General features: G+C 42.8%; 1 protein-coding gene across 1 annotated transcript; it reads left to right on the plus strand.

The window, feature by feature from the left end:
* Positions 1-43737: 43737 nt before the first annotated feature.
* On the plus strand, positions 43738-114209 carry gabrg2 (gamma-aminobutyric acid type A receptor subunit gamma2; the record flags this gene model as incomplete). Its single annotated transcript, XM_080779469.1, has 10 exons — positions 43738-43849; positions 54723-54862; positions 65467-65534; positions 71424-71644; positions 72939-73021; positions 76148-76285; positions 102213-102365; positions 107064-107269; positions 110651-110674; positions 113931-114209. Exons 1-10 carry the CDS (start codon positions 43740-43742, stop codon positions 114207-114209), a joined length of 1422 nt encoding a protein of 473 aa, XP_080635595.1. The 5' UTR covers positions 43738-43739.
* Between the last annotated feature and the right edge of the window lie 29970 nt (positions 114210-144179).

The following is a 144179-nucleotide window of genomic DNA, read 5'->3' on the forward strand; positions in this document are numbered from 1 at the left end:
AAGTAATAAATCAATAAGACCAAAGAGGATATTAGCCCATGAGCTGTAACATTAAAGATGTTGGATCATGCACTGTAACACTATGCTCACAGATTTATTTAAGCGGTTGAGTTGCTAGTTGGTTGAGAAAGCGTGAAGACTGAACTCAACAGCATCTTTGTTGTTCTCTCACTATAGCTTCCCGAGAGGGTCTCCATCGCATTGAGGGAGATTTACAAGATATGAGGAGAGCCGAGCACAACTTCAAATGTGTATATTTTTGTTTTGGAAAATAATATACACTATATATCTTTGGAATAGTGGAGCAGTGGAAAATATAAATCCCCTGAAAAGCGGACATGATTTGTGGCGATAATGATCTGCAGAACACCATAACAAATGTCAATAAGACCAAAGAGGATATTAGCCCATGAGTTGGAACATTAAAGATTTCAGTCATGCACTATGCGCACAGTATTTATTTAAACGATTTAGTAGATCGTTGGTTGAGAAAGCATACATACATACTGTATACGCATGGGCGCACGCACATTAATTCATTCGATAAGATTTCAGCTAATGAGGATATGTAAGCAGTCGTCAGTGAGACTCATCAGTTCAGAGGACGAAGCAGAGAGCACAGTTGGGGTAGTGCTTAGGTTGAATTGAGACCATCACGATATATCTTCAGCACACTGCCTCATAGAGAATGGAAACTACATGTCCACCGTTGTGGGAAGTGATCAGTTGTGGCCATAGAGTTAGTGAACAGTGGTGGATTATCAAGAGTGTAATAAAAGTGACTGACTGAAGAAGTTGTTGTTGTTTATACTAATAAGAGTCACCCATGGTCTTACATTTGGAAGTATTTAGACATGCTAGGGGCATAGTGAAGCATGATGCTGAGGGTTACTTCAGTCAGGTAACATTTGTGGGAGGAAAGGACACGGTTTTCAGCCTTCAAAGATCAATTGTTCTAAATTATGTTCCAATGGAGAGAACCGCAGACTCATTGTGTCCGTTCTCTCTGTCCAAAACTCTTCGTCTTTCAATCACACTCAGTCAGACCCACCACCCCCTCTCTAACCCATTTCTCTCACTCTGTCTGCCTCCCTTTCATCCTCTTCTTGATTGTGAAGTTGTAAGTTGTCACACTCTTAACTGCTGAGTCATCGAGCGGCGATTAAAAGCCCCCCCCGGAACATTTAGATTGCAGCCGCTGCTTCATCGTGTTGCTACGGAGACGCGGGGTATAGTGATCCGGCAGGGCCAACGATCGAAGCACGAGGCAAGTCAGATACCGTTTGAGCGGGAAAAGGTGGACGTGGAGGGCGGGGCGAAAGGGAACACCATAGGTGGGGAGGGAGGATGGCGGTGGGAACGAGCGGAGAGGGGATACAACAGCAGGGGGGAAACATAACATAGCAGGGTGAGCGGGGCTGGAAGAGATGAAGGGTGCCTGTGCACTCATGGGCACCCACACACACACACGCACGCGCACACACACACACACACACACGCACGTAAGATGAAGGGAAGACGAAGGAAGACAAGCAGGAGTGGAGACAGGAAAGGAGGAGTTGAGACTGGAGGAGACAACAGGCCGGAGGAGTGGTTTGGGAGAAGCAGTCAGGGAGGGAACTCAAAACAAGTGTGGTGCAGAACGGGAAGGAGGGAGATGGATGGCGTGGGGGAGGGAAGAGCTAGGAAGGCGGAAAGTGCCCAGACATGAACACAGGGTGATGAGGGATGAGGCGAACGGGGACAGGAGGAGAAGACACGGGGGAACAGGAAGAGCTTCAATGACATTGACGTCTGGAACTATAGGGCCAGTGCATAGGGAGGAGTTTCACTCAGAATGGGTTATTCTCGTTGACATTTTCCTGCCTACCAGTAGGCTAGTATAGGCTATAGTAGTAGGCTGCGAGGCTACATTTTCCAGCCTCACTGTAGAGACATATACCACCAGTAAGACGCGCAAACGCGTCACTATGCTCGCCCCCCATACACCTCCCGAAATCTGAGTAAGGAAGCTGCCATTTCCGTTCACGAAAATATCTTAACATTTCATTTGTTTTATTTCCATTTCCGCTAAGCATATATGCTTATGATTTCTATTTATATTAGGATAGATTTGACTGGCTGACTGTAAAGACTAAACGGAATTAAGTGGAGGCTCTACTTTCGCTTCATCCGTGCTCCGGACTTTATGACAGACGCGTCAAGCATTTGAACATTGCGAGAGGCAACAGTCTGGCCACACGAGACTATAGGGAGAGAGCAACAGCCACAGGGGTTCAAATGGAGGCCACTTGTTATGACTTTTCCCAAGTGTGATTATCTTCGGGCGCTTGGAACCGTGGCCTCGTGCCTCTTGCGATATTGCCTCTTTGCTGAAAGTATAGCCGATCTACGAGCTCACCACGCCTCGCAGCTTGTAGATCTGCTATTTTCCTATATCACACAATGATTTGGCGACACCCCTATAGTAACTATGAGACTACCAATGCTCTCTAGAGCTAGCATAGGAAAGTCTCATGATATTACCCCAAGTTACGGCACTTGACTCACACATACAGTAGTACAACTTGGGCATAAAAGGAAAACAGGTAGACAGACAGGTACAGAGAAGATTGGCGAGAGTGCCGAGGGAAATGGCAGAAAGGTTTGGCAATGCATAAATTATAGGCAGACAGAATGATCAAAACAGTAATGAGCTACAACTATATCTAATTAACATGCACCAAGTCTCTGTGTGTCTGTCCCGTCTGTAATCCATGTAACTCGAGAACCACACTGCCACAGGGAGTGCAGTGCCCGTACGTTTGTTTGGTGAAACACACACACGTCACACACACACACACACACACACACACACACACACACACACACACACACACACACACACACACACAATAACCTCAACCAATCAGACCAATGAATCATGTGTATAACGACTCTTATACGAGTCTCTCTCTGAATAACTCTGTACTGAAGTGTTGATGTTGGTGTGAATGTAAACGTTGTCAAGCTAATCACATATAGTTTTGAATCTGTAAGCAGTGCCTTCCCTTGAATGGAAGAATTGAAGAGGCCTTTGTCTAAGATTGCTAGAGGCAGAGAAATAAATAATGTCACAAACCATCAATTTGTCTGGGGACAATCATAACAAAGAGCAGACATGCACGTTGAAAAACACAAAGGGCTCTGAGCTGAAAAGACTTGAATTGGAAACACAAGTACCTCGGAGTCATCCTGGACACAAAGCCTAACTTTTAGAGTTCAATGTGTTCCCTGATTTTAAGTTGAGAGAATGGGGGAACGTTGAAAATAACACATTTTTCATTCACTTCGAAGAAAACCCAAATGATCTTAGTGTAAGACCTAAATAGAATAGACCTATGAAGCATATTTGGGCATATTTTATTTGTAAATAATGGAAAGTTTCTCTTGTGCTGACCTGAATAGAATTCAGCCACTATTAAGCATTCATGTATCATGTAATACTTAAAGGGGAATTCCACTCATTTTCAACATTTTACTGTCATGTCATTAATATACCTTAGAGCTGAAATAATAAAAAAGTCTCCCCATTCTGTGTTTCCTAGAACTGGAGGTCTGAAAAAAACAATTAACACAATGTTAATGATTATTTTCAGACCTCATCATTAACATGGTGATGTATATTTTGATAGCTTATGCCTCTCAGCATATCTCATGATTGTACACAGAACATTTCGGCCTATAGGAGTTCACATGCAGAGAGGCCTGAGCGAAGAGGTCATTTGGAATAGCAAGTCATACTAAGATAGCCTAGGGACACTTTAAGATAGTCAGTTCGTAATATACATCAATGGTGTAGTAGTTAGTACATCTTGATGACATCATCAAGATGTACTTCACCATGTTAATGACAGCTCTAAGGTATATTAATGACAGTGAAATGTTGAAAACGAGTGGTATTCCCCTTTAAGTGTGCTGCATGCGTGTCTGACTGTCAGGCTGAACTGTCCACATTTATATTTTTACTTATCTATCTATCTATCAATGCACCACGTCTGTGTGTATGTCTGTATACGTACGTCTGTAATCCACGTAACTCGAGAACGGTTCGCCCCACCAACTTCGAATTCGACACACGCGATCCACACCCCCCACAGGGAGTGCAGTACCCCGTGTCGAGTCCGTCGTATAGCCGATTGTCCAGAACCAGCACAAAAGATTTGCCCGGGCTCTGGACCTGATCATCCCTATATCGCCATATAAGAAGCGGGCATCTTCTGACATCACAATTATGTTCTGCCATCTGCATCGACTCCATATTTGGGCATGCCTGACAAATAACTCCATATATGGGCATAAAAGGGGCACTTTTGCATCGTTTTCAAGTAGGCCAGTGCCCAAAGGGCACCGCTCTATAGTGTTTTAAGTAATTCTACTAAAGAAAACTAAAAACTACATTCTGAGCAGTCAATCAACTAAATATCCAACGTAGAAAAAGACATACCACAGTCCACAGCTGAGGTTGCCATCCTATCTTGTGAGCTGTGTTATAACTGCTTTCTATAGCGTGAAGAGTCCAGTGGCCTTGTGGTTAGAGTGTCGGCCCTGAGACTGGGAGATACTTGGGGATTTGGGGTTAAGTCCCGGTTGCGACATACAGTACTAGTGTCATGTCCAGGGGGTGTAGTCGTGTACACCAAGCTGCCATACAGAAACAGGAGATAGGGCTGCTGCCCTATATGGGCCTCATGGCTCTGCAAAGCTTACTTGCTTACTGTACCATAGTGTGACCTACTGCTGATTGGTGGTGACACATTTATCTGAGCTGCTATGTTGTGTTTCCAAGTCCTCATCAACATCTGCCAGTGAAATGACCCTAATGGGAAGCAGGCTTTACCAATGCCAAATGTCACCAGAAGATCGGGAAATACTGGAAGATCGTTGACAGTGAGAGCTAAATCAAAATGTGTGTGCTGTGTTGTACTACTCATGCTTGTCAGTTCTGAAATAACTTATCACTCAAATGTGGAGAACAAATCTCACATCCAGCACAAATTGTGAACTAAAAATGTTCAATAAACAAAAAAATCCTCTTAGCAGACCTTGTATTGAACTGTAGGCCTACTTTACCATGCTTTTTCTGCAAACTGTTAAGTATTAATTATTGATCAATGAATCAATCAATGACAAGATGGACTGCACAGAGAAGAACAGAACTGTGTTTTCACGAGGTCAGCTGCCGTTCATGGTTACTCTGAACGACGATTCCGATGTCTAAAAGTAAAACTGCCGCAGTGGCCCACTCTCGCCTAATTTGTTTTTGTGACACTTGTATTTCCACATGGCTCTTCCTGCGAATGTCTCGGCGAAGTAGCGATGATGACCACCGCGTCACTTCGCTGGCAGGATTCCCGAGGCAGGAAATGGCAGAGTGAGCGGAAGTCGTCAGGGGACACGGTCTCCTTGAGGCGAGCAGCCATTGTCTATTGTAATGTCGGCGGATAAGACAAATCTCAGCGGAGGTGTTAGCAGATAGGCAGGCTTTACACAATACCACGTTGCCGTCAGGCGGAAAACTTGTATGCCCATTTCAGGAAATAAAATGTGTTCCATTGGATCCAATGTAGTTATAATTTAGCTCTTGTAATCCATAGACAGACAGACAACCAATCTCACTTAAGAAGTTGTTACATTTGTTTTTAAATAAATGCAGATCTACAAGCTGTAGATCAGCTAATTTAGCTACTTTTGTGTGACACAGGAGTGTGTGAAGCAGGGCATTCATTTACAAAAAAATATAAAAAGGTTCAAATATGGAGATACAAGGTTTCTGGCCAACAGCAGCGATTAGAGAAATAAAGGCATCAGTAATATATCCCTTTCTCTCTCTTCTTATCATCCGTTCTCCTCCGCGTTCTCCCCTCACATCTCTGGTATTAACATGTATTTTGGACTCTTTAATTAGACGAGAACCACAATTTCTTTCCTTGCCAGACACAGCTACACATTGTGTGCGGGAGTCATGTTATATAAGGACTGTTACATAAGATAATTAAAAAAGTTCAATTTCTCCCATCATTGAGTTCAATTTTTTCTCTTTCCATCACAGATACTACCGTGCTTGCTTGCGTGTGCACGCACACGCACACACACACGAACGCGCACACGCACACGCACACACACACACACACACACACACACACACACACACACACACACACGAGACAAATGACCTTATGCAGGTTTTGGCATCACGCAGACATAATTATTTATGGACATTGTTGGGGGGGTTGGGGGGTTAATTTGGCTTAAATCGCCGAAAGCTCCCTGTTCCATTAAATTGCAAGTGGAGTGCTTTCATGTGGAAGAAAATAGTTTTCTGCCTGCTTACAGAAACACCATTTCCAGCCCGTCAGTTAATTAGACTCTCAGACACATTACATCATACAGACATATGGCACTCTCTTTTTCCATTTGCCGTCTCTGGACCACTGCCACGACACGATTAGGTTGAGGCTTGTGATATAACGGTTCATTTGAAATGAATAGCTCCGTACATGTAAAATGTTCCACACGCTGGCACAGCTCATGGTGTTCATGGCAGCCCGGTGCTTGAAAAGGGCCTGGACTACATTTGTACCCACCACTACTGACGACCGTAAAGACGACTTTAGTGGTGACTTTGGTGATGACCTAGTCATGATTGGCTGCCTCCTAAGCCAAGGATAGTCTGAATGTCATAGAAAACCCATACTCTGAACGCCACAACGCGGAGTGAGTGTCAACACAAGCTAACGTTATGGGCTAACTGGAGCTAGAGGACAACCATAACAAACAAAAAAACAGTGAGTGAACCAACAAAAGAACATCGGAAACTAACAAAAAACAAAAAACAGCTACACCAATGACTGAGAGTCATTGTTTTTTTCTTCATTCTTTTTTTTTCTGTTTATGATCGTGTTATGATTTTCTCCCCAATAGTTTTAATTATGCATTTTAAAACTAACCCGTGGCAGGTTAAAAAGGAACCCAGGATTACATTAGATAATTGACACTGGGTGAGAAAATGGGTTGCAAAATCGTGGGATATTTTTTTTTTAAGAAAAAATAATCTGTAGGAAAGATTGCACAGACCAGATTGGTTGTCGACAGTTAGACTCTGAACAAACTTTGTTGTTGCAGTGCTGTAAGGAAAAGCACAGCACGCGTTGGCCTATACGTTAAGCAATGACAACATCACCACTAAATCAGTCAACGCTGCTGTAATTAAAGTACATGAGTTAGTCACAGAAGTGTATTGCCAGCATTTTAGGATGTAAGAAAAGCAGTTACTGTAGATATGAAGTTTGCAAGGGAGCTGACTAATCATTATAATCGGCTTCTGATGAAGGCGTTTGAGAGGTTGTAAAATGTGATAATCTTGGAGCAGTTTAGAGTCCCTGCACAGTCAGGTTGCTGTAACTTACTTACTGGTTTACACGTTTTCACTGAGGCTGAATGAACATGAAAATTGCCGATGTGGTAATTTGTCAGTCGCTGTTTCTGATGCTGTTATGTTTTTCCCTGTGATATTTTCTTGTAAGCAATTTTGTCCTTTGTTGTGTCTCCAAGGAGCACACTTGTTAGCCAATATTTCTTCCCTGTGGTGCAGTCCTGTCGGGGGCAAGGAGGACACCAACATCATCATCTCATCAAGATACAACAAACTATTGTTGCCAACATACAGTAGTTTGTTGGATCTCGATGAGATGATTATATAAATTACCGTAATTGAATTTGGTTGGCTTGCCTGCAACTCGTCTTTTTGCTATATGGTGGTAGATGGTGCTTAGATTTTCAATCTCTATCTATTCCTATTAGTATCTGTACAAGGCTGGATTAATGGCTAGAAAGTCATGCCATTCACTGTGCATCCTTGTGTCTTTGTGTTTCTCCCGCTCCCTCTTAATATGCTTCCCTTTAGGTTGAGTGGCTGCCATGGTAATGGCTTATGGACTGGAAGGTGTGTGTGTGTGTGTGTGTGTGTGTGTGTGTGTGTGTGTGTGTGTGTGTGTGTGTGTGTGTAAGTGCAAGTAATTAGGAATGTTAGGAATGTAAACAAAGACAGGTGCGACCAGAACTGGATCACTAAACGAGAGTGGACGGCCGACATCCAGTCTCACTCTCGATAAGTGGAAGCGAGCAGTGCCTCCAGATGTAAATTCAAAGGTGGGGAACAATGTTTTTGCCAATGGGTTCCCAGATTGATATTAACGGAACTCGGAGCCAGTTTCTAATTGCAAGACAATGGCAATAATAACAGTATAGAACAGTGAAATATTGATTAACTGTATATGAATACCTCTCTCTCTCTCTCTCTCTCTCTGTAATAATCCTAGAATCTACTTAGCCTTGTTCTGGCCTGACCTTTGTTTTCAGCCCTCGGGGACCTCAAAGGAATCGCTCGTTGTGTTCCTTCTAGTGTTCGCTGCCACCCCTAATTATTATGATTCCTTTAATGTTTGGTCTCTCTCGAAGGATTTCCCCATGTTCTGCGTCAAGGCCGATAGCTGCAGCGTGCCGTGCACCTCTAACAAGTGCAGCAGTTCAAACGGCTCTAAGCTCACTTCTGCTCAGCCACACATTTTCCATTCAATCATATCCCGTTATGAGGACACGGCCCTTTGAAATCTGTCTGCTCCAAAGGGCATGCACACTGCGTGGAATTCAATCATCGGAGCGTAACAAGTATTACTGTTTGTCCACCCCCCCCTTCAATTGCCATTTGACACAGTGATGTTGCCATTCAGAAAGAGCACCACCCTGTTTTCGAGCGGGGATTATACAGCAAGATGTGCGACATTCTCAGAATGAGTCACTATGCAGTTTTAATCTGAAGTGTACCGGTGTATGGTCCAGGACTCCAGGCACCTTGGCTGGTAATCCAGTCTGGCAGTGCGCCACGGGTTCGACTCCCGATCCCGACGTTACTGCATGTCTTCCCCCCATCTCTCTCCCCATTTCCTGTCAGCCTACTGTGTGTCCCTCCATAAAAAATATAAAATAAAGGCGAAAGCCACAAAAAATAAACATAAAAAATAAAATAAAAAACATACAAATACAAAGCACACAATTTGTGCGGCTATCTACTTATGTGGACCTGTCGTGCTGTTACTTTTTGCACCTTATAGCCTCATGTACCTGCTGCTCATTATACTCATTATACAAAATTATGTAGGTTATATTGTCTGTTTCATTTTCTCTTGCTACTACTTTGCATTGGTAACATGGACGCGGTTCATTGGTAACCAACACACGGGCAGCAGTCACGAGGACGTCCTACATTAATATATGTGGAGGTACTCGAGAAAGACGCTGCAGGAGCTCAAAGACCAACGAGCTGGCCAGATGTATGGAGAACCGGGATGACATGGAAGTGACGATGGAGGACTCGTCTGAGAACGACCTAGAGTGGAGGTATACTATAGGCTATTGCTTTCATTGCTTTCATACAAACACAATGAATGATTTTAGACCAGTGGCACTGACTTCAGTCACAATGAAGTGCATGGAAAAGCTGGTTCTAGAGTCCATGAACTCTGGTATTCCCGATACAGTTTGCCTACCACAAAAATAAGTCTGTGAATGATGCGGTGGCACTGGCACTTCATTCTACACTGGAACACCTGGACAAAAAGCAAGACATGTGTATGTATGCTCTTTCTGGATTACAGCTCAGCTTTCAACACAATACGGAATATGAAGCTAACTGTGACTGGCAAACCTCTGTGTACCAACACCCACCTGCATACTGGATATTGGACTTCCTGTTAGACAGGCCACAAGTAAGACCTCAGCCAAGCTCACAGTTAGCACTGGAACACCCCAGGGCTGCTGCCTAAGTCCGAAACTCCCTGTACAGTACACGCATGACTGCATTTCCACCCAGAAGAGTATCATCATAATAAAGTATGCCGATGACACAACTCCACACTCACCCACTGTTCGTGTGCATGGAGAGCACAATACCTGAGACACCACAGGCCAGAGATCATCTCCACCCACACAACATGCTTTTCTATCACTTTGTTTCCCTGCCACTGTGCGATTAATAGCCAAGGACATGAATTATTTTGTATTCTGATTGTGTGTATTTTGTTTTGTATTTTCTGTTGCTTTGTTAATGCTGACCCTGGGAGCTCTGTGCCAACATTTCCAGGATGACACTTGTGCAAATGGCAACAAAGGTTTATTCTATTCATTGCAAGGACTCAGAGAGGAAGAAAGAGGACAATCTGTTTTGAACAGAATTCAGTTTTGAAGTGCATGGGCCTGTTGTGATCATTTTCAATTCTACCAACCATATTATATTCACTTCTCATTAAAGGCTTTATCTTTTAATGTAGCGCCTGACCTTGAATCTGCCACTTTGTGACCGCATCCAGTGGTAAAAAGTTAACTAAGTACCTTATACTGAAGTACAGTATTTAAGTACCATTTGTTTTTCTTTATTTTATTTTATTTTGTATTGTCTTGCTTCATTGGAGTACTTCAAATTGTCTATATATTCTACTCCGTCTACACTGCATCTCAAAGGCGAATATTGTACTTTTACTACACTGTAATTATTTGAAAACTTTAGTTAGTTACTTTGTAGATTTTGATTAGCGGCATTTTTCCTAACCTATGGCAAATTGAAAAAGCCGATCTACAAGCTCACAATGGTGAACTTGTGGATCTGATTGTTTTTCTAAAGATTCGTATACATTTGATTCATTTAAAAACTTTGATACCAATGCTTTTGTACCTTTATTCACGTACATTTTAAATTACGGACTTTTATTTGAGAGTATTTTACATTGTTGTAGAGTAGACGATTGATACTTTTACTTAAGTCAAGCAAACATTTTCCACCACTGCACCGGTACATGTGTATCACAGGTCCACTTCACCATGAATCAATGTGTGACCTGTGATGTGATGTGTACGCTGAAGCGACATACAGTATATCTCACGGAAACTCCCCATGGGGCAATTGTGAGATTAGAGTATGTTGTCAACCTTTAGAGGGTGGTTTCATGGTGAGTAGAATGGACACTGATCAGAGTAGAAACATTGAGAAAAAGCTGGTTGAATACAGGTACATAAAAAGTCATGGGCAGACTAGCAATTGTTGATGTAAAAGCTCACAACATGCGTCGTGATGCATTGTGAACTTGCAGATCTCCCGGGCCCGTCAAATCAAAGTAATCATCAAACATCATCAAATATTATGATAATTCCAGTTTAAAGTCTTAAGCCATTTTAAATAAATAGCTAAAATAGCCAATCTAGAAGCACGTCGCAGTAGAGTATGTGAGATTGTAGATCATTTAATGTGGTTTAACCCACAATGTCCCAAATAGGCACACCAGTGTTAAAGTGATTACGTTCCAAGTCACATTGGCATAGTATGCCTTGCAGTGACACCAGGCTATGTAAGCAGAAGATGGTTAAACTCTACTAATGCACCCATTTACCCGGGACATCGCAGGACCAAACAGGAAAAACATATTCCTTCTGTACAGCGTCCAGGTGCTGGTTTTCTGTGCATTCAGCACTTTGCCACAGCACAGACCTAAACGGCATGCAAATCCTCTACTCGCCATCGTCATGTTACCACTAATGTACTATTTCTGCTATTGTACAGAGAAGTATTCAATTCAACGTGGTGAAGTGAAGTGATTTTAACTCAGGAATTAATTCTCTCCAAGGGTCTGTATCACCTGATGACAACAACAAACATACTAGTATGTCCAAAGACAGCATCACTGAGCTGTTTGATAAAGTCATAGAGTTTGATGAACTACACCAGCCCGAGGGCGTCTTGCCTGAGGGCGTGCATGTATCCTCCTGGGTGACAGCAGACTGCTCGGCGAGCACTGGCGCTTTGGAATGGGGGGTCAGAACAACATATCCGCCTGGGTGACAGCAGACTACTGGGAAGCATACCCGGAAGATATACAGGAACGCCTACCGAGTGGCATGAAACTACTTTCTGGCCTTGATAGCCCATACATCCAAACAGAACAGTCCTATCGGATTGCATTAAACGACGTTAGACGACATTAAACTCAGTTTGCCATGTCACTTTGCCTCTCGATTTCCCATTCACGTTATGCATGCGCATACCCTCTATTCTGTACTGGCCATATATGGAGTGTGTCTTGAGTGTACAGGATGTGATGAGGTCAGATCAACATACGTACAGTATGGAATGTCATAACAGGTCAGCTCCATATACTGTATGGAGATCTAAGGGCAGTGTCTTGAGTGTACAGGGTTTGATGAGGGCCCAGGTAGGGCCGGGCCTTAATTTTCAGGCCTGTTAAGAACTCAGATATACAAGCTCACAACTTGTGAGCCTGGCTATTTACAGGGTCAGGTTTAAAAATGGTAAATGGCATTCATAATATCGCCTTCCTAAATGTTTAAGCCTTTCCAAGTATAGTAATATAAACATACATGTTTGTGTGAGTGTATGTGTATGGGTGTATGTGTGTGTGTGTGTGTGTGTGTGTGTGTGTGTGTGTGTGTGTGTGTGTGTGTGTGTACCTGATGCGGTAGAGGTGGAGACCTGGTCGTCCTCGGGTTGGACGGTCTGTCTGAGGACTCGCTCTATCTCCGTGATGTCCATGCACTGACTCAGCTCTTTCTTCAGCTCGGCCAGACGCTGCTGCGTGGCGATCTTCTCCCGCGCCAGGCGCTCCATCTCATGTTCGTACTCCTTCTCCTTACGTTTCAGAGTCTGACACAAACATGCAGAGACATGGACCGTACAGTATGTTACAGCAGTGGTTCCCACTGGGGGGGGGGGGGGGGGGGTCTCCAGGTGATTAGCTTAATGTGCAACATTGTTTTCTCACTCAACAGTAAACAACAGTATAAGTTGTACATCTGCACATTTCTAAAGCTACAATTTCATGACTTTTAAGATCTTTTTAACACCTTTTTCGGCGGCTGCCGGGCACGGTTGCGCTAATAACTTTGGGACAGGCCCATCTAGAGTTTAAATGGACAGGTATAAGTCAAAAGGGAGACATCGAAGAGGAAGGATGGATGGGGAAGGATCAACATATGGAATGTCAGAACAGGTCAGCTCCATATATTGAGATCTAAGGGTTTGAGGTCAGATGTAGAGTTGCTGGCCAATATTGATGACATCAGGGATATATGGTCATGCCTGGGGGTGACTAACTAACTAACTGACGGGAAATGTACGTTTTCATAGTAAATACGACCTGTGGTCGCAATAATTCCTTCAAATGTCTGTTGAAAACCGTCTGTCTCACTCTCTCTCTTTCTACCTCGCTGTCACTTGAGTGATTTGCTCAAGAAAAAGGATGCTCTTGCTTCTTCAACTGCCTTTTTATCATTTTTCATTGAGTATTTCCAGGCCCTTTCTCTCTTTAGGCAGGGCTGTAGTGTTCTTTGACAGTGTCCAGGACAGTCTGACAAGTGTGGATTAAAAAAGGTGTGTTCAAATGTGGGATAAAGAGAGTTGAAGAAGCAGCAGTAAAAAAGCTAAACGATAAAGAAACTTGCTCGGAGACAATCATAAACACATGGCAGCAGACAGGGTGACGTGATTCCTAAATAGTTGGGATAAAACCACACTGAATAAAACGTATTTGTGTTCAGACAGCGATAGACTCAAAGTTGAAAGTCACGGGTGTGGCCTTTCAAACGAATGGGTTCTTGTATAACGCGAGTGAGGATAAAATATTGCAAAGCACCCATGAGATCAAAAGGACAAGCACAGCAAACACATGTTGAATCTCCTAAAATAAGAATTGTGCCATACGGTACTTTGACACAATGGGATAATAACTCCTGAGAGAAACATGTCTCTGAGATAATAAAAAGTATAAATAACAAAAGTAATAGAATTCACAGGACTATTAAGAGCAGAGGGTAACAGATGTTGACAAGGGACTTGAATTATTGTCTCCGCCAGGCTGAAACGTGCTGACCTCATTTGTGATGACGACTATGGCCATACTCGACATTTATAACTTGCCGGCGTTCACATTCTGGCATTCAGATATTACTGTAATATCTGAATTCTTCTGGGAAGGAATGCAATCTGACATGATCTTGTCACCACTTGTCTCCCACCACCATGATGGTGGTGATGGCAGGGGATCCAGGGGGTGGAAGGGCAGTAGGCAGTAGACCAGGGTAAAAAGGTTCAAGCCCAGGTCAGGAGCATCATGGAGTACTCCTGCCTAGCCTGGATGAACGCCTCTCTGACCACTCTCAGGCAGTTCGACCTCATCCAGAAGAAGGCCTTAAAAAACATCGGGGTAGACGAGGACCTTGCCCTATACAGCAGTACGCCATCAGCAAGCTGAGTCATCGACGAACAGTTGCAGCAACAACACTGTTCTCTACAAGATGCACACTCCCAGTCCCAGCTGTCCAGTGGACCTCAAAGCACTATACTACCCCAAGCTCACACCTCAGGTCCAATCACCCGGAGGGTATACTACCAAGCCACGCCCTGGATGGAAACCCCCCAAGTCAAACACCAAATGCCTTGATAGGAGCTTTCTCCACTCTGCGATAAGGTCGTAAGGATATGGTACAGCCTTCCTGCTAGATATTACTATATCTATATCTATAGATATTATCTAGCGGTGTTCACGCCTTCAAGAAGAGGCTGAACAAACACCACATGTGACTCTAATCCCACAGAGCTCCAGGACTGTCATTGATCCAACATTCAGTTTACACATACTGTACGCCTGACTGAGTAGCTGCAGATCATTGATAGGCTCTTTGAATGTGTTTTTCTCATAGCCTGTATATAAAAAAATTTTAAAGCCCAGTCACCAACTAAAAAAGGATGTACTGCAATCTGGGTTGCTCCTTTAGAATGACAATAAACTCTGTTTAGCATGCTTGATTTGTCCTTTTGTCAATAAGTATGGCAAATGGATAGTTGTGTTTACATTTGGAGCAGATAAGTTAAAATGTCATTACTTTTGGATTATCGATTGAGCCGGAGAGCCGTGCAGCATCATGATTAGGATTATTAAATAAAAGGGGAAAGTGATAGCAGCAAAACAACTGGATAAAAATCTATAAAAACAGCTAGAATGAGTGTGGTGCAGCCAACTGGACACACCCACCCCCTGCTCAAAGCCCCCCCCCCCCCCCCCCTACAGCCAGCTGAGTCACATGCTGGCACAAACCAAGCCCCCAGTGAGGTTCTCCAGTGTTGAAGCACTCGGCCCTAGTGGTTGGAGCATAAACGGGTGCAGTACTTAGTTTAGACAGTTTTTGGTTTAGACTATAGTCATTGGTTAGACCAGTCATTAGTCCTACAACTACTAGCCTATCTCAAACCCTCACCCTAAACCTAACCTCCCACGGGGCAGCACACCTAAACCTAACCTTAACCCATATGTCTAACCAATGACTAGTCTAAACTAAGTATATGCACCCTGCATAAACTGCAGGCAGACCCGTGGATTCATGACAAGGAAACCCCGTGCAGCTGGGCTTTAACATTGAGCGCTCGGTTGCACTTCCGCATTTGCCAACCACAATTTGGTTGGCAAATGCGGAAGTATAGGCGGTTCTTCCAGGTGCTTCAAAACGCCACTGAGCAACTTCCACTGAAATTAATAGTGCACCTGGTGAACCACAGCTAAGACCTGGCCAGGATTAGTCTGTCTTGTGTGTGATTTAAAATAAATTGAAAATGAAATTCATCTTTTGGTTTACTGCCCATTATATGAAGAATTAAGACATGTATTATTTTGTAAAATGACAACCATCTGTGCTGACTTTTTCTGGTTGGAGGACTATGAAAAACTGGAATTGTGTTTTAGGAAAGGTACTTTTGCTTTGGCAGACTTTTTATGCAGGGCGTGGGAAATAAGGCAGAATGTTTTGTTTGTGTAAAAAAAAAAAAAAAAAAGGGAATATCAACAAAACATATCTGTTTATTGTACACAATGTAATATTGAATGCAATGATATGGTGTGTCCTGTAAGTCCATGTGGGCTGGGCGCCTTTGGTGCATGACACAAAAATAAAGAAATCTATCTATCTATCTATCTATTAGCCAGGTGTTGGACAAGAGATGAGATGGAGGAGCCCTCCAACCACTTGCATATAGATGCATATCGCAAAGCAGCTGCGATTCTGACTTCTGGGTTGCAAGTTGCAACGTGACACATGGTCATAGATATTTTGTTTAATGCGTCTTCTTGCCAAGGGCCGTTATGTCCCAATGCAAGACAATACTTTTTTGGGGCGGCGGATAGCCATATGTTGTCTGGGTGGGCATACCACAGCGAGTCCCCGGTTCATATTCCCAGGCCGGTCGGACAATTTGCTCCATCTCATTGCACTATTCTCTCTCTCTCTCTCTCTCTCTCTCTCTCTAAGACTTTACATGGCAGACAACACTGCTCACTTTCATATAATGTACTTACTTGTGCTACTAAATACAAGACCACAACACCACATGCCCATGCAAATTGCCCACGAAGCTTTTGACAAAGACAGCATGTCAAAATGGGTTATGCTTGTTTTCCTTCTATAAAACGGAATACATAAATAAAATACAGAGCACTAAACTGTGTCAATGTTTGTTTTTTGGGAGTTGTCCTCCCACGGCATGGGATCACTGCGCACGCGCGCACGCACGCACACACACGCACACGCACACGCACACACACACACACACACACACACACACACACACACACACACACACACACACACACACACACACACACACACACACACACACACACACACACACACACACACACACACACACACACACACACACACACACACACACACACACACACACACACTTGTTCCTTAACACATGCAAAAGCGGCTATTTAAAGATAGCTTTTTCTCGTAAATCTTCCCTTATCGCCATCTGTCAGACACCCTAACACTTTGATTTATATCAGACTGCTGTCTGCTACCCCACCAGTCATCAAGGTTTTTGATTGATATCAGTTGCTATGCTTGTGGTAGACATTTATCTTTATATATTTAGCCTTCCGGAGATTTACTACAGCCCATTGATAGACATGTTAGCAAATAGTATGTTAATGTGATTTCTGGAGGCTCCTGTAAAGGTTATGGTGAAATTAAGACTCCACTGATGTGAACCAACATCATAGTTAGCTGTGATAAAGGTTCTATCTTGTCAATTAAATATGAAGCCATTCATTTCTTTTTAATAACATCATTAACAAGACATGATTTAATTCCTAACTGGTTCAGGAACTTTATTATATGGCCAGTGCACATAAATGAAAATATAAAAAATTCAGTTTCCATTCAGAACAGAGCTAGCGTCTGGAAAATCATTTGAAGTCCTGACACGCGCACACGCGCACGCACGCACAAATTAACAGATGATATCATATCGATGGCAAGGTAATGAACCGAGGGCTTATATAAGAAATGAAAGAGAGAGCTACTTAATCACTTTCATCGCCTCTTTGACCTGTAGGACCACCGTCATTTTCTAACAGGTTTTTTTTGGCTGGACCGCAGCAGTGCCGAAGTTCCATGAGCATTGATCGACAAGTTGGCCTAACGATGAAATAACCAATCGCAGAGCCCTCCAGGCTGTAGGACGGAGCCTATCCTAATCACATTTGAGAGAGAGACAGAGAGAGAGAGAGAGAGAGAGAGAGAGAGAGAGAGAGACACGCTGCAACAACAAAACCAATAACAACTATAATAATAGTCCACACACAGCCATGATTCATGGAAACCCCCAATCTGCAGCCAGAGGGGTTTGCAATCACCGTGCATCCAGAGCCAGACCTCCAGCCTAAAGGTTTTGACCTCGTCTTGGCAGCTATACGACGCTGCTTTGGTAACACACTCACTCACACACCTGGGAGCCGTATCACCTGCAGTCTTCTATACAACTGTATACATAGAGCAGCGACACTTGCTCAAGGGAACGTCACTGTTGAGGGATGAATAGAGAACAGCTTTCAGTCAGTATAGCCTTGAGGGCATCTGATCACGTTCCTCTTTTTCCACAATGTCCATTCAACCGAGTTTCTTTTTTTTTGTGTGGCCGCAAATGCCTTTAAAACACTCCGTTGGGCATCCAAGGTCAGTCCTTGTGAAGTATGAACTGTCGCCTTGTCTGTACTGAAAGTCACTCAGCCTCAAGTAACACAAATCATATCCTGTGTCAGTACAGGGTGTTCTGGAGTGTTTGTGCTCGCTTCCGAACCGAGCACAAACACTTTGGAACATTACTGTATGTCCATAATTGAGAAAAAAAATCATTTCATAATAATAGGATAGCTAGGTTGAGAAATGAGAAAAGAAATGAGAAAAGAAATGAAGAAATGAGAAGACAACTTGAGCATGCAGAACAGTACATCACACATGTACTGTATGCACGTCGCACACAGGCAGGCACACACACACACACACACACACACACTCACACACACATGCCATTAGCAAATGTATAGACGATAGTCCTCTGCCCCTCGGGCGCACCGGCACAGTATTTGGTCCTCATGCCTGATGGTTCTCTTTTGTCCCTCTATAGAACCCTGACCTCACTCACATGCAGCTACACAGAATAAGGGGGGGGGGGGGGGGGGGGGGTAAGAAGAAGATGTTCTATGCGTGAGAGAAAGACAACACATGGAGACAAGCCGCAAGGATACAATACAATGCAAGGACATTTACTGTACCACTTACCAACTCGTATCACACGCGTCATGCATGCCACACACACACACACACACACACACACACACACACACACACACACAAAGCCATACCTTTGCATTCCAGTTTCTGTGGTGCTCTGGAAGTAATTATTTGACACCACCATGACATTCTTTTGCCATCCTCAAAACTAACACTGGAAAATTCATGTATACAGAAATAACATAAGGCACATAAGAGAGTGACAAAATGAGAGAGACTGAGAGAGAGAGAGAGAGAGAGAGAGAGAGAGAGAGAGAGAGAGAGAGAGAGGCAGAGAGAGAGACAGAGAGAGAGAGACAGAGAGAGAGAGAGCAAGTGCCTCCATTATTCATCTGCTCATCTCACTGCAGTGAAGCCAGCAGGGGGAGGTGTTGCAATATTTGGTTGACTGCAGGCTGCCTGCATGTGGCACAAATACACACACATCACATTCTGTATTCACTCTCACACATGTACACACACACACACACGACTGAATACTTTACACACATAGCTCGTGCGCCCCATCCCCCTCCCCCCATCCTTGCAGCCGGGAGGGTTTGCAATCACCATCCAGACCTCCAACCTAAAGGTTTCAACCCCACACACACACACACACACACACACACACACACACACACACACACACACACACACACACACCGAGAGAGAGCTTTTCTTTTTTTCCATCGTTGGAGCTAATGTTCCATACCGGGGCAATAACTCATAGTCAGAGTAACTGTGTACGTCTGTATACGGGACCGTGATTCTTCCTGTTGTCTCTGTCACTTCCTCTCCGTCTCTCCTGTAACTGTGTATACGTCTGTACAGGGTGATTCTTCCTGTTGTCTCTGTCACTTCCTCTCTGTCTCTCCTGTAACTGTGTATACGTCTGTACAGGGTGATTCTTCATGTTGTCTCTGTCACTTCGTCCCCCCCTCCCCCCTCTCCCCTATCAATGCCTCTGCATGTCGTTGTCGGACTCGGATGTCTGGAGGAGAGGTACAGTATACTGTAGTGTACATGTGAGACCAGTAGCAGTGAGAGAGCTGGTTGAGGACCATGACATGTCTCCCCTCACCTGGGAGCTTCTGACATTTTGCCTTGTTGGTCTTCTAGGTGAGGGAGAGAGAGAGAGAGAGAGAGAGAGAGAGAGAGAGAGAGAGAGAGAGAGAGAAAAAGCCCTTGCCTGCCAAGAGTCGAACATCCAAAGGAGCCCCCTCAGACAGCTGGTTTTGAAACTAGCTGACCTCTCACCTTCTGACATCACAAACCCCCCAGACAGCCTCAGTGCAGCTACACTATCACTCAGACCCAACCAAATTATAACTAAAGAAAAAGATAAATACATCACATAATTGGAACGAACTCACACAATCACAACACAAACTAGAAACATATTTGGCTCTAAACAGACAGTATACTGTGGCAGACTACCTAACCACAGTAACTGACAAAAACCTGAGAAAGACTTTGACAATGTACAGACTGAGTGATCATAGTCTGGCAATAGAGAAGGGCAGACACAGACAGACCTGGCTGCCCAGAGAGGAGAGGCTGTGCTGTCACTGTGATGACGGAGCTATAGAGACAGAGTTACACTTTTTAACACAATGTAAAAACTACACAAATATTAGAGAGGAGTTCTTCCCAAAATTTGAAACAAATTTCCCAGAATTCCGAAGTATGACAGAAAGAGAGCCCCTCGGTTTGTTTTAAAAACGCCATTGACAATGAAGGGAAATTTTACGTCATCTTGTCCCTTTTACATCACCATTACATCACCTAAACGACATGAGTTAGACTTTAATTAGCGCCCCTCACTTTTATTTTTGTTTCATATTTGAACCATTTAACAATTTTTCGTAAGTATTTTTCTGTTTTGGTTTCTATACCGTTGTTATTGAGTGGAATAATGCACCAACCTCAAAGGACCACTTTGGAAATAAGAGTTTTGAGTAATGGACTACTTTTGTTCCATGCCCATGACTTGTTCTTTGAGTTGTTGTGCATTTAAATTCATAATAAAAAACAAAACAAATCAAAACAAAGAGTGAATATACTGTACAAATGTCTGTGATTTCAGTATAAGAAAGAAAAAGGAAGGTTGACAGTATAGTGGCACCCAGTTCCTGGAATGGCCTCTGCGCGCGTGCGTGTGTGCGTGTGTGTGTGTGTGTGTGTGTGTGTGTGCATGTATATCTCGGAGCACCTTTTTCAGGTGAGCATGACAGACTGTTCATAATAAGCAGGACCAATCACTTCAGCTGCCTGTTTGGGTTCAAAGCGTTACATTTGCAGAGCCCTCAGGTTATGTAATTCCATTCTCGCACTGTACACAACACAAAATACGGAAGAATAATCACTCAAAGAAAGAGAAACAAAATTAACTGCATGTGTTGCGGGGCGGGGGTTGATATACAGTAGCCCGTAACGCCCTAATGAATGTTACTGCTAGTGGTTTCTGTTGATATAAAAACTCACAAAAAGAAAAGGGCAGCAAATTATTCCTTGGGGGTGGTAATATTGAGCTGAAGTGAAGCCTTATTTTCTATTACATTATTAACACATCGCCTGGCCAAGTTCTGATGTGCCAGGGGACCTGGCTATTACTCACACCCACCCCAGACATTGCCGTGTGTGACTGTGAACTTTATATATTTCTTTCTTTTTCTTTTAGCACTGAATAAATCATTGCTGTGAAACTAGCTTGACCAATGACACAGTACATTCTCTCTCTCTCTCTCTCTCTCTCTCTCTCTCTCTCTCTCTCTCTCTCTCTGCAGTGCACCAACCCCCTCTGGTCATCTGCCATTTGCGACCTCACTGGTGCTCTATCTCCGAGCAGAAATTCATGAAATTCTATCATTTGAATTTTTCATGAGTTGCTGCTCTCATTTTGTGAGCCACAACAGCGCTCTCTTCTCATGGGGCGGCGCGGGCCTGCAATTAGGCAAACGAAGCCGAGCACGGATTTCCAGGCGGGTGCCAATCAGAGCACTGGGAGCAGAATGGTGTGAGATCTCATTGGCTCTCATTATACGAGGTAACGCGAGGAGGAGCCTGGAGCAGTGGCTCTCAAAGTGGGGTCCAGGGATGCTACATTATAACTGATGTACAGTATAGCATCAAAATCGGTTTTGCGACTTTGACCCCATTTTATACTTGGGCAATTTAAAAATAGCTGATCTACAAGCTCACAACTCGTGTCTACAAGGTCATGATGAGACGTATTGTGACTGTGAGCTTGTAGATCAGCTATTTTTGAAAAGATGTGCAAACCTTTGACAACTACTGACATAGAGAATAGATAGAGGTTAATAGCTTCAATATCTGTCAACAATGTATTATGTATAATTTGGGGGGGATTTTATTTTGCTATAAAAATGTTTAGTCACAACACAGATAAACTGTCCCATTTTAAGCGAGACAGAAAGTAGGAAATGATGGGGATTTCGGAATCCACATATAGAAACAATGCTGTCCCAATGTGGATTTCGGACCTGGCTACAAAGTGGGTCTTGGACAAGACGTATGCCGCCCGGGTTTAGCCCCAGCCCTGAACCTATGGACGTATCAATGAATCCAAAGGTTTCAGTGCAATTAGAGCCCCATTGGCTTACATTATACAACTACAGTTAAATATTTCAAAAAGTATGAAATATATGTGTGACAGTGTGAAATAAAAGTTAAGGTACTTCTGTCTAGCATATCGTATACAAAGATTGACAGTCTGCAAGCGGGCGCATGCACACACGCACACACACACACACACACACACACACACACACACGCACAGCTTCTATGTGGATCTCTGCATTGTCGTTACACTTTCACTTCATCTCAGTGTGATGTGTAGAGTTTGTCCCTAAAGGGGTTTCCTGGGAGAGACAAAAATAGACACACAGAAGAGGGACAGAGTAACATAAAGTCTTCAGTACTCGCTCACCCGACAAAGCCATAAGGGTGAGAACTGAGTAAGGGGAACCTCCCACCAAAACCCGCACCTGTGTTGTGCGTCTGCTAAATGCCAAAATTGTACATTGTTTATGTGGGTTTCATGTCTCGCAGCAGTGCTTGTAATATACACTGTATTACTAGTGTATTAGGCTCCAGTAAGGCCTGCCACTAACTCAACATCCGGGGAGCCACTCCCCGGAGTCACTTTTCGTCTTCCACTTTGCAGTTCCTTGGACCTCTAATATTAACCCCCCAACTGACTTCCGAGTCAGCCCAAGTGTGACCGTGGACCAGGCCTCTTCATGGAGCCCATCAGAAGTGTGACCGTGGACCAGGCCTCTTCATGGAGCCCATCAGAAGTGTGACCGTGGACCAGGCCTCTTCATGGAGCCCATCAGAAGTGTGACCGTGGACCAGGCCCCTCCACGGAGCCCACCAAAGTGTGACCGTGGACCAGGCCTCTTCATGGAGCCCATCAGAAGTGTGACCGCGGACCAGGCCCCTCCACGGAGCCCACCAAAGTGTGACCGTGGACCAGGCCCCTCCACGGAGCCCACCAAAGTGTGACCGTGGACCAGGCCCCTCCACGGAGCCCACCAAAGTGTGACCGTGGACCAGGCCTCTTCATGGAGCCCACCAAAGTGTGACCGTGGACCAGGCCCCTCCACGGAGCCCACCAAAGTGTGACCGTGGACCAGGCCCCTCCACGGAGCCCACCAAAGTGTGACCGTGGACCCGGCCCCCTCACAGTGCACGACCATGGACTGCTATCATATTATTGCACTGGACTACACTGCACTACACTATATTCTAATATTATTATCCGATAAAATTGTTGTACCATATTATATTATCCTACACAATTTCATTAATTATTGTTATTGCTATACTTGTATTTGCCTGTATCTCCTTCCCTGTCTATCTCTCTTCTATTCTTTCTTCCTACAGTATGGCAAGAGTTTCAGTGTGTTACGCAATTAACCTAGTGTGTATCCAGACATGAGAAGAAAAACATTTGCAGTCTTTAACTGTGTTTACGATTTGAGATCTTAGTGGTGCTCATGTATTTAACACAACACGCATGCCTCATTCACGAGACTTCTTAAACTTCTACTATTTTAGTGTAGTCCTGCTCCTAAGTAAATGTCGGATTCAGGAATTCCTTGATTAGTTACAGTAGATATAGATTTGTGGTCATCATTCCAATGAATGAAGCCACAATCAGCAATTGTGACACGACGAAGGCTGTTCTATTCGATTCCATTCTATTCCACTTTTGTTTTTTGCAACATGACACATTCTATTCAAATCTCTTTCAGTATTTATTTTGTCCTGGACCCCTGACTCTAAGGTCCAATAACTGCAGCCATGGGTTCGCGGCAGGTTACCCTCAGACTGACATGGCATAAAATACAGTGCTGACAGGAACAGGGCAGAGCAGGGAGCCATTATCTCGCTGCACACTTCTTCTTCCTGTCTCTCAACGGATGCTTCCACGCCATCTTGCACCCATCCAGCCTGTGGGGTCGTTCACGCTACACTCCACCGGTGAGACGAGACCAGTAGAGTGAGACAAGTGCAGGGAGAGAGAGAGAGAGAATGGAGAAGGCGAAAGTGAGGAAAGGTACGAAAGGAATGAGTGAAGGAAGTGAGGGAAGGAGGGAGGGCACAGTCGAGAGTGGGAGAAAGCAAGGGAAAGAGAATAAAAAGACGGGGGGGGGCAAAGCTACTGTGGCTCAGGGTTCATTTAACTCAGAGAGACCTAAAATGGACCTGCATGCCGGGAAGATGTAGAAATCCACTCAAGGAATAGACATTAATATGTTACTTAGGTAAATCAATTATGCTCCAAGAGCCAGGCACCTTTATGCTCCAAATCCAATAACGTCTCTCTGGTAAATGTTTGAAAAATGACACCCTATCACTTTCCTTTCCTCACATAGACAAGGAGTCTACAGTACGTGCACCCTATACTGTATCTCCTCACTCACACTTGTTTAACACCCAATACATCAGAGGCAGGACAGCAGTAAGCTGCTCTGAGTCCTAGAGCTCTCTGCTGTCTGTCTGGGTACGACTGCTGCTCTGAGTCCTAGAGCTCTCTGCTGTCTGTCTGGGTACGACTGCTGCTCTGAGTCCTAGAGCTCTCTGCTGTCTGTCTGGGTACGACTGCTGCTCTGAGTCCTAGAGCTCTCTGCTGTCTGTCTGGGTACGACTGCTGCTCTGAGTCCTAGAGCTCTCTGCTGTCTGTCTGGGTACGACTGCTGCTCTGAGTCCTAGAGCTCTCTGCTATTCTAAATCCTTTAGACCTGTTATTGACACCAAGAATGGTGGCCCCTTACTGGCCGATTGAGTACACCGACATACATACATATCCAGCCGATCACAGTACTTCCTCACCCGTCCTTCCTCTTCGATGTCTCCCGGCGACTGGCAGCCGGGGAAAGCTAGGCCCGAAAAGGGGTTCCCGTCCTGAATGGGTTAACTTGGCCCTACCTGGGCCCTCATCAAATCCTGTACTCTCTAGACAGGCTCCACATATGGCCAGACCTCATCAAACCCTGTACACTCAAGACACTGCCCCCGCTGCCACCCTTAGATCTCCATACAGTATATGGAGCTGTCCTGTTCTGACATTCCATATGTTGATCTGACCTCATCAAACCCTGTACTCTCTAGACAGGCTCCACTGCTCCATATATGGCCAGACCTCATCAAACCCTGTACACTCAAGACACGCTCCATATATGGCCAGTACATCATTCGTTCCATATGTTGATCTGGCCCCCATCTGGCCCTTTAGGGCGTCTTACTGGTTGCGAACGCAGTGAGCACTAACTATGAGACCCTGCAGATCATGTCTGTCCGTCTGTCTGTCTGTGTGTCTGTCTGTCTGTCTGTCTGTCCCGCTGTTACACCACCCGCCCGCCACCAGAGGTATCACACACATAAACATGCACGCAAAATAAAAATGTGTGTGTGTGTGTGTGTGTGTGTGTGTGTGTGTGTGTGTCAGACTGCCACAACAGCTGCGTTCGCTTCCCGCGATAACGCGTCTTACTGGTATACTACCTCCAGCAACATTGAGAAATGGATAAATTGTGACAATCAGACACAAACAACGACGCTGCATCATCTCATACCAATAGGAGTACCACATCAGCCTGTGTCAAAGACATTTTAAATTGAGCTTAATACATAAACTCATGAATAACCCAATAGGACAAAGATCTGAAGTTAATACACACTGCAGTCAGACTACATAACTCCCCATTCATTCTGCAGAAAGTAAGAAAAATGACTGCCAGTGTGAACATATTACTCAAGCCTGTGATGTATGGAGCCCAAATTGACCTTTACATGCCGCCTATCAAAGGGGTTATTGCATAATTGAAAAATCTTTAGAATCTAAATGGACACCAAATCTCATCTACCACCAATGTAAAACATTGGGAGAAACATGACTTCCGTGTGTTTCTGTGTCTCAACTACTATTATGGGACTGTGACTGTGAACCTGTGACTTTGGACATGCTACACAGCAAAATCCTGAGGGTTACGGGGAAAAAATGGATAAAAATGGACGTTTACATATCAAATTTTAATCTCAAAGAGTGGAATTACTACCCAGGAAGTTGCTGTGTGTGTCTGTGAAACACTATTCTCGCATTAGACTGTTGCCTCTCGCAATTTTCAAATGCTTCCATCATACAGTCTGGCGCAACGGAAGAGCTGTCATGAGTAAACTATCCATGTCGTCTTTACAGCCGCGCAAATGTCTATAAATAGAAATAATCTAAGCATGTATAGCTTGTTGCTTAGCAGAAATGGAAATAATAAGATAAATTAAATGGCAGCTTCTTTACTCGGATTCCGGGAGGTGTAGTTCCAGACTCTATATAGCATTGGGATATCATGGAATAGTTGTCTGGCTACGTGAGACTAGTGAGAAACACTGACAAATGAAAAAAAAAACACATTTTAACATCAGACAAACAGGCAGACTAGAGACTAATCCCTGGGGCCATCAAGTGACACTTTGAGGAGCTGTCTTTTGGACTCTTGGACTGAATGAAGGAGGAGAGACTTGTGATCATGGTGACAGCTCTCACGGATATGTTCCGGGGACATGGGCCAATCTTCTGGTTCACAGCACTTAACCCATTCTGACCCGAGATCAGATTCTAAAAATGTCTTCCGTGTCAGTCGCTCTTTCGTTTTTTCAAAAATAGCTAAAGCATAACGTAATGCTAACACCAAAAGGGGTTCCCGCCTAAAATGGGTTAACTTGTGTACGAAATACGGCTCATCTGGGTGGGAAAAGCCCAAAGCATTGTTCTACAAAGTCCATAGAGTCAGCCCACCTTTCTGTGACAGCTGAGCAGCTGCAGAAATCCTGTCCTGATGAAAGTCTCGCTTCTCTGGTCTCCAGCTATACAGGGTGGAGTTTGGAGGGTGACTACTGTATCTCCTTTCGGCTCTGCTAAAGAATATGTTTATTTATTTATTTTTACAAGTCGGGAGGTACAAAATATGGTTTATCAAATGTTTTAGGAGCAGTGCACCAGAGCAATGCACCAGAGCACCCACTACAACATTCTATATTTAGTTAGTACAAATAATTTGCGAACACAGTGAGCACTAACTATGAGACCTAGAAGATCATGTCTGTCTGTCTGTCTGTCTGTCTGTGTGTCTGTCCCGCTGTTACGTCACCATGACTCAGCCATAACCATATAAGGAGTCCCCAAAGCAGCTATAAGTCCAAAACCCAAATATGTACGAGCTGCGTTCGCTTCCCGCGTTTGCGTGTCTTACTTGTAAACACCAGAATGGTTGAGGCCTAGCTGCGTTGCCAACTGTTGACTATACAGGATACCGGCGGAAACTAGAAGGACATGCAGGGAGATAAGGCCGTTTCGTAGGCAGCAGGAGAAGCGGAATGGTATAAGTTGGTGGGGGTGAAAGTTGGAACTTTACATGCTGGCACTATGACTATGGCAAGGAGGGAGAGAGAGCAAGCTGATATGATGGAAAGAAGGAAGGTAGTGCATCCAAGAGACCAGGTGGAAGGGGAAACATGGCCAGGAGTATGGAGGAGGAGGGGGGTGTTCAAACAGTTCTACTGTGGGGTGAATGGGAGAAGAAATCGATGCCGTTAGAGACCCTAATGGGAATTATGCAGAAGGAGGAGGATATAAGACATAATAATGATGGGTTTTTGTTAAGGTTAGATTGGGCGCGGTGTACTTTTACTGAGAATACCTCTGAGATAAACTCGGGGGGGGGGGGGGGGGGGTGGAAATAACACAAACTGTATTATTCAAATGTACTTCTAATGTTGTGAGGAAACTCCCTATACTGCTTTAGAATGATTTCCTGAACATGGCCCCTGATCATCATGGCAACAACAACAACAACAACAAAACATAACCATGGGGATTGTGCATCGCCCTCAAACTAAAAATGTGGGTCTAAGGAAGTCTTACACACTAAATATTCACTGAAGAAGTTTGCTTTCAAACCCTGGGCGGTTTTCTTTGCTTAAATTAGAAGGGAAACTTTTTATCGGTCCCCAGGTGAACACAAAGGTCCCTTGGTTATAGGCAATGAATGCAGGCCTCTAACAAGTAAACTTTGCAACAATGCTGGTTCATGATATGATGTCTCATCGTCAAGAGACATCGACTCAATCAAAATATAGACTCATGTTTTCCATGTCTGGGGGGCACGCGAGCACACACACAAAACGTAGGGCATTAATTCATGGGGAGAAACCCCATAACAAGAGGAAACATGGCAAAGGTTTCTGCCCAACAGCAATGACATGTCTTTCTCCGTGAGCAGATTCTTTCTCTCAATACCTCATATCCTCTCCGGGTGCAGTATAGTACAACTCCTTCTACTACATAAGGACTCTCTGTACAGTAGATCTGTCAGATATGAGCAGTCAGCTTCCCAGTCCTTTGTGTGGGTGCAGCCATCGCCATGGTGATGTAGATTACACGTCCCCTTTGCTTTGTGTGCATCGAGCCCAGGGGGAGTCAGTCAAGCCCTGCATGCAGAGGCATACCACACACATACCCCAGGCCCAGGGGTTCCTGTAGGCCCTTCAGTGTACAGCCAGCAGGGGGCAGGCTCTCAGCGGGGGCCTCTGATGGCAGCCGAGTAGCACAAGAGCACAAACGGGGCCAACCTTATTCCATTCAGGCCTGACGTCGAAATTAAAAAAGAAACAAAGTTTTCTAAATCATGACAATTTTCGGAAAGATTTGAGGCACATTTTAATTTATTTTAGAAAATAGCAGACCTACAAGTTCATAGCACGCCACTCGGTGGCGCGCTATGAGCTTGTAGATCTGCTATTTTTCAATAGCTAAATTATAACATAATGTTTGAAACACCAAAAGGGGTTCCCGCCCCAAAATGGGTTAAACCAGGCCTCCCACTGGTCAGATGAGAAGGGTTGAAAGACCCACCGCCTCTGTATTTTCACACAAAGAGGCGAGGAGGAGCACTTGGACATATAGCCTATATACAGCTCATGTACTGGTTCAGCAAAATAACCTATACACACCTTAAATGCATCATTATTTATCAGTTCAATCTATATATATAAATGCACCACGTTCTATATATATAAATGCACCACGTCTCTGTATATCTGTGTGTGTGTGTGTGTGTGTGTGTGTGTGTGTGTGTGTGTGTACTGTACGTGACTGTAATGCACGTAACTCGAGGACCGTTCGCCCCACCGACTCAGGCGCTCCACACCACCACAGGGGGTGCAGTGCCCGGTGTCGAGTCGGTCGGACCCACGGTTGTCCAGAACCCCCACAAAAGGCCTCTGCCCGGGCTCTGGCCTGTACGTTCTGACATCATGCACTCCATATTTGGGCATGGCTGATACTACAGAACTCCACATATAGGAATAAAGAGAGACGGATACAGAAATCTCCATATATGGGCATAAAAGGGACACAGACAGATGGGTGGAACGGGTACTCTGACACGGGTACAACGGGTATTGCATATAGCCGGGCAGCCGGACAGATACTATTTAATCTATGAATATAAAGCTATATCCAATGCTATAGGTACTGAAACGTGAACGCACTGCACGACTATTAGCTACAATGACCGCGGCAAACGCATGTGCATTAGTGGGCACTTATATACTGTATGTAAAATTGTATCGTAAAATACGTGAAATCCATGTCAAATCCACTTCCGTTTCTGTGCACCATCTTGCATGGAAACTAAGAGATACTGGATTGGAGCCTATATACTCTTTTACCCCTATACACTGGTCTCAGTCTAGGCCTTTGGGCACCATTAAGAAAGACTTGTATTATTATTATCATCACAATGAGTCAAATAATATCCTCGCCTTGAGGGGCAATTCTCATGCTGTTATAACCTAATGGCTTAGGTGACGTGCTCCGTGTCTGAAGTGATGTCGAAGGTATGGGTCACGTTACCCGAGGAGATGGCCAAAGGGCCTCCTACAGTGCAGTACTTTAGGTGTACTTGACGTGTACTTGACGTGTGTGTGTGCATGCGCGCGTGTGTGTGTATGTGTGTGTTTGTGTGTGGTGGGCGGGGGGGGGGGGGTTCTAGTGGGTGGTTGATGTGACGGTAAAGTGTCCTCAGGCAACGTGAGCTGTCCATTTAGCAGTCATGGGAAAAACATCAAGCCCTTTACTTAAGACTACGATGTGAGATCATTAGACTACACTGAGGCTTCATTCCGTCACCAGCAGCAATGCAAATGAGTCCTCACAGCGGTTCCAGTTGCCCATGAGAAATTGGCTGACAAGATAATTATGACTTCGGAAACTTAATAGAACTTGAAGAAAAGTTAGAAAATACAGTTGAAACAAGATAATTCTGCTCTGACCCATACAGAGAGCCATGGGTCTTTTACAGTGGACAAAGTATTCAAACCCAGTACTTTAGTCAAAGTATAGATAATCCTATAGTCAAATATTCAAGTGAAAGTTTCTCAGTCATCGCGCGTGCTTGCGCGCGCGTGCGTGCGTGCGTGCGTGCGTGCGTGCGTGCGTGCGTGCGTGTGTGCGTGTGTGTGTGTGTGTGTGGCATTAGTGAATAGTGATGCACTGGGAGATAGGATAATCTTCATGGCAACTGTTCTGGAATGATAGGGAGATTTACATTTGATGGAAAAAATGGACGACACCGAGTTTGTACATCCCAAAGCTCTCCCTGGCATTCACAAACTGTGTGTGTGTGTGTGTGTGTGTGTGTGTGTGTGTGTGTGTGTGTGTGTGTGTGTGTGTGTGTGTGTGTGTACGCACTGTGCGCGTGTGTGTGTACTTTGTCTCCGTCTTCTCACAATGAAGGCTTAGCTTTGGCTCAACAGCCCATCTCCCATAGAGACCATACGTCCATCCATCTATCTAGTGACCACGTCCTAAACCCCATGTCCATTTATCTATAGTGACCACGTCCTAAACCCCATGTCCATCTATCTATATAGTTTTAATATATTTTTATCCCACGATTTTATAACCCTTTTTCACCCCTGTGTCAATCATTTAATGTGATCCATGGGCTCTACACACCCTCCACCAACCTAGTCCCCATATGTGGGGGACAAGGGGAGAGCAACGGACTTGAACTCATGCTTCCCCATCTAACTATATAGTGACCACATACAGTCATGAGGGAATCCCAAACTATTCAGCACGAGACCCAAAATATTAACCCTATAGCGTTGCAGTCCTGCCCCCTTTCAGAACGACGAGGGACCCAGGACGATAATTCCCCGTTCATTTTCCCCATGGACATTTCAAAAAGTATTTATTTTAAATACGCTTATGCCGCAGACAACGCCAACTGGAGTTGTGACAAATCATGACGACAAACACAATACGTTTTTTCTTCTTTCTAATTATTTGTTCGGCCCAAAAAATTGTGTTTGTTGTCGTGAGTTGTCACAACTCCAGTTGGCTTTGTACGAGCCTTAAAAGGTCTTTAAATAAATACTTTTTGAAATGTCTATGGGGAAAATGAATGTCCATCCATAGTGGTTCTTGAGCACTAGCAGATTTTGAACTATCCTCACGACACTTGCATTTGCATGTAAAGTTTCAGCTGCTAGACCTCTAGCCTAGAATGCAACATACCGGAGCATTGCATGAATGGTTCAGTTAGCAGGAGGGACGCTTTTAATTCCAAACAACGGATAAAAACTGAGTGTAGTGTGCTTCCCTCAATATGGAGAAGGTCCCTAAACAGTCATTAAATCTTTTAAGGGACTATTTGGCCCCAATTTCAGCTATAAAGGCCCCTGGAAGCTCGAGTGGTGGCAGTACGACAGAGCAAATGTTGCTGAGGCGAGCCATATCTATCTACATTAGTAAATTAAAAGGCCAAATATTCACCATTCATCAGCGGTGCTGGTGATTCTTTTTCATTCTCAGCACAAATTAAACTTGTGCACTTCGCTTCAAGATTAATCTGCAAAGTTAATGGGACTGTCCATGTGCCCCCTTACACACACACACACACACACACACACACTGTGTTTTCAAGTCTCTTCACATAATTCTTGCACTATGTTGCTCTCAGCAAGTCATCATCTGCACACTGATGTGGCCATTATTAATTTAAGCGTGCACACACACACACACACACACACACACACACACACACACACACACACACACAGTACTTCTCTGTCTTTCCAAGCGCTTAGATAGATTGTGTTGAGAAGCGAGCTGTGGGCTCGCGCCACCCGGATAGCTCACGAGGTTAAACACAACTAGCCCGGAGGGTAAACACCATTTAGAGGCGCTGCCGCCATGCCATGGGGATGATGGATTTGGTGAGGTGGACGTTGTGACCTCTGCATGTTGATGGAGATGTGAGCATTCAGGACCCCCGAGGCTGTTCCAAACCAACAGCACTTTAACTCAGAGAGCTAAGAAATGTTATACCAAACGGACCCGTATAGTATAAGGGTCCATTTGGTTTAATTTGGAATTGTGTGAGCGCTACATTAATACTCACAATTTTACCGTGTTGCGAGATGCATGAGCCACATGATACATAATACTGTAGCCTATTACTGTAGCCTAATACTGTAGCCTATATATGTGTGGTTGAATTTGGGCTCATGGTCTCTGGAAGGACCACTACTTCAATGTCTCCCCTGAGCAAGCAGACATGCTCCATTAGCCCTGTGGTATAGAAAACTATTCTGCATTTGTGCAGAAGACTCAGGTTAAAATCTTATGTAGGATATGAACGTTACAGAGTACATGTTTTAAGTGGTTAATGGGGATTTAGATTTTCTTTTATTCGGTTTTTGGTGGTACTTATTTACCTTTATAATTGATAACGGCACTAGTGCCACTAATAGGTAAGCCTATATGTCGGCTATCTAACCTGAATCAGTGTGGAGTACTGGCTATTGGTGATACATGAGTTGCATGCACTGTGATTTGCTTTATGTATACCTTATTATACATAGTCTGGATTTTCGGTGGTTAGGTGACCACCGAACTACAACATGACGTCACGAGCCGCGGTGAAGAGCAAACCACCGCCACCGCTCCAGCCCTTCTCTCTGTTTTTACTCACCACCGCTCAATGTTATTTCAGCTCCGGTGGTCAGCTCACCACCTATTATGGTGGTGAGCACTATTATTTGACTTTCAAGACAATGACAATCACAACAGATGTGATATATGTCATGTCATGTGGCTTTGACATGCAGGAACTAGATCAGATCCCAGATCTGACAGCAGTATTATCAGCAACTTAATTAGCAAGTTTACGGTTTGTTTAATTACGTAGAGTTTTACGGTCCCTCACAGCTGACTCACTAACTTAGAAATAGGATTGATGTTTTAAGAGAACCGGGTTTTATTGCCCTTTTAGTACAGGCTATAGAACTGGGTTGGGTTGGGTGCCAAAACAATAACAAAGAGGCTGCTCTGTCTAGGCTCTCTCTCTCTCTCTGCCCACTTCCTTCTTCCTCTTCGCAGGCTCTCCTCTCCACCAACCACCTTTCTCCATTGTTTAACCCCCTCTCAGCCTGACCTATGACTGCATACCTGAACTAGGCACCTCCTCCCCCCCCCCCCCCCCCCCCCCCCCCCCCTGGGGGGACGCTACAGTTATTTATTAACCCATTTAGGCCTGACCTGAAATAAATATTTTCACGATTTTTCAAAAATAGCAGGCCTACAAGCTCATAGCGCGCCACTCTGAGCTTGTATTTTTATATAGCTAAATTATAACATAATGTTTAAAACACCAAAAGGGATTCCCGCACAAAATGGGTTAAGCAGCATCATTATGACTGAGTTATATAGTCGTCCTGAGGTGCAAACATTACGTAAGACAATAATAATAAAGGGTTATGAAAACAGATGAACCCTATAGCATCCCCATTCCGGGCATTTCATAATAGGCATAATTAATTCAGCAAAAATGGGCTAACAGTCTGCAAAAAATAGCCAATCTCCAAACTCGCATCGCATCGTATACCACGTTGTGTGCTTACAGTAAGTGTATTCAATTTCAACTTGTCAACTGATTCAGTGTAGCTATATAGTGTTACTGGTTCACATCTCCATGGGAGCCTATAGATCTACTGAACAACAGTTCACAACCTTTTCTGGATGACACACTTGGAAAACACACACACACACACACACACACACACACACACACACACACACACGCCCACTAGGATCCACGCCATAAAGATCCTTGCTGGGTAAAACTGAATGAGATGAACGCTTTCCGCACTCAACAAAGTGTCCCCGAGCAAAGCATTAAACGCCCAACTGCTCAGTGGATAACAGTGAATGTGATCACAGCTGTGGCTGAGTAGCCCCTCGGGCTGCTCCTAGTTAACCTGAAATGTAAAGCATGACAGAAACTCTGTATGTAAGTAACTACACTTTATTACATTACCCTTAACGAAGGACATAAACCGAAGCCCCTGGATATTTCATCATTAGAGACCTGAACACTGAAATATGACTCATCACTGTGGGCAGGCAGGAGAGAAAGTTGTGGCACTGGATGCACTGGTTAAAATGACTAATGTATTAATTATCAAATTATACGCCCACTTCAGTGCGACCAGCAAACTTGACTTTGCAAGTTTGCATTTACATGACTCACAGTCAGTGTCTACTTTACCAAAGAAATTCCATTGCTAAGACCAGCTTGTTTTATAATACTGGCATGAGGGGAATACAAATTAAGCGTTAGTGGCACAATGACAGACTTGAATCTAACGGTTCTACCAGCTGTAAAAAATGAAAGTTTAACATTGGTATAATGCCAGAGCTATTTTAGATGGCCTTAGTGGAATACAGGAGCTGTCCAGTCTGCTGAGCACTGGAGTGCTTCAGTGATTTTTGTCATGTCAGAAAGAGTGCTTTCCTGTGTTCACACACCCAAGAAGCTTTTGGTAGGGGAAAATACTGTTTCTACTTTTGGCTATAGCCCAGACCATAAAGTATTTAAAAAAACGTATCCATGTGGGTCCAAAAATGGACGGCTGCATGCTTGCTGATTCTTTGGCATAATCCCTTTGGGGTTCATGTGTTTGGTCCGACGGCGCATTGGTCCGAACGACAACCTACCTCAAACCCTCACCCGAACCCTAACCTCCCCCGGGGCAGCACACCTAAACCTAACCCCAACCCCCAACGCACCTCGGACCAATGCTCCTTCGAACCAATGCCCCGTTGGACCATAGTATGCCTCCCATCCCCAGTGATCTACAATTTCCCCCGAAAACAGCCAATCTTCAGGCTCATCACATCCACTGTGAGCTTGTAGACCGGCTATTCTGTGCTTAATGTGCACAGGTCTATTACGACAACACGCCCAGAATAGCGTACTATAGGGTGCTAGGGTCCCGGACTTAACGACGTATTCATATATTTGCACATCTAATCATGCTTTCAGTGCATCATTCTAATTGTTTACAAGCAAACGCTCACACCAATGGGCTCAGAGGGCACATGTGTGGGTTGTATGAGAAGCAGGACGGCCGCGTGAGTGGGCATCGGTTATTTGAACGCTGCCTTTATGGAAGGTTGCATGCCTCCCTCAGCTCTCATCTAATCATCTGTAGGTCAGCTCCCATCTGGCAGCAAGACAGCAGATCAGATGCCATGCTATAGATGAAATTAATATTAGCAGGTTTATGAATAAATCATTGCACATGTTGAATATGCACCGAATGCACAACCAGTTCTAAAGTGTGTAACTGCATTTAAAAAAAAAATCTTGCTTGTATTTTTATTTATTTTTTATGTTTACATTATTTAGATTTTGTATATTAAAATTGGCAACATTGACGTTGGGTTCCAAGTGCATTCCATACCAGGAAGATCCTAGCAGAAGGTTGACGGTAAACCACAACCACTAGAGGCTTATTGCTTTATATTTTAAAACGGATTGTCCCAATTTATTCTAGATCAGCTTGTATCAGTCACAGAGGTGCGTTATTTGTTTCTACACCGATTCAGTGAAGACCTGCCGAGAAGCCCCTGACTGCAGTGTGCAGTTTGGGGCAATGCAATCAATGCCACAATCAAATACAGGTGTATAAAACCCGCTGGAAGCTGGGAACTACAGGTACTTTCACGTATAAATGTTTGTATAGTGAATTGCTATTAAGAACTGTTATAAAGTAGGACGTATCTATGACTTTCATGGTGCCATATCTGTAGCCGTTTTAGAAAAGCAATAAGCCACGTGAAAGCATGTCGATATATGACAAATCAAACGCCTGCCCCTGTTCCGTTTGAAACACCTTCCATTACATCCGTCCCGTTGACTTATCGATCGAAATACACCTCCCATCCATGGCAGAAATGCATGGATAGTTCCTTTGTCCCTTTTAGGCAATAACTTTGACACTGGGCTGGAGTTCGTGCTGGGATCAATGCACTCTCGTTATTGTAAGATAGAACTGGAATCGATGGGTGCCATCGTTTATTTTAAGGTATTGTGCGTCAATCCAACACTGCTGAGGTAGCCAGCATTCCCTTGTGGTTTTACGATTTCCAATTTGTTTTTCGCTTCACAAAATTTTGTAGGCCGTGTGCATCCTGTCATAAAGAATATATCAAGTCCATTTCTTTTGTTCTTTTTATTGCCGTGCAAGTTCTTCATCCTCAGAACGAGGAGGCATTTATACAACATCAAGACAGTTTTACAACGCAGTCTGCACTAAATGTTTTTACTCATTTTGCCAGCCGTCTTGCATAGATTGTGTCCCTAAATCAAGAAGCTACTTTTATTTATTGAAGATGAAAAGCTTTTTTCTATATTAACTAATTAATTTAAATCAAGTGGATCGACGTTACACAACATACATTTATCTGTAGGCCTATCTCCGTCAGTCAGTCAGTCAGTCAGTCAGTCAGTCAGTCAGTCAAGACAGACAGAGACGCAGGTGAATGCCTGAGAGCCCAGCCAGGTGCCTCCATGTTGTCTCCATAGACTGTAAAAATGGGACCATAATTTTCCAAAAAGAATATTATGACATGAGAAATGAGACTTTTAACTATAGTGACTGGAAGCAGAAAGTATTCATGACCATGTTTATTAAGGTAATACAGTCTAGGTGAAGTTGGACCCAAATACATGGACCTCTATGGAGCTGTGGGGTTTTTCGGGCCCAATGACAGCGCCACAACAGGCCATTATATGAACTTTCAGGAAGTCCCCCCTGGTTGTCTCGCACCATGACCACCTGAGCTAGCACAGGGGTTCCCATTTCCCAAACCTTTCCAACTCAAGCACTTCCAAGTAACCATAATCTCTGCAGGTGGCTCCCTATTATATTTTGCGAAATGGCTTAAAAAAAAAGAAAAGACAATATATATACACACTGTGTATATGTAGGCTACTGTAAAAGTTCACAACACATCCAGCATGACACATTTTGCATCGTTGAAAATCTTGTCAATAATGACATGCTTAAACTAGGGATACCAGGTCGGTCAAACTGGCACAATAACAACTGCATTTTAATTTAAATGATGATTCTTTGAGATGATGCATGAGAGAGAGAGAGAGAGACATATGGAGAGGGAAATAAAAAGAGAAGGATTGTTACATTGATATTGAGAGATAGTGAGAGTTCAATGTCACACTTAACTGTACCATTATTATTCTGTTTATGAACTTGCATGGCCTGGACTGGAGTAAACCAAGTGATTTCTGTCCTCCTATTAAATCTTAAGTACAACATATTAATCGTTGTACTTAAGTTCCATGTCCTCCCGGCATAAAACAAATTGTGAAGCACCCCATTCCTACAGTACATGTCGGGGCGGCGGTGGCTCAGGGGTAGAGTGGCTGGATGGTAACCGTAAGGTTGCCTGTTCGAACCCGGGCTCCCCCTGAGTTAGTGTCGAAGTGTCCTTGAGCAAGACACTGAACCCCTAATTGCTCCCGATGTGCTGGTTGGTGCCTTGCATGGTTTCTGCTGCCATCGGTGTATGAATGTGTGTGTGAATGGGTGAATGTAATGCACAATCTCTGTAAAGCGCCTTGGATAAAGGCGCTATATAAATGCACCATTTACCATTTATGTTGTCTAATTTCTTCTCATGATATTATCAACAGCCCTATCCCTACCAAGACGATATACAACGTGTATTCCAGTGGTGGCAGTGTCTTGAGTGTACAGGGTTTGATGAGGGCACAGGTAGGGCCTACATTTTCGGGCCTGTTGAGAACTCTACTTTTCGCCGGCTGCCGGGCGCGGCTGCACAAATAACTTTTGGGCAGGCCCGTCTAGAGTTTAAATGGACAGGTATCAGTCAAAAGGGAGACATTGAAGAGGAAGGATGGATGGGGAAGGATCCACATGTGGAATGTCAGGACAGATTCTGACATATATCCATATACTAATATTGATGACATCAGGGATTTCCATATATGGGCTTAATTGTGACAGCAGGTCGCATTTACTATTATGATATGATCCCTGATTTACAATCATCCCTGATGATGTCATAGTGATCTCACGAGACATGGGCACAATATATGGGAGCTTTGTCCATGTATGGGGATTTTACTATCAACCCTGATGATGTCATAGTGATGTCATGACTCACGAGACCTTCGGTCAATTAACTGCGACCTTCGGTCGCAACTACATTATTGTACTGCACCACAGTAGCTTTGATAATTACCTGTATCCAAGTTACTTTGTAGCACTTAGGCCTAACTATGTTCTTTGCACTCTATCCTGTTTGTTGACTAAGATTCATGCGATTTACTCTGATCTTGCCCTTTTTAAGTCCATCTGGATAAGAGCATCTGCTAAATTCCTAAATTGAAAGCGTACTTTCATAATCTGAAAAAAGCTGAAAAATGGCCATGGACTTTATTAAGCCCAATTAAAGTGCTCGGCCCCGTCAAATGTATCTACTGGGTTTGGTTATCTCCTTAACTGACTTACACCACGGGGAATGTAAAGTCTCTGACAAATGAGATAAACACAGACCAAGTTATGTAAAATGTTCCCGTGCACCACATATATTGTCTGATTTTATCAAGTTTTAACATTGACATCACATCCTGAATCCATTGAACAACAAAAGGAGGGCTTTCTGCTTTCCAATGATACGGTATAAGTCTCCGGGTTAATTACAGAGATATGTATCTTTATCTTTATGATGCAGTGGTGAGCTTGTAGATCTGCTATTTTAGACTAATGTCGGCCCTAGAATATGGAGGGTTCATGTGGCTAATGACAACATTACCAAGCGTGGATGCGTGCTTGCGTGGTGACATTGTGCACGTGCGTGTATGAGTGCAGGGAATGGGATGTGTATCGTCACCTGTCCATTTGTGTGTTCATCTTTCCGCCTTTGCCTCTGTGTGTGTGTGTGTGTGTGTGTGTGTGTGTGTGTGTGTGTGTGTGTGTGTGTGTGTGTGTGTGTGTGTGTGTGTGTGTGTGTGTGTGCGTGCACATACAATGGGGACCATATTAGTAGACCTGAGGGCAACTGAACCGAGACAGTCCATAAGAGCAGCACAACCACGAAATCCCATTGCTCTGGCTTTTTAACTAGAAAATAATGATTAATGGAGGTAAAAGAGGGGGTGAGAAGGTTAGAGATGGTTTGACAGATTTCTATTTGAAAATGAGGACGAGGATGGCTACATTGCATGAGGTGGGTGGGTGTTATAAATATGTTTTGGCAATGCTAATGTTGCGTGTTAGAGATATGCTGTCAATTGTGTTGTTGACTAATGAGACAATTAGTTTTCCTATTTTGGAATCAAATTGCTATTTCAGACAATAGCCTATGGCAATTAAAGCTTTTTCACAAATGTTGGCCAACATTAAACAATGAAGACAAAAATAAATCAAAGAAACATACTTATATTTCCGCCCTCTGTCATATTGTTTAATTGAGTTCATGGTTTCCTGAATCAGTGAGTGAGTGTTGCTGCATCACACAGTCTAGAGAGTTGTGAACAGTTCTAATGTATTACCCATCATCGCGGATAAAAAATAGCAAAGATAATACAATTATATCTTGTCTGAAGCCATTTTATCAGATTTCAATTAAATATTCACTCTGTTGTGAATGGTTTGAGCTGTTGAAAAAACAAGATGAAGTTTACAACTAATATGTTATAAATACCACAATCAGGCACCAACAGCAGCAATCAAACTTGGCCCGATTTTTAAAACAAAATAATACCACTGAGCAACCTGCACTATAGGAGAAAACAGCTTTAGGTCTCTTTAAAGGGATCTGCAGTCTGTCTCAATGTGTCTGAATTGCGTTTGTTATATTGCATTTGTTTTGATGTGTTTAAATTACGATTATTTGTCATGTGACAGCAGCAATAGAGCTTGATATGAGGTGTCTTTGTATGATGTTACATGTTTATTATGCTACTAATGCCAAAGTCACTATGCTTGCCTCATGTCTCCTCATTCCCCTCGTCATCTTCTCACCTGCAGCTCATCCTCTCATTAGTTTCCCCCGCATGAATGCCAGATTGTCGTGAGCCAAGCTGTTCCCAATCTCCCTACTTTGCTTGACTTAATTTCCTGGGCCTTGGATTTCCTCCCCGTTTCTTGTCAGATTTGTTTGCCTGAGTGACTGATCTGCCAGGTTTGCCCTTACCGGCTGACCCGGTAAATTGTACTCTACTTTCAACTTTGTTCGTCTCCTAGTCATGCTTTTGGGAATGGTTCAAACCTTCCAGCACAGTGAGCATTACAGTGTTGGATATACTGAAATCTTGACTGCACATTCCTCTCAGTATGTTGTTGTAGCTCATTCTTTCGACACATGAATGCTACTGTATAATATAGCTCACGGAGGCAAACATATTCTAACTAATACTAATACTACATCTATATGGGATGATTTCATCTTACATTAATTCATATAGAGTATAGTTCACCGTTTCCCAAAAGTTGGGTCACGGGCCAATGGTTATGGTTCACGAGTCACGACTCAGGTAAAAATCCCATGTTGTCACAGTATGGGGCTCTGTGTTGCCATACTGTGGCTGTGTGTGGGCGTCGGCTTTCCTCCCAGCTTCCAGCCTTGGCACACCTGTCTGTGGTCACCTCATCGCACTCAATTGACACACCTGCCGGCCATCAACTCTTCAGCCCTGACAGTATTTATACCCTGGTCTTCACTCCACTCATCGTCAGATCATTGTTCAACCTTTCATGGTAGTACTATAGCTTGACTCTAGCCAGTGTTTATGTTCTAGTGAAGTTATAGTCTAGTTATATTTCCTAGTATCTGCTCCTGTGTTTCCTGCAAACTCAAGCTCTTCTCCTCTCCTCCAGAACCCAGCTCACCTATTCTACTGCCTGCTCGTCTGCCTGCTTCCTGCCTGGACTGCTTTCCTCATCCTCCATGTTTGTTTGCCATGCAACCTTCCACAATCTGCAATTCACCATATTGTGAATAAATATCTGAATTTTGCTCCTGTGTTTGGCTCTGCATTTGGGTTCAACTTTCTGCTACCGTGACACCATGTGACCCGTTTTGCTGAGGTCATTAACACTACCCCTACACCTAGCCTACAGGCATGATTTTTAATAATTTCATTTATATACGGTGTACATAGCTCCATTCCTTTTAAGGTGCTCCTAATCAGGTAACGAGCAGCCATCTTGCTGCACTCTGGGAGATGTAGTTTCTGAGGTCTGAGATGTCACGCTGACCATATTTTTGGTCCATTTCTGAGTTTTGACTCAACAGTGTGTGTGCACAAACTTTGTCTTACACAAACAAATTCCGATTGACAATGAATGGACAATTCTACGTCATAGGTAGTGTCTGAGCAAATAGACAGTGTCTACTTTACGTCATGATGATGTACGATGATAAGAGCACCCCTCACTTCACACGGGTGTGATTTCTATAAAATTCTATAAACAGCTTTTGTCACCACACCTGTGTCTTAAGATTTGCCATTGACAATGAAGGGGGAATTCCGGTCAAATGTCCGCTAAATCTTGTCCCCGCCCGTCTCAATATTTGCCATTGACAATGAACGGAGAAATGACGTCAGATGACGTAAATTAAACATCAAAATATTAAACGCCATTGACATTGAAGGGAATATTTACATCATATGTAAACGAGCAAATCAGCCAACCAATCACAGGCATTCTGAAATCGGCCAGTATGAGATGATGCATGATGTATGATGATAATTCCGCTAAACATGATGTAAATTAAACATCAAAACATTAAATGCCATTGGCATTGAAGGGAAAACTTATATGTAAACGAGCAAATCGGCGAACCAATCACATGTTGGTGCATGGGAGCGCCAATAAGGGACCACCATATGTAGCAATGCAAAATGTCCGCTATAACATAAATTGATGTAGGCTACGATGTGAAGAGCGCTCCTCATTTCACACGGGTGTGATTTTTTAAAATATAGAAATGAAGATGCTTGACCATAACAGTCTGTTTGTGGTTGTGCATCCTTTCTTTTCAAAATCTTTTTATTCAAGGTTTTTTGTATATCAGAATCAGAAGTGCATCCTACATTATTTATATAAGTGCTGGTTCAAATGTAACCTTAATCAATCAATATTTCAGGGCTCCATTTTGAGGGTGAGCGTCTTTATTTCCGTCACAGCAAATGGGCCATGTATACTGGTCAGAGTCTCTCAGAGCTGTTCTCTCTGACGAAAGCAGGAGCTATAGAGTTCTGACGGTCGCTATCCGTGGTGCTGATCACGGAACTGTCCTGAGTGCTGAAAGTCACGACGTATAGGCAAACCAATTCAATTGTTACGTGCGTCGTGTAAACAAAAACAAAAATATTTTCATTGACATTCTCGTCTCGCAGCCATAGGGCCAGTGTCACCGGTTTGGTTTTTTTATGCCGTGGAAAATATGTGGAATTAAGATTGGGTTCATACCCACGATACCCCCACCCCTCACGTCAAATGCATATATATGCACCTATATCCTCAACAGAAAACAAACACCCCCCCCCCCCCCCCCCAATGATCCGTCCTTATATTTTAGGCACGGAGCTAACGCTTATCCCCCCTATTCTCCCGCTATGCTTCCGCTCGATGGAACCACGCATGTGTTGAGCCGTGCTGCAGCAACGTGCAGCTACTCTCTCTGACCCCCAGTGTTGTAATCTGCATTCAGACCGAGGCTCCAATGCTTCTATCAGCAGCTGGATATTTAGATATATAGCCTGTTACGACGGGGCTTTGGCAAGTCTGGTTGGGGGGGTTTAGGCCATATAGTACGGAGATAGGCTTCGCTTTGGTGATCGTGTACAAAAATAATCTCGCCGTGGAGGGGAAAAAAAAGAAAGAAAGAAAAAAAAAAAGGGAAAACATCTCAGACGCCTTGATCGACTCCCATCGGTTTTGTTTTTTCCGCCGTTCGTCCCTCCACCTCGGGTCTAATGTTCAGACCCGCTCTGCTATGTGCATCGTAATGTATGATAGGGAGGAAACACAGTAGGCTAGAATACGAGGGACGCGTTCATCTGCCGTACAGAGGAACCGCGGGGACGTTGACGATGGGCTCACCGAATGTAGCCTCCAAATGCTCGGCAGCGATGGCGAAGCCTTATTCCTTCCCCGTGAAGCTGTTTCTGTGGGTGTTCATATTCAGTCATCTTCCTACAAGGTAAGAAGCAAAGCTTCCCCCGAACCTCGTAGACTGTGTGTTAGTCTTTGTTGGTCTGCTTTTGACCAAAGGCAGGTATATTTCTGTCTGGGTGGTTGTGCATCTGTAGGCTACAATTGTATATTCAATTTATATGCGTTTAGAGATCGAGGGATCATGTCGGATCAACGGGCTTGGAAAGAGGAGGGGGTCAAGGCATGGAGTCTATATCACACCTTGTGAGGAGCTTTTGACAGCCCCAATAGGTTACATTGACTAAAGTCGCTGCGTTTTGCGTTCATGGCCTATAGACAGACTGGGTTGTATTTTGCCTTTTCGGAAAGCGACACCGTCGTACTACGGAGTATAAATTAGGCTAAAGGGATTTTTATATAGCAACTAATATTTGTTTACAATGAACAAGAAAAACGATCGCAACAGGCTGGCCATAGATAGCTACACAGTGGTATAGCCTACATTTACAGATACCTATACATGCCTTGTGTATAAGGTTTATGAGCAAATACGAGTGGTGCTGACAGAAATGCAATCCAGTAGCCTATTATACGTTGACTGAAGCTGTAAGGTTGCATAGGCTACTAAGCTGCCTGTGTCAAAGATCGATGTATTTATTCCAATTAAGATAAAGCCTCTTTCTGAATAAAGCGAGCGATGTTTTCTTGTAGGGGAAATAAAATCAGCCGGCGTTTTTATAAGCCGATTGAAGATATCTTCTCCGTATTTGGGGGGGAAACAGAGGAAATATTTCAAAATGGCAGACATTCATAGAAAATAGAACTGTAAAGGCACAATAAAGATAACACATATGGACCCCTCTGTCTGCGCATGCATTTTCTGGCTGACAGAACGTCATTTCGGTTGCCCCCCCCCCCCTCTCACTAGAAATAGTCTTAAGACGTCCTCATGACGCAATTTGCATTACACATATAAGAGCATAATATAGATCGGAGGAAGTGGGTGGTTGGATCATCAGACTCGTAAAGCCTCCACCCTCTTCTGCTGCCAGAAGGTGAAAAATGGAGGCTGATAAATCAGTCTGCAGCTCAATCACCGACGTGCGGTTAAATGCAACAACAGGGACTTACGTAGCCTACAGGCTACTGCTCAACCTATCATATAGGGTACCTATCTCTATATATGTGTAGGCTATGTGATGTGCCTTAGGGATGGTAGCCTACTACACAGTAGTGTTAATTAAGATCGTGATAGTCTAATTAGCATACATCAAAGAATGCAGACATAATACCAGTTGGTATATGCTATATAGGGCCTATGACGTCTGAAGGAACTCATGAATATTCATATATAGGCTATAACAATCACCATAACAAATCATTGTAATGACTTACTGTGTGTGGTATACTGTATCATAATACACTCACGGAAATAACTAATTATACAGTGTTAAGCATCATGCATCATAATCAAAAGTGTCTAAATCAATGGGGTGGGTGATAATCATAATTCAGTCCATCCATCCATCCATTCATCCGCTTATCCATAGTCGGGTCGCAGGGCCAACAGCTCCACCAGAGAGCTCCAGGTCTAGACTTCACTCTCCACAGAAAAATTATATAGTAACTTCATTCTGGGGGATCCCGAGATGTTCCCGTCAGATTTTGGAGATATAAACCCTCCAACTCATCCTTGGTCTGCATGGGAGTCTCCTTCCAGCCACCTAAAGCTGGCTCTTTTCCAGTCAGCTGTGTCAAACATGAAGTATACTGTAATCTTCCATTTAAACCAGTAAAAATAGCTGCTGGGCGCGGCTGTGCTAATAACTTTGAGACGTAGAGTTTGAATGGACAGATATCAGTCAAAAGGGAGACATCGAAGAGGAAGGACGAGTGGGGAGGATCAACAAATACTGTATATGGAATGTCAGAACACGTCAGCTCCATATATGGAGATCTAAGGGTTTGAGGTCAGATGTAGAGTTGCTGCCCCAGTTAAATGAGAATTGGTAGCTATTATAAACACTGATGATGATGTAAAATCCATCCAATAAGAGCAGGGGTCTTCGGACCCCTAGGGGGTCAAAGGAAAGCAGAATTCAAAATTACTATCAATGAATGCCAAAGTTAGCTTGTTTCTGCAATGGTTGTCAAACTCAATGGCTGGATTTTATTTATATTATATAAGAGAAACTGGATGAGCCATTCACATCTCAGCTACAGTACATCCCAACTACGTATGAAGTAAAATCCTCAGAGTTAAACTCAGAGAGTGAACATACCGTATATGTAACCAAATGGTGAACATTATCTATACCTGAGGAAGCATGATTCAATATGAAGGGTTAAATGTTGATGAAAATGTGAAAATGTGTAAAAACACAGTGAAGGCCTATTCATCCGTCAGTGACGTCATGTTGTAGTTTGGTGGTCACCTCACCACCGGAAATATTAGACTATGAATAACGCTTTAGCCCAACTGAATATCCTGTATGTTGCCAGTTGCCACCAACATTTCGTATTTGAATGTGATAGATCTTTGAATTAACAAATCTTGCATGTATGGTATATTCAAAGAGAAAATTGAGAAGGAAAACTTTGATTGATCATGTGTGATCGTTGATCATGTGTGTTTTGTATATTGGCAAAAGAAGATGCAGAATATCACAACATATCAATCCCTATAATGTTGTTTTTAACCAGATACTGTCTACCAGTCTTAATAGGGCGTTGTTGTTTTGATTGTTATCGGTTTGTGGATGAATAAGAGAAATGTTATAGGTGATATTTGAAAGGCGGATTCCTGATGTCTATCTGGATGTATTTTGCTCTGTAATAATTATTTAATTAAAAGGTGCTGAGTCATATTTTTTGGTGAATTGTTATCCTGATGTGAAAATTTATTTTTTGTTTACTAAAGAGCTGGAGAGACCAATGTTACTGAACAAATACACTATAGTAATGATTGCGATGAGAATATAGAACTATTTAAAACTCATTAACTGCCAGAGTTTCTCTAGAACAGTCTCTAGCGTGCTCTCGTGCGCTACTTGTGCGCAAGCAGAGCACGCAAAGTACTGCTACTAACAAATGTATATTACAACTGCTGTTCTAAAATGTTGTTGACAGCCAATAAGGGACCACCATTCAAGCGATGCCACCAAAACTACACAAACCCTGATTGGCCAAGGGGACCACCAAAAACTCAAATCCCTGATTGGGCGAGGCAGTCACCGACATACGCAGCCAAAAAACAGTCTCGTTACTTGCGCAAGTAACGAGAAAGCAGAGAAAAAGAGCACCCTCTATCGTAAACACTGAAAACACCAAATGAATATATTTGTCAATGCCTGAAGAAAAACAACAAAAACGTGCTGCACTGGCTGCACTTGCTGCACCTTTAACCCATTTTGACCTGAGATCAGAATCAGATTCTAAAAATGTCTTCTACATCCTGACAGTTTTCTGAAAAAGCTATGTTTCTATGTCAGTCGTTCTTCGGTTTTTCAGAAATAGCAGACCTACAAGTTTGTGGCGCGCTATGAGCTTGTAGATCTGCTATTATTCAATATAGCTAAAGCATAACATAATGCTAACACCAAAAGGGGTTCCCACCCAAAATGGGTTAACACTGAGCAGCTAGAAGGTCCTGGCCTGGGTTCGATTCCCGCTGGGGACACTGTGGGCGCTGGGGGCGTGTTCCCTCCTCCGCGTCATCAGTGCCCATACCCGAGGTGTGGTTGGCGAAAGGGCCTTTCTGTGTGGAGTTTGTATGTTCTCCCCGTGTCCCCTAGGGTAGGTACCCTCACAAAAAACATGCAGTAATCCTGGTCTCTAAAACTACCTCCCCTGGCCAGCCGGGGCACCTGATGGAGGGGAAAGGAACTGGTCAGAATAACGTGTTCCTTCCACGCGCCGGCCAGGGAAAATAGTGTAGTGCCCAGGATTACATTAGATAATTGGCACTGGGTGAAAAAACTGGGTTGCAAAATCGTGGGATAAAAATTAAAGAACAAAAAAAAACACTGAGGATTTTACTGTGTAGTAAAAAAATTGGAGGCTGATATTTACAATGTACGTATATGGCTAAAAATGTAATTGCTGTATTATTCCTCTCAGCTTCAATTCCAAACCACACGAATCACATTTTACCCACTGAACTAATTTGCGTCCTCATTTGTGCTCTCCTCATCTGTCGGAAACATTTGGACTACTGGCTGTTAACGGTATACTGTATGTATATTCATTCATCCCAGACTTGAGCCTTCCTGTTCTTTAGAATGCCACTGCACCTTAAGAAATGGCGTTGATACTGTGCAGACGTCGATCTATGTTTTGCCTTGGTGGAAGACAGTTCGACAGAACAGTTGACTGTCACAAATGCCTGCAGCTATATGTCTCCCCACTGGCTGAGATTCTGTCACAGTCATCACCCACGGCGTGGGGATCTTAACCCATTCTGACCGGGCACCCATTTTGGTGTTGGCATCATGTTATGCTTTAGCTATTGAAAAATAGCAGATCTACAAGCTCATATCGCGCCACCGAGTGGCGCGATACGAGCTTGTAGGTCTGCTATTTTTGAAAAATTCGAAGAACGACTGACATTTTTTTAATCTGATCTCATGTCAGAATGGGTTAATCAGACCAGTGTGTGTCCCGTGGAAACCTCGTATGAATCTGATCTCAGGTCAGAATGGGTTAAGAGGGCTTCCAGATATTTGGGATATTATTATTGGCATTCAGAACAGCCCCTGGTGAGCGTTACAATAATCCCAGCGTAGGGTCATGGGGATTTACAACTTCCATCATAATGTAGTGCTGTCACTTCCACTGTACACACTGTACGATAGTGCTCAGAGTAAAGTATTTCACCACACCGCTGCTGTCTTAGCCCTGCAGGTAATAGACCTAGCCTATCTTTATCCTGTGGGACTCTCTGGATAAATATAGGTCTCAAGGCTTTCCTTAATCCAAAACAGTGTGTGCATGGGTTTCTTTCTAAAGGCCACAGGGATATAGCATGGGTGAGCCAGGGGTACATTTGTTTCCCACTCACACTCCAGGAAAATACAGTCCCTGCTTTTTCATAAGGAATGCTCACTAATCATAGAGGCTTGGCATTGAACTTGGAGCTTTTCCAGTAATTCACCTCTCTGTTCAATAGGTCAGAGCTCTTTGGTGTTGAATCTTTACCTGGTTGCACTTTCCAATTCAGCCACCTTTTCAGGTTCTCTCATTTGCATTAATTTACTTGACTTAATGATGTAGGCTGTTGGCCTGTTGAGAGTATATAAGTCGCTACATGCCTTTATACTGTGAGAGGTTGGTTAAATCAAGGGTTCCCCAAACTTTTTAGGACTCTACCCCCCAAAATAATCCTATTTCAACTGGGGACCCCCCACCCTGACAAGCATTTGGAATTGCAGTGGTTTGACTGCATGGGTGCCACGTGATCAATATTGTGAAAGCTTGTAGTTTGGCTATTCTCACAATGCCATGTCATTATTCCGACCTCTCAATATCCAGACCTTCCATAATTCCGAACTAATACTATCCCAAACCCTGACCCTAACCTCTGTCATAACTGGCCACAACTCAGTCTTAACCAGCCATGTAGGTCGCTAACCCTAACCTCAGTCTTAACCGGCCACGTAGGTCGCTAACCCTAATCTCAGTCTTAACCGGCCACGTATAGGTCGAACTAACGGGTGGTCGGACTTACCATTCTCACAACGTGTGCCTCTTTCTTACGTAAAATTTGACTGTATGTTGGTTTGTTTACCGTTATTGAGAAAACAATGCTGCACATTAAGATCATCATCTGGTGACGGAACCCCCCTGGGGGTGCCGACCCTCAGTGTGGGGAACCACTGGGTTAAATGGAGCCTCGTGGGCCACCGTAGGCCAGGTGATCTGTTGCTAATTGCCACGAGTGTCCTCGGGGTATATGGTAGCCGGGAACAGCCATTTGCAAAGTGACAACCAATCTGTTTCCATCCTTCTCCACGATAAAGCACCCCAGGGAGGGTCATTTGTATCTACTCAGAATAATAGATGGTGGCGCTGCTGAAGATGATGCTACAACAAGCTCCATGAAATTGTCCGTTTTGTTGTTTGTGCCGGAATGAACAGGGCCTGGTGTGAGATAAGCTTTGATGTTGTGCTTCTTGTGACTAGTTGGCAAAGCACAAGTGTTGTTGTATGGTTGCCATATAAGGGCACAGAGCCGGTTTCATATCGGATACCAGGCCGCAGTATATTCATTAGGACGTGTGCCTTCATTATCTGCAATTATGCACTGGCAGTACACGGGGAGATGGCGGCGCAGGAGAACTTGATGGGGATGCTAATATAGTAGACAAACAGTGGTTTCCATAACTGATATTGCCCTCCCTAGACCTTGTAATGAATCATTAAAAACTTCACAGACAAGGCTCTTCTCTGCAATCTGGTACAGAGACCTGACACTGTACTCGGCGGTGCTCAGCAGAAATGGACAAATGAGATTTCAAAATTGCACAGGCTCAGTTTCCACATTAAAGGGACACTTCAGTGGCTGGTAAAGTGTGGGTGCCCACTGCACTGCCCAGTCGCTGCTGGTGGGACACGTAACGCATTATAATTTGAGCCATGAGCATGAGCTCTCCTGCTTGCAGGGGTGTTTCTCCACACATTTACATGATATGCATTGGAAGTGTAAATTATGTATAACTATTAATGCAATGCAGAAAGCAAATATGCAAGTGAGCTTCGATTTTACATACATACTATGACACTAACAATAACAAATAGATTACCGTTTATATTCTTTGTGTGCTGCAGTGCACACAAAAATATATGGCTATATATGGCTCTCTTGGTGATGTTGAAATAATGTGTACTCTATCCACAATTAAGGGCACCAGGTTGTCCTCAATCTTGTTGACTGCTAGTGTGTTAAATCACAACTGTTTACCATTGCACACAGCCCCCCCCCCCCCTCTGTGGACTTCCGGTATCAAATTAGCAGGCAAAACCTCAGATCTGTCTGCGGTGGATAACTCACAGCTCTGCTTTTGATCCGTTTGTCTCGGGAGTATTTCTATTCACAGAGACATTACTCCCACAGATGAATATAGATGAGGAACTGCAGCAGCACCTTACAAAATCTGGAGAATCTCTCTCGGACTGACTATGTATATGTATGTACAGTATGTATGTATGTGATGCATTATATGAATGAATCAATATCTATCGATTGATTACTTTATTAGTCAGAAATGTTAACAGCACAGCACAAGGCACAGTCAGACATTAGGACTAAAAACATAACACAAAGTAGTCCTAGGGACTTGTTGTCATTCCATCCATCCATCCATCCATCCACACTAGGATCTGTATCTATGTCCAGTGTTTAGCAAACTTGTATCTCACTCTCAGGGACTTCCCCTCTCATAATCTCTCTGTACGTCTCCATATACGCCTCTCTGCCTCTCTTCGTTTTGCTCTTGACTGTCATGTGGAATAGCTGAATAGGAGTTTCCCAGGACATGTCCACTCACTCCTTCCAGGAAGACAGATTTAAAAAAAAAAGGTCCACCTGAGCAATATAATGAACATTTGATGTGTGGTGGTTTCAGGGTGGAGACAGATGGCACTTAATGGCCCATAATGCATGCTTTAGGTGGGCTGCCGTTCCAAACACGAGGTCTCACATCAACCGTAAGAGCATGGGAAAGCTATTAAGACTTCTGCTCCTTTTCCTTTTGTGTTCGTGCCACGGAAATACATTCTCCCCCTTTGTTATGATTTTTTTGCTTTCATCTGAAGGCTTGGCGCGGCCTTGGCTTCCCTCTCGCTGTGAGAAGCCCTGTTATGAAGGCTCACAACACGTTCAAGGTTGTGCTTTAGTTCTCCAGCCTATACCGTCCTGATCTGATTCCATGGTTACCAGAGTGATAGAAGTGGGCCCAGAACTGTGCTCGCTGAGTCTCTTCCTTCAGCGGTATCCATCCATCCATCCATCCATCCATCCATCCATCCATCCCATGTGTAGATACACCATTAATCTCCCTTACTCTCTTGTCTCTCTCTCTCTCTCTCTGACACACACACTTTGTGTTTCCAAGTCTCTTCACATATTCTAGCTTAATGGCAGCACTATGTTGCTCTCAGCAAGTCTTCATCTGCACACTGATGTGGCCATTATTAATTTAAGCGTGCGTACACACACACACACACACACACACACACACACACACACACACACACACACACACACACACACACACACACACACACACACACACACACACACACACACACACACACACACACACACACACACACACACACACACACACACACACACACACACACACACACACCTTTTGATTCAGTCTCTACACTGATTACATTTGACTACATTTACCCTGATCACTTCCACACAGTGAGTCAGGGTCATGATGAGGGAGCTGTTTTATGGGAAACTGTCTAATCTACCCAAGCGATTATCAATAACAGAATAACACACAATATAGCTTTCCCACCATAACACTCTGTATCTAATTAATCATTTCCATGAGAATCATTGGTTCACAGAAAATTAGATTTATTTTGTCGCTGCTGGTGATGAAATATTAAAAAAATGTGTCAAAGACCGTTTGCAAAGAATTGTTCGCATGAGTTGTCTGCATGAGAGACACAATCAATATAAAAAAGTCTGATATGATGGTATGATATATAGAACTATGTGTTTTCTTATTATACACTTCACGCCTTCTGTGACTGCTGCATGCTGAAGGTTAATGGAAGCAACTGCTGAACACATCAGCTGAATATTAACCACTTTTTGGTGTAGGGCAGGGGTAGGCAACCTTTATTATCAGAAGAGCCATTTTTGGCCCAAAAAACGTATTACAATTATATCTGGAGCCGCAAAATAATGTTTGCTTTAATAAAGAAAACTTTAATTATTTGGGATTTTTCTGGCCTTTCAATATTATACATTTTATTGTTTGCTAATCTCTCAAAGCATATCAAGTGTACTGTACCAGCTAAGCCAGCAGCATTGGTGGTGAAAGAATAACTTTATGCTTCCTACAAATTCAATAATAAATTATGATTAAATGTAAAAAATAAAAATAAACTTCTTATTCCTTTTCATACTTCTTTGCCGTAGCAACTGGGAGCCACAGGAGAGGGGAAAAAGGAACGGACCAAGTAGGCTATAAACCTGCTCTGGGGGACCTCAGTGAAGATTAAAAATGTCTATTTATACCCTATTGAAACTGTAGGCCAGGGTTTGTAATATAATGTTATTCTGAATGGTTTCTCAAATGGGAAACGCAAATTGAGGCCCGGGGCTAGGCTAAACTTCCGCTCGCTCGAGCCATTGAGTTATAATTATACTTCCGGAAGTCTTCCGGGTGCTTCAAAACGCCACTGAGCAACTTCCACTGAAATGAATAGCAGTGGGGCGGGGCTAACGCTCCAGTTCGGTCTCTATCCTTCTTTATACTCTATGATGTACAGTGCGTACTACAGGGAAAGAGGAAGTGGAAAATGGGGGAGGGTCGGGACGGGGGACGGGGACATAATTATACCGTTATGTTTTGTGATAAACATTGACAGACTTTATCTGAACCTGCTGAAGTGTTAAAACAAAATCTCATCCAAATCAACTTGACTAGCACACCTGTTATTGAATAGAAATACTTGTTGGACATGTTGCCGTTTTATTTTAAACATAGGTAGTCGATGTAGTCAGGTAAAGGGGATTCAGAAAACACGGAAAGGGGTACTGAAGGCAAAAAGTCATTATTCAAACAAGAAGAAACAGTACATTTAGCTAATAGCTGAGATGCATTATGTTTACGCTTCTTAAAATCAGTCCATGCACATCATTGGCCAGTGCAGTAATTACGTTTTTGGACACAGACTTGTTTGTGTATCCCAAAGGCCAAATTAGCCTTCATGATTTGTGTGGGTAAACTTCAATATACATTTGGCTGACCAGTCAAAACACTTTTAAACCCATTTATCAGTGATTTACTTTCTTTTGTATAGTTACTGCACTCTGGCTTTATAGGGCAGAGCAGTGCCTTATGCTTCGCTATTGATTGAACACTTCATAGTACTAAGCATACACGGCTTCGGCTGCCTTTGACTTTTTCCCCCCAAGCGGTTTGCGAGTCAGAGCACGGCATCTCGTGTATATATGTCACGGCATCAAAAAGACTGCAAGCCACAGGATTATGATAGCATTACAGATGTCATCTCCATGCAAGGGCAGATAGAAACAAGAGATCAGAAGCAACCAGCGAGTCCTTTCATCTCGCTTTGATTTCAAACAGCGGGCAGGATACAGCTTGTGCCGAACGGATAGGTCCTCCGTGTGCGCGCAGCGTTTGGCCCATAATTCCTGGTTGTTGTTAGGTTGAACAATTGGTTCCTAAAAGCATATGCGAGTGACTCTAGACTGACTAGTGGCTCTTCATCTTACAACATGAGAGTGTGAATGAATGCACAGTGCTTTGTGCATGGAAACGTCTGCTATGCTTTCAGTGGATTTGTGGCTTAGTCGATTTCCACTTAATTCCCATCTACTCAAATGTAATACATTTTCACTGCATAATGTGTCACTGTATTTCACTTTACACTCTGCAACCCACAATACCGATAGTTGGCATTTGGTGGCAGTCAATTTGCACCAACCTTTTGTGCATTGTGCAATATGCACCCACATTTTGTGCAGAATGAACTACTATATATTGTAAAGTATGGAAAAGGTTTCCAAAATATTCAAATCTCTCTCTCTCTCTCTTGCACTCTTATGTCCTTTCCTTCCGCAAAAGAAGGTGAAACAGGGGAATCTGTGATTCGCCTCTCAAACAAAAGGTGTCATGGCATGTCTCGTCTTCTCTCCACCCTCACAGCTCCTTCCAGACGGATGACGACGATGAGGTGACGAACAAGACATGGGTGCTGACTCCTAAAGTGTACGAGAGTGATGTCACGCACATCCTCAACAGCCTACTGGACGGCTACGACAACAAACTCCGGCCCGACATCGGAGGTAGGCATCGATTTTCATTCTCCCGCGGTGTTAACCATTAGTCACAGAGTCACAAAAGGGTTACGCCCACTCCCAGGGCCCAAATACACATTCTTACAGTGGTCCACAACCTCTCTGTCCTTGGAGCCCCCGTTATTATATCCGACATAAGCTGAGACACCCCCCCCCACACACACACACACATGCACAAAGACATGCACGCACGGTCGCACGCACACAGGGGCGCCGACTTCTTATCACTGCCAAGGGTGCTCAAACCCCCCCCCCCCCCCCCCCCCGCCCCCAGCCAAACTAGTCTAACGTGAATGGACGTCACGGGTGCTTTGAAATTACAGAGTGTGCCTGAGCACTCCAGTGGCCACTAAGTCAGTGCCCCCATGCTGCACGCACGCACGCACACACTTCACAGTCGGTAACAGACGCAGCAGACAGACTAGTAAAAGTGAAGTTACAGACATGCACACACACACTTACTTCACAGTCGGAAACAGAAGCAGCAGACAGACCCCGCCCCCCCCCACACACACACACACACACACACACACACACACACACACACACACACGTTTCACAGTCGGAAACAGAAGCAGCAGACAGACTAGTACAAGTGAAGTTACAGAGTGAATAACTTATGCCTGGATATTATAATTATGACTGATTTAAAAATAAACGGTGCATTGTACAATAGCATCTCACCACAACCATATAGTGTATCTGCTAAGATCATACAGTAGTTTGATGTAACACTATACCAGTGGTGGAAGAAGTAATTTTACTTAACTTACAACACCACAATCAGGCAATCGATAACATAGGTACTAAAACACATGTTATGTATTTACTTAACCTCTGAAATGTAATGGAGTATAGTATAACTTGGACATGTGGTTAAGGTAACAGTACTTAGAGTAAATAAATTTAGTTACTTTCCATCATTGTACTAAACATGCACAATATGTAGTCGAGTGACATATTGACATGTTGGACAGCAGAAGGAGTGTGCATGCGTGTAATTTTGTGTGAGTGTGCGTGTGTGTGTGTTTATGCCTGCGTGCGCACACCACTGTGGGTATATGTTTGTTCGCGTACACACATACTGTACAGTGTAGATGCAGTACTGCATGCACACTTCTGCGTGCGTGCGTGCGTGCGTGTGTGCGTGCGTGCATGCATGCGTGCGTGCGTGCGTGTGTGTGCGTGCGTGCTGTTTGCGTGTAGGTTTAGGAGGCCAGTAATCCATCACACCCCTGTTAGCCTTGTCTGTCAATATGAAGCGGGGAGACAAACAGAGAGCCAGCCAGCTGAGGAGTAGCATTCTCCCTTCACGTTGACAGACAGCTGGGCAGGGGTCCTGTGTCTGCGGGAAGTGCATATATCCTGCAGCTTGTCAAGCATGCACCACTGTAGCAAAGCAGAGAAATGAAGGGAACGCGCTAAAGCCTTGAATGCCTGATTCATCGGTCAGTTTCACAAGGATATAGTCAGTCACAGTCTGTCATTCACAATATTGGCCTGCATTTTATTTTTGCATGCCTGTCAAGCTGCTCTGTATTGCACTCCCACATCTCCAGACATGGGCCCTACATGTGTGCTGTGTTTGGCCTAGGATAAATAGTAGTTTTTTTGCATTGAGCAGATGGATATTTTCTAAACGTGAGAAGTGGCTACCGTTCTTAAAACAAAAACACAATCAATGTATAGTGCTTCCTTTGTCAAATTACTAAATACTGTAGCAGTGCTCTACAGTAGACTTTGGCTCAATCTGCTGGGATATAGACTTATATTTCACAATCATTACTATTCAATGGGCATATGTCATTATAGGATAGCAACTCTGGAATGTCACTGTGCTCTTTTAAGTTTAATTCGTGAAATAATTTGCCTATGGCAAGTCCTGCCAGGATAGGCGTCCCCATAGGCAAATGATTTCTCTCATTTACTTAAAGAACCATGGTTACTGAAGTAACCTCCAGTTGCATGTCACTCGCCGACTCTCTCTCACCGTTTTCTGCCTCTCTTCACTGTGTACTATCAATAAATTATAACTGTCATAATTTTTATGTATTCTGGTGTATTCACCTTTTTGTGTCAAAACACACAAATCGAAGGGATTTCTGTCTGTCTGTCTGTCTGTCTGTCTGTCTGTCTGTCTGTCTGTCTGTCTGTCTGCAATGCTGTGCACTGTAGTCTAAAAGGAAAACAAGAGAAATGGCAATTCCCTCTGATTCTATTAACAACAGAAAACATTATAAACATACTGGTACAGTGGTACCAGTGTCTTTATTTGTGATTCACCTAAGGCTCCTACAGTGCTGGTAACATCAAAGGCTCTGTGAAAACGGAACGAGAACATACAGTATGCACTAAAACTACAGCATAGCGCCGCCATTTTACAAGCATGCATAATATGTGCTGAATGCCAATGCATTCATACAGTATTCTACCGAATATAAATGTAAACTCAAAGTTAAAATGTTCTTCTTTGAACAGCAAAGCCGACATAGACTTCATGACCCAAGTCATGTTAACCTATCCATCATTCCAAATTCCATAATGGAACTAATTATTCACAGCGTTTTATGCGAGGCATATCTCCTGACAATATCCTTCGCTGTGGGGCACTGACTTTAATATCTCTGAGATGGCGAGTAATAAAGGGTGTGCGGGTGGGTCCGCCGCAGCTGGGAGGCAAGTAGGCCATTCTTTATGGCTTTCAGCTTCCTGAGTGCACCCACAATACCTTGCTCTCTTACGAATGATGTCATCTTGGCCGCAGGCTTTCGCCAGTTCAACGGGCCATATGGTTGAGATTAAATACAATACAGAAACAAGTGAATGTTATTCATTCCATACTTATTTATAGGATTATACTGTATACATTTTCACAAGGTTGACAAAAAAAAAGGTTTTCCTTTTTTGGGGGGAAATTGTGATGCTGTGAATTCATACAGTACAGGGCCTTTCTAACTGCCCTCCACCTTCAGGGAGTGAAGAGCTGCATAATGAGATGGCATGAGATAAGATAGATTGTTATTGCTCCCCGGAGGGAAATTCTGGTGATATAGCAGCAAACAACAGTGAGAATAAAACACACGAGGTGTACAAGTACGAGTATATCAGTCAATGAACAAACCCTAGTCAAACACACAGACTATATTATTTTTCTGGCCATAGGGTGCAAATTTCAAATTGTGCTACTGTTATCTACTACAAATACTATTAATATTGAGTGACTGCAGTTTATTTCGGCCGTAAATTTTGCTATGTTGGGGTTGAACTGGTGGGGTGGGAGCATCTAGCTTTGGGAGAGCTCTTGTGTTGTCTGTCTGGCTGCATGGATGTGTTTTGTTGTGTTGTTTGTGTATTGTATTGTATTGTATAAGGACCCCCTCGAAAATAAGGTGATGCATCTCAAGGGGTTTATCCTTCTAATAAAAGGTACTTCATATAAATAAGCTAAATGGGGTCCAGTGAGAGCTCTGCTGCTCTGAGCAGCTCAAGCCAGCACAGATAGCTCACAGGCACTCAGCCATCTTCTATTGCAGCTTGTCTGTAAATGGTCTATACATTCGAGTTAAAAATAGGCCATGAATTGCTTATTTAAAATGTTATGTATATATTTGGTACTTCCACAGTATAGTCTCTATAGCCTCCTTAGCCTCCTCTCTGTCTCGATGCACTGCAGGAGTGGCAAAGGTGAACCTTTCTCAGCTTGACACATTTGCGCCCTGAAATAGACACTGCGTTGAATCTTGCCGTTTGTTTCAGAATGCGGAAGAGAAATGCCGCTGCTGCTGAGAATTCAGTGTCAGGATAAGAACTGCCGTCCAGTTTGTTTGTGTGTACTGCCAGGAACAGTAGACAACCTCCCCTTGGATAGTGATGGGAGCCGGAGGGGGGACAACCTCCCCTTGGATAGTGATGGGAGCCGGAGGTGGGGGCCTATAGCTCCTCTTACTCCACCGGGAGTTAACTACCAGCTCCTTGTTTCTGCCCATGTTGATCTCCAGCAGTGACTTGTTGTCAAACACCACCCTGCAAGGTTATTCACCACAGCTCAGTACTCGTCACCCGTGATACAGGTGACAATGGATGAGTCATCGGAGAACGCCTGTACTGTAGTTGGCACTTAAGTGTACTTGGAGTAGTTGAAGCAAAAGACAGAGATGTAGAGCAGTGGTTCTCAACCTGTGGCTCTAATAATAAGAAGAAAGAGGCAACATTTTTGAAAACATCCGATCTATGAGCTTGTAGATTGGCTATTTTCACTACTTTTCATTCATGGAATTTCTTTCTTTGGAGATTATAACAACACTTCCATTGACCATGATGAATGTAAGCTTGCCGAGCCATGAGGCCCATTAGGCAGGAAAATATCTCCTGTTTCTGCAGCATGAGGCAGCTTGATGTACAAGACAACTAAGTACACACACTGAACATGATGTACAAGGACACCCCCTGGGCATGACTCTAGTATGTCGCAGGGACTTACCCCTAATCAGAGTGCCAAGCAGGGAGGCACAGGGTCCCATTTTTCAGAGACTTTGGTATGACCCGGGCCGGGGATCAAACCCTGACCTTCCAGTCTCAGGGCGGACACTCTGGTCATCATTTGTCAACAGCGTATGAGAATTGTCGTGGTCCATGTGGCCTCAAACCCACAGCTCTGAGACAGGTCAAAGTAGACCGCATTGTCCGTCAACTGGTCATGTCCATTTGTACAAACATCTAATTAACTAAAAACACTGTAACATGTAAGTGAAGCAGCATTTCATCACTTAGACAAAGCACTAAGTGTAGTAGAACACTTTTAATCATCAAATAGTCACACAAAAGAGAACAGGCAGCTGCACTCGCAGAGAGAGAGAGAGAGAGAGCAGCATCAATGTACATTACACATACATTACATTAATGAAGTACAACATCAGCAACGTAATACTTGCATGGCGGGGCGGCATCCCCACACTCGCTCAAGCTTGTGAATCAGCTATGCACGACACTGGCACACGACTATAAATCACACTTTGGTTTAGACCTAATTTGAAGTGCAACTCCCCCCCCCCCCCCCCCCCCCCCCCCTCTCTCAACCTCTCAACCTCTCTCTCTTTGAGCGTGGCCATGAACTCGCCCATCCCCCACATCCCTCAAGCTGCTGCCAAGTCACACAGATACAGTGCAGTTATAATTAGCCATCTCTATACTATTGTCACTGCCTCTGAACGACCAACAGATCCGACCAACCACACGGAGGCAAAGTATAGCCACCCTCCCTTGATCCGCACGCACGTGCACGTCCACGCACACGCACGCACGCACGCTCACACACAAGTCTCCTCATGGTGCTAAATTACTGGGGGTTTGGATTCATCGCAGTCTACTGTATGCCACAGTCCTTTGAAGTGCATTGTGAGGCTCATTCAATTTTAATGCCCCTGCAGTCTGTGTATGAAGATGGAGCAAACCAGAGGGAGAGAGAGAGAGAGAGCGAGAGAGAGAGAGAGAGAGAGAGAGAGAGATGCGGCAAAAAAAATACGATTCAAGGTCATCATTTTGCAGGGGAAAAATGAAATACAGATTGTTTTTCTATCACATAAACGTATGACATAGATTACACTGTACACTGGGATTTATACAGATCAAAATCCATCGATAACGTTTGGTGAGTTTATTGTAACTGACAAATTAATGTAACCACATTATCAGATTGTGTGATCATTAATGTCACAAAGGTGACATTAATGATCACACAATCTGATAATGTAACCAAAATATGGTTGAGACATCGTATTATGCAAAAATCCCACGATTTTTATTTTCAAAGATCTTGTGTGCTTATCAACTAGTTTTACATTTAATAGCTGGACTATGGACTATAAATCTGTACTTTCTTTTACTTCTGTTATGCAAGTGAGTGCTGTCATAACTAGTACAGTACGATGGCAAAACCCTCGTTGACGTCCCCTAGGGCTATACTGTACCAAACACCATCTTGGTGGTCTTCAACAGGGGGAACGGGACCCCTAGGAGGTCCTCAGAGTTACTACAGGGGGGGCTGGCAAACCTTGTGTGACAAATGACAATGTATGTCTTTGAAATTAACCACTTCAACCCTAGCGTCCCTTTTCTGAGGAGAACTTTAGCTCAGAATAACAGATCTACAAGCTCTCGCAGCACCCCGTTGAGTGAAAGGTCAAAGTATTGGCGGTTTACGTGGTTAAATGTCAGAAAATACACATTAACATCAATCCAACATTCACTGATGAACAAGTCTATGTAGCCATCTATGAAATCTATGAAAACATTGAATAAACTGCAACACAATGTAATACAATATGTAGTGCTTAATCTCACTCTATTAAGGCTGAAAAAAGACCTCTGCTCTAAAGTCAACTTTGTGAGATCAAACGCTTCTACGACCGAGGTGTGTCTTTACTTGGCCAGAATGCATTGTGATTTAATCTCCTTTCATGTGTGAGCACCATGACATGGTGTTATACATCGGAATTGGACATAATCATCAAATACTGTGATTCCAGATGTTGCCCTGGTTATTTATCTCTCTTCAGCTGTATGAGAAAATGTCCTAAGCATTGATATGCTTTGTATTTATGCTAGAACTCAATTTCAAACGTTAATTCATGGAATTGACCTTTCAGTCCTGCACGCGTTGACAATTTGAAGTAAACAGACAATAATTATCATAATCCTATGTTGATAATCAACACGTGTGATAATGTTAACTCATTGTTCTATAATTACTTCACTTGATACTCCTGTAGGGCAAGTGTATTCCACTTGAATCCGCTGTCAAAGTGGCCACCTCCACTTGGAGCAACGTTCAGTACCAAGTGCCGAGGGGAAGTGCTAGAGAGCTGACTAAAGTCAGAAAACAACTTTTCACTGTTGCAGACAAATTTACCAAAGTCGAAATAAAATCATGGCGTTTTTCCTCTCATCTTTGTCGGTAGTCTTTTGCCGTGTTATCACTGCCGTTGTATATCCGACTGACACACCTACAGATGTGACATTCCATCACTTCAGGCTTTCCTGTACTTAATACCTGATTTTCCTTTCTGGCAATACTTGTTTTCCCAAGTTTCATTTCATATTTTAGCCTCGCGAATTATTCTCTTTTGTTACCGAAAACCTTTCAACACTAAGAATAATCTGAATAGCATTCACACCAGGTGTCTATCCGGTGCAGCTTCCCCAAACATGTACGGGCCAATTGTCTTATAATATAATAATATTGTGTTCTAGGTACACTATTTAGTCTGCAGCATGGCACATGATCAAGATGGTGCACTTTCTGAACATTGTGTGGTTCAATACCAGGTCACTATTATGTCCAAAAGTAAACTCAAAAGTAGTTTGAGTTTAAGAAGTACATCCTCCAGGACTTACAGTACAGAAGCACTAAACGCAATGAAGCTGCACTGCCACCCAGTCAGCAACCTTGTGCGTGCGTGCTTGCTTGCGTGCGTGCGCTTCTAAAAGGTGCTCATGTGTATGTGTGTTCAATGTGCATTTGTGTGTGTATTCCTATGCCTGTGAATGGCATGAAAAATGAAAGTCATCGTCTCCCTTCTGCCCACCCCCCCTCTGACTCGTAGTCTTTCACTGTGTCACTATCCACATATAGCTGCCACGTAGTATAGGCTAGCGCATATCAAGCCAGTGGGGGTCTTGGCCCAGCCATCCACTCACAGACACATATACCGTCCAGTCATCCATAAACATATACACATTAGACGCTAAAGTGTGATGGTTGATCCGGGCTGACCCGACGGACATGACAGAGCATGGCTGTCCCTCTCGACAACGCAAGCTGTCCACTTCCTTCAGCCATACTTCCCCTGACACCCCCCCACCCCCCCACCCCCCCACGCCATGTCACCAGGCCAGAGTAAGGCAGCTCGACACAAAGAGCTGTCACGCACAGTGAGAGAGTCCAGTGTACACCTAGGACCACTCAAGCATGTATTGCACACAGAGGAGTACGCGCATGCACACGGATAAACACACACACGCGCCCGCACACACACTGTACTGTACAAACGCATGCATAAAGACAGACATGCATGGGGGTACACACACACACGTCAAGAGAATGAGGTTCCCAAAGCATTCACTCACATACAAAGTTTAGGGGAAATAAGGAGGGCAAATACTGTGGTCATGGAGAGAGAGAGAGAGAGAGAGAGAGACACACACACACACACACACACAGACACACAGACACACACACACACACACACACACAGACAGACAGACAGACAGACAGACAGACAGACAGACAGACAGACAGACAGACAGACAGACAGACAGACAGACAGACAGACAGACAGACAGACAGACAGACAGACAGACAGACAGACAGACAGACAGACATTTCTGATGTTTAATTCAGAAATAATTAACTAGCAAAACTTTGGAGTTAAAGCATAAAAACAACAGATACAAAAGAAAGGAGTAAACCATTGAAAAAAAGGTTATTAATGTGTCTAGACTGTTGCGTAACTACAATGAGTAGCCTAGGTACATTTGCACATAGCTATTAAAAAAGAACACACGTATCTCCAAGCTACAGTATCCCTCTCAATAATGGAAAGATATTGCAGTTAAAACAGAAACGTCATTCATGAGTTCAGTCACAAGAGGGAATCGATTCACCGGGGAGTGATTGAAGTGAAATGCAATCTGTTTGATGTTATCGATGGAACCCGAGTATATGATGTGTTGCAACAGTCAAATCCTATGGGGCCGCGATCGCTAGGAGAGATAAGAGCAAAAGAAATGCAAAACGGGGATGAATCTGGAGCGAATGCTGAAGGCCCAACATCCTATGAAGATTCTGACCTCATTCCCCCCAGCTTTCCAGCTGCTCTGAAGCCTCTAGCGAGGACCTTGTTTCCTCTGTGCTATAACAATTCTAACTAAGAAAGGAAGGGGCACTGGGTCGGCTGAAAAGGAATTCTAGTAGGACTGATCATCTGCTCTGGTTTCCTCCACATTATGCTATTGGGTCATATAACCATGTCTACTACAACCAACTGCTAAGATTGCAATCTGGCTCTAATACTGAAATTCGGTTTCGACTTTATATGAATCAATGGACAATCACCTGCTAAACTGAACTGCCTGCAATAAAAGCATGTTGTCGCTGTCGCGCAAACCTCATATCTCCACATTTTGTAACGTCGTCATACTACAGTCAGTCACAAAAGGTAACAAAAATAGCCGATCTACAAGCTCAAAACATGCCACATCGTCGTAATGCATTTTGAGTTTGTAGATCTGCTATGTTTGCACGTTGTTTATTTGTTAATATGAAATTAGGCTATAAGACTTTTATAGATTTTAGGCCCTACACACACCGAAGATCCTGAGGAAAATCGATGTGATTGTAAACTGTGTCTTTAGTACAGGTCACAGTGCATTTAGGGGGTATGAGCAGGGGCGGCATGAAGAAGTGGGTGGTTAGAAGTCAGGCATGTCCACTCGCATCTGCCTTTAAATAACCTTAGTGTTTTAGTGGTGTAACACACTCTATGCCCAAGCACTGGCCCCTAGAGGAGATGCTGATCCGGAGTCTTGTATTGGCCCGTCCCTGGAGACAACACAACAGAGCTACTGCACTTCTACACTACAGTTATAGTACTCGTTTGCCTTCTTAGAAGGTCAATACATTATAGAATGAATTTGATCGTGTCTCAGACCCGTTCCCTGTGAGTCTGCCCTGTCGAATTTCTCGTTAGTCGTATATGGTAATAATTTATCATTTTACATCCATTGTACAGACTCCATCTGGCTCAAATTCCCTTCCCTTCACAGACCAGGGGAGAAAGAGCCAAAATGATTTCTCTCTGTCAGTCAGATCAAATGAAGCCCCAAAATGTCTAGCGTTCTGTAAATGTAAGGTGACTGAATTAAAGTAAATTCTACAGTATGTTTGAGCTAGATGGATTGCATTATCACAGGCAGTGGCCCTGAGATGAGTTAGAGAGAGATGCAGCCACTGCACTGGAATTACACTCTCATGTAGTTCGTCCTCCCTCGGGAACGAGAGTTATAGCATAAGACCTCCTGAACTAATAAATCATGAAAGGTGCTGTCCAGCGAAAAATGTTCACAGACCCAATAGTATGTAAGAACACCCTAGGGAAAGAACACAGCAACCCAAGGACATGACATTTTCACCTCAATCGTTTACATTTCGTTACCGTAGGCTACATGTCCAAAACTGTTACTTTTCAGTAAAAGCGAGGGGATGTGTTCCATCCAATGTAGTTATTAGTGGTGAGACTAACCACATTCAACCAGGTGTCCCAATTTGGGCAAGTCGTTTGAAAATATTATATAAGTACTGAAAATATTCATGCATAAATCTGTATTCTTCTTCTGCTTTGCTTTTTCATCATTATCGATAGTGATGAGGACAATCATGGCGATAACGATGCAGATAACGATGATAATTAATCTTTGCGGCAGCAGCAATAATACATAAGCTCCCGAGAATCAATAAGCTATAAAGCAGCAGATATGGCACGACAAGACTACATCATCTCTAAAATGTCCTCTTTTTGTTCCTCTTCTTTTTGCAGTCAAGCCGACGGTGATACACACGGATATGTTCGTCAACAGTATTGGGCCAGTGAATGCCATCAACATGGTGAGTAACACTGACTTAACAATAATGAATGATGCATAATTGCATAGACCAACACTGCAGTTTAGAGGCTTATATAATTTGCTTTCATGTTATATTTAAATCGGGATGAAGTACATCTCCTAATATTGAGTCTTTCAAGGGGTTTCTGTTATAATTACCACAAAGGGACAGCTATTCTTTTAAAGCTGATGGCAGAACACAAAAATAGCTGTCACTTTAGATATTTAATGTCTGTTATTATTTGTGGAGTGATATGTGGGCAACCCAATAGAGGGTATGCATGATGTGACATCATCATCATCATACCAGGAAGTTATGCGGGAAAGCCTACTGAGTGGCAAAAAACTACTTTCTGGCTTTGACAGCTCATACAACAACATTCAATTCAACATTAGATTCAGTCGATCTGCCATTCACTTTTTGCATGCGCATACCCTCTATAGCCACCTAATGCCCTGATCAGCGACTCCCCGGTCCCATTCCTGAGTCATGTCCACGTTTCCCTAGATCCTACTTAGGGACTAGGGAGTTATGTGCAGTCCTTACAAAGGCTAAGGTAAGAAGGCTGCCTTAAGTTAGGGTTGTTTCTCTCAACACAGGCACTACACGTGTATCTTAAGCATGCACTTAACCAGTTGGAGCTGTTCAATCGATGCCAGATGCCTTGGGTGGTTTGGTTTATAGCGCCCATCAATCAAATAATGCTGAAACAAGATTTGCTTATATAGTGGAGTAGAGTATACAGTACCATAAAATGGAAATACTTTTAAGTAAAGTAAAACTATACCTTAAAATTGTACTAAAATATGAAATACTTGCAGTATTTGAGTGCTTAGTTTATGTTCCACCACTGCCAAGCGGTGAGGAGTATAGCTCTATTGTCCCGGTTCTCTGGGGTGCCGCTCACATGGAATCCTCATGAACGCATTGTACTACGTACAGTACAAGGCTTATGCTATTTCTAGACTTTGAAGACGAGAATACAGGAGAGCGTAGAGGAGTTAAGCTGCATCGACGCTAAAAAAAAACTCTAGGATAAGGGGTGGCGGTTGAGGAGCGAGATTAGAAAGAGAGGAGAGAGAGTGAGCGGGAAATACACAGACCGAGCACTGCAGTCGACGTGCGTCACAGAAGGGTCGCACCGTATTCTATTACTGTCTTAGTGTCTCACACAGTGCTATCTGATATTATATCACATTGCAATTCAGCGTAATAGTATGCTCTGCCCACAGCAGTGGTTTCAAACTTTTTGTGCCCGAGGGCAGCACACCAAGTCCAACATCTCAATACACCTGTATTCATAGAGAAAATAGCCGATCTTCAACCTCACAACGTGTCGCGATACAACGTACAGTTTCATGAGCTTATAGATTTGTTCGTGAAAAACAACAATAAATGTACAAAATCTCATTTTGCTCGTGGACAGTATGTCCTGTATCTAAGGGTTATTTCACTTTCAAAAAAGTTAAGGGTCATTTTATCGTCTACTCAGGCTTTTGGGAGCACCCCGGACAGTTTTAATTTGCTTGATTCAGTAGCCTATTTAGATAGTTAGTGTGTCCCTGGCTGGGTCCGTCCGTGCACGAAAATAGCATTTGGTTGGTTTTCAAATATCAAATATCGAAATAGTGAGTCGAGCAATTTAAAAACTGTCCAGGTATAGTTCACAAAAGCCTCTGAGTAGTCGCTAAAAATTACCCAAATGATTATTATTTTCTATTTAAATATCTCGAGAGCTGCTAGGCAAGTGAGTCGCCAAGGGGAGCAGCCGATGGCTGTGCATGTCAATGATTACGCTGTCTGAGGTGACAAGATGTGGTGGACGGAATAATCTTAAAGAAAAACAAGCGCTGCCTTCCTATATTCTCCGGTCAATGACTGTCTGGTGGAGTTAAGTGATCTGCATGCATGCTTCTACTGTAATTACATTCAACCCATAGAGATAGAGGATGTGCGTGGGCTTGTACTATACATACAGTATGTGTATACACACATTTTTGTGTGTCTGGTCATGAATTGTATGCACCATGTTTTACTATCTTTATAGGTGTCGACGGCTAATTCTGGTTTGACTGGTCATAGGTGTTATATGGTTAGTTGTGGGGTGAGGGATCACGATTTTGAGTTTAGGGTTAGGCTAAAATCAGATTAGATTATCTGCTCAGATTAAGAAAAACCTGCTGTGTGTGTGTGTGTGTGTGTGTGTGTGCGTGTGTGCGTGTGTGTGTGTGTGTGTGTGTGTGTGTGTGTGTGTGTGCGCGTGTGTGTGTGTGTGTGTCTGTGTGTGTGTGTCGGTGTCGGTGTGTGTGTGTCGGTATGCGTGTAAATGTGTACAGTATGAATGTGTATGAATGTCATGTACGTGCGAGTGAGTCCCCGCTACGATCCGCACGTCGCTACGCTAGCTGCAACGCCCGTTTGCTCACATGAAGGGTTGATTGATTGCTCTGCTGTCCGACATGATCAGCGGCACTGCCCCGGTGCTCTCGCGCTAAAACACATGACAAATGTGGCGGCAGATTGTTTGGAAGAGGAAGGGATTATATTGGATACTGGGATAGAACGACGGTGCTGGACGGAGGAGCGGGGTGGGTTAGGGTGCATCAAAGCATTTAAACACCACTGTGTGTGAATTATTACTTTTTTTGGGGCATGAGATTATCTTTTTGGGGCATGTTCTACTTTATTCAATAGTGACAGATGATAGTAGAGAGATGTATGAATGATGAATAGTAGAGATGGAACAGGCCGGATAGAGTGGGGTTCATGAACTCAGGACCAGCTGTGGGAAGGACTTAGCCTTCTTGGGATATGTAGGGCTGTCATGATTATGACATTTTACTTGACGATTCATTGTCACTCAATTCATTGCGATTAGCAATGTAATTGTGTTACTGTCGTTGAACATTATTGGAACATTACAGTATGAATAAATATTACATTTCTGTTTGGCTTTTAGCCTTCGTAAACAAAAGTTGCACAGGGCATATACTGCACCATAATACTTTAAAAATAAACATAATAGTGGAAATAGCCGATCTACAACCTCAAAGCATGTCACATTGCGACACATTTTAAGCTTGTAGATCTGCCATTTCCACTCTTTCGAAGTTTTGGAAAAATGTATTGACATTTTTAACATGGAAATTATTATGACGTTTATGGCGATTATAAAAAAATAATTGTGATTATCTCAAATAATTGTGATTAGGTGATTATGTAATGATTGCGACAGGCCTAGATATGTGTTCTACCAGGTGAACTACCTCATTGCCCACGGTTGGGATTTCTTTTTTTCATTTTAGCTTACATGAAATCAATCCGAATATGGCAACATTACGATGATTTGGCTGGAAGGAAGAGACAGAAGGGGATAAATAGGGCGATACTGCAGCATTGGCAGGAGATCCCCACTCATCGCTGCAGCGTTGCATTTTCAACTATCAAATTTCAACCTTCAAATCTCATTTTAGGAGTTTTTTTTAGTGCAGATTTTGGCTTTGTCGTTCGACTATATACCGTATGCTTTGCCAGGGCGTTAATGTGTCCTCTTGTGTCCTCTCGCATACACAAATCCCCTGACCTGACTTTCTCTTTCCCCCGTTCTTCACTGTGAGCCGCCAGGCCAAAGCATTCCACAAATACACAGAATATATAAGAAAGACTGACAGCTCTCACTCTCTCTCTCGTCCCCGGCCCCATCCTTATCACTCCTCCCGACTTTCTCCCACTACACACTCCATCACACGTCTCCGTTGCCTCGGGCCTCTGTTGACAAGACTTTGATCCCTCTTATGTGCTTTGCAACACAATTCTTGGGAGGGGCTATACAGGAGAGGTTTTGTTGGACTGAGGGCAAAGCAATTGGCAACGGTGGGTTGCGAGTGTGACTCAGGTTAGATAATACTTTAGTCAAACAATAGGGGGCAAGCAAATTGCCCACCTGAATAATAATTACATTTTAACGCTCTTTAGCAAGGACAAAGGGATTTCACAGCTTAGGAAAGCTGTGGACTGAGGAAAAAGTGCCCCCGAATTATTATTTCAGAGTCCAGTTTCCTTTGTCGTCTGTTAAGTCATTTTCATAGCCGAGTGATTGTTTAACACTCTCAGAGTGCTTATAGAGTCTCAAAACTAATAGGCGGATAAGCATCATTCTTCTGAACACTGCAAGCAGAGCAAGGGCCTCAATTACACAAAGCAATCGTCACTCCATGCAGACTAATATTTTTGAGATATGCATCCCCAAGAGGCTATGGACTGGAACTAACTGTCCAGTTTATGCAATCTATACTACTATGCTCCTGTCCCTCCGGCTCATGGGATATTCAGGTACTGGTAAATTGCAAAAGACTGAAATACCAAGTTACAATACAGTTAGGTAATAATAGGCTACCCTATGTCAAAGGGAAAAAAAGCAAACTATGTCTTAGATTTCAGAAAAGCTCTTCTTGGTTATATTAAATTTGTTCTTGCCAAATCGTTTTGTTCTGAATTTCAAGAAGATCACTATGTCCATTTGGAGTCCTGGCTACTATAAACAGCACACCATAGCCTAGCGCTGTTCCCTCACGCTGAAAGCACACAAAAGGCCATAATATATTTGCCAAATCTAAAGACAAACAGCTTTACACTGCAATAGTGCATGATAGACCTAGTGGAAGTGTCGTGCCAAACCATGTTGGTATGTGAGCGCTAGTAATGCGCAGTGACAAACCTTCACGCAGACATGCCCAGGTGGACGTGTGCTGAGGTCCACTATTGCATCATTTTAGCCCACAGTGCCCAGTATGTGTATCATGCAATACCTACTGTAGAGACTGTACATTTCATGAGGAACAAAGGGATACCATACGACCGCACCTCAAGCCAAAACTCAGGCTGTGTAATAATTGTGACAGGCCTGACAGATATGTGTTCTATACCAGGTGAACTACCTCATTGCCCATGGTTGGGATTTTCTTTACATTTTTAGCTTGCATGAAATCAATCAGAATATGGCAACATTACGATGATTTGGCTGGAAGGAAGAGACAGAAGTGTGAGAGGGAGCTCATTCCAGTATTGACAACCTTTTATGGACAGTACATTTTGACTGAAGGTAGACTTTCTTCATGGACCTCACAGTCACCCCTGGATGCAGACCTGGTGTCATACCCACCATGCCTTTTCATATACACACACCCATGCCCCAGACAGGCTGAAACACTATAGTAGTAGTAGTAGTAGTCCATCAAAAGCATCTGTTGTAATTTTAGATTATTTTCTTTTAGGATTTAGAACAGTGCTTCTCAAAAATAGCAGATCCACAAGCTGCATCTGCCATTTTTGAAAGATATCTAAAATGTTAAGAACATTTTGAATAATCGTCAATCTCTCCCTCCACATATTTTCAGATGTGGAAGGGTCCACACCCACAGCCAAATACATATACATTTGGGGCTACTTGACATTGAAAACGTTTGAGAACTACTGATTTAGAAGGCATTTGTAGAATCAGCCTCAGACTGTGACTAGGGTGGGTGCCAATGGGTACCCAGATTGGGTCTTATGGGTTAACTCTGCCATTGTACACATGGAACTAAATGTGATGAGTTAAATTAACATTCATGATTTTGCAGTGTGGTCTTAGTAAGTTAGTGGGAGGTGAAATGTTGATTCACAGTTCTATGTCTTCATATAAGGAGCAAGGAGCAAGAGTGTTAGGCCAATGTAGTATTATAATCGGCAATGTGGTTTCATGTTCATGGTTTTATGTGTCATAAACCAATAAGGATACCCCATATAAATGATAGTGAAATATAATATGGTTAGAATCGTACTCATAGGGTTTGAGATAACGCTATGTTAACAATGATGTGCTACAATGTTTGTTTTCTCCACAATCAGGAGTACACCATCGACATCTTTTTTGCCCAGACCTGGTACGACAGAAGGTTAAAGTTCAACAGTACGATGAAGGTGCTACGCCTAAACAGCAACATGGTGGGCAAAATCTGGATTCCGGACACATTCTTCCGGAACTCCAAAAAGGCAGACGCCCACTGGATCACCACACCTAACCGCATGCTCCGTATTTGGAATGATGGACGAATACTCTACACGCTGAGGTGAAACATTAAGAATGCTTTTAAGGCCCTGGCATACAGACTAGAACACAAGCCCTCGTAGATATATTTGTATACCCTGAAATAGACACAATTATCGTACTTCAGAAACTGTGTGAATAAGGAGGAAATAAATGGGATATGATGTAATTTGCCGACTTCCGTTTCACCTGTACATACAATATAGTACAGACTAGAACACAAGCTGAGGTAGGTATACTGTATCAGACAGTACACCAGTGTTAAACTGTTAACCAGGTTAAATAAAGGTTAGAGTTAGAGATAGTGATACTGACACTGCCCCGAATCAATTGCTAATGCAATTGGTTTGCTACTTGACTATTTAGCAACGTCTCACAAGATGTATCATCTTCATTAGGAACCCCAAAGGTATCGGCACACGGACATACACATCTTTGGCATTTATTAGTGGCCAGAGATTTGTCCCTGTGACCGAAGCAACTGGCATTTCTTTACTGGCCAGTGACAATTAGAACTCTATTATACTAATTGCCTCAAGGTTCAGGTCCTTTGACCTCAACCAGGGCAAGGTTGTGAAGGGTTCCACAGTTCAGGTCGTATGATGGTGTGTTGCGAATGATGCATTAGTTAGTTTACCATTTTCGACACAGCCCACTATGACAAAATATAAATTAGGCATTACCTCATCAATAATAACAGAACTGTTAGAGACTCAATCAAGCCTTGATGGATGTTCTCCCTCACAAAACATCTTCATTAGTTCGTTAAGGAACTTGGAGTCCAACCAACGGTTAATTAGGATGGCCGCTTTGTTTCACAGCACAATGATACGTGACAGAAGCGAGCGCACGGACGGGTAAAGTCAGTTAAGGTCACATTCTCATTAAGGGGGAGTCTAATGACTCCAAGTCCTGGAGAAAACAGAAAACGCTATTAATTGGAACATTAATTAATAATGCATGTCCTAGGGGGGCTGATTCTCTGTGGAGCAACAATCAATCTTAATGGATTTTTCTCCCCCAAAATAGCATAGATAGATATGTATATGTGTTAGATAGTAACTGCATGAAGTTTTATTGCCAACATATCTTTTGTTATTTAACCACTTCAACCGCAGCTTTGGGAGGAACAAGAACATTCAGCAAAAATAGCCCATTAGCCAATGGCTCAAAATGGCTATTTTGGCATAGAATATATGGTGTAGGCGGGGGGGGGAACGGTCTGACTACAGTACTTGTAACTCAAGTCCGTTTCGCTAAGAGGAGAGGGTTTAAAGTGGTTCATAATAATTACAGAATTGTCTTTGTATTTGCAGGCTGACAATCGATGCCGAGTGCCAGCTTAAACTGAACAACTTCCCAATGGATGAGCACTCATGTCCCCTGGAGTTTTCAAGCTGTAAGTCTCGCCATACACCTCTCTCTTTCCATATTCATCCATCCATCTCACATTAAATGTTATCATTTAAATCTTTTTTTAATGACAATTTCAATCAAAGATATACCCCCAAACATAATCCCACTACTGAGGTACTGAGGAGTGAGATTTGTAACAGGATCATATTAAAAGGGAATTACACACACTTAACCCATTCAGACCTGAGGACGATTCTACAAATGTCTTCTAGATCCTGACAGTTTTCTGAAAAACCTCATGTTTCTATGTCAGTCGTTCTCAAACTATTTCATGTCAAGGACCACAAACATTATGTAATTTGCCTGAAAATATGTAGATAAATATTTGAGTTAAAAATGTTCGCTCTGAAAGAATATATATTCAAAAGATTTGCGCCACATTTTCACGATTTTTCAAAATATTTTTCAATGGCTAAAGTATAACATAATACTTGAAACACCAAAAGGCGGGCCTGGGCCGTGGCTCAGCGGTCCAGGCCCCTTGGCCCGTAGCCCGAGCCTGGCAGTGTGCCGCGGGCTCGACTCCCGATCCTGACGGCCTTCACTGCATGTCACTCCCCCATCTCTCTCCCCCAAACCTGTCAGCCTACTGTCTGTCCCTCTATAAAAGATATAAAATAAAAAGGCGAAAGCCACAAAATAAAACATTAAAAAAAAGAACACAAAAAGGCGTTCCCGTCCAGAATGGGTTAAAGTCTTCATCAAATCAAACGGATTGAGTTTGAGGGTGGTATAACTGTAACGATCATCGGCAGTCCAATTGATGGGTTCAGAGGTTTGAAACAGCAGCAGAACCAGTAAGCTGCCACTATTGGACTAAAAAGCTGAACCTAATGAAAAGGGACAACTCGCAAACAAGAACACTGGCCTTTAATGCTTATTTCAGCCTTATAATACCGGTCTGTGCACCCTACAGTATAGTATTTACAACTGTTGTGTTTCTCCAAATAAAAAGGGGAAAAGGAAATACCGTACTAAGTATGCATTTCCTGATATAGTGTCATTAGTAAACATGAACAGAAGAATATTACGACACAGCCGCATCAGTAAAACATGGAAAAGCAGAGAAAACACTGCACTGGGTAATTAGTAGGGCGAGTATGCTAGTCCATCACTCTCAAACTGAGTGGCCTGAGTGTTATGTAGATCGGTGGTTGTCGGGCAGAGATATAGAAGATTGTGCAGCTGAAACAATTAGATCACCTGGAACGAATTGATTCAGCTGTAACCATTTTGTGAAAGTGTCTTGTTTACGGGGGTTGGAATTCACCACGGTGAAATGTGCATCCGGTTTGACTGAGCGTCAACACAATCTGCCGTGTTCAGGGGAGGGAAGCAGGGCGGGGAGGCTTTGGTGGCGCCTGTCAAGAGGGGTATGTTGAACAGGATGAGTAAGACAGAGGCGCTTTCTCCTCACTGGCGGGTGAGCATGCACGATACAATAGCAGTGACAACGCAGACATGTGTGGGGAGGAATTTGTTGGTATGATGACTAAATTGGGCGGAGAAAAGGAGTGAAAAATAAATAAAGCATTGGCTACACTAAAATGGGAAAAAAGAGAATGTTTTTTTTTGGTCAAAGTCATATCCACCATACCTCCTGCTCGACCAGTATTATTCTGAAGTTGTTTAAGACTGTGACAGAGCCCACAGGGAGCCTTTCTTCCTTGTGAGGAGTGGATTAAAGGGTTCATTTATGCTAATGAGCTTTGCCAAGAAGCTACAGGGCAAGGCACCACTGGATATTCCCCAGAGAATGCTTCCTAAATAGCTGCAGTGTAACTACAAAGAGAAAGGGAAACTGTGGGCTCAAAAACAGGACAGAGAAAGGCATTTAAAAATTGATGAAAAGATGTTCTCAGCACTCATAAAATCAGTTTATATGTGTCAGTTGAGCTCAATCTCCAAGATCAGCAGGATGCAGCAATTCACCATTCAACATAATTTTCTCAGCACATTGCACCTCTTGATGCCCAAAAGGATGGCTCTTTTTAATACAACACTCCCCACGAAGGCTTCAGCTCTTGCTGCGTCTGTACACACCATCAGAGAAGTCATCTTTGCTCTGTTACAATTGGAACGAAATTCACGACAGAACGGCTGGATGCTTTTCTTTGTTTTGTGATGGAAATTGGAAACGCATTCAATTCCCTGACTGACTCTCCACAATCGCTTCACATATTCCAAAAGCAGTGAACAGCTTCATTTATTGTTGACTCTTCCTCCTCCTGGGTCATTTTTTGCATGATTACACAAACTATTAGACGTCCCTTTTTGTCTATTACAATTAACCACACTGTTTCCCTGGCAGCAGCACAATTTCAACAGAAGAACATCAAGACACTGTGTTCTAGAGACGCATTGGCAGATTAAAGGGCACATTGCTCGATTGGCTCACCAGCGAGATAAGCTTAATGTGGGTAATGGGCATGGGATACATGCCCATCTGAGGTCCAAGACATCACTTCAACTAAAAAGCAAATAAAGAAACAAAACAAAGAAACAAACAAAACATGACAGTACAGTGTGCAACAGGGAAAGTCGATGTGCTCTATGTATTGTAAACCAACTCGCTTGGCTCTCTGGTTGCAAACAATAGGGGGAATGGAGTATAGTATCGTCCCCGGGGGGAGGGGAGGGGGGGTGATCACTTTCTGCATTCACCCAGCAGATGGCTTGCCGAGATGGCTTTTTGATGAGCGCTCTGTGGGGAGCTGTTAGGGTTTAATGGACACTTTGATGCATAGATGGGGTGAGCCGAGGTTCCAACCGATTGGATTGGGAACCTACGGCTTCTGAACCACGTGGGCCATAGGTCAAGAGCCTATCTCCCGTTTCCATAGTGTGGTGCAGCTTGATGTCGACATGATGCTAGTCTGGGGACCTGGAATTACACCCATTCCAACCCTTGATGCCGAGTGCCAAGCAGAGAGGCATTACCACTTTTCTTTTGGTGTGACTCGGGCTGGTGATTGAACCCCTGACAAAAAAATATGACACCACCATTATTTACAGTAGTTTTCATATAATTTTGTTTTGTTCATGTTTCATCCTGTCCCGTCCTGCTCTGCTTTGTTGTATTGTGTTCTAACTGGTCTCATCCATCCAGATGGATACCCCCGGGAGGAAATTGTGTACAAGTGGAAGAGGAGCTCTGTGGAGGTTGGAGACATCCGCTCCTGGAGGCTCTACCAGTTCTCCTTCGTTGGCCTGAGGAACACTACAGAGATCGTCAGGACCGTCTCAGGTAAGATCTACTGGTCTAACATCAATTAGTGCATTTATATAGCGCCTTTATCCAAGGCGCTTTACATAGATTGTGCATTACAACATTCACCCATTCACACACACAGTCATACACCGATGGCGGCACCAACCAGCACATCAGGAGCAATTAGGGGTTCAGTGTCTTGCTCATGAAAGACACTCCGACACTAACTCTGGGAAGCCCAGGTTCGAACTGGCAACCTTGCCGTTACCATCCAGCCACTCTACCCCTGAGCCACCGCCGTAATTGATTTTCAATTATCTTTTCAGTGATTAAGGTTACTTACAATAGCTCCACTTGGGAGTAATGCACACCTGACATTATTTGAACAATTCAGATGTATGGTTTAATTCCACCCATCTTGTACTTGTACTACTCGGTTACAAGAATCACTTTCAGATGCTATGGCTGTGATCTACGACAATCCTAATTGGGTAGAAAACTCTTGTAAATGTCTCATACAGAGTGTGTCTCATTATTCTCATATAGTACACATAGCCTCTTTGGTATCTATAATGAACAAACTCCTGTCACTCCTCATATTCAACTATTTATTATTTGCCCTTAACATGCTACATCAGAGAAGATAAATCAGCATATCAGCAATCAGTATACTGTAGTTCAACTTGATTTAGCCGTGTGTAGCGATATGCTCACAGCGTGGACATTAGTCTCGTCCCTCTCAGTACTAGATTATTATTATTATAATATATTGTATTTTTTGCAATGCCCAGTATTCAAATATTTGAAATACTTAATGGTTATAGCCTGGCTCTTGACCAATCTGGTTGGCTAGTCACCACTTCGGCCCCGAAGTCCCCCCACAATTGAGAGGGGTCAGACTTAATCTGCCTGTGGCAATATGCATTGCAAAGGCAAATGAAGGCCGGCTATGCGAGGCTAGATTTGATTTGCAACAAGGGTATTGCTGATCAAAGAAAACCTGTAACTATACCTGTAGGTGTGATCAAAGCCAGAGAGAGTCAATTCAAATAAAATCTAGACTAGTCCGTACTCTACTGTGCTTTCCTCCACAAACACTAATGTGGTTTTAGACTATTCTCCCCTAAATTAATTATACCCTGTATTTATTCTTGGCATGCCCTAGCAAGAGTACATGCTGCTGGATTAAAAGACTGTACTGTGCAATAAATAAGAAGGTGAAGAATAGAATAAAATCTGATGTCTATTGGCTGGACTCCACCAGCTAATGACGTACAGGGATATGAATGTTTGTGAGAAAAGAGAGAATTGCTGCTTTTCCTCGACTTCCTAAATTCCTAGCATTTGCAGCGGACAGAAATGTATTTCTTTCTCAAACACTACGAACTCACAGCATGTCATGCTGCAATGTGTTGTGAGCGTGCAGATCAGTTAAGAGTTAACTATATATCACGCCTAATGTATGTAATGTTGTTCAGTGCAATTATATGGCAATGAGGCTTTATGTAATCTGGGACCTCCCTCCCCGTTGCCTGTGGAAAGGCATGTCTGTCAAGAAAGAGACTTACACCTTTTGGCCAAAACAAGAGTTATTTTCATCAGATCAGCTATGTTTGCCATGGGGGACTGACAGAAGGGCACAACAATGGGAAATTAATGCCTGTCGAAATCAAATGTTCCCTCGTAAATTATATTGTTTAATCACTCGCACACATGCACCGACGTTTTAGAATTTATGTGCCCACAGTTCAAGAGGCATCTTCACAGCAGAAGGAATGCTGCCTTAGATGTGGGCTACTACTACCTCCATACAGTAAACATTATATTCCCTGTTAGTGGAAATTGTGTGAGATATTCAGTTAATTCAGACTGTTCACCTTAAGTGGATATTGTTCAAGGGGTATATGGAAACCGTTTTGGCTCCGTTCCTTCCACTTCTGAGGGCCTATAGAAATTAGAAATGGGTGGTAATTGCACCAGACATTGTACATGTTGGCCCCCAAGTACACATTACTATTCAGCCTCCGAACAGGCATGCACTTTGAATGGTCACTCCCTGATGGAGAATTGCACTAGTTTACATAAACAAACTTATCAGACTAGAGAGAACCTATTGATGTAATCTATACAGTCCTTTCGGGTGTGTCCTCCTCCATGAATTATGAACGCAGCATCTGTGTGCGAAACAGCCAGAGAGAGATACGAGGGGGGTGCACGGCCTTTTAATCCTCGAGTCGTTTTAAACAGCTCTGGAAACTGTAGGGAGCAGGGACGCAATCCTAAGAGGTACGCAAATAGTGTCAGGCTTCACGCTAATTTGCCGAGCTGCTGGATAAGCTGCACTTAATACGTACAGCTGTAACTATAGTAGGGACCTTAACTAGGGTAGTATTTGACCAGAATCTCACAGTCCATCCACACGATTCACTCGACTGCAACGATTTGAAGCAGCACTGCATGGGAATGATGGGGAAGGCTGCTGCACGTTGAATGACTGCAGTTATTGAGTCATGTTGTGGTCTGAACCACAGGTGTGTGCGGAGATAGCTTAATTAAAACATTTGTGGGAAGGCATTTATTTAGCAACAAGGCGTAAAAGAGTGAGAAGAATATACCCCGTTTCCAAATCAACAATATATTTGGTGGTTGCAAGTGTCTCGTTCTATTCAACTCAAACTCTGAAATCAACTTGGAAGCTGAGAGTATGCTGTCTGACTATAGATGATTAATGAACATTGCAGAGTGACCTACAGTAACGCGTATCATTACAGCCAACCAAATTATATTGGCTGATGAGTCCATTGCCTGATGTACAATAGTCATAAGCTGAACAGCGGTAGTCTCTTAATTGTGACCAGATTTGACTGAGAGCCTGCCATCATGCAACCTCCAGCTTTTCACCAGAGGAGAAAAACTGAATTTATTTATATTTTATCCAAAATGAGTTAATAGCACAGGCAGACTCTTCACATACTAGAGCATGTCTGAAATAGATATCAGAGCTGAAATCGACACAATAAATGCTTAAACGTAGCCAGGTGTAATGTTAAGAGTCCACAGAAGTGAACCTTTCAAGCCTGTTTTCTCAACTCGCTGTTTTCTGCAAGACATTACTCTATAAGCCATATCTCCAAAACTGGTGGGTCAAACCAATATGTCAATTTGAAGCTATGATTCCCTACTTTCATATAAAAAATATCCAATGGCAGTCAGATTTGGCCACAATTGTGTTGTTGTCTATAACCAAGTTCTACTGAAGCAATGCAGTGCTACACAGAGGAGAGGTGCACACACATAATGACCCATTTCATTATTCAGTTTTCATACAATTAGCAAAAAGTCCCCCCCCCCCCCCCCCCCCCTTCGCAGGAATGCAGTGTTTGATAGAGCAGAATGCTCTGTTTATTTCAGTTGTCAGCTAACAAAGCGAGGCGCTCTCTCATGCACGTGCACTGTGGCACATCTGTCAAGCACGGCTGCCTTGACAGCTGTTTAGCCTTCATATACACATAAATAAGCACACACACACAAATCTGACAGTAATTTTACTGAGACAGTTATACTGGATCTGCACCATCAACTCAAGGAAAGTGGAAAACATGAAAGACTAAATCATGCCTTCTCTGGCTTGTTCACGTCTTTTGGTCCAAGTCCGAGTTTCTGTATGCACTGTACAGTTGTCTGTTTAGAATGTGCATATCTTGAGAAGCGTTCATCCGGTCGACTTCACACTGAGGACCCAATGGAGTGCAGTGTTGAGTACAAAGTCGATGGAGTGAGTGCTTCTTGATAATGCAATCAGCCTTTCTACAGTACAGCTGTAGACAGCATTTCCGGGGGCAAAGCAATCAACAGCCTCCGAACAGGCATGCACTTTGAATGGTCACTCCCTGATGGAGAACTGCACTAGTTTACATAAACAAACTTATCAGACTAGAGAGAACCTATTGATGTTATCTATACAGTCCTTTCGGGTGTGTCCTCCTCCAGGACTTATGAACGCAGCATCTGTGTGCGAAACAGCCAGAGAGAGATACGAGGGGGGTGCACGGCCTTTTAATCCTTGAGTCGTTTTAAACAGCTCTGGAAACTGTAGGGAGCAGGGACGCAATCCTAAGAGGTACGCAAATAGTGTCAGGCTTCACGCTAATTTGCCGAGCTGCTGGATAAGCTGCACTTAATACGTACAGCTGTAACTATAGTAGGGACCTTAACTAGGGTAGTATTTGACCAGAATCTAACAGTCCATCCACACGATTCACTCGACTGCAACGATTTGAAGCAGCACTGCATGGGAATGATAGGGAGGGCTGCTGCACGTTGAATGACTGCAGTTATTGAGTCATGTTGTGGTCTGAACCACAGGTGTGTGCGGAGATAGCTTAATTAAAACTGCCACACCGTGACTTTTCCTCACAGAGTAAATAGTGTTACATACAGGGAGCCACGTATTATCAGAATTGAATGAAAACGAAATTCAGCATTGCTCATTGGGGTGATTAATTAATTTGTGCTGAACTGGGTCAGGTAAAGGCAACAGTGGGGGGGAAAAGGGGGACAGACAGGAGAGTAGGTGCTCAGGCCTAATGCAGACAGAGGTGGCCATGGCGGCAGGCCAGAGCCATGGATTTCCTGTTATACCACGAGAAGCACAGGCCTGTCACATGTCCAGTTTTGTGACAACATCATAACAATGTGTTCTGCATTACTTGTACTTGTGTTCCCTGCGTCATTTACTTTGGACAGGCACATGAAACGGTACATGAAAGAATAGAGAGGTTTTCAAATGAAAGACATCTGTAGTTCATGTTTTCTTTTGTTTTATCTTTGTATATGTCCGTTTCCATTTGAGGTTACTGTAATTCTCTCTCCATTCCCTCAATCCGCCAGCCGTCAGTTCTCATCAGGGCATCGAGCAATGCCTGGAAACCTTTGCCTGCATTTGAACACACTTCTACTGTAAGAGAAGGTCACATACTGTAAATATACACACACACACACACACACACACACACACACACAATAGTATAGTTGCACACGCAGCACGCACACAAACACACACATGCAGAAGCATTATGTGACCCTGAGAGTGACCCCTCTTCCCCAGAGTTCCGGCTGCATGACAAGTAAGGAGTATTGGAAGGACACTGGCAGACAGGAGAGAGAGAGAGAGAGAGAGAGAGAGAGAGAGAGAGAGAGAGGGAGAGAAGTGAAAGCAGGACAAAGGATGTTGAAGCCATTGCATCCAAGCACTGGTTAACACTCATGTGAATTTATTGCAAAGTTAACCCCTCAGTGGCAGGGTTAAGCTAGCGTAAGAAGCCGGGCCAGTACCCATCTGCCAGCCTGGAGATCAGAAGGGATCAGAGACAATTGGGCGGTGGGGTTGGGGGCTTATATTGGCAGAAAGAAGGGACTGGGATAAAGAAGGTAGAAGAGTAAAAACTAAAGAATCAAAGGGGGGAGAAAACTGCTAGAAATCGGATACTGAAAACACATTCAGTGAAAGAGACAGTACAATCCTCTCTGAGTTACAGACCCTTAAGGCTCGAGTTTACTCAATCATTTGCTAGTGACCCCCTGGAGCTCCCAAGAACCCCAGGTCTAGAACAGTGTCTTTGGCCTGGAGCTCCCAAGAACCCCAGGTCTAGAACAGTGTCTTTGGCCTGGAGCTCCCAAGAACCCCAGGTCTAGAACAGTGTCTTTGCACAATGAATATTATTTTGGAATCATATAATTGTCGATGATATGATTCCAAAATAACATTGTTAAAAAAAAGACACAACTGGGCGCTCGGATGGTGCGGTGTGCCTGCCCATCACCACAGAGGTTGTGGGTTTAAATCCACCGTGGTGTATCCGGCTTTATACGAACATACAATTGGCCCGTGTTCTGTGGAGGGAAGCCTGGCAGGGAGGATGATATTAACCCCTTCTGACCTGAGATCAGATTCTAAAAATGTCTTCTACATCATGACAGTTTTCATTCTGACCTGAGATCAGATTCTAAAAGGCTAGGGTGAATGTGTGTGGAGACTGGAGAGGACTCAATTGGCCTAACAACTAAATTGTGTAAGAAAAGGGGTAAAAAGAAAAACTAAAAAAAAAGGGAAAAAGATACAACCACCACCAAGTATACTACAAATCAACAGGTAACAATAACAAAATGAAATTAGCCCGTTATATAAACCTAATTTTCACAAAACCTTGCATGTTCAGAAAATAGAATAGCCACTACAACTTTTAGCCTTCTGATCTTTCTTTCTAAGCAATACAGCTTCCAAAAGCTCCCTCATTTGTTTCACTCAACACATGGGTCAATTAATGACAAGCATTTCACTTGCTGCATAATTAATTGAAGATCCACACTGGTCTTCAAATGTGTATTTCATGGCCATTATGTCAGAGCCAAAAACATCTAGTTTGAACTTTAAAGGAAATAGCAACCCAACCTCACACATTGAGGCTAATTGAGGTGACCAAGAGCTATACGTCACTGTTAAAACTCACTACCTTCAACATCAAAAACAACACAACTAACACTGTAGGTGAGATTCACATCAGCCTTCAATTCCAGAGACAGAACATGCTTCATTGCCAGCCACACAAATTGGGTTACAAAATGACAACAGCTTGAACACAGCATACATACAACACAAGCAGCAGCAGCAGCAGCAGCAAAAGAAAACAGGGAAAAAAAGAAAGAAATTAAAGAAAAACAAGTTTCCTACCTTGAGCCATGGTTCTATTAGACTTTATCAGTTGTGCAAGTGGTGGCCAGAGTGAAAACTTGGAACCCTCGGATGAGCCCTCCAGCGGCATCTCCATCGACCAGCATCATTCTCCCGGCTGCCATCGTCTCACACCCTTGCCCCCCCCAGGGGACTGTCCATAACTCCGACATCTGTTGGTAAACATGTTCCTCCTGGTTGATGCACACAGCACAGCGGTGTAGAACAGGCTGCTTCAGGGTCCATGGCCATGCTATTCAGAGCCCCCGTGTACTAGCTCCTATGGTCCGGAGTTGGAGGGGGACAAGAGAGCAAGGGAGAGAGAATATATATAATGTATCATAGTGTGTGTACCCTGTCACAACAACTCACAACCTTCAACATAAGCAAGCCACAACACAGCATACACTAGCTGCCTAGTATACAGTGTAACAGTATAGGCCTACATATAGTCCTGTCACAACATACACAATTAATATACAGCCTAGTATACAGTATTTTATTTATAATACACAACGTGTCGCAACATGACTCGAGTCGTTGTGAGCTTGTAGACCTGCTATTTTTGTTCCCCCTAGAATAGGGCAGGCATGCTGGGGTTAATGCTAAGCTAACAATAGATGGCTAACTACCTTGAGTTTGGTTTGCCATGAATATAATTAACTTCTCTTTCAACTGTCACACACGTGACTCATCCTTTTCCACTCCTGACAACTCTACTCAGTGAGGTTGAACATTACATTAGCTGTTTATTTCACTCTTTTACTTCCAAATATAATATATAACTTGACTTACTTGAGTGACACACTTCCTATCTGTTTGCTGCAGGTGTGGTGGGTAAGGGGGCGGGGAAACCAGCCTGAAGCCTGCTGTTAGGGAGTGTGTACCAATAACCTGCATTCACAGAGTGTCTACTTTCTGACAATAACACCTTATTTTATGTCTCAATTCACTGTTTTGCTATGTATTTTTCCTTCTTTTAAGACTATAATATTACCCTTGTGGATGTTGCCCCCAGATGTTAAGCAAGCTAGCAGACTTTAGATAAATAACAACTAAAGAGAAAGACTTTGTTTGAATAGCGGCTGGAGTCGTTGTGAGCTTGTAGACCTGCTATTTTTGTTCCCCCTAGAATAGGGCAGGCATGCTGGGGTTAATGCTAAGCTAACAATAGATGGCTAACTACCTTGAGTTTGGTTTGCCATGAATATAATTAACTTCTCTTTCAACTGTCACACACGTGACTCATCCTTTTCCACTCCTGACAACTCTACTCAGTGAGGTTGAACATTACATTAGCTGTTTATTTCACTCTTTTACTTCCAAATATAATATAACTTGACTTACTTGAGTGACACACTTCCTATCTGTTTGCTGCAGCTGCAGGTGTGGTGGGTAAGGGGGCGGGGAAACCAGCCTGAAGCCTGCTGTTAGGGAGTGTGTACCAATAACCTGCATTCACAGAGTGTCTACTTTCTGACAATAACACCTTATTTTATGTCTCAATTAACTGTTTTGCTATGTATTTTTCCTTCTTTTAAGACTATAATATTACCCTTGTGGATGTTGCCCCCAGATGTTAAGCAAGCTAGCACACTTTAGATAAATAACAACTAAAGAGAAAGACTTTGTTTGAATAGCGCAAGGCGTTGTGAGCTTGTAGATCCGCTATTTTCGGCTAATGTTCCCCACAGAATAGGGATGGAACCGTGCGCACGTGCACAATGGGCCTTTTTGATCTGAAAACCCATGAATAATTAATTTATGCCACTGAGTGATGCTATAGGGTTCAAGTGGTTCATGTAAAAATAATAATTAAAATATTTGTACAACTTTGAGGGCCCCCTAGGGGTCCCTGATGAAGACCCCTGCATAAAATGCTAACCTTGACAAACAATATTGTGAATTACGTCAGTGTTTTGGAAGTCGTGGCGATGGCCCTGCAAATGACATGCAGGAGGTGCATTAATTAATGGGGAACACCGACTCATCTAAATCAAAGAAAGCAGACGCTTTTGGGATGTTAATTATGTGGATATATAACATCCTAAATTTGACAACCTTAATTTTTACAATGCTCGTGATTATGCAGCTCCATTGCACCAGTCTCTGGGGAAGAGCCATGACTCCAGGGTTTTATTTTACAGTCTCTGGGGAAGAGCCATGACTCCAGGGTTTTATTTTACAGTCTCTGGGGAAGAGCCATGACTCCAGGGTTTTATTTTACACTTTCAGTTACATAACACGCAGGATGTTGCCGACAAGTATGAATTTCAGTACAGTAGCACTTTATTGATCCCACAGTGGGAAAAGTACTTATTATCGCTGACGCCACATACTGTAAATGACACAATGCACAGAACTAAATACATAATCTATACGAGAGTCTCTATAAGGTAACATAAAGATATACCTGAGGTAAATAATGATTAGTGTCTAGTGTCTGCGATGGGAAGCCACAACTAAAAGTAAAAAGTAGTAGTGGAAGAGCTTAAGAATAGCACATACTGTACTGTAGTAGAAGCAAGGTGATTTATCAATAATATGGATAATCACACAGTTTTTCTTTCCAACTCCATTGGCAAACTGTAGGAAAAAATTGCCCAGATGTCATTTCATGTCTCCAATAACATTTATGTCAATTATTATTGGAGGGGAGCTCTCTGTTTGTATCGGCCATCTGTCAAGCACATTAACTGAATAAATGATTTGAAAAAGCAACATTTAAAAGGGCACGAGGCAAGCCTCCCAAGCGTAAAGGGAATCAATGCCATTTGCTATCTCTCTGCCTCGATATTATGCAACCGCCCCTCTTGCTATGAATCATGGGATGGTTTAAGCAGAACCTTATGATGGCTAATTTTCTACAGTATCTGCTTATCAGAGACTGTGTGTGTTGACTGCATGTGCGTGCGTGCGTGCGTGCGCACGTGTCACGCGCATGTACTATAAACACGAGTGAGCGTGCCCCTCTGCGAGCATGAGTCCACACGTGTGTTTTATTCTTTTTCTCTTTTTTTTTTGTATTGAGAGCTATTCCTGGAGTGACCTTCGAGATGCTGTGGCACACTGCCGTGTTGTCTGTGTGCGTCGGCCTGTGTGATCCGCTTTGAGTTGAAAAAGCCCCGGGAAACATCACAGGCCTTTCTCCCCATACCGCAGCTCCACGGCATGCGGATGACCCCAGATGTCTGGGGGCACCGAGGACCAAAGGAAGTGGTCGAGCGAGGGAACGAGTGAGCCAAACAGTACATGTGCACAGAATGATGCACATACTGTACTGTAACATGCACATGCATATATACAGTACGGTATATATATATATATGTATGGTATGGATTCCCCTTATAGTAGCACGGAAGAGTGCACTATTATTGCTCTCTTCTCTATAGCATTTAAGTGCTGCCACCGAGAGCTATCAAATGCACACACTATGCACTCCCACATGCACTCTTTCCCAGAAACCAGACAATAGAGAATCGGAATCAGTTTTATTTGTCACATCACAGTTTAGGTGGAAAGAGGTGGGCTCCATCGTTTTGTCTGAAATATTCCGTGAGAAGAGAGGACAGAGGTAGAGTGAGACAAAGGCGAAAGAGATAGAAAACAGCTAGGTTACATAATATACAGTGATATAAAGCGTATGTTAAAGCAGGTACACATTATATTTAGACTTTTAGAACATCACATGCAGGTGTGTACATGTTCTTTTAGAAACATTAAAGCATCATATGCAGGTGCGTGCATAGCATGAAAGAAGCAGTATGTATACAGGCTATGGTGTTCTTAAGGTGCTGTGTAGCATGCACAAACGACACACTGTACAACACTCGTACAGGGTAGGGCACTACAGTGGATCAGGAACTGAACCACAAGGTTCCTGGGTTGATCCCCAGCTCCTCCTGCATGGCTTCATGTTCATGATGTCCTTGTCTTTGAACAAGAGACTGAACCTCTCACTGCTCACAGCAGGTTGGTGCCGGATTGGCCTGTGAATTGGACGTACAGTACTGTATGTAACGCACATTGTAGGACTTTGGGGGGAAAAGTGCAAGCAATTTACAAAGTCACAAAGTAATTTAACACTTTCTGAAAACTAATTGTGATGCGTTGTGAGCTTGTGGATCAGCTTTTTGGCTGAAGAGTTTTTTTCCAAGGGGGAAAAAAGGAGGGGGAACAAGTATGGACCCCTGGGGAACGCCTGTCAACGAATCAACAAATGAAAGTGGTTAATGGATGCTATAGTGCTAGTGCAGTCACAACTAGAGACAATTCCTCCGAGGAAATGTACTTATGGGGAGACAAGACGGGCAGGAGGCAATATTGCCTCCAGCCCTCCACGTTAGGAGGTTTGAGGAATTCCCCAGCGGAGGCGCTGTAATGGGCCCAGCAAAACGCACACTCAAACGGAGAAGAAATCAAAAAGCAAATTAAGGCATGGTGTTATTGAATTGTTTGAGAAAATGATGCAGAGGAGACACGAATGCGCAGAGCCTTGTCATTGGCCAGTCACTTTAATGAAGAAAAGTTGGTGTGAGATGGAAACACGTAGTGCAATAACGCCGAAATGTGAATAGGCTCCGTTATCGTGGCTGTAATTTATCCCTGGTCAAATTAAATTACCGCAGAATGGAAACATAAAGGCATGAAAGGGGAATTGTGTGCTGTATTTTCAAAATCGATTAACTGCTTGTTAAGTAACACAACACCTGTCATTGTAGAACTATTTGGAAATGCAGTTCCCAGATGGAAAGCGACAACATATTATTACTGCAATTGAATTACATTGTTTTTGTTGTACTGTGCACAATGAAACTTAAATACAAAAACCTCAAGCACAACGAGATGGTTTAAATAGAAAATGTGAAATGACGTGCCTTAAAATATGGTGAGAAACTGTGCTATAGAAAGTCTGTTTGCAGGTTGTTTAGAAATTTCAACAGAGCCTCTAATCTCTTTAGGCAAGGTGTTCCATAATTTGGGAGCATAACTGAAGAAAGCTGCATCCCAATTGTCTTTTGGGTTAAGGTTATGCATAATCTAACAAGCAGTAGAGGATCTAGGCTTGTGAAGGAACACAAGATGACAGGGAGTCGGTATCTTTGGCCCAATAGAGTACCCAAGAGACTTGGGTACAATAGAGTACCCAAGTCCTGGCATCACTCCCACTACCCCTGGGTCACATTTTTTGCATTGGATCACGTCATATAAAAACTGTGTGTTCCAAAAATAAACATACCACCCCAGGCAGCGATGTTGCAGGTACAGTGGGGTTCCATTCGTTTATGCCAGCCCAGTAATTCTAATGCAGAATAAGTTAACCCATTTGTTATCCCTTAGATATCCTCATGTGTTTTGCAGTGGTGGAAAATAACGAAGTACAATTACTTCGTTACTGTACTTAAGTACACGTTTTGAGAATTTGTACTTTTATTTACTATTTTTATTTTTCTGTATTTTTACTTTTACTTCGTTACATTTACAAGTCAAAAATCGTACTTTTTATCCGCTACATTAAAATTGGACACCTTTCGTTACTCGCTACACATTTCCACGCGAAATATGCGCAATCTCCGCATTTTCCACATAAAGTTTATAAAGTCATCGCCTCACTCATTCGTTCACATTCACACAGAAGCATGGTGGTGCGGTGCGTTGAAAAAGCTGGACAAGAAGCGCCCGTCTCTCTCTCTCTCTCTCTCTCTCTCTCCCTGGTGCAGTGAATAAATAACAGCGAGCCGCGCTGTGTGTGTGTGTGTGTGTGTGTGTGTGTGTGTGTCTGACGTGCGCTGCATCTGCTGGTTATTGCAGTTCTGTTTTCGTCACATTATGTGACGAAAACAGAACTGCAATAGCAGCAGATGCAGCGCATGTGTATGGGACTCACATACACATCTTAACGTCAGGAACGTTACACGACTCACCCATCCAGGTGATTGCAATAATAATCACTGTAGGCCGTCTTTACCGTGCATTGCATGTAAACGTCTGTCGAACGGGATGGTCGTTAAAGTTGATATCGGTTTCAACTTTATCCCCCAATAATGAAATCCACATTTGTGCATAGGCCTATAGCCTACTGTAGGCTTTTTTTACTCTATTTAGAAGACATTTTCAAGCTCTTGCTAATGAAATGATCGATTATTTTTATGGAGAAATCATTTTACATGCATCTCAATGGGAGACAGTTTGCCCTGCAAAGTGGAGTGGGTGGGGCTTAATTAGTGAAGGGCTAATTATAATGCGTGAATTTTAAGCAATTATAATGTCTGTTTTGCAAATTGCAATGGCTCTCCCCATTCTCCCCTAAATCTGAAATATATTTTTGTGTGAGCTTGCTTGCACCCTGAGTTGTTTGTAATGTTTGTAATGATAATGAGTGGCCAGTTTAGTTTCTAGGGTTTATCCCAACACAAACATTAAATGCCATTGATAATGAATGGCCAGTTTCGAGACGAGTGTTGAAATAAAGCCACTTTTGGACTTCATTTCTTTGTAGGCATTTTGAAAAGCATGTTGTACTTTTTACTTGTACTTTTTACTTGTACTTTGTAATTTTTACTTTTATACTTAAGTACATTTTTACACCGGGTACTTTTTGTACTTAAGTACATTTAATTTGAGGTACTTTTATACTTTTACTTAAGTAACTTTCTTAATGGGTACTTTGTACTTTTACTTAAGTAATTTTCAAGTAGAGAATCAGTACTTCTACTTAAGTAAAATATGTTTGTACTTTTTCCACCACTGGTGTTTTGTGATAATCAAAATCTAATTATTAGTAAAAATAATTGTAGTGTAGCTTGAATACATGTACTTGGTTACTTGGTTACTGTACACCACTGGGCTACTGTATATGGTTTTGCCTATACTCATGTTGGTTTGGCACATTTGCTTACACACAAAACTCATGCACTGTCAAATCAATGTTAATTCAACTCTGGACTCCATATTTCATTGTGCACACAGTACAACAAAAACAATGTAATTTAATTGCAGTAATAATATGTTGTCGCTTTCCATCTCGACTCCCATCTTTGGTGGAGAACAGAAGGTTAACACCTGCCGTGTGAAACAACAAATTAGCTGCCGTGCCACTCTTGCCACCATAATAGCAGCTCTCTCGTCTCTCCTTCCTTCTCTCAGCGTGAAAGTTGTGACTGGCAGGAGTGGGAGAGGAAGGGGCAAATCGTTCTGAATGACGCACGCACGCATGCACATGCGCACACACACACACACACACACACACACACACACACATGCAGACACACGTACGTGCACACTCTCTCTGAGTTACAGACCCTCAAGGCTCGGGTTCCTTACTCAATCCAAATCCAAACTTAATCAATCATTTGTTAGCAACCACCTGGAACCCCCTAGAACCCCTTGGTTTAGAACCAGTGTCTTAGCATGATGATATGATGCCAAATAAATATATTGTTCACAAGACACCCGCGCGCACACACACACACACACACACACACACACACACACACACACACACACACACACACACACGCACACGTCCTCCTCTCACATAAACCGTGAAGCCCCATTTGTGCTCCCTCTCGCTCTCTTTTTTTATTTTGTGCTGTATACTTCCGTGTCGCAGTACCCCCCCCCCCCTTTCCTCGATCTCGTCTAATAACCTAACCCAGTAATTAACATTTGGAAATGAGAGTCTCTGCATAGGCCAAAACAAAATGAGATTGCTTTGGGAGGAGGGGAAAGGCCTCTTGTTTTCCTTTTCCTAAAGACCATCACCTGCATATTAAGACAGTTTGTGCCCAAGATGTCTCCAGACATCCTAGGAATTATAGAGCTATATGGCCGCGTACACGCACAGCACTGACGAACGAAGACTGGGAAACTGTGGAGAGAGAGGGGGGGTTGGGGCTGGGCTGGCTGTTAGATTGCACTTTGATAAATTAAAATAAAAGAGAGGCATATACAGTCAAAAAGGAATCAACAGAATAAAGAGCAACTGTATGGCCGGGAGGAGTATACGTAGTTCTGCTTATTCTCTGATACATAAAGAATACAAAATAAAAACTGCAAAGGCCCTGCACTCTCCTTTCACCCTCCTGAAGATCAGTTAACATTGGCGACCTGATCTTCATGTCCCCAGTCAGTGGTGGCGTGCCTTTGCCACAGCGCAGGTGTGGTTGTAACACAGTGAGCAGCAGAGTGATTAAAAGTAGGACACACCGGAATGCACCGTCTCCTCACCTTCACTAGAGCGAGGTATACGAGACATGAATTAAATAGCAGAGAGAACAGAGTGAAAGAGAATGAGGGGGAGAGGTACAGGTTGATGATTTTGTGAGTGGGGGGACTTTAGAAGACACTGTATCAGCACTTTGTTTCCTACAGTATACAGAGGCAAAGTCTACCCTAAAAACATTTTTTTAACCACTTTCCACCTGGCGTTCCTATTTTAGTATGAAATAGAATGAAAGTATGAAATAGTGCTTAAGTGGTACACTTTTTAATTGGCATTAGTAAATACAAATAAATGTACTGCTACTGTATTTATCTTGTTTCTAGCCGTTTAGGATCCTGTCTATAGTGTAGTTGTCTTTGGCTCTATCTGACAAATCAGTGCATGGCACTGTGCTGGTGATAATTGTACAACATTGTAAGAGTTTAGCTGTAGTCTCTCTCCCATAATCATTATAATCATCACATTCAGAGCAGGTCAGGCACCCACCCCTCATGACGCCCTGCTTATCCATAATTACTTTACTTAATCTGCAGTTATGTGTGATAATGGTACTGCTCAAACGTAAATGAATCAATATTAACAACGGGATGGAATTATCAAAAAAAGAGGGAGTGTCATGCCTTTTCATTCAATTGATCCGTGATCCTTTCCTTTCTTTTCCTTCTAATAATTCATCAAATCTCTGTTAATTGTCACTCTGTCCCGGGCGTTTAACTCGGAAATGCATCTGACCGAGCGGTCTCAAACGTGCGTGTCTCTGACCCTATGTGGTGTGCAGTGCTGAATGGCAAATTTAACGCTCCAGCGGTGCCCGTGAACTGAAACACCATGAATATCTGTATCCGGCAGCTCGGGGGGGAAGATTCTATGTGTGTTCGTGAGATTGTATGCTTGATTGTGGGCCTAATGGGCTAACACAAACTGTCAGCGGCACGGATTGGCGGATCTTTGTTTTAATCTTTGCACGCAAACCGATATAAGTGACGAAACTGGGCAAAAGCCATAATACGGAAGAATGTGATAGAAGAATGGCAATAACGTTTGGGATGAAGGAGAAGGAAGGAAACTTTGTCAAATTAAAAGAAAGTGAGAACAGAAGGTACAGCATGGTTATAGGGTAGTAGGAGAGAGGTCAAGATGTGTGATGGTCATGTCTTCCCAACTTGCATCGTAAAAAAATAACCAAAAGAAAGCACATTCCTATAGAATGTGCCTTGTTAATACACAGCACATGATCTTATATGTACATCAAAGTCCACTTAAGTTGTGCCCCAACCTTAAGTATACACATTAACATGTCCAAGTCAGCTTTCCTAAGACATATTGCCAACGTATGGCCATTCTTAATCCTAACTCACTGATGCCCTAATCCTTATGCCCTCAACCATGTATGCATGCACACACATACTACAGTACTCACTCACACACACGCACGCAAGCACGCGCACGTACGCACACAATTATTTATGTCCACATAATGAGAAGTACAGGAATACCTTGTACAAAGGACAGGGAGGCAGGGAGATGTACAGTATGTTATGTGAGCTAGACAAACATATGTACTCTGAGTACATTTGATTATTATTTTTTGTATTGTTAAGTGCCAGAAAGCATGCAGCAGTGTCTAAGGCTAACGGTAACATCACTCTGAGGGACAGGATGAGTTCATAAAGTCAGTTTCCCAGGCGTTTGAGGGATGTGTAGAGTGAGTGACTCGCCCAAGTTACATGGAGCAAGAGCCATCTGTACAGCCTTAAAGATTCACACACACACACACACACACACACACACACACACACACACACACACACACACACACGCACGCACACGCACACGCACACACAAAACCCACCTAATTGTGTTGTATCTCCTGTCTCGACAGTCAGACTGCAGCCAGTTCAAAGATAATGCTACTCTTTCGGGTCATATTAGCCAAGCTCAATGAATTGAGTATCAAACTCCACTCCTTGGGGCTCCTTTCACTTGGCTAATTGTCCTTGCATCAGAACCCAGGTTCCCAGAGCTAAACATCCTCAAATAAGGACACCGAGATCCAGGTTTGTCTTTGTGTCTATAAATTATGAAGAGTTATCATATTTTTGCTCTCCATTTGACCATCCTATACCTCATTCTACTTCTAGAAAAGGATCCTCTGGTGCAAATGATGCATTGCAGGCCTTTTTCTTTTTTCTTGTAGGCTACTGTTTTACTGTACTTAGTACTAGGATACAGTCATGTCTACATTAATCCTTTACATAATGTGCTGGGTTCCATGCATTTGATGGAACCCGAGACAACCGGATGCAGTGAAGCATATATTATCTGCAAAATATATGTAAATATGCAAAGATGTATGTGTGTGTGTGCTCATGCATGCGTGCATGCGTGCGTGCGTGCGTGCGTGCGTGCGTGCGTGCGTGCACACATACGCGCTTGTGTGTGTGTGTGTGTGTGTGTGTGTGTGTGTGTGTGTGTGTGTGTGTGTCTGTGTGTGCGTCTGCGTGTGTGTGTGTGTGTGTGTGTGTGTGTCTGTGCATGTAATGTGGAGATAATACATCGGCCAAAAGTGAAGGGTTATGGTATGTAGGCTAACATCAGCATAATGGGTGGTAAACGCTGGGTTTCTCGGCACCAAAGCCCTGACATTGAATACTTAAGAGGATTAGCTGGCCTTCAAACAAATATGTTACTCGAGATAAATCTCTCCCTGAATCTTTACGAGATGAAATATTGTTCCTATTCATCCCAGGATAGCCAGGATCATGTACAGCATTAACGGCCATGCGGACATGCTAGCATCATGGGTCCACTCCAGACCTCTGAATTGCTGTTATATATCCACGTTTAAAAGGCGGCTGAGCGATTTAGAGGTCTTACATTGCCCTCATCCACAGCTTTTTTCCAGGTTGGAGAAAGAACCGAGCCAATCAGTGCCTTTGTGGGCAGGACTACAGAGTGGCTAGATACGTCAGTCATTCGTCTCAAACTTATATAGCGCTTTTCTGAGTACCCAAAGAGTAAGACGCTTTACATGGGCAAATAAATAAACACTAAAATCTAATGGATATACATTAAAAGCAGTGAAAAGAGTTAGCTATAGGGTTAGCAATGTTGAAGAGGTGGGTTTTGAAGGTTTGGAGTGTGGGGACATCGCTGAGTGTTTTAGGGAGGGCATTCCACAGGGTTGGGGTAGCAAAGGCAAAAGCTCTGTCGCCCCATGTACGGAGTTTGGTCTTGGGGACCATTTAGTATATGGACAGTATGGACAATGTCAGAACCTGTTCTGACATATGTTTATCCTTCCCCATCCATCCTACCTCTTCGATGTCTCCCTTTTGACTGATACCTGTCCATTTAAACTCTAGACGGGCCTGCCAAAAGTTATTTGTGCAGCCGCGCCCGGCAGCCAGTGAAAACCAGAGTTCCCAACAGGCCCGAAAATTAAGGCCCGGCCCTACCTGGGTCCTCATCAAACCCTGTACACTCAAGACACTGCCCACGCTTCCACCATTAGATCTCCATATCTCCATATATGGTCAGCTGAGTTCTGGTTTATTGAGGACTTTGGAGGTGGTGCCGTAGTAGACGTAGAGGATTCTGTTGCAATAATCAAGGCGGGACGTGATGAAAGCATGGATGAGTGTTTCAGTTGCGTAAAATGACAGAGCCCCGACATATAGTTTGCCAGAATAATACAGTGAAAGACATGGCTGTCTAGTTAAAGACGGCCATGGAGCATGTTTACTACAAGGTATCAATTCATTTGAATAGCTTTGTTCCTTCACAGGAACAAAATAACCTGGATTACCCCATACACAATTAATTAAATATTTATTTATGTATTTATTTAATAGTCTAAACTCTAAAGTCTCTTTTACAATGGGGACTGGCCAAGAGAAGAGGCAAATAGCCAAAAACTGTTACACAGCTTTGCCAATAAACAAATACAAGACAATAACATTCATACACACAGTACCCACTATACCTAAGAAGCTGGAGAAACAGGACAGTCTAATAAAGTGACCAATAAAAGGCTAATATAAAAACTAAGCAAGGAAGTTTGCTAATAAACTAATACAAAACTATATGATGTTCTAAGTGTTGACATTGAAAATCAGAGGTCCATCTGTCACAAACCATGAAGCTGTGCCCTTGAATCCACCATTGACTATGGGCTCCATTATGTAATTCATTATGTATTGGAATGACCCGTTACCTGCACTGAATGTTCATAAAAACATTCTCAACTGTTCTAGGGGATAATTGTTTTGTCCAAATGGGTTTTGTACCAATTTTGACCCTTCAGGCTGTCTGTCCAGCTGTCTTTCTGTATGGCTGCCTGCAGAATTTGTCAAAATGTGTCAATTCTTTCTCCAGCCTTATCCATAGCCGTTGTTACCCAAGCTGAACAGACCCCCACCATTCTGTTTCAGACACCTCTCAAAAGCCTCCGAAAGGCTGTTCCAAAATAATAGTGTGACACGGCAGCGTTCCATTTGCTTCAAAATCCATTCCCCACTGCCTTACTGCTCCCATTCACTGTCACCCAATTAGATGTTATCTTGTTTGTTATTTTGTGTTTATTGCAGACTATGTTTATTTATTTATATTTCTTTAACGGCAGCACATCGGGGATTAGAGGGTTTACCTCGGGTTGCCTCTCCAATCATCGAGTGAATATAACTTTGTAACCGCAGATGTTTAAAATACAGTTCACTTGAGATGGATTGAACAGAAAAGATTAAAGCGAGAGAGAAAAGGGGTAAGGTATTAAACAGGGGGAAGGAAGGAGGGTGTGGGAGCTAAATTTGTTGGTTACATAATGGGTGTGAATCACATATCTCCACGACGTGATACGAATAAGGAATAATGAGGCCATTTTTAGACCAGGAACATGTAACATTGTGAGAGAAAGAGGGAGAATGCTGGATTCCACTGGATGTAAGACCGCTTTGTTCATTGGGTTATCTGAGAAGAAAGATGGGAATGCATTTCTGTATCCATTTTGTCCATCCTGTATTGACAGGAATAGAATTGTAGATGGAAATGTAATTACATGCAAATAGACGGGATAAAGTGTATTAATCCAGGGAGAACAAAAAGGATTAAAATGTTATATGTATTTCTTTATTTAAAATATGACACTTGGGAAACAGTGAGATATATTTCTGCAGTCGGACCATGGCAGAACATTAGAAAAGGAATAGGGATATAAAAAGAGGTTATCTACATAAAGTGTAACTCTGCATTTTCAATTTCGTTTTATATAATGAAACAGTGAAAATAATCTTAGGGGACTCATTCTTATTGACTGCCTTGTATCCGGTACAGTTTGTTAACAGTTATTCCATTAGTTTAATGCTTGAGAGAGACCGATAAACATCAGTAAGTGTACAAAGCCAACAACAAAGTCAACAACAAGGAGCGCATTCAAATTGTGCTGATCCAAGCGAGAACGCCTGTGTCACTTGCTTCCGGTCTGAAACGACCTTTACACTCTCTTACAATGCCACTTCTTAGCCTATAGCTGTGACACCAGCCCTATCCGCTCACTGTCTGGGTGACAATAGACTCACAAGTCGGTCTCTGAACAGTTCACTCAACTAGAGACTGAGGACAATCTCCTAGCCTTTGTTGCAAAATATATATAGTTGTGTGGAAATTTAACATGAAGAGAGTTAAAACAAAATACATCGGCCCCTCCTCCATGGCCAGAGCTCACGCACTGTCTGGCTGGGAGTTGAACTTGTAGCAGTGAGTAGTGGAAAGATTTGCCCCAGGACATGTCAGTGGAAAAGGTGAGGTCATTGTCTCGGACTCTTGTAAGCTGTCCCTGAAAAGTTGCCATAGCGTGCAACCGTGGTCATTACCCGAGTTTCCCGCTGACTACACAGCATGCACACACATAGCCTATACCTACACACATTACAGTATACAGTGTATTATGCACACACTCATTTGTCACATGCAGTAGTGCCCACTGTCACATATGAACCCTGACAGCAGCAGGATAGTATGTCAGCAGCTCATGACACAAGTGTCTGCTGCTCCTCCAGCACCATCCGAGAACCACCGCTAACATGTGCCTCAGGTCTATAGGTCTCTCTCTCTCTCTCTCTCTCTCTCTCTCCCTCTCTCTCTCTCTCTCTCCCCATTCGCGACAATTTACAGCGTGGCTGCTTGCACAATGGCATCCTCGTGTGACACCAATCCTTCATCTCTCCCCCATCAGTTCACCACATAACCCATACTACTGTGATAAAGCCATCGCCAATCCAGGTTAGGTTATATACACTGTTCTTGTTTCAGCAAATAACATTGAGGCTTATTTCTCAGATGTAAACATAATATCTTACTTCTTAGAATGTGTAATTATGCAAAAATATATTATTTGGACAGCTCTTCGTGCTAGTGGGGTAACTGGGGTGGGATGCATGTCTTCCAGTGCACTCGCTATAAGCACTTCACCTGGGCGTGCTCTGCCTGTGGAGATTTAACACCCGCCAGACACCAGTAGGCTGATGAATGATCACCCACCCCGCATCAGGTTATTATTGCGTTCCGGAACACTTAAGAAGGGGAGAGGAGGAGATTACATCTGCTAGCTGTATACGTGGTAAATCGCCCTCTATGGGAAAATGTGTGATGCTAATAAAACTACTCCAAACAATATCTTAATATAAGCCGTGCCTCATGCTGTAGGTTTTGTGAAGCCATTGCTTTGCACGGCTGATTTCTCACACCGCAGCCATCAGCATTTCTCATCGCCGCGTGGTAAACAGGGACGCATAGATCAGGCTGAATGCAATGAAATTACTGCAATGGCGTAATGGGATTAGAATATTTTCAACTTGTGCAAAAGGGATATGAGGAGGAATGAAGTATGAAGGGCAAACCCACTCCAAGTCAGTTTGCCCAACTCTTCCATGAAGCAAATAATAACCCATTTTAATTGTTTTCCTGTCTAAGTCAGGGTTTCATTCTTCATAGTTCATATACTTGGGTCAATATATTTTAATTAACCACCACACTCTGTTGGTTCTCTGTTCTCTCAGGACCAAGTTAAGCCTAAGGCGAAAGTCAAGAGTTTGATCAACTTGAGGCCCCGCCATCAAACAGAACCACAAACATTGAAATATAATGCAGTCTCTCTCTCTCTCTCTCTCTCTTTCTCTCCCCCTCCCCCATCCCGTGCCCATTTGTTACACTATCTGTCTGCTCTGACAGAGAAGGAGTGTGGTAGCTTTAGGACTGCGAAAGGCAGGCGCCAAAGCACAGGGCTCTTAGATATACAAAGTGCCGGCTGCAGCCACGCAGGGTCTTCTCATCCTCGCGCACACGCACGGAAGGCACGTCAAACACATTTCCCAGACATCTTTCATGTATGTACAGTAGCTGCATGAGTGAGAGTATGGTGTACGACAGGGGAACGTGCACGTTGGTATATTGACACATTTACCTTCTGCTGTCCATTGTTGCTGTGACACCCACCCACAGACGTACTGTAGGAGCATCCAAGCAACACATAATGCATAACAGGCATAAAACCACATCATGCAGGTGTTATGATTGCTGTGGTGTGTGGACTGGACTACACAGACACTTAGACAACACACACACACAGTCACACAAACACACAGAAGCTAATGTGATTGAAAGAACATGAAACCTTATTCCATTACTCTGTGAGGCGTGTAAACTGTAAATACCTTTTAAAACACAAATTTCCCACAGCGACGAGAACCAATTTCGGTCCGCTCTCCCAATACTTTCCCTCGCTGACGCTGCACCCCAGTATTAAAAATGCATATTAAAATCGATACGGTGCAATCAGTCCTCTGCACACACAGGACCATAACGGTGTAATTTGATATGCATTTGCAGCCTGCTGATTACATTTGGACTGCGTTTTGTGCGCGAGTAAATGGAGCCCCGGAACTATGGCCCAAGTTTTAAACAGACAATAGTAGAGTGGAAACCATTTTGTTTTTGAGTGGGGAATCAGGAAGTCATTAACAAAACTGGTACATTAGCGCATAGCAGTAATGGCGGACTTACTGATACTGATACACTTTGGTCTGCCAAGAAGGCGCAGGTCGATAAATTCCTTCCCCCCACACACACACACACACACACACACACGCACTCTCTCTACCTGGCAAGGTCTGCCAAGCCATAATGAAACTGGCAAACAAACTACCGGACGCTTGGCCGGAGTGCCTTTACCGTACACAACGAGCCTGCAGTAAGCCAGCCGCTGTGGTCGAAATCCCATCATTAAGACTGTAAGCATAAAGAGAAGGAGGCGACCCAGCTTTCAAACTGCTGAGAGAGCGGAAGTAAGTGTATTAACTGGCAGTTTCTCAGCTGTCAGTGGGCGCCTTTGGCTGGGGAACTTCCAGGCTCCCGTTAATGTAATGTTAATAAAAAAAACAAAAAATAAATAAACATAAGGGGTGGGGGCGGATGTGCACTATATGAGCATGGCTTCATTTCTACTGCTATCTACGGCACACCTGCCTGCCTCAGCAGAAAGCACACAAAGGGATATGAACAGTTATTCCAGTGTCCCTGGTGCACTTAGGCCAACTAATGATAGCATCAGCACTGTGGTGAACTGAGGTGCATGCTGGGATGGATCATGACCTGGTCCATGTCTACACATTCTGATGATTGATATCTGGTGACAGCAAAGGCCATAGCATATCCTGTGATATGGCCTCTATTCAGTATGAGTCTCAAAGGCCATAGCATATCCTGTGATATGGCCTCTATTCAGTATGAGTCTCAAAGGCCATAGCATATCCTGATCTATGGCTTCAGTATGAGTCTCAAAGGCCATAGCATATCCTGATCTATGGCTTCAGTATGAGTCTCAAAGGCCATAGCATATCCTGTGCTATGTTAGCCTGGCTAATGAGCCAGACCGAATCAGCCGCAAAAAGATTGCCTGCACACGACAGTGTGATTTGAGTCTGGGTTATTAGCCAGGCTAGTGCTATGTGGCTTCAGTATGAGTCTCACCAAACAATTCAGTCAACCCTCAGGATAGAGTTGTTTCATTATGGGATTAAGGTAATAACTTTCTATCAATTTGCAGTGAGCCCTGGTAAATGGTGCATTCATCTAGCGCCTTTATCCAAGGCACTTTACAGAGATTGGGCATTACATTCACACACCGATGCCGGAGGAAACCGACACTAACTCTGGGGGAGCCCGGGTTTGAACTATAAACCTTGCGGTTCCCATCTGGTCACCCTACCCCTGGGCCACTGCCGCCCTTATAAGATGACAAGTGGACCCAAAGGCCCTTTTTGAAACCGCCTTCTTGCCACTCACCCGACACACTTGCACTCAGAGTTACCGTGTGGGGGTCTCCGGTGTCACCATGTTGCAGCTTTCCGTGCTCGGACGGACAGACAGACACTGGGACGCGTATAGGGACACACATAGCATAGCGTAATGGAGCGGAGGCACCGCTCAAAAACAGCCCATCTACAAGCTGAGCTGGTAGATCGTCTATTTTCGTAACTTTTGAAATGCCCCAAAAATTATTGCCAGGTTGAAAGTGATTAAACAAACACACAGATGTTTGGTGTTTTACAGCAAACCGCACAGCATGTGTTTGGCCTTCTCTTCACCAAGTTGACCACAGCATGTGTTTGGCCTTCTCTTCACCAAGTTGACCACAGCATGTGTTTGGCCTTCTCTTCACCAAGTTGCCAAATTACTCAGCACTGTTCGTTATTAACGGACAACAGCTGTTATTTTCACAGACGCTAAGGAGCCCCTGCAACACGCGCACACACACACACACACACACACGCACACACACACACACACAGGACAGATAGTGTGGACACTGCAGGCTACAGAGCCGTAGCAGAAGGGCAGGATCGAGGGTGCGACACCGCTGACTCATGTTAATCAATTAGCAGACAACAGTGTGCTGCAGGCCACAGACAGACAGACAGACAGACAGACAGACAGACAGACCTACTGTAGCGAAACAACAACTTGCAGTGGTCCCAAAATCCAACATCACAGTACAAGCTGCCAGATCACCTGTGTGCGTGTGAGTGTGCGTGCGCGTGTGTGTGTGTGTGTGTGTGTGCGCACACACGTGCGGGCCGGCCGGCCAGCGCAGGGATAGCAGCTCATGCTGCTGTTAATGGCCTGCTAACTACTGCCAGGACAGCAGCTTTTTGCCTGCACTCCAGGGCTTCTCATTCTCATTACACACACGACACACTATTTGAATGGCACAGAACACAACACAGGATGAGCGGCACAGTTGACAACTGAAATGGCGTTAAGAATTTGTACTCCTAAGGGGGCGCACAAATCCGGCGTTAAATTGTCGCTGAACACTTAAATATCCTGTGAGAGCTGGCTGCAACAAGAGATAGACTTGTCGAGGGAAGTTTTTTATTTAACTTTTCTGAGCTTCACTTTTTACACTTTCACATTTGTGTGCCTCTATGTCTGTCCCCTCAAAGGTGGGCCAAGCTTGTGCCGCTTACAGTACGTTTCACCGTTTATTTTTCTTTTTTTGGTCAAGCTGGCGGATAACACCAGCAGCAGCTCATTGGGACATTAACTTTATATTTGGAAAAACAGAAGATTTAGAGGAGTATTAAATTATTTGTGTTAATGAACTAGACGTACCTAATATACTGGACATTGCATAGATATCTGGAACATTATCTGTCAGGTGATAAGAAGCGGCCTGCAATTTGCACCATCGTGGGATAAACATTTTAGAAAAATAAAATAAAGCGCTGGCTCCAAAATAAGTGTGACTCAGTTATGCATTCTCTTCAAATGTTACATGTGATCATACCCACCTGTGTTGGGCCGGGGGAAGTTATCCTTACAATCAATCAATCAATCAATCCACAATATTATAATATTGTGTAGATATCCACAGACATACAGTATCTACTCATGATCCCCTCTGTTCTGCAAAATTATGTAATATCCTGTCCCCTTTCTTTCCATGCGTGCAGGAGACTATGTAGTGCTGACGGTGTTCTTCGACCTGAGCAGAAGGATGGGCTACTTCACCATCCAGACCTATATCCCTTGCACCCTCATCGTGGTTCTCTCCTGGGTATCCTTCTGGATCAACAAAGACGCTGTGCCTGCCAGGACATCATTAGGTACGTTCATATACAATTTAGGCATTTAGCATATATATAGTCTCATCAAGGTGACGATGGTGGCAGGTGGGTCATACTCCCATTTCCTGTTAAAGCTGCACCAGGTTACTTTCATGTACTACCGGGCCGGGATTCGAGCACGGGTCCCCCCTTGCTTATTTTTGTTGTTGTTTTTTTTACCACTGAGCCAATAGAGCACACCTGCTCGCTCAGAGGAGACACTGCTTGTTGACGGTACCACATGATCTACATTTATGTCAATAGAAGAGCACCAAATACAACCATTCCAGTTGTGTTAGATAGTTTTACCATGCAGATAAATAGTGTAGCTTTAATTTAACTCAGAAGAGGGACTTGTACACTCTTCACAAAGGCTTTTGCTTACTTTTCTAAGAGTGAAAATGCAGCAAGAAAAAGTATTCCAGAAAAGAGAACAAACTATTGAATATAAATAGTTTATAATATTTTGGAATTTGGGCAATTGCGGTTGTTCTTTCAGTATAAATATGTAAATAGTTGCAAATATGTATTCTCAGAAGTCGTGTGTTGTTTCTGAACTAGTCCAAACTTAATTTGGTAGCATACTTTATGTACACAGCAGAGAACTGCTTCGTTTACAAAATTACAATGCGAGAGGCATGAATGCTGTCTCCTTTTTTTAATCCCTTTGCTTTGTGTAATTGCTCAGTGAGCCTGTGAGAGGAAAAAAAAGTCTATGCATAATCAGTCAACCTAGCCCAAACACACATATGCTGCAGTCATACCAATGAAGTTCATTAGCAGTCAGTCCTGTCCTTAATTACTCTCCACCCCTTGCTCTCTAAATTCATTAAAGCTGCACTTCTGCAATCCATAACTTTTATGTCCTTATACGCAGGATTCAATTCAAAACAGAAAGGTTCGCAAATCGGGTTGCCAACCATCCCTTGAAAAAAGAAATTGTCCCTCATTTGCAAACTAACACACGTGTCCCTTATTGAAGTGATATTATTTATGTTTTTAGTTCATGAGTTAATACATTATACTTTTGAAATGAAAAATACCTTAAATGTATTCACAAGTCGATGATGTCATTTGTCTATGAGTGGTCCAGCCCTATATGGACTGTATGGAATGTATTTTAATAAAAAAAAACAATGTAATACTTCCTATATTCCTAAATTAATATGAGTTAAACTCATCCAGTGCCACAGGTGGATACCAGTTTTGGCCCTCGTTGCCACCGAAGTCCATTATAAATAAAAGAAAGAATTTGTAATAAAATTGTGCAAGTAATGTGAATATCATCACCTGAACACCAGATTAGAGGGATTTTCGAAAGGCGCGCATGGCAACGAGTGCGTCACGGGATAGGCGTCCATAGGCGTCATGTGGCACTGAATGAGTTGAGCAAAAACAAAAATCTATGTAAGGTTAATATGAGCATCAAAGCAATATTTTAAATACTTTGTATTAACATATTTCAGCACAATCCAATGGGCTGGACCACACATGCACAAATGACATCATACACTTGCGACGGGAGTTGTCCCCATTGAGTGAAAGATTAACTCATTCTAAAACAATAAAATATTTAAGGTATTTTTAATTAAAATGTTTAGTTATACAGTAGAGGGCAAGTATGATGCATACAAGGTTTATTAGCCAGGGATCCTTTTAAGAAAAGTATGCTAAGAAACTGCATAGCCCAGATCGTTTTCACTCCTTCACAGATCCTGTAATGGTCTCCTCGCCCTGCCCCATGCAGCTCCTCAGAGACCTGCAGGGGCATCTGCTCAGGAATCTAGTCCATCTTGATTAGAAGGGCCTATCCCGGCACATATGTTTTTATGCATGTCCTAATGAGACATTAATTATGCAATGCAGAGGGGGGAAGAGATGCAAAAAAGATGCCGCCTCAGCGAAAATAATAATGCAGGTGGCCGGCCGCTCCTCCGCCGGAGGGAAGAACAGACAAACACGGAGAAAAGTTGAGAGCGGACAGGCTGAATCTCGAGGAAGACTCATCAGCTTTTGAACTTGCCCTTGGTTATCCCCGACCGTGGGGCATCCTCAGAGGATGTAAAGAGTGGAGATCATACACGGCGCCGTTGCATATCCCTTTGTCAGCTGCCCCCCCACGTAGCACCCCACCACCTCCCCCTAAGGCTCTAAACCCTGACCTCCTGTCTTCGCCGTGTGATCATTAGTGAACATGGCTGGATGTTAAAGCCATCCATGGGCTCTGAAATCCAACCACATCGTTGAGTTTATATTGGGCAGGAGGCTTTGTGCAGCCTTATAACGCAATCATTCCTTTCGTTATTAGTTTCTCTAAAAATAGGCTGCTTTGTTTTTGTCTCTGTTGCAGGCTGGATTATTACACGTTTCGCTGCCGCTCTTCACATGAATCCGCATAAACACGACCGCGTTGTTAATTGCCCAGTGGATATTGGCTCAGAGTCAAAATGTCTTAATTTCCCCCCCTGCAAAGATAACAGGAGAGGTGAATGCAAGCTTGTGGGTTTTGGGGAGTGGGGGGGGGGGGATTAATGGCGATGACATAGTTCGTAATCCTTCAATGCCATCCGGCAAAAAATATCAAAATGGCTCAGAACATTGCAATATTAAACTTGAACCCTGTTTCTCGTTCCACCTGAGAAACAGACACAAATCACAGACTGCAGAAAACTCCCCCCCTGTGGCCTATTAGGCTAGCTGGCTGGGTGGTTGATGGGTTGAGTGGTCTGCTTGCTTGTGTGTGTGTGTCTGCTTGCGCGCGCGCGCGCGTGTGTGCGTGCGTGCGTTTGGGGGGGGGGGGCACTTCCACTGTCAGCAGTAATCTTGTTCTTGTTAAACTGGGGTCAGCGTTGTGTGCCCCTAACCCCCCACCTCCATCCACATCAACAGAGAGAGAGAGAGAGAGAGAGAGAGAGAGAGAGAGAGAGAGAGAGAGAGAGAGAGCACCAGATGGTGCATACAGTCGGTGTCGGCAGATCGTGAAACTATGGTATATGGATCAAGAGCACAGCCCAACAGTGGGTCACCCAGCTGATGGCTATATGGTTTAAGTGGCACGCTGTCTGACTACCAAGTGTCTGCAATTATACAGCAGGACTTCTGCACTGCCTTTCCTGCAGCATCGCAGGCGTGCCTTAATGGCGTTAAAGCACAGCCGTTTGTGTAATATTGTAATATTAAATTGCATGTGGGCCTATTCACTCATGTGCTTTGTAATTAGGGATGGGTAATTAGTAGGCTACCCGATATCCAGAAACCTAATTCGATACCCAACACAATTTGTAATCCTTCACTCTGTTTTGTTAATCCACGTAAGATTTTTTTCTGGGCTGAAAATATCTCAGAATAAGAGTGACCGAATGTCGTGTGTTCGTCGTCATCTTATGTTATCGTGACCTTTTATGGACACTATTGTTTGTTACTAATTCAACCTAGATTAAAATGACTATTTATTTGACCAACATGGTCGTTTCAAGACACAGATGAAGACCAGAGCCAAAATATTGTTAAAGTAATTATAACCTTCACAAAAGGGCCAGTTTGTGTAGATGTTTAACAAGGTGTGCTCTTTCTTCCATTACCTAATCATAACCAATACACCTTCATCATAAAGTAAGCACAGCTAGAACAGATCAAGTCAAGTATTGACGAAAGCAGATGCTTCTATTCATCACTAGTTGGTTTTTGTTTGGTTTAAGCAGTCAAATACACTATCAAAACAAGAGAATGACCCACCTTCATACGCAAGGCGAGCCTTTCGCTTGTTTGTCTCTTTCACAGAAATCTTCGTAAAATTTATACCGTGGTGAATCCAGTAGCCTACATTAAAGGCACAGCAATCAGTGGCATCTGTCTGTTTGAATTACAGCAACTGGCATATGTCACCCTTTGCTATAACCCCATCTGAGAAGTCATATCTGCAAATACATTTTGATTTCAGCTTCTTTGATCCTAAGATCCAAAGCTCTACAGTGACATATTTTTCCAAGGATAACAGGATTTATGTTTAAACAAACATCTTTTTACAGTTTCTACCCAACTTTAACCACTTTAAAGTGCAACTTATTTCCCATAAATGTAGGGACAAATCTGATTATACAACCCTTTATTATCTGTGTCCTCTATGTCAGTTCATAGCAGTTTCATAATACATATATCTAGGCAATTGATCAAATCTACATAATCTATGGTCTTCTTGACTTTAATTTTCATGAGACAATGCTGTTCTTGTTTGCGTTATCTTCTGATACCACACAAAGGAAGTGGTGTATAGCCTACCAGAGGTCTGCAATTCTGAAAGTAGGCAAATGGAATCACCCTCACGAGTCTGTATGGTTCCACTTGAATACTCTGAGTTATGGGGGTCCTTGAAATTTAAAAACGTTTGGGAATCACTGTTGTACACGTACCGTATGTTTGGAAAACAAAGGAATAGCCAGCACACAATAAATGTTCTTTTCACATGGTTTATTACCTCTGACAAACAACCAATGGACTGAGGAAGGCCAATCTGGCCGACGCGCGTCCGTTGGTACTTGGTTGTTCGTCAGAGGTAATATACCATGTGAAAAAGGACATTTACTGTGTGCTGGCTACTCCTTTGTTTCCATTTGTACCTTTGAGCCTAATTTGGAGTGTTGTGGGTTGTCTGCTTCTGCAGTTTCTCTTCCTCTCACTGACCTATGCTCCCATTGCCAGGAATCACCACTGTGCTGACCATGACCACGTTGAGTACCATCGCCAGGAAGTCTCTCCCCAAAGTGTCCTATGTGACTGCCATGGACCTGTTTGTCTCTGTGTGCTTCATCTTCGTCTTCGCCGCGCTGATAGAGTACGGCACGCTACACTACTTCGTCAGCAACAGGAAGCCCAGCGCTAAAAAAGACAAGAAGAAGAAAAATCCGGTGAGCATCTTTCCAAAACACAAAACACAAGCAAGGGTGACCATTAGTTAGTTAGTATTTTTCCTTTTATTTATTTTTACCGTGAAAGTTCTTCACACAAGCTACGCAGGAGAGTGTCGATTTCAGCTATTGTGTTCAGCAGAAAGTAAGAAACTGCATGCTTGGTGAAGTTCAAGGCATTATTTCGATGTTAAATTCTAAAACTGGGTATCAATGTGGTTTCCTTGAGGCGAATCAACCCCTCCAAGGGCCCTGGCGCGCTACACCAAATCAAAAGGCCCCATGCACGCGTGCAAAGTGATTTGCGTGTGCATAACACAATCAAGGACGACACTTTTCACGCTTGCGTGCCCAGTGAGTGAACACGTGTGCGTTCAGTGGCAGTGAGTGCACCGCCAGCACTATCCCCATGCGATGCTCCCACAGAGTTATAAGGCTGTTCCCCCGACGCTGGATCTGCTATTCCTGAGTCTCCTCCCACCGAGTGGTTAAGAAACCGTTGGACGACCAAAAACACTAGCGTTGCGTTACAAATCGGTGACCTATGAATACGGTTTAGACGGAAGCTGTAACTATTTTTAAATAGTCTCGCACAGGGCCCTGTAAACTGCGGGCCCTGGCGCTTAGTCCCATTGTTAATCTGGACCTGCTTGAGGGGATTCCAGGGGGTCCCCACTGAGTTAAATGATTCATATACTGTGGTTTGAAACCAAATGTAAGTTCTTCTCTAACCAGTGTACATATGGAAGTAGACCTTTCCATTTGATTCAATCCATCTGTACACGCTCAGAGTTAAATTAACGGGGATTATTTGACAGTGTAGACTGTAGATCGTGGTCATAGATATTTAAAGAATTTCATCAAATGGGGGTCTGTGGCACACCAAACTGGTGGGGAGGGGGGTTCCTGAACGTTAAAAGGGTTGAGAATGCAAAGATTGTTGTTCGGTCAAGGTCCTCCAGTATACTGTAGGTGAAGGGTCAAAGATTTTAGCCCTTTAGTTTAGCCCTTACTTGTTATTTATAGATCTCCTCCTTTCCCTGCCCCATCCAATCACCCCTAGTGTATTATAGAGCACATCAGGATAAGCCTTCGGGACATCTCTTACCCTGTGCTGCTGTTTCCCTAAGGGAGCATCTCCCCAGAGGTCACTCACAACCTCATGTCACGCACAGGGGTAGTGGTGCTGGAGGATCAGTCAACCTGTCCTTAATCTATGCAACACATCTGTCACAGCACATCACACATCTGTAATCTAGTCACATACCATAACAGGAGTGAGTCTCTCATACTGCAGGAGCCTCGAATCTCACACAGCACAGCTAGTAGCTTCCTCTATAAGCAGTGGATCAGGGTCCACTTTAAAATTCCAAAAGTTTCATGGCCCCAACATGCAAAGGCCCACCCATTTGATCGGGGTGTGTGGGCCACGTGTATTTTCAGAGCGTGATTATTGTATTGATCTTTTTGTAAATGAATTAAAAGGTTAATGAAAATATTTTTTATATTACAAAACCTTAGTGTTTTGCTAATTATGTCGGCTTACTTATGTTGCCCCAGGTTGAGAATCGCTGGCATAGTGGCTTCCACTAGAGCTTCTCAAAACTTGTTTTTTGGCCCAGGTACCCCTTGGAGGGGGGAATGTTTTCCAAGTGAATTATTTCGTGGACCCCCTGGCTATGAGTCACAGACCCCACTTTGAGAACTGTGGTGCTAGTCTACAGTACTATTGAGGCAGACGTCTGATTATAGTTGGTCCCTCTGACTATCTGTCTCTATTTTCTCATCTCTCCTGTCATTCTTCACAAAGTTATCCTCTCATAGCAGATCGTCCACATAAAATGGCGTTCCACGTAGCTCCAGTATAACGTTTCAAATTATTACAGTTAATTTTATGTATAAAACATTTGAACAATCAATCTCCGCACACTCAAAGAAGAAGGTCTATGACCGAAAGCTTGCTATAAAACCCAAGTCTATGGCCAGTGTTATTTTTTTTATTTCTCTCTCTCTATTAAGTATACTGTAAACAGTTACATTAAAAGTTGTATGGAAGCCCATGAAGCCAAACATTTTAAAAGTCTGAAATAACTTTCTATGTGAAAGCATGAAGGAGGAGAAAGAGTAGTTTGGGGGAGAATAAATAAATAACAAGCATGAAACAACACGAGTGGGCGCATTATAGTGACTGCACCATAACTAACATTTTGTCAATCCAGTCAGAGCAGAAACATTCATTTAACATTGAGGCGAACTGGAGCGCTCTACTTTCCGTGGCTGTAACTAAGGTTCTGCCGCGGTCTCTAAAGCAACTGGATGAATGAATGAATAATGGTGGAATTCCAGTTTACCATCTCAGAGGGGATGTTCTGGCTCGGCTTGCCAAGGGTGTGCGTATGTGCTTTGATCTTTATGAAAAGTAGTAAAATATATATGCTCTAAAAAGAAAAGACTTTAAATATAAAGCAGAAGAACAAAAACTACTTTTGATTTCCTTTAAGCTGTGTTCCATATAAGTGTCTTCTCTTAGATTTCATAGAGATACTAACAGTGTCCACTATTTCAGAGCTGTTGTGTTTTGTTTTGGGTTCATGTCTCTCCCAAAATACTGTAATATGCACAGCCACCAGTATTGTATCTATAATCACTCTGAAAATGTATGCGCTAGATCTGATAACACACATATCCGAGCTCCGGGGCTTACTGTCGGATCAATCTTTTGATGTGTATACCACACGAGACAGCTAATAAAGAACATTGAACTAAACGAATAAAAATAAACTAAATATGTGAAACATTCTTCCAATTGCTTAGATAAGATAAGACTCAGTTTAAAGTGCCAACGTTACCACATTGTACCACAATACTCATAAACCATGTACTGCAGCCACTATTTAACCATTGTATTATGCTCTCTCTTTAATTCATCTCTCTTGTGTCAGTCGTACATTATTATTTTGTTATAATCTATTTACTTATCCTTATTTAAAAATGAGCCATTCTACAAGCTCACATGTTGCAATGCTTGTATATTGGATATTTTTGAAAACTTTAAATAGGGCTTACGTGGTTCAGACTCACCGCGCCACCTGTGATACTGTATGTTGTAGCCTACTATGCATCTCCCCCCTTGTCTGTTGTGTAATAAGTAAGTCTCTTTTATAGTACACCGCCAAAACCCGAGTGTTGTTCTAACTCAGAGCATTTTAAAATGAACCCCATGGTCCATTTTTACACTCAGGATTTTGCTGTGTACTGTAACCTGCTGTACATGTCTCTCTTCTGTATTTGTTTGATTATCTCTGTTTAGCTGTCTGTTTATACTTCAGTACTCTCTTTTTAAAAAATCCACATGTTCTTTGTTTCCTGTCCGGACAAAAGCTCCTCCGACTCTTTTCGTCAAAGGTATACTGCCTGTGTCTGAAGTTTACCCTATACTGACTGCATGTGTTTGCTGCATTATGGCTCTTTGGGGCCCCTAGCACTTCACTGCTTTGACCAGTACTGCCTCTCCTTAAAGCATATATCCTGTCTCTGACTACCTGTATTGTCATTGTACTCCCACTTGAGTTCCTGGGTAGCACAATCAAAGAAATAACACCAAACCTGGGCTCCATGCACAGTGCGGAGGCAGCCAGCCAGCCAGACGTCGTACACACTCTACTTAATGTGGTTTTGTTTGGAATCTCAAATAACCATTCACACACACATACAGTGTGTAACTGTGTACACGAGAAAACTATTGTACCAGCCCTATAGGGGCCTGTATGACAGCATTCTGGCTCCCTCTGTCCTGTCCTGTGTCAAGCTTAATTTATGCTCTGTCGCACGCGATGGTGTCGCATGCCGAGAATAGAAGATCTACAAGCTCACAACGCGTCGGATGCCTGCATGTGTCGTGAGCTTGTAGGACTGATATTCTCGGCGTACGATACTGTCGCGAAGTATGAATCAGGCTTTACTCTTCGCTCGATTGTAACTATGGCAAGCTAGTTTCTTCTTCTTCTTCTACTTCTTCTTCTTCTACTTCTACTTCTTCTACTTCTGATTCTTCTTCTTCTTCTTCCTCCCATCTCCTGCCAGTAAATCTATAACCGTATTTGTTGGGCTTCTAAACCCTGACGCTTCCTACAGAGTCAGCAGAGCCTTAACAGACTGAAATAGACAACCCCGACACTGTGTTAAGTCTAATTAGAGCTTGGGTCCGTTCAGTGGATTAACGCTACGTAATCTCTAAATACCCAGAAAATGCACACCAGGTGGGTGGGCGCCAGCGAGGAGCTAAATTTAACGCAATGCAAGTAGAGAGGAAATAACCTCTAGTATTTGACCAAAGATATATATATTTTTTTTTATCCCACGATTTTGCAATCCATTTTTTCACCCAGTGTCAATCATCTAATGTAATCATGGGTGCTACACTCCCTCTGCCAACGTGGGGAGAGCAACGGACTGACCTCATGCTTCCTTCTATGCATGAGGAGTCCAAGCCGCTTCTTATCACCTGATAGGGGGAAGTTTCCCCGGTTGGACCTACGTGGAAAGAACACGTTCCAACCAGTTCCTTTCCCCTCCATCAGGTGCCCCAGCTGGCCAGGAGGAGGCAGTATATATACACACCAGGATTAATTTACATAAACTTGATTTATAAAATAAATAAATGCTAAATATTTACCTAAGAAAATTTGATTGTATTTTAATAGTCTTTAGAATGATTCACCTATTTCAACAGGTAACTTTTGTGAAAGGCGAATTTGTTGCTAAACTTACATATATTAGGCAAGTATTCTGAAGGCTGAGCCATATACTCCGTGGCAAACAATAAACAAACGCATTAGATACACCATTTAATTTATCTAGTTATTTATTTTCATTGTCACGAATCACACTTTTAGCAGCTAGAAGTCCAGTTTTTGCAGAGCGACACAGACATGCAACTAAGCATAAACTGCATGTTTGATTTGGGTCATCCATGAGGTTGTCTACCTTCAGCCAGTTAAAGTTGCAGATGGCACTGTGCTGTATTGTATTTTTCTTTGCTAACCCCTATGGCCCCACCACTGCCGTACGACGGGATGCCGTCTGTGCTCCTTCCTTCTGCTTGAGCTTCCACCACGCTTCCTTCCAATCCCCTTTGAGAACTGACTCACATAACCTGCTGTGCTAATCATTCCAGCACTAGCCGAACTACAGGCTATCTGTTGATTCAGGAAAAAGGGAGGGGGGGTTTGTCGAAACAAACTTTGTCCATGGTTATGTATCGTTTTCAAGGGGATGACAGCCACCCTTGTGTACACTAGTGCTGGGCAAAATGTGAAGCCACCACTATAATGGCAGTCCATGTGGATACTAGTCTACCACATATGCTTAACAACATTTCGCTATTTGTGAGTGAGTGACAAGTAAACCCCTCTTGTCCATTGTAAATATACCGGTATCTAACAATAAATGTCAGCATGAAGCATGTTTTACGGTGCCCAATGTAAATACACCTGGTAGACTATAATGTTGTTACAGTTGTGCGGTTATTTTATGTAGGCTATATACTCTTACATTTCAAAAGCAAGACACGAAAAAGCTTTTAAGTGACAGCAAATAGCAGTTCTGTGAAATGTGCAGTGGTGATAAATTTGTGGAGGTTGGCCTTTGACGTCTGCAAGCTCACAATGTACTGTATTTTTTAACGTTGAGGTCAATGCCAGAGTTTATCTGCAGGGAAACTTCGGCTGCCAAGAGGGATTGAGCAGTTAATCTTCCAAAGAACCAGAATTCCAATTTGCGCAAAGGTGGCATGGCATTTTGAGATAAATCGTGATGAAAACTCACTATTTGAATACTAATTGTCTCCCTTTCAAGTGACAGGGCAAAGACGTGCTGATGTCACTGTCCTATTTTGGGAGTCTTTCATAAATGAAGGCTTGCATGTGTGCCCTCCAGCAGTGAGCGCAGCTTGAAATGGAGTTTATTTCAACACATTAAAGTGGCAGGAGGAAGAGTGGGCTGGAAAGATGCGATATACATCTTCCAACAAAACACTCCGTATCTCTCAGCTTAGATCCCGGATGCATCACAAGCCAAGTCCAATGTGTCCTGCATTTCTTCCAGTGAAGCTCCCCCAATGTCATCCACACATAAATTAAGTTATGTAATTTCAGTGAGTCATTACACACCAACAAGACTTGATGCTTTCATTTGCCAATTTTATCTCACAGTACTGTATGTAGATTTTTTTTGTACAGCGACAGTATAGCGTCAATACCATTAAAAGTGGAATGGAATTGCCCAGCACTAGCATCATCAATCTGAAAAATAATGATATAAAAAAGGAAACCTCAGCAAGCCAGCTCTATCCCAGAGTTTACCCAAAGGTGTAATTTGCATCATGAGTTCCACAGGGACTGACCCATTGTCAGCTAATGTATAGGCCTAAACACCCCTAATTACAACCACAGGTGCGAGATATGGGCCCATTTGTATTACCCTGGCATTTCCTTCAAAAGGATCCGCTGGCAAGTTGAAGGTGCACATTACATTTCGCTGACTACTGACATAAAACGAATGAGGTCCCTTGGTGTTGTGTTGCACAATGCTGTTAAATTGGAGTGCTCGCGGTGACTCCTGGCGGCTAACTGCGTAATTCTTTGTCCTGTTCAAAAAGCAGACACCCACGGTGGACATTCGTCCCCGTTCGGCCACCGCCATCCAGATGAACAACGCCTCACACATGCAGGAGAGGGACGAGGAGTACGGCTACGAGTGTCTGGACGGAAAGGACTGCACCAGCTTCTTCTGCTGCTTCGAGGACTGCCGCTCCGGAGCGTGGCGGCACGGCAGGTTGCACATTCGCGTGGCAAAGATAGACTCGTACGCGCGCATCGGCTTCCCCACTGCATTTGGCCTCTTCAACCTCGTCTACTGGGTCTCATATCTCTATCTCTAAGGGTCTGTTGTGTAGCCAGCCTTATCATACAGTTCATCACATTACACCCATCCATCCTCTGCTCCAGCGGGGGGAAAAAAAATAAACATTTTCAAGGAGGAGACCAACTGAAATCCACAATGTTTTGATTTGACATTCTCTCTTCTTCTTTTTTTCCTGGATGATGACATTTGTATTCATGACTTTTACTCTCTCTCCAGTATTAGTTATGTGTTTACAATAACAACAATGCAAAAGTTGTAGCATTATAACTAACTGGCATGAAGGCGTCTGATGATGTTTAGTGAAACAATGATTGTGCTAAGGGATAGCCAAACTCTAAGTTCCATTATTTTTGCATGCCTACAGTATAGGCTTTAACAGATTCCCTGCTGTTACACAAGGATGCTTTCCTTACAAACGTACTTCTCTCTTCTCTCAGTTGTCTGGGCGCAGCATTGATTGCTTTGTAGGATATCTATGAACAGTGAAGGTCTACAAGCAATGATCGCATTCTCCCTCTCCTGAGATGACACTAACCTACTGATATTACAATTGGTCATCTGTACAGCATTTTCTGAGTTACAGTAGGTTACAACGACCTCAACTCGTACAGCATTACTACAATTTTATTTAAATCCATCTAACGTACAAAAAAAGCTAAATCTGAAGCACTTTAATAGAGCAATGTTGGACAGTGAGTGTGATTTTTGAGATTCACTTTGATAAAAATGTATTCTGCTATCTGGTACAAGTAAACATTCTTTTTTGTTTTCATGTGAGGTTTCACTGAGTTAGATAATGCTATTTATGATCAATGGTCAGCTGTACAGACCCTGTATATATTTTATTATTGCGTAGTGTTTTACATTTATTGCATGCACCTTTCAGGCCAAAAATCAACACATTTTAAGGTCTTATATTGTTGGCTGGAAGCTAAAAAACAGAACAAAAGAGCACTGTTGGTTATCATTCAGAATCTCATTATATTTTCTTGCAAGGAAAAGTGGGGGAAACAAAAAACATTGTTTTTATCTCTTTTTGTTTAATTATTTCTCCAAATTGAGAATTATCTTAATCTCCAAGCAAGATCAGTTAGGAATTGTATTCTGCTATCAGTAATAACAGCCTAACCCTAGCTTATTGACTTTAGGCTGTAATGAAAAAGTCTCTCGTATTAAAATGACTTAAAAGTATATACATAATATGACACTGGTGGCTCGCATACTGGTTTTCTGAGCATACAGGGAAACGGCATAAAGACATATTATGCTTAGCAACAAATAGAAGGATGCACACAGTAAAATGCTCTGTTAATGTAACTTTGAGGATTTTGCTGTGTACAAATAACATATCAATTTATTCAGTGTAAAGTATTACATATCAATGAAAGTGTATTTTCAAAGGCTGTATCTTCTCCCAAGTATATGACTTCAAAAATGCATTATTTAGCATTACTATTCTGATGCAAATAATAAGTCAGGTAATCATTTGAGTATTTTAAAGGCAATGGGAAACTAAAACAACGTGTGAAATATTAGTAAAGTACAAGTACAGGTAAAACATCAAAATAAAAATGTCATCTGAGACCAGATAGGCCTTATTAACACTCTTCTCTGTATCTGGCTGTCTCTTTAAAAAAAACTGTGGAGTTGTGCATTATCTGGCTTCAAAAGGTCTGGAAGATGTTCAAGGAATTTCATGTATTTATTTTTTTGGTTATTTTATATCACAGTATCAAAATGAGTTGAGAACAAACACAGACAGAGTAACAGTTGTGAATGTTTAACATAATATCCTTCACCTACTGTATATCCTCACAATTTAACTTTGATGAAGAACATATGGCAGGTGTTTCTACCTGACTTGTTATCTCATAAGCAGGTGTAAATCCCATTGCTTTATGTATATACATTTTAAATGGGGGGCACCATATATCAAACCCATATAATTTTTGTAAATGTATATACTATATTTGTTAATTTCAGCATTCCAACAATACATCATTCTATATTAGATTTATTGTATTATGCTGGGCTGACTCTATAAAATATATCATGGGTGGGGTATTTATTTATCTATTTATTTAATTGACAATTAATTGTATTTTATGTTGATATAGCCCCTGAAGAGAAACAAAATGCTAATGTTGAAATGAGAGAGGGAGACACATTTGAATTGATTTATATATATTTTTTTGTTCTATGTGGTGGTAATGGAGTTTGATCTTGTTGATCTGTGTATTTTCTATGTTGTGAATTACATGCTTTGGGCAAAAAAAAAGGCCCTCAAACGTATTTTATCCATCAAATAGTTCCAGTTACCCGTTACCTGTGCAGCTTCTAAATTTTAGACTCAACAGTTTTCTGAAAAAGAAAAAAATAATAGACACTCTACTGCTGTGTTAATTCTCGAGGCGGCAACGAGACGTTTTGTTTAATTCTGTGATTATTTATTTGTACACTGCCACTTTCATCTGCAAGCCACCCCCATGGTTTGAATGTTCATATTTGCCCTCACCAATAACAGTAATCATGTCCTAGAGACCATTATCCTTTTTGTATTCAATAGTTGTTTTCTTGTGTTGCAAAGCTTACGCTTAGTATTCTTGACTTGTCTTAAAGCTGAATTCATACTCCAGTGCACCATGGTGTTTCTTGCTGACAACTGATTTACAAGCTAAAACAGTTTGAATCACCGCCGTACTACGGAGTATAAGTTAGGCATTTGTGTGCACATATCTTTCACGTCTGAAGGAAATTATATGTGTCAATAGTAAATGTACATTGGTCACCGTTAATATTATTTTAGTTTACAGAAATATGGGATGGAAAAAAATGTGTTTAAGTGCCAACATTAGCCACACCCGTCATACAAAATATCAATACAGTATGATTCCTGGTTCATCCTATACTGTAGACATACAGTACTTTGTGGATGAAATGAAATGCAATGAAATCTTTGTGTTCTCAGAGAGAATGCTGTACAATCCCATGTTTATTATTGATTGGCACATAATGGAGATATCATTTTCAGATGCTTGAAACATGCTATTTTCTCATTATGTCATACTGAACCATAAGATAATGTTACATGCACATCGAGTCACTTAAAATTAAAAAACCAGACTGCAAAAAGTTAAAGGTAAGACATTATTACAAATCTTTTAGAGTTTTGTTTTGCTCATTTGGATGGTAATCAGGCCAGACACGTTATGCAAGTCAAGCTCAGAATGTTTACATGCCCATATACCTAGTGCAGAGAGCCTAGCATGTCATGTCTGTAAAGGATGATTTTGAAAAAAATAAAATAAATTACATTTTATTTCCCATGATAGTTATGGAGAAAGCTAGTATTATCAATGTTTTGTGTCTTTTCACATACTGTACTCCAATATAACGGCAAACCTATATGAAGGTCACAAATGAAGCTGAATGGTGCTGATCATCACTAAAATGTGCATAGCACAAATAGGTCAACTAGTAAAGTTGAGGGGGGCTATTTAACGCTCATAGTTAAATGAGCCCTCTGGATTTGTCTGTGTACAGAGAGGAACTTCAGATAGCTCAAGGAATCTGGATTCATCTAAGATTTAGCTCAACTGCCCTCAGGCCTTTGCCTCGATCCATTATTGTACTGTATTTATTTTCCAGAAAGCGCCTATATTATTTATTCGGGGACCCACAAATGAGACCTATTATGTGAAGAGCACATGTAAATAATTTCTATTATTATATATTTTGTCAGACTGCAGAAAACATACCATGATGTATTTGCGGAGCCATGTACTTGTTTCACAAAACAAAACAAAAAAATCTCATCTGGTTACCATAGACATGTTAGTGGTTTGCCATCTAAACATACAGTATACCTACTGTATTTCTTCAGTATTGTATGAAAGGGGAACTGATGAATTCCGTTAGGGTCTGCATAATATATTATACATGTACTGGAAAAAAAAAAGTCCTTTTCATAAGGGAATTGCACACAGCTGTGGTATTTTACAATAAAATGATTGCATTCAACTGTGTTTTGTGTTTCTATATTTCAACTAGTCCTCACCAAGGAATGTGCACACGCAAATTAGAACGTATGTGCAGACATAACTTTTGCTCATTTGATCCCGGCTGTATCCGACAGCCCGGTCATTTACGACCCGAGTCACCCGATGCTGAATATCATTACAAACCACAACCATATACAAACCAACCGTATACTGTACATCATGTGTTGTGCTAATAACACAGATGACACGTCTTTGATGACACAGCCATGGTTGATCGGTCCAACTGTTGCCAGTGTCAATAAACACTGTGTACGAGCCCTTTGGACATAAAGCGCCCCGCCATCGCTCATGAAATGCTGTCTGTGAACACGGCTCATAAATCAAAGTCCTTTATAACTATATGTAACACAGTACTGAGCCAGGTCTCTCTGTCCTGCCTTTCTCTGGCGACTGGCGGGCACATCGGTGTGTGTGTGTGTGTGTGTGTGTGTGTGTGTGTGTGTGTGTGTGTGCGTGTGAGTGTGAGCGTGCGTGCTCCGAAGATGACGGCAGCTACAGATCTTATAGCCTGGGGTACCATAACCGTGAAACTGAGATGAAGACTTTTTTCAAAAAAGTGTTAAAATTATGTTTTTTATAGGGTCACACTTCCATATTAGGTCAAATTAGGTCAAATGTCCGCCAAATATGACGTAAATTTGTCTGATGACATGAGCACCCCTCAATTTTTGTCTTTAGTTCAATGTTTGTTTTGTAAACGCATTGAAATGAAGGGAAAATTTACGTCATATGTGTCATTTACGTCATATTTAGATAATCTTGCTTTACTGTAATGAGTTCTGTGGAGAACTTTGAATTGAATGAGGCTAAGCCTGCACAGGAGGAGGAGGAATTAACCTTCTCCGTTGCCTGCTCCCACCACTCGTCTGAAAATGTGATCCCCAATTCGGCCTCCCAGCCCGTCCTAATCTTATCCAAACCCGGGTCTTTGCGGGGGATAGTCTCATAGAGACATGAAACATCACCTGTATAGCTAGGCTTGCTGCAGGCATAAAGACCTCCACACCCGACCGCGTAGGTAACTGCGGGAATGTTGGCGAGTGGGTTTTAACAAGATTATCGCAGGTTATAGGTTTCACACAAATCTCCAAAATCGGCCATCTGTATACAAGTCTCGGAAGTAAATTAAACCTTCTCTTCCCCATGCAGCAAACCCAGAGTCCATTTTAGCAGGTAAAAAAAGATGATTATTGCAGATGGGTGCTGACATGGTGAGCAATGACCAACCAAACTCCTTCCTAATCTGACCCCAGACCTTAAGTGTTGAGACAACAATCGGGTTTGTACTGTATTTTGACGGCACAAGAGGGACAGGACTACACACCAACGGACGTAATGCAGGAGCTAGCCTCAAGTCTACACCAGCAGTTTTCAGGCTCACTCAACCAGAGAATTATTGTGTGAATGTTAGCAGCCCAATATTAATACATGAAGTTTGGAAGGCCCAGTCCGAAACTGCTGCTTGTTGACCAGGAAGGTGCAGGCCACACCTTTGAACCCATTTAGGACTGACCAGATTCAACAAAATCATGACAGTTTTCAGGAAAACCTATGTTTCTATGTCAGTGATTCTCAAACTATTTCATGTCAAGGACCCCAAGAATCATAATTATGTAATCGGCCGCCAACCCCAATCTGAAAATATGTTGTTCCAGGGACACCCCAGAAGCAAAGTTTTGAGTTAAAAACGTTTGCTCTGAAAGAATATATATTCAAAGATTTGCGCCACATTTTCACGATTTTATCTAAAATAGATTTTTTTTTTTCAATAGCTAAAGTAAAACATAATGCTTGAAACACCAAAGGGGGTTCCCGACTTCCCGTCCAGAATGGGTTAACTTTGACTCTGTATACTGCCAAACCACTTTTCAAAGCATTCTAAAGGTTTGTTTGATATTCTGGATTTCAGTAATGCATTGTAGTCCTCGAACTTGCTCTCAACACAACAAATGAAATTTGCGGTTATTTCTTGTCAGAAATAAAGAATATAGATAATATAGACCCTGCAGAAATTCAAACATCCAACTGTGCAATGAAATTTTGCCATTTTGTCATTTCAGAGATATGCAGTACTGTACTGCATATTTATACTGAGGCGCATATACCATATACCTACTTGAACCAGTCAGTCAAAGATAAATCTATCCTGTGAGGGTGATACATTTCAGCTAATGTTGCAGGCATTACAGATTTATCATCCATTGCTCCTCTTTTGATTAACTTAAATAATGTAATGACAGAAGTGCCAGTTAGGGAGATACATAAAATGTGCGGTACTATTCTCTGATTTATTACAGCAGCAGTCTGCCCACATTCTGTACTGTTCACATTTTCTGAATAAAGCCTGCTCTATTTGTAACTTAATCATTTCATATCATGACAGTCTTTTTGTCCAATGTTTGGGCTTATATATTTTATGTGTGTTTCCTTAATTTAAAACACACGTGCGTGTGTGTGTAGCACATATATATGCGACTCGACTCCAGCGGTTGGAGATGGACACACACACACACACACACACACACACACACACACACACACACACACACACACACACACACACACACACACACACACACACACACACACACACACACACACACACACACACACACACACACACACACAGAGTATATGTCCTTGTCAGTGTGGGACTGTTTATTGGTCTTCTTTTGAGTCAAAGCCATTGGTTTTGCTGACCGAAGACAGAAGTTGTGCTTCTGGAAGGGGACAGTGTTCGTTTAATTTTACTTTTGGCTTGCAGCACAATAAACAGAATTAATTACTAATAACAAAGCACTGGTCCAAATTATGTTGCCCACTTTTTCCACTTTGGGAGTACCGGTAATATCGTGAACACTCACAGAGTCATCTATCATCCATTAACTCCTGCTTACGTTTTGCAAAAGCACACCTAATCATAACATATTGCCTTTCTGTTTCATGTTTAAAGTTGGATTTGGAGAAATTGCCTGTATACCCGAGCTAAATGGTCCCACAAAGTTGTATGCTTTATTTAGTTGCAGAGTAGGTGTTTGAAAGATAGATATCTGTATAGGCTGCTCTGTGCATATAACTGTAGTCCTGGGTTCCTAGATAAAATGGACAAGGACTGATACAGAGATCTCCTTATATGGTTATATTAGTCGGATCGGTGGTGCAGAGTAGGTGTGAGGGCTGCATAGCGGCCTGGGCCTCTAGTAGTTCCATACATCCCCGGATTGTCTTGTGAAATCCGATTCAATTTTGCTAAGCATTTGCATGTTTCAGCAGTGTCTATGCTTCCATACATGTCTGAAGTACTGGTAAGTGGAGGAAGCAATGTTTCTTGCAAACAGCTTGCCCATTGTATTTCAGAAACCTGTAAAAAAGTATCGTCCTAAACTGGATAGTCTTGGTCTTTTTCAGCCAGTAAGACAAGCATAAAAGTAGCCTATAGAAAACTATCCAAAACCTTTGGGCGGGAACCCCTTTTGGTGTTATCTATTGAAAAATAGCAGATCTACAAGCTCACAAGCCACCAAGTGGCATGCTACGAGCTTGTAGGTCTGCTATTTTTGAAAAATCGAAGAACGACTGACATAGAAACATAGCTTTTTCAGAAAACTGTCATTTTAAAACAGACAGACTCAGGTGAAAATGGTGAAAATGTCACCTACAGTAACCACTAAATGCAGAGGGATATCTGGATATTATTTTCTCAAGCGGGAACCAGAAGTGTTCTGAATATCACTTAACTATGAAGTTACTACGTATCTCCATCACTGTAGCCTTAACCTCATTAGTCTGGAGTCTGGAGTGTACTTTCATGATGGGGTCAACAACAATTAACTTGACAGCTCCTCTACTGTATGTATCCATCTTATCCATCACTATAACCTCATGTTTTCACCCGTACGTGACGCAACCTCAATGTGACACGAGTAATGGACAGCTGTCGTATTCAAATGCACTTGCTTTTTGAAGAAGTACATTCAATTCCACAGTAAACGGTTCCACGCGGATCTTCTCGCAGTATGTGCCAATTAACTTTGCCGTGTATCGCCCTCTCCTTTGAAGTCTGTGACATGTGTGCGAGAGAGAGAGAGAGAGAGAGAGAGAGACAGAAAGAGAGCACTTGCAGAGCACAGCATTTGATGTGTATGATTTGAGGTGAAAATAATATATTGCCATGTGTTACTGTATATAATATGTATGGATAAGTGATGATACGTGCTGTGGATGTAATGTAAGAGAAGATGATGAGTGCAGACTGTGATGGCCCTTGGAGCACAGAGGAGCAGTATGATCAGTTGTATAACACCTCAGTTCAGTTGTGTAATGAGGGGAAGGGAAGGAGGTAAAAAACAGCTGAATTCAATGTTAAGGGAAACCTGCCCAGTACATTACTATTAGGCCAGATACAATTCTACCACTGGAACATGGTATAATAAATCACATTTTTGCTTGAGAGAAGTTTGTCGTGTACAGCTTTTAGGACCGTTTGACAGGTCAATGATTCAATTGTAACTATCTCTGCTCCAGCAGTGCACTCGCTACAGTGTAGCAGTTGGCTGACACAGACCCCTTTACCTGGCACCTGGCCCCTTTCGCTCCACTGTGCAGGGTGGCAGCTGCCAAGGGACAGAAATGGCTGTGTGAAACCCTCCGATTATTACACAACCATCTGAAACATAGCGCAACGTCACGCCATCAAAGCTAGCCCTTTCATCTGCTGAGGTGTACAGGCTTCAGAGAGTGGGGAGTTGGAAGTACAAGGTGCCCTGTATTAATAATGCAGTCTGCACATGGCTTGCTTTTTTGGCTACGGTGTGTTAGCATTCAGGCAATGGCTGTCATATAGCGTTGTTGATGTGTCCTTGAACAGAGATGATAAATGAAATCATTTTCGAACTTAGATGTGAGTGGCTATTACTGTTGAAGTTACATTTCATAACCTGTAACAAATTGGGCCTTTTAGATAATAGGTTGTATACAGTAGTTATGGCCTCATTGATATAGGAAATAAAATAGAGAAGCTGCCTGAGTGAGCACTCTAATGCTAAACACGGTGCCTTTTGAGTATGTTGACATCCTATTTCCATATATATTTTGCTTTGGGAATGCAAATCTGACCAATGAAATTACTGGTCTCCCCTAGCCCGCAGCCCTGCACTACTATCCTTGCACTAAACCAGGAATTGACTTTACATGAAAATGCCTATTATTTCTAAATCTGTGCATATTATGAAATATATATTTCCACTCAAATATTGTAGTTTCACGAACATGTGAAATAGTTTGTTTATTGCAATTATGACACTCACTATATCGCTATTTAGCGCCAGGTGTCCCCGGGGTGTAAGCCTGGATTCTGCCCGGGAGAAAAGGCATGTCAAGACGGCCGAAATGATGGGGAGAAATGCAGGGGCTGCATGGCGCAAACTCGATTATATCCCCCGCCAAATATTTTAGTTACACAATATTGTTCATGTGAAGTATAGTTTGTATTTATGCTTCTTCATCGAAATGATAAAACTCGCCATAGTTGCATGGGTCTCTGTCTCCGATGCGGGGGCTTGTGAGAGCAGCCACTGCAGGGACAGAGGCTCACATTCTGATGGCTAGACTTCATGTTTCAACCCTGCAGAGCGGTGCAGGCCGCACGGACAACCAGGGCGATGAAAGCGATTTCGATGAGTAAAATGAATGTGCACAAACAAACTAGTTCATTATGAACAATGTTGTGGTAACTAAGGTATTTGAAGAGGGATATACTGTATATATTTTAGCCATGGCCCCCCGTGTCTCTCAGCCTGCTACTCAACGGGTGCTTTAAGCTGGGGTTTGGATGAACTCAGTGGGGGAACCAGGTGCCCTTCCCGGCTTCACCCACTTTCAAATGTATACATTGTATCGGTTTGGAAACAGCAGATCTACAAGCTCACAATGCGTCATGGCTGAAATGGTTATAGGGTTGAAGTGGTGACTGTATGTTTTGTAATAATAATAATCGAAATCTACAAAATAACTAGTAAAAAAGTTTTCAAACACCCAGGACCCTTGTCATGCACAACCTCCACACATCCGCAACCTAGGTGTAATTTCCATCCCTACTCTCTCATGAACCACATCACCAAAACAGTATTCTTTCACCGTAGGAACATTGCCCGTCTCCGGCTCTCCGTGACACCGTCTGCAGCCTCAACCCTTCATTTGGTCCTGGTTAAATTCCTGCAACAGCATCGTCCATGGCATCACCTCCAAAACCATCAATATACTCAAATATGTTCAAAACTCAGCTTCCCGCCTGATTACATCACACCAGTCCTTCACGACCTCGGTTCCGACGTACTAACAGTCCGACGTGCAATAGCCCAACACCCTATACCCAAAACCCTAACCACACACGGAAGTCACGGGTGAGTCTTAACCGGCCACATATGTGTCCAAACCGGCAACGCATGTCTGAGCCATGGGTGAGTCTTAACCGGCCATTGGTATCGTATGTCGGACCTCCACTGGCTGCCTGTCAAACAAATAATGCACCTCGCAACAGCTCCTCGCAAAACGCTCCACGCAACAGCAACTGACAACTGGAAACACTCCAGTGAGACATTAATGGCCTGGCATTCATGTACAGTATGATAAATGTAAGCCACATAAAAAGTGAACTATACTGTAAATTGATGAAAAGTCAAACTGAATTGTGTAACTGGAAATACTCCAGTGAGACATTAATGGCCTGGCATTCATGTACAGTATGATAACATTTAAGCCACATAAAACTAGTGATCTATACTGTACTGTAAATTCAAACTGAATTGTGTGATCTTAACAAGCTATTCTTGGCAGGAATTGCTTTGAAACAACCATTTAAGGGTAATTTGAAAAATAATTTTTCACCATGTCACATCAATATGCTGCAGTCTTCATTGGTGTTGAATAATGACGTTTGAACTTCTCAATCCATGATTCCACTTTTCAAATGAAGGCATACCATGAACATAAGCAAATCAGAAGGGATGGCACTCATACTGTATACTGTAGATCAGGGGTCTTCAACACTGGGTCCGGGACCCCTAGGACCTATACGGGTCATCAGAGTAACTACAGGGGTACCGCCAAATCTTTGTATGATGGGGAACATTAGATCTACAAGCTCACAGCGCCTCCCTGTGAGCTTGGACAGTAGAACGGCTATTTTGGGAGAGTTTATGTAGAGGGATTAAAAAGAGCTGAGCAGACCAAGTTGACTAAATATTGAGGGCTAAAAAGGTTAACTCTCTGAAAATACACATGAATGTGAATCCAACATATAAGTCTATGAAGCTATCTATTACATTTATGAAAAAGTATATTCTGCAACTAAATTGGATACAATATGTAGTGGCGTTCCTTGCTTCATCTCTCTCTCTCTCAGGTAAGGGGTACTTAGAAGGGCCTGAAGACCCCTCCCTTCTGTGGAGGTATCTGTTAAGTTAGCATCATTTAGTGAAGCTAAATGGAACCTGTTGTCTGCCGTGCTTTACAACATACATAGGAATCTGATGTTGAAACTGAAGTCATCTGGCCTTTGGGGGTAGTGGGGTGCGGGTGGGGATTGTCTGTTGGGGGCTTTGTGAAAGCTGGTAATGGTGAGAAACCGCACACGATCCCGAAAACGCTTCCCCCTCTAGCTGTGAAAACTCATATCTGAAAAGCTCTCGCTGAATATTTAACCGTAGCTTTCCTATTCCGGGGGGAACATTCGCGTCAAATTGCAGACCTACCAGCGTGAAAAACATCATGTCATTCTGCTGAAAAACACTGGCCCGTACGATGCATAGATAACATAGTGGACTTATACTGTACATGTAAGAGAATCTGATCTTTGCCTACAACAACATATTTTCTCTTAAACAGAAAATGTGTTTGTTGGAATATGAAACACAAGTTTATGCTTATTTAACACCTCATTTAACCAAACAAACTTTGGTTAGTAAGTATAGTGACATTACAGATGCATTTGATGAAATAAAAGCAAAACAAATGGACAAAGAGAATGACGTACTGTACAATATCTAAATGGTGAATTCACACAGAGAAATAACTTCAGTAATTAGCAGAGACTTTAGTGTCTGTGGGGATCACTGACATCTATTTGCCACCCAGCTTTAACGCTCACAGCTGCTTTCAACACCCTACAAGTTCCCGCATTCAGGTCACGTTCTGCCTTGTTTCTTGAAAATGATCCCAAAGACTGAATTATGCATTGGTATACATCACAACTTGTACCACTTGCTTGGGCGGTGGTGATGGATGTGAATGTTTATTTATTTGGCACGGTTTAATGCATCCACATCAAACATGTCAGTCTGCACCTCTGCTGGGACCAGCTTTTTGGGTGCATAGAGCACAAAGCGGTCTCTGTGATGTGCAGGTTCTTTGTACAGTATAGTAAAATATATGTGCTAGATATCATGATTATGATGCTCAATTTACATGTGTTTTTTTTCCCCTGCACAATTAGCATTTTTCATGAGGAAAGTTCAAAGAGAAATGCTGTGCCGCCGCTCGGGTTGGAAAAGCCTTTCATTTTTTGCAGTTAATTGAATCTCCAGTGGCTCAGGTTCAATAATAGCAAGATTAGCGAATGCAGATTCTGTGCACTTGCACCTATCAGAAATGCCACTGAAATACAAGTAGCTTACATATGCGTGTTTAAGAAAGTCTGAGTTTAGCATGCTGGACAGTTTTGTTACCAGCTGCCACGTAGTGGCTGCGGGTCAATAATCACTTGGAAAACTTGCGACACTGGTAGTCGACCGGTAGATCTTTCTGCTGAGTGTTGCCAAGCCTGCATATTTCCAGCCTAACGTGGATTAATTCACCGTTGCTTGCCTGGTTTGCTTATTTATGTCACGACAGTTGGCAACTTGGCAACACTGGCAACCATACTGCCGAGTACTTTTGATTGTGCACACACACACACGCACACACACACACACACACACACACACACACACACACACACACACACACACACACACACACACACACACACACACACACACACGCACACGCACACGCACACGCACACGCACGCCTGGAAGCCACCGCCCACTCCACAGTGTGATCTCCTCAGGAGAAGAGAAACAGCGGACTGAAGGAGGAGGAATTGTCGCCTCATGATTTTGCTTTTTCCTTCTATATCGCTGTATATAAAATATAGCTTTTGCCAAAAAAATTAAATTGCAGACGTAGCCCATGAGAGTGTTCAAGATATGAAAAGGTTCAGTGAATCTTGCATGGTTAGAAGTTTATACTACTGTCTGGCTGTACATAAACTCATGTTTACAAATGGCAAGGCTGTCTTGTTTCTTTCAAAGTTATACTATAACTGGGTCTCAGGCTCGCAACAGCCCAGTGGCCCCTCAACGTGTTCTTTTGACAAGGCACCATAATTGCATCTGCTCATTCACAACAACCCATTCTGGTTAGAAGGGTGACGCACGCGAGCAAAGCACACACTGAATGTGAATTGTGTCGACCTTGCTAAAGCTTGGTGAATGTCTCCAGACAAAAAAATATTTTTCCACCATTATTGACCACTCGAGCATGTCCAATATGGAGCAGTTGTGGTTAAGTGACTTGCTCAAGGGCAGTTCAATGGTGGTTATTGATCATTCACTTTTCTATCCAGCCAGGCCAGCAGATCACACTGGCAGTCATCCACAAGCCGGACACACCTTTAACCCACTGAGTGTTGTTTCAAACATAGCTGCTGCCAACAAAGCTCATTGACAATGACTACCATGCACAGAAGATTCCTCCTCAAGCAAAGTTCATTATCTCCAAGGACACATTGTTTTTTTTATATTCTACAAATGACATCAGTCAGTGAAGTTAACTGTTGATGCTTGGGGTGTTGGGTATATGTTCTTCGTAAGCCGGAAACCTGCATGGCAGGAGTACTAACCTTTTCCTTTGTTCCAACAGGTTCATCTACTGTATGAAGTCAACTTGAGCCAAATAAGAGAAATGGTCATAGCCACATCTATCAAATAAAAAAATGTACAAAGCCTATTAATGTATGATATGTATCAAAGAATATATGCGGGCTTAGTGCAAAACTCTCAATTGGAGCAGAATTGTGAAGTGGGAAATGGTCATAGCCACATCTATCAAATAAAAAAATGTACAAAGCCTATTAATGTATGATATGTATCAAAGAATATATGCGGGCTTAGTGCAAAACTCTCAATTGGAGCAGAATTGTGAAGTGGGAATTGGGCAAAGTGTGTTGAAGAGGTCATGGGGTCACCAAAATCCCTAGGGTTCATCCTGCAGTCTGCCTATTGGAAGATATCTTGTAACATATTTTGGCCCAAGGGTGGTGCTAGATGAAAGGTCACAGAGTCAATCAAATGATTCATCCTGGTTCATCCACTGGGGAGCATGAGTTGCAGATCCCACAGCAAGTTGTCCATTAGATTGTGAGATAGCTTGTGTGCAAGTGGCCTAAGGGTAGTGAGTGCTATGAAGCCACGTGGTCACCAAAATCCTATGAAGATGCACAACAAGTCTCCAAATCCCATGGCAATCCAGAGTTTCGAGAAATGTTGTGCGGGAGAAAAATAATTGGACCAACTGACATTGCTACCCTATATGCCACTATAATCCTATAAATGCGCCACGTCTCTGCGTGCGTGCGTGCGTGCGTGCGTGTGTGTACGGTTGTAATGCACGTAACTCGAGAACCGTTTGCCCCACCGACTTCATATTCGACACAAGCGTTCCACACCCCCGCAGGGAGTGCAGTGCCCGGACTCGAGTCGGTCGGACCCACGGTTCTCCAGAACCACCACTAAAGCCCCTGGTCAGGCTGTGGGCCTAATCAGCCTAAATCCCCTCACCTGTGCAATTTCCAGCCTCTGCCTCACCCAATCGATTGCCATGGCAACCCCACTTCTGACAATTCACCCTTTGTCAAGTCCCGCACCCATTGGTTACTGTTTCGTAGTTGGACAAAAATCCTCTCTCTCCATCCACTACCATTGAAATAGATGTTTTTCAGTTGCTTCGTATTGATATTCTGTGAGTTCAATTCTTATTTTACACTTGGTGTCAGTAAAAAGGAACATTACAGGTGCAGCACAGTGACTCGGTATATCATGTTTGTTTTTCGTTTTTTCCAAGAATTGTGTTTTACCAAATACAACATAAACAAGCCGAAACAAGGCAGAAAGAGCCTGCTGGTCAGGCAGGGACCAATCAGAAGGCTGACAAAGGGTGAATTGATTAGCTTACTTATATATTATAAGGTTAATTATATAAGGTTTATATATTAAGGTTAATTATATATTAACCACAGTCACAGTCAGTCAGTTTGCCCTCTTCACACACAGGCCAAGTTGCATCGTTCTTAAGTAGGCCGGTAGCCGGGCACATACAGGTCTAGTACCTATAATTATTAATTATATAAGTCAGTTGACTCATAGGTTGCTAATCACTTATTAGATCCACCCCATTAATTCATTACAAAGTGAAAACAGGGTGTTCTTCCCCAAATTCCTTTTAAGTTTCACACTGCAGAGTGCAGGCATTACTCATCATTTACAGCAGCTTTGACAGAAGGAAGTTAAAAGAACATTGAGACTTCCCAGCATGATAAACCTCCCTTCACTCAAAGGAGACAGAGACACAGACAATCCCTTTTGAGAAAAAAGAAGAGAGCTACAGTATATATGGGCTCTTGATTCAAAATGGGGAATAAGGAATCGGTATTGCTTTGAGGAAAACTAAACTGGCAGCACTGTTGTCTTTCCAGAGCCGACTAGCCTGGACTTTGAAACTTGGTGATAGTTATCGAACATGCTTAACAGGGATAATCCCTGTTTCCTCCATGTCCTACTCCTAGCAGAACACCATGCATGGACACCCAAGCATTTTTGGTTTCCCATTCATAGGCTGGCCCCTCAAGGGGACACAACCCCAGGTATAAAGATGTGTTAATCTCTAGAATCTCTCAGACTGAGGTAACCATACAGTAGATAAGGATGTACGGTACTGTAGGTCAGCTAAAAGGGACATTTCACTGCTGGAAGAAACTGAACTGCAGTCACTCAATGTAAATATGTGTGTTTGCCTAGGGTTTGACTGGATTTCTGAATTCCTACAATGACCATAATGCTTTTGGTACACAACCCCTTCTTGTGGAGAGGGGGTAAACTGCGTGGATGTGTGACTTGAAGTCCAGGAAGGAAGTGAGACCACATTTTGGTAATGAACATGGCGTCATGACAAACATATCTAAAAAACACATATTACACACGTAAACGTGTCCTAAACATCAAACCTCAACATTAGAATAAGATTTGCGAAAGAGGTGAAGTTACTTAATTGGTGACTAAAGCTTGACAAAGAAACCTTTTGGGAAACCTTCTTCCAGATGATTAGACACCAGGGTGCATCTTCTTTGTGATGTTGAGAAAAGACTGGATGGCTGTCATCTATGAATCTGAATTGCTTTGCTTTGAAATACATTTTTGAAAGTGAAAAATATGGGTACATTCTCTGTCGGAATGATAACAGGTGACAGATGCTTTTTTTATGTGTGCATACTTGAGATTTTGGAAATGATTTCTCATTGATGTCCATGCACTTGGAATCAGGTGGCATGAGGTAGCATCCATTACAAAACTGTGTGCCTGCCTTCACCGTGCGTTGTGGTCCTATTCTATTCATGTCTCATTGATATTTATGAGTAATGAAATCAGGCTGAGTGAAAGCTGAGGCTCCGTGCATCATTTCACGCTCGGTGTAGAGCGACTATCGGAGATAATCAAAGGCTGAGAAGTTGAGGCGATGCTAATTTCACAGTTTGGCTTCGAGATAAACTACAGTATGGTGATGCTGAGCTTTGACAAGATTGATGGAGCACAGGGCCAGCAGTGACACAAGGATATGTTTGCATCCTGATTACCTCGTACAGGGATGGGAGATGTGCATGTACTGTACGTTGGACAGACATAATTCATATGTAGGGGCTGGTGGTGTACAGCTAGTGTACAGGTCTACTGTATGTGAAATTGTAATGACATTTTATAATAATGTTAAAAAAATATACAGATAATTCAATTAAATTGTATTGTATTGCCAAATCACAAAAGGTTGTCTGAAGGATCAGACAAAGATCATTGCATGGTCACCTCGCTGACAGTGACATCCCTGGCAGACATTTACCAACAACGATGCATGAGGAGAGTATGACTAACATCATTAAGGATACCGCCCACCCGCCCTCTCAGCCTGATCTCCCTTATGCCGTCTGGGAAACGATACAGGAGCATCAGTGGCAGGACGGAAAGCATGCAGAAAACAGTTTCTTTCCCCAGGCAATCAGACTTTTGACCTACAGGTACAGTCTTCCTAGTAGTAGATAGTACTGTATATGCACTTGGGGAGGCATGCATTCCTATGCATCAAAATAAATGAGATGAACTCTATATTTTGTTTTTTATACTGTTCTTATCTGGTTATGATTATTTTTATTCCTCTAGGATTTAGGATTTTATAGAGCATTTTTTGCACTCCCTATTTTGTTATTTTATGAATTTATGCTGTCTTTAACTAGGAGAAACATTTTTCTTTCACCTAAAGCTGCTTGCAGATGGAAAATAAAAACAAATTTATGACAAATAAAGAAATCTCGTGTTATGAGCGTCACAAACCCTACTGGCAACTCTGTAGCCACGAACAGCCACCTCCTGAGGACATCTCCCATGTCAGATTTCCACACTATTCTCATCCTGTGCAAGGCGTTCCAGGCAAATGCCCTCCGGACCTTCGAACATGCTGCGAAGCAGTCGAGGCAAAGTCATATTTGAAGTCCTAATTACCTTGCGCACTAGCTGTCCCGTTGGCAGTGGCAATGGTTCTGTGCACCATGTTAAATGCCAAAATACGTTGGTTTACTTGGCATTGAGCTTGATGCAGATCTGCCTCCACTCCGTTTCTACTGCCAGAAACGGAGTTCAACTGAATGTTGAAGGGAACATGCCAACCGGCCACAGCCTGTGCACAATCTGTCATAGTAGCTAGGACTCAAAGTAATGGGTGACAGGGTAACTGGAAGAGTGTGCACCTCATTTTTAAATGGACATTTTGTTCCAAAATGTAAAAAATAAATATAATTATACTTTGAAAAAATGGTCTGAAAAGGGTAATGTATCTCCAGATCCACAAGGGAACAGCGTGGCTTCATGTTGATGTCAGTCTTCATGTGGCTAGCCTGTGATGATGCCTATGACATATCTGTGAAGTATGACTGTGATGATGCCTATGACATATCTGTGAAGTATGACTAAATCTGGGCAAGGTTTCAGCCTGATTTGAGCCCAACTGACTTCCATTAATATATATAAGCTAAAAAATGTAAAACGTGACAAAAACGACACTTGGCAGTATTAAGTTGGCCTACTGGCAGTGTGCACAAGAGATTTGGTGCTGATCAGTTCGGCGGTTTTGCTATATTAGCTCCAATTACAGACAGGCTGACACATGTACACACAGGCCCATGCTCTATAGAATGCTCACCATGTGGTAGAAATGAAGAACACAGAATGACATTGAAGCTGCCGTCATGCTCTGTACTGAATTAATCTGTTCACTTTTAGTCACACACAATTCATCTTCTGGTTGTTTACAGCCCTACGTGTCATAGCTTGCAGAGGGAAAATTACATTCTGTTGTTTCTCTCCCTCTCTCGATGGTCAAGTGTTGCAGATGAAGACAGTTGCCCCCGAGTGTAATTGCTGTATACATTTTGCCAACATAGTGAGTGGCCTTGCAAAGACTGAACAAAAGATCAGGGCAACTGTGGAGATGAAAATAGCTACAGTATAGCTCATACCACTGTGATCGAAATAGGAACTTTGTGTCCATAAATGTTGAATACGGTCCAACTGAACGTCACAGTAGCCTGAAATCACTTCGCTCAACAAACGAAATATTCTGTCAGCGTACTGTGTCAACCTTTATTTAATGTAATCAGTGACCTATACTTTAAGCTTGTTAGATTAGACAGACAGGCTGAAGAGTTCTGTGCCTGCGTTGCTGCTTGATTTGTTAAAGAATGACAAACAAGAAACCAAGACTGATCAAATGCTGTCACACCACCATATTCTTGCTTTTCCCCTTCTCCGACACCAGGATTCCAATCATAGTTGTGATTATAGGCCCCCAAGGCCCATTAGCGCAGTCAGCGAAGAGATAAACACTGATATGGGTGAACCAAACGCGTGCCGACTGTAATGTCTAATTCATACTGTGTCGTATTTGAAGGTGTCCTCTGAAGAAGATTGCAGATCTACAAGCTCACAATGCGTCACAGCGTAACACATTGTGCGCTTGTAGATCTGCCATTTCCAAACTCGGACACTCTCACATGACTTAAGTATAAATCAGGCTTAAGTGGGCGCACCCCACACAACCAATGACGAGGTAAGTATTGGAAAAACATACACATTTTCCGACCCAAATGTGTGCCACAACCACAAGAGTAGCCTGGTTCATACAAATGCAATGGTCGTTTGAGACATTCAAACGACGAACAATCCCTCACGGATTCGTTGATCTGAAATCAACACCTTGATACCAGACAATTCCTGTTATTGTGAAAAGAGGAGAAGAAGGTAAAACATCCGCACACTGGTTTAATGCTCCCAAAACTTTATTTAATGGCGCAACGTTTTGATGAGATATAAGGTCGGGAAAAAAGGGTTTGGGAGCTTTAAACCCGTTTGAAACCATGTTGTTATGCCTTGATGTCCAGCACCTGGCCTAAATACAGGTACAGTACAAGATGTGTACACAGTCTCCTCTGTGAATGTCAACAGAAGAGCACATGTGTTCACACAGCGGCCAACCACATAGTGTGAGAGCAAAATGGATGCAGTGTGAATGTGTCCAATTATTGGCATATTATCTGTCTATAGGTCACAAAGAGCCTTAAGTACAGAATGACCGTAGTGGCTAATTCCAGGTAGTATTCAATACCTGTCCTTTGAGATGGATGGTGTTGGGTTGCCCTCGTTTAGTAATGTCAAACTGTGCAATGGGAAAAATTGCTTTCAATGTGTCACAATCAGGCCTGGGATTTCATCATTTTCGGGGTGTTTTTTGAGGACACAAAGGTCAAATGCCATGCAGGGCGGGAATGTCATCAAATAAAACAATGGTTTAGTCAACGGAATAATGAATTTAGCTTAAGGTTAGGGATAATTCAATTTTAAATCCATAAATATATTTAATAAATAAATGCAATTACTAATATTTGTACAAACTCATATTTGTCACATTCAGACCTGTACTAATAGGCCTACTGTAGTCAGAGTCATTGTTGAAGTAGGAACAATTATAGATCTTGATGGTGCGATTATCGTCTTAAAAACACATGTATTCCACAACTATGAATGTAGAATGAGTTTTAGAGGTTTTATTGTATTTTCTCCACACAGTTTAATTTCCTTCAAGGTGATTTGTGAATTCCAAGTGCACTTACAGTAATGACTTAACCATTTTATTGTATTATTAATATAAACTTAAGATGAATGTTATTGATTAAAACATTAATAATCAATGTGGGTAATAAACTTCCATCCATCACATTTTTATTAATTTATAATAATCTATTCAATGTAATATAATTGCACGCGCACACACACACACACACACACACACACACACACACACACACACACACACACACACACACACACACACACACACACACACACACACACACACACACACACACACACACACACACACACACACACACACACACACACACACACACACACACACACACACACACACACGCCCATTAGTGCCCCCATTGGCATGTGGGTCTTACAAATTGTTGGCATATTGCTATCTTAGGCGGAGTGAGAAAAGTCAGAAAGCGATAATGTTATAGTCTGACGCAGTCCCCCAGCACAGTATTTCTCTGCTATTTAAAGACTGCATTGGATAGTAGACTGAGCGACCTAATTTCGGGTTCAGAAACGCATTTGTCATGCTCAAATACGGCAGATCTATTTTTCAATTATTACTATTAATATGAATTTAAATTATTTGTCAAATTATTTGACTAATAAGAAAACAATAAAAAAGTAGCTGCTGCTATACAGTACTGTACTGTATGTGTCTTTGCCTGGAGACAAGAGAGGTGAGGAGAGAGATGGAGAGAGATAGCCTACACTTTATTGCTGAAAGAAAATATTATGTTCAAATACCACTCATCACTTAAGAATATCATGAACCCATATTCTCTATCTGTCTCTGCTCAACGTGATTGTTAGCCACATAGGCCCAAAATATGCCAGTAGCAGCACGACCATGGAGGAGGTTACATGGTTCACCTTTATATTTCAACTTGAGGTTGGGGAGCGGAGAGCGTTCATTTCCCTCCCCAGTTTAATAATGCTGCTCCGATACTGTAGAGCAGTGGTTCCCAAACTGTGGGTGGTGCTATGCTTTTAATTTAAAATGTTAAAATATATTAACAAATGCCAGTATATGCAGAATAATAAATATAGCCTATGCTGCATATCATATTTGTGGATTATAGGAAATGTATGTCTCTATATAGCTTGTGCGATTTATATTTCCACGTGTTCCATCGGCTAGGACAGGAGGTAACAGGGGGTGCATGGCCAAAAAGGTTTGGGAACCACTGCTGTAGATGGTTGCATGCTCTCATACATGCTTTCATGCATGTAGTTAACCCCCCAAAAAATACTTATTTTCTATCAATTACACACCCCATGAAGCCTTGAATACATGGATATCTTTTTTGTTTTTGTAAATTATGGTCCTATTAATTTTAATATGAATGATTTTAATATGAAAAACAGGCTTCAAAGCGTGTGTCCATATATCTTACGGTGTATGACTTCCACCCATAGCATTTTAAGCTGGTGTGCATTTCATACTATAGGCTTGCGGCCATGACCAATTGACCACCATGCAATTAATTCCTCCTGCCCTGTACTGTTTGGACAATAGAAAATCGTTTCTACAGTCTAGACTTTTGTAAGAAACTGCATACAACCATACATTCATCAATTCATAGATGGGTAATACAAACAAGATAACAAGCTTTTACATTACTTTTCTTTAAAACATATTGAACAATTTGTCACTCCATATTAGTAGATACATTTACATTTCAATTAAGTTCGCATAAAGTAAGCAGATCGGAAAAGATATGCTATGAAAGAAAAAAGTAAGATGGATCGTTTTTAATTAATTTTGAATTTGAGATCATTAATATCCTTCAAGTACAGTAATCAAAGTTATTGGTGGCAGGCAGATAGATCTTCTACTGTTAGACGGATGTTAGGTTACTTTTCCTTGACTATTTCTATGTATTTGATGTACCATGTGTTGTTCCTGCTTACTTACTACGCTCTAGATTAAGACCGTCTGCTAAATGCCTAAATTGTAAATTGTAAAGAAGACTTAAACTACAACACTCTCTGTAGAAAGAGGGCCTTCACTCTTAATGCTTAATCCATTAAAACTGGGAAAGCATCTGTGTCATTCTAGATTTTGCAATGGCTATTTAAAAATAGTCACAGCTCATTACATCGTCTGTTTTTGAAAATGTTAGAAAAATGTATGCTACAGTATATACCATGCAGCGGAAACAATGCAGGAATATTTACGGCGAATTCTTTATCATTATTTACTACTAGACCCCAGGAAATTACATCTGGCCACAAAAGATCATGGGATCTACTGAATGTGAAGGGGGAGGTGACAAACAGACATTAGCCGACGACACACCGTATGGCATCCCGCTAGTATCCCCCCTGTTGGTTTGAAATCTCAGCCTCTGCACGCTATTGTGTTCCCCACCAATATTTCACTGATTATATCTGTACAAGTAAGTTACCAAAAATGCTATAGTGTAGGACTGTCGGTTATACGGTACCATTTGAACATTTTTGCATTCAAACATTTCTAAACGACCATCTGACATGAACGAATTACTTCATATTGACACACCAATTTCAGTTCTGATGCCTAAAAAGACTGACAACTATATTTTTGGTATATACTGTAATTTACAATTATCTCACATTTACCCCATTTCTGCTGATAGTGAGTGATAGAAACACTGATAAATACAGACATTATGAGTACAGTACAGCCTAACACCTGGTTCCATTGAACAGCTAATCGCACGCAGGCACATGCACACGAGCACACACGCCACACGCACACACACAGAGCTTCTTAAATGTTTTTTTTTGTGGCTTTTATATTTTTTATGGAGGGACAGACAGTAGGCTGACAGGAAATGGGGAGAGAGATGGGGGGGAAGACATACAGTAAAGGCCGTCGGTATCGGGAGTCGAACCCGCGGCACACTGCCAGACTGGATTACCAGCCAAGGTGCCTGGACCACTGAGCCACGGCCAAGGCCACACACAGAGCTTTTCCTTATCAATCTAGAGCAGATCTGTCTCAGTCTGCGGTAATCTTAAAATCCATGCTGAGATATTTTAACTCTTGTCGTGTCTATCATTCACATCAATAATCTGTTGCATAATGTTTGTTTATATTTCTGTGTATGCCTTGTTAGCACAATTTGTGGTTCCAAAATGCAAACCAATAAGTGGCAAAAAAAAGGCAGCCCAAATTACAATTAAACAAATGCCCCTTCATGCCGGCACCAATAAATCTCTTGTTATGCTTCTCGGGATTGCAACCACGACCTTTGAAACCCAAAATGTAATCATCTCTTCGGGGCAGCCTAATAATCATTCCCACCGCATTCTATAAATATGTGACCATCCTTTCTCAGTTGTGGCATTGACATTTATTTGACCTATTCAACCCAAAAGCCCAAACCCCAAATCATTCTCACAGAGTCTCATGAAAATCTGCCCTTCCAATCTCATGCTATCTTGCCAACACGCATACAAACAAGTGGCATTTGTCCTCACCCTAGTGGTAATATGCGTGCACAGTTTCACCACAATCGGACGCTGTACGTGTTAAGGATTTGCGGCATTTTATACCAAAAAATTAATTGGAAGACAATCTTAGCCAATCAGAATGGAATATGAGAAATCAAAAAGACCCGTCTTGATCACATGACTATAGAGATAATGTGTGGTGATTTGCATGAGATTTGGATAAAATCTGAAGGAGTAATATCAAAAAATGGGTTTTATACATAAGTCGGCCTCCTGGTGGTGGATGTGGGAAAATGCAGGTCAAAGGGCTTTCCTTTGCCTCTAGGGAGGGTGCATATACTGCAACATTTTACACAGATCGGTGCAGTTAGAGGTAAAAACACTAATGGGCAAGTTATAGCACCACCATGAGGCTGATGTGGAAAATGTAAGTGGCTTCCTCTGCCTAGTGGGAAATGTGCATGAAAATGTTCCCTCAAATTGCACTCCGGGTTTATGATCTGAGGCATTTTGTTCAGAACGGACCAACGCAGATTACTATGAAAACATGCAAAACCTGTCAGTCAGTCAGTCAGTCCGTCACGCCACCATATATGGCCACCATATACGCCTCGTGACACGCTCCATATATGGCCGTCTCCATATATGAAGATCACGACACTGACCTCATCAAACCCTGGATATCTATACATGGAGAAGACTGGATCATCACCTAGATCTGTATATATGCAGAGCCGGCCAGCAACTCTACATCTGACCTCATCTGACCCCATCTGATTCCATATGTTGATCACACCCCCATGCGTCATTCCTCTTCGATGTCTGCCTTTTGACTGATACCTGTCCAATCAAACTCTAGACGGGCCTGCCCTAAAGTTATTAGTGCAGCCGTGCCCGGCAGCTGGCGAAAACTAGGGTTCTCAACAGGCGTAATATAAGAGTTTTGTATTCTGTGCAGGCAGCGCACACACACACACACACACACACACACACACACACACACACACACACACACACACACACACACACACACACACACACACACACACACACACACGTTGGTCTAGGCAAGGTAATCAGTGCTCACAGATAGGGCTGGGATGATATGGATAGCTCACGACTAGAGTGGCCCCCAGACAGACGTAGCCTTTTCTATTTCAGTACATTTCCGTGTACATTTCAGTGGTCAGTCTAACCACTAATTAGTCCCCTACATGTGGAGACCGTGTCTTTGCCGAGTACCTAATGTACCTAATGTAAATCCATCCAAAGATCATCATTTACAAGTTAACTATCAATTTCTGCTTATGGTCACTTCCTGCATCTGGTCTCCTAAACCCATGTGATACAAATACAGGAAATTAAGTTGTAGTGTCTTTGTGCCATACTACCGTGTATATAATTCAAATTTCAGATGTTTGTCGTTTGTTTATTCAGATCCCCATGAGCTGGAGTCGACATACAACACAACCACTACACACAACAGCAACTAAAAGGGGAGCAGAACACAGCCATGGAGCAAAGCTGCTCTGTGAAACCCAGTGAAACTCCCGTTGAAAATGAATTGCGAGCTGCTCTGCCCCCCCCCCCCCCCCTCCCCCCGGAACAGAGAGAGCGATTTCATAGTGTGTCAGGCGCCTTAGACTTCTACAAGCTCACAATGCGTCGCGATGCAACACATTGTGAGCTTGTAGATCTGCTATTTTCAATTACATACAGAAAAGGGATTGACTTGATACAACGCCTACGATTACATTTGGTATACTTTAAGTGGGGTGCATACTTAGTTTAGACTAGTCATTGGTTAGACATGGGTTAAGGTTAGGTTTAGGAGTGCTGCCCCGTGGGAGGTTAGGTTTAGGGTGAGGGTTTGAGATAGGTTGTAGTTGTAGGACTAATGACTGGTCTAATATAGTCTAAACCAAAAACTGTCTAAACGAAGTACTGCACCCGAAATGACACGGCCCCCTGGAGAGATAGATGGATGTTATACTTAGGTAAAAGTATCAATACTGCAATGTAAGTGTAATGTAATGTTACGTAAGTAAAAGTCCGGAATACAAACTTTACTTGAATAAAAGTACAAAAGTATTGACATCAAAATTACATTACAGTTACATTACACTTACATTGCAGTATTGATACTTTTACCTAAAGTATAACATGCGAGCGCTTTCCCCACCACTGCTCCCCAGGGGGCCCCGTGTCATTTCAGCATCCATCAGGTCCGTCTCTGGTCTGGGGAGTGCCTGTCAGTCATCTCTCTCTCAAGAGGATGGATGTCACCTCCACGCCGCCGAGGCCCTGGATGACTCACGCTGTAGCTGAGTCATTCCCACAGGGGGACGGAGAACAAGACACAGCCCAAAGGCCTGCCGATGATCCGATAGGGTGGAGCGGAACGGATACGTCCACGCGTCTCCTATACTCCATGTGCACCTGTGTTTTATTTAAATTAATTAAGAAAGAGGGCCTAAAAGAGGGCCTAAAAGCACTAGGCACGGTGGACAGACATCTGAAGCCTGATTTATACGTTGTGTCTCGCTCCTGAAAGTACAAGCTCACAGCTTGTAGATCTGCTGTTTTCGGTGCAAGACGCACACAACTGAGTGTAAATCAGAGGGCAACATCAAGGGAGGAGGGGGGGTGACGGGGAACAAGCACAAGAGTGTAAAAAGGAGAGGAAGAGAGGGATGGTCACTCACTGGAGTCATCTGAGTCATAGCCCTCCACATCTGGCTCCTCTTCCCTCTTGGTGGCCTGCGAGGAGGTGGCGGCTGTGGCGCCGCCCGCCAAAGCCCGGTCCGGGCTATCCTCGCCACAGCGGACCAGGTCACTGTCGGACGAGCCCCCTGCGGACGCGGCGGCAGCGCGCTGCGGGCTGGAGGTGGGCAGCACCTACAAAATTATTAATGACAGTAATTATTACAAATTACTGTCAATGACCCTGAAGCATTTAGTGGTGTATACTGTAGGTAACATCACACGTATAAAAAACTGCAGCTATACGTATGTGTTCATGACAGTTGGTGGTTAAAAGAAATGTTTGTATTTGTTTTTAAAAAAAGCATTATGTGTAACCTTAAGAGAAGAACTAAATGTATAGTTTTATATATAAACATAATTCATAACAAATACCATTTCCTTCACAGATACATTACTGAATTAGACACAGTGCCTGCACTTACACTGCAACTTTAATGAAAGATGGCAGATAAAATACAAATACGAATTATATGATGGGCTCGATGCTGGCTTGTCTATTGGCATATTGGTTGGATCAGCGGTTTTGGACAATCGCCATCGAGTACTGGGCATAGTAGGCCTACTCCCTCAGGTCGTCACCGACCAATGCAGAGAACATATTTCACTGCGGTGACGTGCGTGACAAATCGTACACTTTGACTTTGACTTTGACGCACACAGCGAGTTTAAAGTTGGTCGGTCGGACTGTTCTCGAGATACGTGAACTACAGACGGAAAGACACACCGACAGAGATGACGGAAAGACACACCGAGATGTTGATAATTTATTGTAAGATGTCAAATCTTTCAAAAACATAACAATAGCTATGTTGTTATTTTTTTGCTGCGTACGTGCGTGCATGCTGTTTACAAACAAAATATACGTATAAGGCTAATAATACTGTACAGTAAATGAGTACTGATTTATTGTTCACACTATTGGCTGTTGGAAATTAAGGCACACTGCAGTACAGAAGAGGTTGCTGCAGGCAGCTCTTCACAAGATGCTTTATATCCTGTCATTTAAACTTGTCTCCCCTGAAGGCGAGCTATCTCGAGAAGATCGATCGCACAAAAAAACTGAGCGCTGCAACCTGCCATGCAGGTAAGGGGTCACAGACACACTTCCACACGAGACAGCGACACAGAGATGACGAAATATTAAAAGAAAACAATGCAACCTGTGCGATGTGACACATCCAGCCATCCAATATTTCACTGTGGGGACAGGAATGCGTACGTGCTACGTGTCACGGTGCTACTTCTACTAGGATTGCCAACCCCAAGGAATGCACCATTTACCAAAAATGCCCCATTTATAACACTAAAACTGGAGTATGTGTGGGCCTTTAGTGTTGCATTACTGTCACCTACTGCTTAATGGTCCTGTGACCGACTAGTCACTACCCAGGGTTAAGGAAGGACACAACGCAGGGCAGCTTCCTTGAGTAGACCGTTTTATTCCTCCATGTGCAAGGAATAACACAACATGTGACATTTTACACAGGAAAGCAGATAGCTCCCCACTGTCTGGACAGAAGCTCTTTTTTTGTGTTTGTGGAGATGACTGATTTAACCTGTTGTGCCTTGATCAAGTCCATGCACAACAGGTGCGCAGTCACACCCAGCTCTGAGTCCAGTTCTAGTTTGACTCAGGCCAGGTGTGACTGCTTAAATCAGTCATCCTCCATCTCACAGGTCCTTATATCGTTAATGTTTCATTGGTTTAGGAAAACTTGCAACACTTAAAAGCATGAAAGCTATCGTCGTAAATGTACCAACCCTAGGTAAAATATCTGTGCAAAGTTTGGAGACAATTTCACGACTGGCTGTACTGTGCAGTGAGAAGGTGAATGGACAAATGAACGATGCGTCAGAAATGATAAGATGACATCTCTGGCCCTTGCCCTCTGGCTTTGTCAAGTCTGATTGCAGGACAGGAAGTCCTGGGCGCGATTCTCTTCATGCAGCGTTGCTTTCTCTCTGCAAGGTTTTAGATTTGTGTGCGACTGTGCGTGCATTGCCAATGCCCATGTTCATTATAGAAGGCCTGTCTTCCATTTGAAACATTTTAGTATACGCCAATAACAGCAGTGACACAATAACAAGGTCAAAAAGCCACTAGTGATTTCCCCTCATTCAGATCACGTTATCTCTGGCAGACATCTGCCATGGCCATTTATAAGCATGAATGTCACGCTGCTTCGTGGAATAGACGCCATAATCAAATTTGCATCACGGTCTGTGTTAAGTCATGGAAGAAATCAACGGCATCTGCAAAAGGTTGTGGTGTGTGTGTGTGTGTGTGTGTGTGTGTGTGTGTGTGTGTGTGTGTGTGTGTGTGTGTGTGTGTGTGTGTGAGGGGGTCTCAGGGGGAGTGTTTGTATTTTTTTATATCAATCAATGATTTACCTTCAGCCTAAAAATGAATCCACGGGGTCCTTGGGCATTGGATGGCCTTTCCGAATATGTTGTGGGAAGGTCGCATTGATTGATGAGATTCCCCTGGATGCTAATGTGAGTTTAATCAGATTTACTTTGATTCTCGTCATGTTTGTTGGCCCCCGCTCAACCCGCCCTGTCTTTCCTTGATGTTGAGGCTCAAAGACTTTGTCCCTTCATTGAACCTTTAGAAAAGCCTGAAAAGTGCACAAGGTGATGCCATGCATAGAAGCAGCCCACATTTTTCATTCAACAGGAGCTATTGCACGGCTTCCCACATGATGAAGCACTGAACCGAAGTCATCTGTGTGACCAACAGATGGAAATGTCAACCATCAAATCAAATCAAGGGACGCACAGAAGGGAAAACGCATGAAACGCAGCACGCAATGACTTACAAAAATACTTGACTATATGACACAAGGTTGACTCAGTTTAATTGAATGAGGTGAGTTAGTGCTACTACCACCACTGGGATGAGTCTCTAGAGAGTATACAGACTGAAAGACTCCCCGACTTCCCATGGAAATGCTGTGTGAAACAGCTGTTCCATTTCACTGCACAGCAGCATCTGGTTTAGACCAATGGGAGCAGCTGCTCCGTATGAACTGTCAGTGTTGCAACTGTGTACATCTCGTCAGACTGGAGCTTCTATTCTGCAAATGTCAGTATCCATCTTCATTTCATTCCTTTTCATCACATTTTCATAACAAGATCATCCGGAATCAGATTATTTGCATTGGTTTTTGCCTAATACGTTGTGTCTAGACAATGACAGGCTAG

The sequence above is a fragment of the Protomyctophum bolini genome (assembly GCF_963924005.1).
Source record: "Protomyctophum bolini genome assembly, chromosome: 13".
Lineage (NCBI taxonomy): Eukaryota > Metazoa > Chordata > Actinopteri > Myctophiformes > Myctophidae > Protomyctophum > Protomyctophum bolini.